At 47.5% G+C, this 143,737-nt stretch overlaps 1 protein-coding gene, 2 long non-coding RNA genes and 1 other non-coding gene across 5 annotated transcripts; 2 read left to right on the top strand and 2 right to left on the bottom strand.

Annotated features, from left to right (window-relative positions):
• Positions 1 to 67,550: 67,550 nt before the first annotated feature.
• Positions 67,551 to 118,373, bottom strand: LOC116664395. 2 transcript variants are annotated; one of them, XR_004320912.1, is made up of 6 exons: positions 117,676 to 118,373; positions 117,278 to 117,471; positions 95,068 to 95,313; positions 87,621 to 87,701; positions 82,800 to 82,931; positions 67,551 to 68,171 (listed from the first exon to the last, which is right to left on the bottom strand). It is a non-coding gene; the product is annotated as an uncharacterized LOC116664395 (long non-coding RNA). The 2 variants fall into 2 exon arrangements; XR_004320911.1 differs by having other exon boundaries at positions 117,278 to 118,373.
• TRNAA-GGC lies at positions 102,371 to 102,444 on the top strand. Its single transcript has one exon. It is a non-coding gene; the product is annotated as a tRNA-Ala (tRNA).
• Positions 118,374 to 118,604: 231 nt separating the features above from the next.
• Positions 118,605 to 126,453, top strand: GSC (goosecoid homeobox). Its single transcript, XM_032482565.1, has 3 exons — positions 118,605 to 119,109; positions 119,547 to 119,806; positions 120,140 to 126,453. Exons 1-3 carry the CDS (start codon positions 118,755 to 118,757, stop codon positions 120,293 to 120,295), a joined length of 771 nt encoding a protein of 256 aa, XP_032338456.1. The 5' UTR covers positions 118,605 to 118,754; the 3' UTR covers positions 120,296 to 126,453.
• A 7,182-nt stretch (positions 126,454 to 133,635) lies between these two features.
• On the bottom strand, positions 133,636 to 134,654 carry LOC116664493. The gene is made up of 2 exons (XR_004321024.1): positions 134,401 to 134,654; positions 133,636 to 133,804 (listed from the first exon to the last, which is right to left on the bottom strand). It is a non-coding gene; the product is annotated as an uncharacterized LOC116664493 (long non-coding RNA).
• Between the last annotated feature and the right edge of the window lie 9,083 nt (positions 134,655 to 143,737).

Here is a 143,737-nt window from a genome sequence, read left to right as displayed (position 1 = left end):
CCTGCTTTGACAAGCTGGGGGGGGGGGAGGCGTGTTCTTCATCATAAATCTCCAGCACTTTTCTCAGCAGTAACAAATGGGCTGTGGCTCGCACCTCCTTCTTGCCTGCCATTCATGCTGACTTTGAAGATGTGCCTGCAGGAGTTTAGGAATTTCTGTCTCAAAAGACACAGACAAGCTCAGCTAAGAGGCATGTTGTTGTAAGAGGAGGTGGGAAGTGAGGGAGCAGGAAAAGCTCCGTGCTGCCCAACCAGCCTGAGGGAGAGCTGGACCAGCTGTGGGTCTCATGTGCATCTCCTGCCTTTTCTGTCTGGTGTCTATTGTCACCTTAATGTTGCCTCAGCTCCCCACCGGCTCTGCTCTGCCAGCACCTGGACCTACTTATAAATGGTCTCTTCTTAGTAGCTCACGGGCAAACCCTCTAAGGTAGAGCTGATGGGGTTGGCCAATCACCAGCCAGCAACCCCCTAAGTGTCCGCCCTTGGTCCAGTCAACTAAGGCCAGGGTGGAAACCCTAGGGTGTGCTCTACCAATGAGGGCGAGGTGCCTGACCCTGGTCCAATCAGCTAAGGCCAGGGTGGGAACGGGGCGGGGTGCTATGAAGAGGGCTGGGACTGAGCAGGCATGCCCCAACAGTTCAATGAGGTTGTTTCTGGTAGTTTCTCTCCTTGGCGAGAGAACTGTTGAGAGAAAAGTCAAGAAGACTGTGCTTTACTTTCTCTAAATGATAATAATAATGAGGAAGAGGAGGGGAAAGTTGCTAACACAGTTGTTGAACACTTGATATGTCAGAAGCTGGGTCCTACGTGCCTCTCGGTGATTCGCAAACTCTGCTGGTTCATCCACATGCTCCTCCAGATCCTCTCTTTACCCCTCCCCCTGCAATCCTGGCTGCTGGGGAGGCGGCCATCCATGGAGCAGGTAGACTGGACCCCTGGGCTTTGGCTTCCTATGAGGTTCAGCCAGTGGGAGGCAGCAGAGGGCAGGGAGAGAGAGAAATGAGGGGGAGGTCTCTACTCCCCGACCCGTGCCCTGCAGAGCTGACTGTGGCCCTGGACGGGGCTCTTCTCTCTCAAGGTGGTTGACTCTGTAGGACTTTCGTCTTCTGGATTCCAGTAACTACACCCTCGCCTCTGCACTGCCCCTATTTCTCTAGCCTAGGGTAGTTACAGCTGGCTGCAACCCACCACTTTGTAATAGGCCCTTTGTATATAAGCTTTTCTTGAACAATCTTAGAATCATCATGTTTCAAAATTGCCACCTGTTCCCTACTGGGCTTCAGCGATCCCTCACCTCCCTGAGATGGATGCTTTGCCTAGACTAGGAAGCCAGCCCTTAGACAGGTTACAGAACTTGCCCAGTGTCACATGGCAGAGACGACTGTGAGAGTCCCAACCCTGATCTGTCTGATGCCAAAGCCAAGCCCTTTACCGCTTACAAGTGCCCTTGCCAAAGTGGCCAAGGTGGTATCACAGCCAGGCCTCTGTGGGTCACGCAGGTGACACCCCTCAGCCACGTCTGGTGGCTGGAAATGCCTGAGCAAAGACTGAGCAGCAGTACAAGCCAAGTTCCAGAAGGAGCGCTGGCCGTTCCGAGCTTTGACAGGGAAATCTCCCCAGGATGAAGAACATGGCCAGAACTCCGTATAAATAACAGACAGGGGAACAAAGGAAGGGGGCAGAGAGCAAGCCACCGTAAGAGGGAAGAGGGAAAGGGAAGCAGGGAAGAAATACAGTGTTGGCTGCAGACACTCAAGAATGTACCAGGAGACAGATGAAGGGGGAGCCGAAATCCCGTGCAAGGACAGGCGGACAAGTTAAGACTGGACTTTGCCGGGATTAGCTGGGAGAGAAAAGATGAGGACAAGAGGTTGCAAGGATGCTCCGGGGTTACCTCTAAGATGCTGCTGCTGTCAGCAGGGGAAATGGAGGATTTGGAGACCCAGAGGAATTGTCCCCAAGGCGGGGGCAGCAAAGTCCCACATAAAAGCACCGTATCTGGAGCAGATGTCTGGGGGCTGCCTTGAGTAAGCAGACTCTGAGGACTGCAGGAAGAGCTGTTCTCAATCCCAGCCAGAGGGAAAAGGGCTGACAGGTGTGCTCTGACCACTGAGATGTAGGCACAAGGAGGGGACAGAGGGCAAGATGGATGTACTCCACGTGAGACCTAGGCTGCAGAAGGCCCTGAAGCACAAGCTGTCCAGGGCAGTGGGGGAGGATCATGTGGCAGTGAGGGTGGGTGGGGGGAAGGGGAGGACGTAAAAGAGTCAGAACTGGGGGAGAGAGAAGGAGAAATTCTAATTGCTCGGAGGCAGGAAAGAAAAGAAAGTAGTGAAAATAAAAACAGGGCATCTTCCAACTTTTACAATTGTTATGGGTTGAATTATGTCTCCCATAACAGATATGTTGGAGTCTTAACACCCAGGACCTCAGAATGTGTATTTGGAGATAAGGTCTTTTAAAAAAAATTGAAGTGTAATTGACTCATAACATTGTGTTGGTTTTAGGTACACAACATAATAATTTGATATATGTATTTATTGCAAAATGACCACCACACTACATTTAGTTACTATGTCACCATACATAATTTAAAATTTTTTCTTGTAATGAGAAACTTTAAGATCTATTCTCTTAGCAACTTTCAGATATACAGTGTGGTATTAACCATCGTCAGCATGCTGTGCATTACATCCCCAGTGTGCTTACTTATCTTATAACCGAAAGTTTGTACCTTTTGACCACCTTCCCCCAGTTTCCCTGCCCCCTCCCCCTGCCTCCCACCTCTGCCTCTGGTAACTGCAAATGTGTTCTTTGTATCTATAAGTTTGGGGGTTTTTAGATTCTGCATATAAATGAGATCATTTCTCTGTCTGATTTCACTTAGTGTAATGCCTTCAAGGTCCATCCATGTTGTTGCAAGGGGCAAGATTTCCTTCTTTTTTATGGCTAAATCATATTCCATGGTATATACACCACATTTTCTTTGTCCATCCATCCATCCCTTTGTGGACACAAGTTGTTTCCACGTCTGGGCTATTTTAGTGGAGGTATGGTCTTTACAGAGGAAATCAAGTTCAGATGAAGTCATGAGGGTGGGTCCTAATCCAATATGACTGTGTCCTTGTAAAAGGGGGACATTTGGACATGAGGTAGGATAGAGGGAGGGATGGAAGGAGGATGGTGTGAAGACACGCAGGGAGAAGGCGATGTGAAGGAGGAAGGATTGGAGTGATCCATCTTGCAAGCCAAGGAACACTAAAGATCACTGGTGACACCAAATGCTAGGGAGAGGCTCTCTGTGTGAGAATAAATTTCTGGTGTTTCAAGCCCTCCAGCCCACGGTGTTTTGTTATGTCCGCCCTAGGGAACGAATACAGCAATTATGAAAGTGGATGTTGACAGGAGCACCAGTAAATGCCCAGTGTGGCCAGCGTGGCCATGAGGGGTCTCAACTTCTGGAAGAAAAGCACTAGGAAATAGTCCCAGAGCATCACTCTCTGTCTGCTACGGTTCCCCAAACTCCTCACACTATTCCCTCTGCTGGAACCTGTTCCCTCCAGCTTCTCTGTAGGAGACATCCTCCCCATGTCTTAAGACAGAGCTCCAAGGCGTTCTCCTCTGTCAGATGTTTTCTTATTCCAGCCTCTTTGAGATTCATCAGAAGGTCTTCCTGTTGCGCGGCACTGGATGGACGCTACTTTAGGGAAGGGCCATCTCTGTCCCCCTCCCCTGCCCCCGGCCGCCCATCTACCGGCCCTCCTTACCGCTGTCCCCCTGAGTCCATCTCCCGCTGTGCTCCCAGCATCCGACCCAGCGCTCGGCACACAGAGGGACCCTAATACGCCTTGGCTGGACGAAGTGTGATTCCTCATCGTCACCCCCATAACATCAGGAGCAGGAAGCCCAGACAATGATGTTTTTGTACTTCTCAAAACTGCTTTAAGTGTCTCGTTAAGTCATTGCATGCTTACTATTGCCGGAAAATAGTCTCTAAATGCCAGAAATGGGAGAAAGCCGTTTTCAGAGTACAGGAAATGATACAGTTTTTGCTCAAGCCTCCAGCTCATTTCTAAATGGAGAAACAGAATATTCCCAAATCCATAAAAAAAAATTGATAGATAATACAGATGTTCCTTGCTTTACAAAATAGATTGTCCCGGCAATATTGGGTGTAAATCAAATTTCTTAAAATCGAATTACATTGAAAATGCACCATGGGAATGTGCTTTTAAAAGGAATCTTGCAGTGAATTCTTTTGTAAATCAAAGAGACACTCATTCATTTGGTCATTCGGCCGTTTATTTATTCCAGCAGCCCTCAGCTCTGGCCAAACATCAGAATCACCCAGGGAGCTTTTAAAAAATATACCATATTGAGGCCCCGCCCCTAGAGATTTCCTTTTAATTGGTCTGGGGTGGGGCCCAGGTCTCAGTATTTTTAAAAACTCCCAGAAGATTCCGATGTGCAGCCAGCCTCGAGAAGCCCTGGTTTATTCAATAAACATTTATTAAGAACCCTCTAAGTCAGACCCAGACTAAGTGCTGGGAATTGAGTGACTACTAATAAGACACAGCTTGTTTCCTCCCAGGAGCTTAGAGTCTAGAGGCCAATATAGATACATTAGCAGACAATTTCCCTTGTAATGTGAAGTCTGGGACTAATATATTGGCGTTCGTCTATTTTATAAGCTTATATTTTTTTCAGACAGCTGATTGAGCGTTTTGCTTTTTGTGTTAACTGAGACACAGTTAAATAACGTCTTCAAGGCTATTTTATCTGATGTTAATATTTCGACCGAAGATTTCTTTCTGTTGTTATTTATTTGCGTTGTGCGACTTTCTCCCTGTCTTTACTTGCCAGATTTCCGTGGCATCCTGTTTTAGATGTATCTCTTAAAACAGGCCAGAATTCGGGCATAAAAACTTCACTCTGAAAAATCTCAGTCTTTTAATAGATGAGTTTGATCCATTTATATCTGCTGCATGTCTCTGGGCTGACTTCGGCCACGTGGCTCTGTGTTTTCTAGTCACTGTGGTTTCCCACTGTCTTTCTGTTTGCCTGTTTCATAACATTAAATCAGGTCTTCACTAGTTTATTTCTCCCTTTTACTGTTTGGATTTATTCTTTTATAATTTTAGTGTTCGAACTTGCATGTTTCAACTTGAGTGCTTAACTTCTACATTAAAAAAATATTTCTGTCACCCTCCAGGACAACACAATGATTTTATTTATTTATGTATTTATTTAAATAAAAGTAGAGTTGATTTACAATGTTGTGTTAGTTTCTGGTGTACAGCAAAGTGATTCAGTTAGGCACAATATATATATATTCTTTTTCATATTCTTTCCCAGTATGGTTTATTACAAGATATTGGATATAGTTCCCTGTGCTATACTGTAGAACCGAGTAGTTTATCTATTTTATATATAGTAGTTTGTGTCTGCTAACCCCAAACTTCTAATCTGTCGCTCCCCCCCACCTTCCCCTTTGGTAACTGTAAGTTTGTTTTCTATGTCTGTGAGCCTGTTTCTGTTTAATACCATGATTTTAGGGCGGTTTAACTCTGATCTTCTACTTCCCACTTTTCCTCTAACTTTCATCAAGTATTTTATTTCCTTCTTATGTTTAAAATTCCCCCAAGCCATTAATTTTTAAAATTTTATACAAACAACATGGATTTAGATTTAGCATATTGACTAATTTCATTTCTGGCCATTGCTTCTTGAATCACATTCCTTTTTCTTGGATTTAATATTTTTCTTTTTGAATTAGGTCCTTTATTAAAGTGCACAATCCTTTCTATATATTTCTAAATTCAAAAAGCTTTAATAACCAATAATTACTAAAAACATTTTCTACAGAAGAATTGGTGTATTTAGTTAGGAGACGCTGCCCCAAAGTACATAGCAGTGTGACATGTGACACTTTCTCAAATCTGAAACATTTTAGGCCACCTTCCCTGCCTGCGCAGGCCACCATATTTGAAAGGTGATTCCACACTCCTGTGAATGTAAACGTGTCCTCCCTCCTGCCTGTGTTCTCCAGTCTAAGATGATGACACGTCACGGCCCGTCTTCTGGATGCTCCCATTCAGAACCAGTCCCCACCTTCCTCTAGCATTTTATGTCTGTCTTCGTAACAGAACTTGCACCTGTCAGTCAGGCCTTGTGACTGTGACTGTTCACCAAGGGTCCCTCTGCCCACCTCCCTGGGGCCTCTGGTGCCTGATACACACCACTTCACAAACCACCTTCACACTGCATTCAAGCTATGCCAGATTATACATCTTAGACTGAGGTCTGGCTGGGTCTGGAGATGACTTAGGGGTGGGAAATCTCTTCATTCATATTTTCTTTATTTATTGTCAATTGAAAAACAAAACGCTGAGTGGTATGTATAGTCCACTTTCATAAGCACGGAAGAGCCGATGTGTCGGCACGTGTGTGTGTGTCTAAGGAGACGCAAGACATGGGAAATAGCATTTACTTCTGGGGTGAGAGGAGATTTGATTCTAGTGAATATTCTCTTGGTTAGCTTACTTTTCTTCTGCCATGTGCAAACATTATTTTCAACTTAAAAAACTAATTAATATAAAACCAATAGCAGCATCAATAAAACACCCCTTTGCTCTTTTTTGTCCTCATCATTCCCCTCTGTCATTAAAAAAAGTTCTCAGCCACTTCTTGCATGAAGGAGGCTATTGATCATGTGGTCTGGGTTTTCCCAATTCCCTTTAAAAGGATACCTTTTGGTTTTAAGCACCCTTGAAGAGATGATCTTTTTGGTGCCCTGGGCTTCCAACTGAGCCATATACCCCAAGAGGCTCTGGCCCTGTCACAGTCCCCCCGGGAGATGGAGCATTTGGGTCACTGAGGCTGGCCCTGCCCAAGGATGTCAGCCTTGCTTTGATTTTGGGTCAGCAGAGAGAGGGAGTTTGGCCTTCTCAGGACACAGGAGAGGCTCAGTAACCCAGGATGTGAAACAGTGGGCGGGGGCTGAGGGCCGTCACTGGCAGTGCCAACCTCACAGCAGGGGGAGCGGGTGACTCCGACGGAGACGCACCCAGCTAAGGAGAACAGGCTGCACCCTGAAGGGAGGAGTGAGATCAGGTCTTCAGAAAGAGCTGTCCATCCAGAGGGCAGTGCCCAAGGGTTGGGGGGCTGGATCGCAGGACGGGGTTAACGCTCAGCAGGGCTGCTGTGCAAATTCAACGGGAACACGTGCGTCAGATTTGATGCCTATTACGTTATAGCCTTTGATCAAATTTCCTCTCTTCCTTATCTCTCCTCTTGTTTGCCGCAGCCCTGCTCTCCTCTCTGCAAACTCTCTAATGCGTTTCGCCACCCTCTCATCCTCTTGGCCATCTTCCTCTGTTCAGAAAGTCTTTCATTTAAGAGATGTAATGGGGTGTGGGATGAAGAGGCATCAGAAAATGACGCCAGCGACTTTTATGTGTGTGACAGAGGCATAGATCACCTCTGAGCAGGCGGCCCTTCTTCTCTTTTTTTCTTTCTGTACATTTTATTACTTTTCTCATCCTCAAGAAAGAACGCGCGGCTACTTTCAGTGTAAAAAGTTAAAAATTGCAGATAAAGCTAAAGTCCTTCTTGACTCTCCGTTTCAGTCTTCTCCTTGGAATTAATTAAGGAAACTAGTTTGATAAGTCTCGTTTTCCTGGAATTTTCTGTATATTACGCCCTTAAACCAGACTCCATAGAAATACAGAGTACTGTTGTTATTTATGTGTATATTTTGTTTGTTTTTCATCCATTGATGGTATTTTTCAAATCGTTTACAGCCTGCCTTTTTGTTCAACATCTTGTCTCAGGCGTATTTGCACGACACCCATTCTGAGAGATGGGCTTCGTGTTTTTAATCATTCCCGGATGCTGCATGGTTTGAGCAGGACAAATTGTTGTTGCCCGTCCAATATCTACTTTGCCAGCAGAACCTGATCGTGTTGGTGTCTTGGTCTGCTCGGGCTGCCGTAACAACATACGCCAGACTGAGGCAACAGAAATGTGTTTTCTCATGGTTCTAGGGCTGGAAGTCCAAGCTCAAGGTGCCAGCAAGTTTGGTGTCCGGTGAGCGCCCTCACCCTTGTTTGCAGATGGCTACTGTCTTCCTCTGTGTCCACATGACTTATTCCTTGTGTGCCCACGTAGGGGAGCTGGGAGGGGAGAGAGGTGAGGGGTAGAGGGAAAGAGAGATCTCTTCTTTTTCTTAAAAGGCCACCAATCTTACTGGATTAGGGCCCCATTCTTATGACCTCATTTAACCTGAATTACCTTCTGAAACCCTATTTTTGGAAGTCATGCTGGGGGTTAGGGCTTCAACATATGCATTTGGGGGGCACGATTCAGTCCACAGTAGTTGGAGCAGCAAGTGAATGCCCCTGGAAAGTATTCCTCTTTGCATCTCACACGCCTACCTATTACACTGCCTGGTCCACAACCTGTGCTCAGTAATGACCTGTGAGGTTTATTATTTATTCCCCAAGTAACAGTTATTGCTGATGACCTTGGGCAAGTGATCTGTCAAATGGACACAATACTAGCTTAAGTCTATTGAGCATTCACTACGTGTCAGGCACTGTTCTAGCATTTTCTGTGCATCATCTCACTTACTCCTCCCAAAACTAGGAGGCTGGTACAATTGCTAGCCCATTTTCCAGGTCAGAAAACTGATGCACTGAGAGGTGAAGCAGACAAGCCCAGCTTGTGCAGCTGGAGGGCAGAGGAGCCGGGGTGTGAGCACAGGAACTGTGGGCCTGAGCCCTGCTCCTTCCAGGGCTGCCTGCTGAATCAGGGGGCTTGGAGCCTGGACATGAGGAAGTGTGGGAAAGGCTCAGTGCGTGCTGACTGCTCAGGAACCTCTGACTACTTCTACTGCCTGCCCTTCACCTCCTCCATCTCATCATCGTCGTCTTGCTCATACGCCCTGCATAGAGTCTTCACTCAGCAAACACAACCGGTCCTTGCAGGGAGGACACCCTATGCTTTGGGTGTGAAGTTGCCATCTCCTCGTTGGGCGACCTTAAACCTCTCTGTGCCATAGTTTCCTCTTCTTTCCAATAAAAATAATGGCGCCTAGGATGACAGAGGGCAGACAGTAAAATAAAATATGTGGTGATGAAATGATAGTTCCTGTTGCAAAACATGTACAAAGTTTTGGTCTCAAATGGGAAGAAATTAGAAGACTCTTGTCCCTCCCTAGTGAGTTTTTTTTTTTTTAAATCAAGTATAGTTGATTTACAAAGTTGTGTTAGTTTCTGGTGGACAGTGTAGTGATTCAGTTACATGTATATATATTCTTTTTTCATTATAGGTGATTACAAGATATTGAATGTAGTTCCCTGTAGCAACATGAATGGACCTAGAGACGATCATACTCCGTGGTGAGATTTTGATACCCAGCCCTAATGGCGAGCATCCATGTGCCAGGTCCCGTGCTGGCGACTTCACACACATCGTTGCAGATCTTATAGCAGCCTTGCAGGACTCTCCTTTTTACAGGCTAGAAACCATAGCTCCAGGAACTTAGGCAAATTGCCATCAGGCCTATGTAGGGAAGCAGAAGAGCTGTGCCTCAAATTCTGGCCCATCTGGCTCCAAAGCTTCTGTGTTTTATCTTGAAAAGAAAACTTCAGCTTGGATCTGCTCTTTCCCCTCCATTATCCATTCAAGGCAACCTGGGAAAGCAGGACACAGGTGATGCTTGCTCCTTTTCAGATCCTGTAGAAGGGAACTCAGGAGTCCCAGCTGCTGCCCATATGACTGTCTTCGCAGAAGCTGTACTTGGGGTTTGCATACATGTGCACTGCCCACGTGTGGCTGCAGGGGAGGGGGCCTGTGGAACATGGGGGTGTCTGACAGCAAAAGGAGCCTGCAGGAAATCAGAGCTGGCAGGAAGAGCATCCGTCCCTTGGCAGGGGCTCTGGAAACTTCCTTGCCTTCCCGGGACTCCCAGCTTTGAAGCCTCAGGAAGACAAGGTCCAGAGGCATCAGCAGATCTGAGTGACAGGTTGTTTGGGGGACTCAATGGCAGTTGTTCCCACCATTTGGATGTCTCTAAACCACAGAGGCCAAGGCTATGTTTCAAGTAAGACTCCAGACAGTCAGTTCAGCAGGTTAGGGGTGAACTCTAGAAGCCTTCGCCCAAATGTAGACCTGCCCTCAGCCCTCCGGGGAGCCCAGGAGCTTGGAATCAGCAGACTTGGGTTCTAGTCCAGCCCTAACACTTTCTGCTTGTGGGTGACCTTAGGCAAGTCACCTCGTCTCCATCAGCCTGGGTTTCTTGATCTGGAAAATGGAGTGGTTGCTCTAGTTCAAGGAGATAGTGGAGACCAGGTGTCAGGGCTGGAGCTCTGCCCAGAGCTGGGGCTCTCTGTAAACCACACACGCCCTTCCTTCTCTCATTTGCTCTGTAGTGTGTGTTCAGACTCCTATGCCACACAAACTCCAGGACCAAGGTCCTGCCATCCCATTCTTCTCCCCTGACTGTGCTCTGGAAGGGCCTGGGAGGACCCTGATTTCAGAACTGTCAAGAGCAACCTCAGGAGATGTGGGTGAGAGGCCGCAGTGGCGGAGAAGGAGGTGCAGACTCCAGGTTCCCTCCCCTCTGGGGACCTGGTTCCTCAACATGATGTTGGACCAGGCAGTGGATTGAAAAGACTCACATTGAGAGGCTCTCAGAAAACAGAAACTGAATGTCAAAGGAACAGCTCTGTCCAAACCAGGTTCTCACTTTCCAAATTTCCCAAGAAAATCTGATATCAAACAGAATCTCAATTCTTTGTTCCTACCTCCACTGCCACCACCTCGGCAGAGTCCCCATCATCCCTTCTCTGGATGGCTGCAATAGCCCCTGAGTGATCCCTTTGCAGTCATGAATCAGATCAGGTCCCTCCTCTGCTCAAAAACCTTCAATGGCTCCCCATTTCCTATTTAATAATGCAGAATGATCCCTCCTCTTGTACTCCTAGCCTCCCTTACCCTGTCCTAATTGTTCTTTTTCTCATATCTCTTAGCACTTCTAATAGGTGACAATGCTAGCATTTGCTGTGTCTTTTCTCTGTCTCCTTCACTAAATATGCTCTAGGACAGTCTTGGGGAGGCTGATATGTAAACTGACAAGGACAATGTAGTATTTTAAGGGCTGGGAGAGATGGGAGTACTGGGTGATTGGAGCTCAGAGGAGAGGGAGACCCTGCCTTGTATTGAAAGGGGTGATGCTTTACATAGAGCAAACCTTGATACTCTGACAATTTTATAACACTGTCATAGGCCAAAAATATAATACACTTAGGTTCAATATAGTTATATCAAGGGAGGGTGGGCATAGCTCAGTGGTAGAGCACAAGCTTTGCATGCACAAGATCCTGGGTTCAATCCCCAGTACCTCCATTTAAAAACAAACAAACAAACAAACAATATAGTCATGTCACAATTTTTAAAAAATCAGTATTCAATATTTACAATGTTAGGACTATGTAAATATTGTTCAGTGCTAAGCTATACAGTATATTGTGGTCGAATTTTCTTCCTTATAGTAATTACTGCTTATCAAATAGCTGATTATGGACTTTTAAAAAAAAAATGTCTTTTCCGATATATCCCAGGTTTTTTTGTTGGAAGTGTGAACTATCTCTTGATACATTCAAACACATTGAGTAATTTGCCAGTTTACTGATTAATTCCAGGGAACTTCCATCCTCTGCTCTTGCTCTGGTTGTCCTCTAGATCTGTTGCCCAGCTGTCATCCTAGAAATTTCCTTAATTTCATGTCAAACTACCTGTTGCACAGCTTCCACATTACTATGGGCTGAATTGTATCCCCCCAAGTTCACATGTTGAAGCCCTAACCCCACAATGTGACTGTATTTGGAGATAAGATTTTAGGAGGTAATTAGGGTTAAATGAGGTCATAGGGATGAGGTCCTAATCTGATAAGATTGGTGGCCTTGTAAGAAGAAGGAGAGAGAATATAAAAAGGAATATATGTGTGTATATGAATGACTGAACCATTTGGCTCTACACCAGAAATTGACACAATGTTGTAAACTGACTATACTTCAATTTTTAATAAATTTAAAAAGAAGAAGAAGAAGAGGAAGAGAGGAATCTCTCTTTCTTCATGCACATGCATGGAGAAAAGGCCCTGCGAGGACATGGCAAGAGGGCAGCTGTCTGTGAGCCAGGAGGAGAGCTCTCACCAGAAACCCAGCTTGCTGGCACCTTCATTTTAGACTTCCAGCTTCCAGAACGGTGAGAAAATAGACTACTGTTCATTAAGGCACTTACTCTATGGTATCCTGTTGTGGCAGCCCGAGTAGATCAAGACACCCATCTTCCTCTTTCATGGTTTACTCCCTGACTTTGGTGGAGTGCATCCTCTAGCAGTGATCTCAAACATGATTCATGGAAGCAAATTTTTTGACACCTTCAATACCTAAAATTGTCTTTAGTCTACCCTCACATACTTTGTGTATATAATTTTTGGTTGGAAATCATTTCCCTTGGAAAGTTCCATCATCTTTTACCTCTCAATTATTGAGAAATTCAATACCATTGTGACTCATGATTTTTTTTTTTTGTATATCACCTGCACTTCCCACCTCCCAGAAGCATGTAGGATCCCTTTAGCCCCAATTTTCTAGAATTTCTAGATGATGTCCCTTGGTGAGCACCTTGAGCTAGGTCTTCGGTGGGCCATTTCAATCTGGAAACTCATTTGATTGCATCCCACCAGACTGAAATGTATTATTTGGTCATTGTTTTTCTTTCTCCCTTCTCAATTCTGTCATTGTCTGGAAACCCTAATAATTTGATGTTGGACCTCCTGCCCTGATCCTCTTACTTCTCTGGCTTTTCTATTTTCCAGCTCTTTGTCCTTCTGTTACTTTTTTTTTTTTTTTAAAGATCCCCTCAATTAGATCTTCCAACCCTTTACTGAGTTTTTATTTGAAGTAGGTTTTAGTTTCGAAGCGCTCTATAAATGACATCCTGTTCTTGGATCCAATATTTTCTCTTATCTCTCTGAAGATATTAATTAGTGTTTTTGAAGTCTCTGTTTCCTACATGTTCCTTTGTTCTACAGTTGTCTGGTTTTAGTGCTCTTCTCAGAGGTCTCATAATTCTTGTCTGTCTGTTCATATTTAAGAACAAAGCCCTGAAAAGCCAGTTGGAAGCTTTGGATGCAGTGTGGGACATATTGACTTGTGGGCCTCTTTACAGAATGATGGCTGCTTCATTGAAGGACCGCAAGTGTGAGTAGCGATAGTTTTCTTTTCCTTTTTTTGTTTTGGCAGCCTAATCAGTTCTCCCAGAGAGGTCTGCTCCAGGCTCATCCTTATGGCAGATGCTACCTGCATCTTGGAAGCCTGCTGGGGGAAGGGCCAGGAGGTCTCACCATTTAACATAACACTTTTCCTCAACCTCCTGTTTTCAATATGGTGCCCACCCTAGCCTCAGCTGTGCCTGCTGTCCTTGGGTTCTGACCCTCCCTGGTTCTGCTTCTTCAGAGATTAACCTTTGCCTTCTGCTGACATGCAGGGCAGGTACCGCATGCTTGAGCATGATGAGAAAGGACACTGAGGTCCTAGCTGCTCTTTACATGACTTCTGGACCAATCTTCTTGTTTCAAAACACATCTGGCTTCCAACCCACTGAAGTACCTACAGCCTCCACCTCCTGGGTCTCTGTGGGTCTGGTTCCTGAATCAGCTTGATGTTTGAATTGCCCTCCCCCAACAGCAGGTACTGCTCCGCTAAATCCGTTACCATTGTCCATCCAATAATTTTTGGTCAATTCTTATCTTCTGGCATCTACCTCTCCCCCCCAGTTCTCCTGTGTTTTGAGGATTCGTACCTTCATTATCCCTTTATCGCCAACTTCGGAAGATGTTAGAGAAAGAGGGAGGAGATAAACCTGTATTAAGCTTCTATGTTTATTAAAAGTCAGCTTAGGGGTGTTCTTTTTGCTTTGTCTCACAGGCGCTCTTTTCTCTGGACCACATACGACCACACACACACATACCCACAGCCACAACTCAGTCAAAGGAAGCTTCGAGTTTGCCAACAGAAACCACATGCCCGGGTGAATCAGTGAACATTAGAATCAGCACCATTAGCCACACCTGGTGCCTGCGCCTTGTTTGTCAAAGCATTTGTTACACATGCATTTAGGAAGCATGCTTTAATAATAATGGCTGTCATTTACATAACTATCATGGCAACATAATCGTGTCTGACTGTAAACAAGTTCTTTTCCAACTGGTGTATTATAATTAGTTGGCTCCTCGTTTGATGAATGGGAGGAGCACCGTGTTGGGAACCAGCAGGCTTGCACAGACTCATCTTGGCCACTCGTGAGCCTGGTATCTGGACCCATTGCTCCCACCCTGCGGAGCCACGCTGCCCTTGGCAGGTAGGGTCCACTGGCTTTCTGCGTTAGTCTGACGTTCGTAGTCCCTGCTCCAGTTCCCTGGGACAGAACCAACCAGAACCCAGCTGTGTGTGCTGCGAACCCTGCTTCATCCCTGGGTACTGAAGCCTCTGTCCCTGGGGCTGTGCCCTCCTTCCCTTGTCCCTTCTCTCCCTCTACACATCCAGCTCCCTGACCTGGACACAAAGATCCAGCTACTCCTCCAGCAGCAGGAATCCAAAACCCTTTTTAAAGGCCTGTGGGCTGCTGCTTTATGAGACTACAGAAGAGAAGATGGGGGACTGCAGAAAAGAAGCTTTTCCCTTCTCCATATTCAGACTTTGGATAAAATAAGTCAGAGTTGTCAGCTCTAGAGATGAGAAAATGAAAGTGACAAGTATAAAGCTCCTACTATGTGCTAAGCACTCAATAGGCACTTTAAGTCTCCCTCCAACACGAGGGGATAGACGTTCTTACTATCTCTGTTTCACACACCAGCCTCACAGAGGTGGGAATCTTGCCCCAGTCTCCACTTGGGGTTGAGGGGGGCTGGATTCGAATGGGATGAACTTCCGGCTGTGGGGCTGCTGCTGGAAGGAAGGAAGGAGGCGTGGCCTGAGCAGTGAGCCCACGTGTGCACTTTGGAGAGGCTGGAGAGGTTCCTGGCAGAGTCCAAGCCAGGCATTCGGGGGGCGCTGCTTTCCCCACCAAATAACTGCAGTGCCTCCTGCTTGGCTTTGGAGAGAACCCTGGAGGGTCAGGCTTGGAGCTTGGGGCTCTGCTCGCTCCGCCTGGTGACCGGCCAGAGCCCAGCGCCCACGGAGGCTCATTGGAGGAGGATGAAGGATGCTCGGCGCCCATGATGGGCCAGCCTTGACCAGGCACCCAGGAGGGGGGGTACCACATGCAGAGCACAAAAAGCCACGCGGGATAGCGGGGCTCCCTTGCATCTGGGCTGCTTTTCAGCTCAAGGATCGTGAATGGTCGAAGCTGAACCCCGGTCACGGCTGACTGGACTCCCCCTCAGAACACTTGATAGGGTTCGCGTATCTCTCTTGGTCTCCCTTGAATCGTGACAAAAGGAAAGTATTTACTACTAGGCAGACCGAGCCCTCGGGCGAGAGCCCGTCATCTCTGATTTGCCTGTTAGCCTGGGCTGTGGAATTAAATGCAGTTTTGTTTTTATCTATTTGCATGGAAGCTTTCCAGAGAAAACACCAATTTTAGTGACCTGCGCACTTTGTATCATGTTAATTAGGTTTGAAAACTCATATATTGTTTTCATAAGGGCTATTACATTTTCTTTAATTAAATTAAGGGAAAAATAAGGATGCACGGCAATAATATTTATTATTAATACCAGACTCCAGAGGCGCCCGGCAAGTTAAATCGGAGGTAAAAAACCTTGAAGACAGCCCGGACTTCAAAATAACGTGGCGTAGTCCAAGTTTTCAGCAAGTCGTTACTCTGAACGTTTTGGAAAAGGAGAAAGTGAAAAATGGACCCATTTGCGGGGAAAATGGGCTTCTGGTCCCGGTTCACACTGAGAGTTTCTGGGACATTTACTACTGTTTCATTACAGTGGTTTTACCAAAATTGCAGCAACTTGGCTTCCAGGGGGAATATTTGACTTGGGTTTCATGTGGATTCAAAGGTTGTAGCCAGCTATGGTTTTAGTCCAGCCTCAAGTGGGTTCCTTCACCAGGGGTCTTGGTTTGAGGGAGCTCAGTGGGCGGCGTGAGGAGGGGGCAGAGTAAAGAAGTGGCCCCTGGGAAAGAAAATGTCACAATGGAGAGGGAAGGTGTTGGCACAGGCAGGTCCCTCCTGGAAACTGAGGTGAGCTCAGGCCAGATTCTACTGGGAGAACAGAGAAGTGAATCCATCGCAAGGAGGTTCTAGAACAATCTTCCCTGAGCTCACAGCTGGAGTGGACAGTTGTAATTTGGAGCCACGAGCCTCATGCCAGATTTCCCTGTTAGGGCATCCCCTTGGAATGCAGTCCTGGTGGCCCACTGGGTGGTGGTGCCTGCCCTCCTGATGCAGAAGCAGATGAATTCCAGAGGCTCTTCTGTTCCATCCTTTCTTTCCCTCCCCAGCCCTGCCAAGCAGTGAACTTGGCCAGCTGGGCTCTATCCCCTGGGCCCTGTCCCTTTGGGTGGGCTCAAGGATGGAAGAATTCTTTGGAATACACTCATTCTCACGGCAGCACCTTGGAGTGACTGTCACATGGTCCCTACTGCCAGCAGTGCCCTGAGGGGCTGCCTGACCCATCTGACCTGCCTCTTCCAAGCTGGCTCCTTGGCTTTCCATGTGGTCCTGGGAACCCTTCTGTCCTTCCCATAACCTCCCTTTCTTCTTGGTTAGCCAAAGTCTCTTTCTGTTGCTTGCGACCAGAGAGTCCCAGTTGCTGCAATGGCTTTTGCACTGAATGTGGGACAAACGTGTGTGGGGCAAGTGTCTGGCAGAGACCCTGGAGGGCCTTGGGGGGGGGCGTGGCTCTGTTGGTCTGGTTTAAGGAAGCACACTGGATTAGGAGTCAGGGGTGTTGCTTGGAATCCTGGCGTTTTCACTGTGCTCTGCTGGGAGGCCTTGGCCAGTCAGTTTTCTTTCTGGGCTTCATCCGTAGGAAGGCGTTTGGAATGTAACAATGGTGACCATGCTTCGTCTCCTGCTTTGTAAGGTCAGGCAACATGCAAAGTGCCGTCTGTGCATTCGCTCAATTAATCCCCACAACCACCTTGGAACGAGATTGTTAGTCTCCCTGATTTAGAGAGGAGGAAGTGAGAGCAACTTGCCTGTTCACCTTGCCAAGAAGTGGACATAAGGGCCTGAACCTGGCTTTGTCTAGGTCCATTAGTGGTTGATGAAGACTTGGGTGACTGTCCTTGTTTGTCCAGGGCTGAGGGGATTCCCAGGACACAGACTCTCAGTGCTAAAAAAACAGATCAGTCTTGGACAAGCCAGGACGGTTGGCCACCCTACTCAAGATCCATCCAGCCAGAATGCTCTGTGGTTCTGGAACAGCATGGAATTCGGTTGTACTGCGAGAGCACTGGAAACCAATGAGGATATGCTAACTGTCTTCAAACCTCAAAGTGAAAAAAAAACCCAAATGGGATTTGAGATGCCATCTTCTTTCGTCGCTGAACCACTTTCCAGTTGGCCTCCATCCTCCAGTGGGTGAAGAAATCCAAAGCTTTTCCAACAAACTCCTGGTTGAATCAGCTAACCTCTCAATCATTTTACAAGTGGCCCTTCATCCTACTTTCCTGTCCCCAGGCCACACTGAAACCTATCATCACTGTTGCCCCCTCCACCTAACACGGGTATTTCCAACGGTGGAACGAACACTCAGTGCCTGAAAATGTTCCATGTAGTTTGAATTTTTAAGAAATTGAATTCTGTTTTCCAACTGGCTCATGCTGTAATAGTCTTCTCTGAGATCCAACTGGCAGAGGTCTTAGATTCTGGCTTCTTTGTCTGCCCTAGTCTTCTCACTCCTGTATTGATTACTGAGTCACCAGTCATCTATTGGGCACCTCCTGTGCACCAGGAGCCCTAAGGGGTACAGTGTGCTAAGGACCAGGAGACCAGAGAGAACATGTTGACCACTGCCCTTGAGATGCCTCCACCCAACAGGTTCTCGTGCAGAAGAGCAGCAGTAAGATCTACACGATAGAACACAGGGCTTGCAGAACGAAGAGGGGGTGATGAATTAGGGGATGAGGGGTTCCAAAGCACTGCGTGAGTAACTGCTCTATTCCCTGCTCTCCCATGGCCTTCTTCCTATCACAGCTGGTTTTATGCCACATCATCATCATTTTGCTGTTCCAGCGCCTCCTCCAGTGCTCAAAACACAGTAGGTACAAAGTACATGCTTTGGCTGACCAGACCCTCAATGCAGCAGTGGAGGTCCACTCAACCAGGTGAAAAGCTCTGCTGAAACCTGGGATCCTTTTATAATGTGATGAGCTATCTCTCAACCCTCAAGGATTCTAGTTTCACAATTCCAGAGTCTTCATTTCTCTACGTTGAGTTTTCTAAAATTGGGCCTATCTTTTAAATCAGGTATTGCTACCTGCTAGGACCCCAGGAATTCAGCCTCTTTTTGGAGTTGGGAAGTAAAGACAGAGTAAGAATATGTCAGAAATGTTAGCAATTGTTAGCAAAATGTCAACCATTCCGATGACCATTGGCCGTTTTCTTGAAAAATAACTAGGAGGAGGCCTTAGAGGGTAGTGCAAAGACCCCTGGCCAAGAGGTTCAGAGACCTAGGTTCTAGGGGAAAAAATAAAAAGAACTAGAATTGGTGACTTTGAGTTTTCACGGCAAAAATGTTTAAGCCTGTTGGGGGTTTTGCAATCCTCGTTGCTAGTGAGTGCCGTCTGAGTAAACGTGCTGGGTCTCAAAGAGAATCTTCTGAATGAGGCCTTGTACCCACCACCCACCGTCTGCCAATCAGCCAGAACTAATCTTTCAGTCACCCAGACTGGAAAGCCACAGACTCCTCAAAGATCCTCTTAACAGTAATTAAAAACCTTTGATGGAGTCCCAACCCCAGCAAATACTGGTCACCCAACATATTTCATATTTGTCATTGGGCAGCTCTTGGTCTGGTTTGCTCCTGGCTCCTGAGGGTGACTCTTTTGCGGGTGTGAACAGCTCTGCCCCCAGCCATGGGGCACCTTCGTGTGCAGCATCCAGCCAGGGAGGCCCCCAACAGCTGCTGTGAAATAGGCATTGTCCACCCGGGACAGAGCGAACACTTCTAAGACAGGCTGGAATCTCCCAGATTAATTGCATCAGGGCAAGAGTGTTAAGGTTCAGGGTGTTCTAATCCAATGCCAGCCTGCAGTGTAAATCAGGGCTGTTCTGTTTGCACCCGTCTATGGTCCATGATTGCTGATGTCAGTGCTCTGCATTTGGCCAAGGATGTGTTAAATTTAGAGTTTTAAGTGATGCTAGTGTAGCATGAAGACCAACCTTGTGGGCACTTATCATCTATTCTTGGCAAAGAATGACAGACCTTACTAGCTGTGTGTCCTGAGCACATTAGATTTAACTCCTCTGTAATATCCTCACAGAGTGGGAGAAGACATTTGCAGTACATATAAATTGACACAAGACTGGTAGCCACCATATGTAAAGAATGCTTACAAATCAATAGGAAAATGACAGAGAATCCAATAGGGAAGTTGGTAAGTGATTTGAATGAGTATTTCATGAAGGAAAACACCCAAATGGCCAATAAGCATGTGAAAAGATGTTTTATTGAATTAGTTGTAAGAGAGATGCAAAATAAAGTCAGAGTGCAATGCTACTTCAGTCCCACCAGAATGGCTGAGAGTTAAGACCAAGAATACCAAGTGTTGGCCAAGACATAGAGCTACAAGACTGCTCCTACACTGCTAGTAGAAGTGGAAATCGGTACCATTTGCTTTGGAAAACTATGAAGCCTTATCTACTAAAGTTCAATCTATGCGTGCTGTGTGTCCCAACCCCTTACTCCTAGTATTCATTCAATAAAAACGTGTACATATGTCCATCAAAGACAAACAGGCATGCCTTGGAGATATTATAGATTCAGTCCCAGACCACTGCAATCAAGTATTGAAATAAAGCGAGTCACACAGATTTTTTGGTTTCCTCGTGCACATAAAAGTTATGTTTACACTCTACTGTAGTCTGTTAAGCGTGCTATAGCATCCTACCTTTAAAAAAAAAAACAATGTCTATACATAAATTAAAACATACTTTATTGTTCAACAATGCTAACCATCACCCGAGCCTTCTGTGGGTCGTGATAGTAACATCAGAGATTGCTGCTCACAGATCACCATGACAAATTCCATAACAATGAAAAAGTTTGAAATATTGCAAGAATTACTGAAATGCGACCCAGAGGCATAAAATGCAGCATCTGTGAAGCACAGTAAAGCAAGATGTGCCTGTGTATGAAAATATTCATAGCATAATTCTTCATAAGGACCCAAATCTGTAAGCGACACAGATATCCATTAGCGGATGACTGGATGAGTAAAAGGTGGCATGCCCTACAATTTGGGTGCCCTGTGTTACACAGGCTACGGTAGTCATTTAGGACGTTTCCTTGGTTTCACGGGCCGGGGTGGCTGTGAGTACCACATGGGCTGTGCGACCCCATCTTCCCTAGGCTCCCAGGCAAGGACCTGACAGGTTTTCTCTCCACCTATCAGCTTGATGAAGCATCTGAACATCTGTATCAGATTAGTGGGGTTCTCCCCATTTCTCAGATGAGAAAACTGAGGCTCATAGAAGGTGAAATGGCTTGTTCAGGGTCAGCTGGCTATTTACAGTTCACCTCCCCAAACAGAACATGAGCTGCTCACAGACTGTGTCTCCATATCTCCCCTGGCATGGTGCCAGCCACTTTGCCGGCAGTTAGTAAGCACAAGGAGGATGAAGCTGGTAAGAAATCTTTTTTTCTTTCTTGTTAGAGAGCACCCCGATTGTGTTGGCAAGGTCATTAAAAACACTGTTTGTGTTAATTACAGCAGTAAGGCCATGAGAAACAGCAGCCTCTTCCTATCCTTCCTATTTCAAGACTCCCACTGCTCCAAACGGCTCAGAGCAGAGTGTGTGTTGGGGGATGTGGAGTGTGGTGACCTTTTAAAGGCCCCAGGCACAGATATCCACCCTCTTAAGGAAGCATGAACCCAAATGACTACCATCTGCCTTACACTTTGCAAAGCACGTCCACGCACACTGACTCCCGTGGTCCTCCTGGAGGCGGTTTTACACTCATCTGAGTGATTTGCCCCAGCCCTCCCCTCCCCGCTACTGCCTGGCAGATGTGAGTCACACTCCCATGGCAGGACCCAGGGCGCACCTAACTGTACAGGGCTTGCAGACCCCAGCATCTGGCCCTTTGTCTGCACCAGTCCTCCTGACACGACACCTGTCACCTCTGTCCCTCCAGCTCCACTGCATGCACCGTCCAGCACAGGTCTCTTTAGATGTCCAGATGTGGCAGCCTCAGAGGCTGCTCTTTTCTCTGGACTCTGGGTGGGGAGACTTCCTCGCACCCTGTGGAGCCGTGTTTCTGCCCTGGCTGTGCACTGTGCCCGCTCACTTCTGTCTCCTCGACAAAGCCCAGGCAGCCAATCAACAGATAGCTGACATCTTGGGTCGGGTCCCCCAGGGGCTGACCCTGAGACAGGGCACAATGGTCACAGCTATTTGGGAGGAGATCCCAGGAAGTACGATGGAAGCAGTGGGGAAGCAAGAGGATAGGGGAAGGGCGGGAAGCAAGAGGAGAGGGGAGGGCAGGAAGCCGGTAGCAGGTGCATCCCCAAGCATGAGTCTCTGGAGGACCCCTCATCCGGGGACCTCTGGAGGGTCAACTAAGTCACAGAGTCACCCCATCTGAGAGGCAAGGAACTGAGGCCTTTTTCTTCTGCCTTCGGTTCGTCATCGGCTGAGGGCTCTCTGGGAGCAGTGTTTCCGCAGCACGTTTGTCTGCTCCATCGTGGGGACCGCAGGAGAGGAGTCCCAGGTGCTTGCGGCAGGACGCAGCTGGAATTTCCCAGAACCCAGAGTGCTAAGGAGATGTGGGTGGGACACCCATGTCTGTTGTACTTGGTAAACCAATGGCTTTAGGAAGTCATCACTGGGTATATTACATTTTAATTTTTAATTTAAAAAAGTTGGTGTTGTGATAAAATATATATAACCTAAAATTGACTATTTTAACTATTTTTCAGTGTACAGCTCAGGCATTGAATGTATTCATGTTGTTGTTCAGCCGTCACCACCATGTGTCATCTTCCCAAACAGAAGCTCTGTGCTGGTTAAACACCAGTTCCCCGCTTCCCCAGCTCTGCCCCTGGTTACCTCGGTTTTATTTTCCATCCCTATATACATCTGACTATTCTGTGTACCTCATATAAATGGAATTATACAATATGTGTTCTTTTGTGTCTGGCTTGGATATATTCCATTTGAAAATGCACATTTCCTTTAATACAGAAATCACAGTTCTGGGAAACTGCTGGACAAGGAATATAAAAATAGCAGGACTAAATGACATATGTCTCAGAATTTTCATGGTAGCCTTGTGTGTCAAGGTGAAAACACTGGAGATGACCTCCATCCAAAGAGAATGCTGGTTGAATAAAGAATTTTAGATCCATTTTCTGGGATATTATTTCAGCTATTGAGCAGAATGAAAAGATTCATATGTGTCAGTCAGGAGGCAATGGCCAAGATCTGCAAAATTTAAGCAAAAAATAAATAAAAATAAAAAAGGCAAGTCACAAGGAGTGTTATTAAATGATCTTATGTTTAAAAAAGAAAATAAACAGGAAAGATAGAAATGCCAAACACTGCACACATGTGGTGTGTGTGTACATGTATGCTGCAGGAGCTGGTGGAAAAGTTTATTAGAACATACACTGGGGGATGCCTCTAGAGGAGGTGAGGTGTAATTTTTCTTTATTTAATGCTTTACAGTAATGTTTATCACTGCTGAAATAAATAGTAATAATCATCATCATCATCAAGAAAAACATTTTATACATCATTACCCAGTAATTCTACTTTTGGTTATATACCCAAGTAAAGTGTGTTTATGTCCATAAACAGTCAGGTACAAAAAAGCTCATATCAACATTCTACACATTAGCTGAAAAATGAAAACAACCAAATGTCCGTTATCAGTAGAATGAATAAATAAATAATTAGAGGTAGAATCATTGAATGGAATACTATACAGCAAGGAAAAGTGACGACCTGATGAAGCATGCAACATTGATGGCGAGGGACCAGTGAAATGACTCTCTGCTGTTAAAGGTCCAGACAGTCCTTACCTAGATTGCTGGGGGAGGGTCAAGAGGGAGGGGTCCTGAGTGGTCCAGACAAATGTCTGTGGACATATGTATGTTACAAATTCACCACAAGCTGGTAGATGTGTGCATGTTAATGATATATAGCAGAGCTCAGTAAGTAAAAAATAATAATCAAGAAAGGAAAAATGCAGGGAGGAAGAAGGAAGGAAGAGAGGGAGGGAGGCAGGAAACATTTCAAATAGGATAAAGTGACTGAACAGTCTTTTCATGTGGCTTTTTTTGGAGGAATAAAAACATAGAAGCATGAAGGAAACTGAGAATGTTAATGTGGTTATTGGGGAGAAAACATTTCTTTACCCCAATTACTCTGCATTTTAACAGAGAGCCTCCTCAAATGGGAGCTCTGTGCAGGGAGGTGGGGTGCCCTGGGTTTTGGGGGTCACACAGCATCCTGGCCCTGCTGCTCCCTGGCTGGTGCTCCTTGGCGAGGCTCATGGCCTCTCTGAGCCCATGAGCCTACGGGCAGCCCACTGTCCTCACAGACCTTCCCGGAGACAGTGGGAGGTGCCAGATGTCTGTGCCCGGCTCACAGTAGACACTGGACGTGGTCCCCTTCCCCTCTGCTTTGCAGAACGAGAGAGTAGAGGGATCTGGTAAGTTTCTGGACAGAGGACTTTTGACAGGTGAAAGCATTTGAGAAAGAAAATCCTTGCAATAGAGCGCATGGTAGGGAATCTCTTTTTTTTTTTTTTTAAATCAAGCTTCCAACTCAAGTAAGCCTTGGGTGAAATTTAAGAATTTCTCTGATTATGTATCTAATATTGACCAGAAAGGGAAGGGGATGGAAGTAGATAAAAGAGTCTTCTTACTCAAAACTAGCTCTTTCCTTTTTCCATATGCTGTGTTTATGATTATGGGTTTTAGAGCATTTTTCTTCTTGTATTTCATAAAATACCGCATCTAGTCACATAATTCACTCCACTCCCCCTTTTTCCTGATATTTCACTGCAGAGGAGGGAGAGAAGGGGATGAATGAGCCTCGGGGGGTGGGGCTGGTTCCCCACCTCCCTGGCAAACGTCTTTGTGCTCTGACATCTTTCCAAGGACCAGGGACTCACTAGAACTTACCCAGACATCAGCAGCCAACTTTTACCAGTTCCTCCAGAATTTTCCTTTTACTGTGAAATCTCACTCTGTGTGTAAAAGAAAAATTGGTAGAGGCGGCACTGGCGGTGTGGAGAGCAGGGGAGCTGGAAGGCAGCCGGAGACGGGGGATTCTTAGGGGAGCAGACGTGCTGTCTGCCCCTAGGAATGCTTTCCTTTGGGGTCTATAGGTGGAGGGTCTGGTGGGGGGGGGTCTCCTGTGGGTTCTCACCAAATGTGAACTGAAGGCGGTATGATTGGAAGCTGGCGCAGGAGAAGAGTCTTAATAACGATGAGTGTATTTGGGGCATCATTTGGGAACTTCAGCGAATCCTGCCTGTGGGATCATGGATAGGAGCTCTTGGGAGGAAGAATCCTTTAAGAAGCTGGGGTACTCTGTGTGAGAGTGACAGGGATGATGTGGCAAAGATACTTCCATTTGTACAGAGCGTTAACTTAGACAAAGACCCCAAAACACAGGACTCAGAATTCCTCTTGATCACTCCTCTCCCACAGGCAGGTAGAAAGTTGCCTTGGAAGCATGGCATCCAAACCCTGCACTTAAGAGAAAGGCAAGCTTGGGTGGCCCTCTCGTGCTTCCATGGCCTATTGTGCGTGTGCCACCTGCACCCTCATATGCGTGCTACGTGTCTCTTCTCTCTAGATAATGAGCATTTGAAAGCAAGTGGAGAGGGTTCTCCATCTCTCTGTTCCTGGGATCTGCCACTGGACAGAATACGTAATGGGCGCCCAATAGTAGCCCTGCCATGAATGGAAGAGAGAATGAAGGAAGTGGCAGATCAGCACAGGTCCCCACTGTTTCCAAGATCGACCCGCTCTACCGAGGACATCGGGATGGCCAGGATGACCTAGTGGCAGATTAGAGGAGGAAGTGGAATTGGGGGAGTCCCTTCTTCTAGTACGTTTTGTATGTACATCTCCTTGTGCATTTTCTGCCATTTGATCCTCCCAGCAACCCAAGGAGCAGGAGCCTTTATCCCCAGCACAGAGATGAGAAAACTGAGGATCAGCGAGGGTAAGGGCTGGCCCAAGGTGATGGGTAATGAACAAGCGGTGCAGCTGGGATCTGAACTGGGCTGTCAGGGCGCAAAGTCCCGCCTCTTCCTCCTGCTCAGTGGCGCGATCCTGGAAGGGAGTTTCCGAGGACATCCCATGAAACTGGTCACTGCATGTGGGGGGAACAGGGGGCTGGCCTGACAATCATGGCCACATCATGGTGGTTCCTGGAAGATCATGTCATCCTGGTGGCTGGCCTGGAAGCCAGGGCTAGAATCTGCTTTCTAGAGAAATCCCCTTATGAGTATGTCCTTGCCATGAACTGTTAGCAGAAAGTCCATGAGTGAAGCCCAAGACAGACCTCTCTAACATGAGCTCAGGGAAGACCTGCAGGACCGTTCAACCAACTCAAGAAAACTTGTCCAGGGAGGACCAGCCCCAGGTCTCCAGGACGCAATCCGGCCACCTCCAAGACAGATTCTTCGAAGTGGACCATCCCATCCAATTCTACCCTCACTGGGTGGTGAGGACACAGAGGCCAGAGAGGATGGCGTGGCCGAGGTCAGGGGGCGGTTCAGTGGCAAGGTCGGGCCTATCACTCAGGACGTCTGACCCCGGGGCCCCTCACACGAGCAGTTCCAATGCTGATCACACACCAGAATCTAGCTCCTGGGGACGGACCTCTCTGTTACATTCTATTGCTGTTGCTGACGACCCCCCTCGCCCTCCTGGGTCACCCTGTGGGTGTGATCTCCGCAGGGACTGCAGGAATTGAGTGGCACTAGCCCGGGGCTCTCACTAGCGAAAACAGCCAGCAGAGATCAGGGCTCTTCCAGGTTCACAGGGCAGCAGCCTCGAGGCAGGCCCCCAGACTCATGTTCAGCTCCCCAGGAAGGGTTGGCATGAAAATACTTAAGGTTTCCTTTGCTAGGACCCAGTACGCACAGGTAACAGCGAGTCAGGTCATTTTTCTCAAAGTCAGAAAACTGAAAGGGGAACTAAATCTCTATCAGAGCAAGAAAACTGCCATCCCTGAACCTTCGTGGTTAAAACATTTCCAGAACATTCATTGATCTCAATGCATAGGAGAAGACAGGAAACCCATTCACGGAGTTCCTTCCACATGCTGTGAACCGACCAGGTGCCGCATGCACTCAGCCCTGCACAGTCCTCCGGCCCCTGGAAGGCAGGTTGCTATCCAGCCTTACAGATGCGGGGACAGTGGCCAGAGACTTCCAGTGACCCATCTACTGTGACCTAGCCAGGCAGGGGCGGTGGCATTGGTTTTGGCCCTAGCTCTAACTGCCAGCTTTTTCAGCTCACTGAGTTGGTTTCTACCAGACCAGTTCCAGACCAGATTACAATCAGAGAGAAGATTCCTGGCCCAAGCAGGCTGGAGACATTCTGTTTTGTTGCTAGAAAGGAAACAGAATAGTCCAAGTGATCCCCTCTGAGCATGGCAGCAGAGCCCAGAGATCGCAGGAAGACTCGCGTGCTTGGGGACAGGAGAGGTGGGCAGCCTGAGGTCCCAGAGAAAAGCCATTGGCTGCTTTGGGCCATAAGGAATCTCCATCTTGGAGATGCGCAGGCTGGCGGGAGCTGTGGAGGGACAAATGTGTCTTCGTATACAAATACCACACCTACATCCACACGTGCATTTCCCTGACCTCACCTCAAGAGACTCCCCGACAGCAGGGAGCCACACTGGGAAGGGAATCCAGGGGGCCTGAGCAGAAATGGGGTGGTCAGGCTGGACCTGCAGAGATGTGGATCTTTATGTGGAATTTATAAATTGCCTAGCGCAGGGCTTGGCACATGGCAGATGATCAACAAATGGGCATTTTGCCTCCTCCGTCCCCAGCAGGAGCCAGACCCAGGAATCTGGTCACACTTCACGTGATCGGAGAAGCTGAGCTCCTGAGTGAGAGTGCGGGGCTACCCCAGCTAGCCAGCTGTGCCCAGATGTTTGGGGTGCACCTCCAACCTATTCTGTGCTAAATCCTTGGGCTGCAAAGTGGCTTTGTGTAGAGAGAAGCCCCCAGCTGGAGCTGTTAATGAGCAAGGGTTGGGGAGGGATCCACAAAGGTGGGGAGGCTCTCCTGATAATGCCGGGGGTGTTGAAAGTGCCCTCAGTCTGTTGGTGGTCTGGGCCCGCTCCCACCCCTTGGCCTGCAGAGAACAGAGCAGCACCTTCTGCTAATTATCTGCCTTTCAAGGAATTCACCCCTCCCATGTGGGGATTTGGGGTGGGGAGGGAGAGAGCCGGTGCTGCTAATTGGTGTCTTCCCAGTAACCCTCCGATTAAGCCAGGGGATTACACTAAAGAGGTGAGGAGTTAATACCCAAAATAAACATGAGTGCCAGCAAGTTAAATAATGCAGCTTCTGGAGCCTGTCCCTAAAAGATTTAAATACTAATTCGGGGGGAGGGGAGCGTAGTAGATTTCTACCCATTCTGACTTCTTTTGACATCTTTTAAAGGCTTCGTTTCTCTGCTGTTTGATTCTCTTTGACGATTGTCAAGTTAAGTTTACTAAAAACTGGAGAAGACTTTGTTCCGGGGTGGGAGGGGAAAGGGGGGCCGCTGGATTAGAAACATGAGTCGGTCCCCAGCTTGTCCATCAGCCCTGGCATCGTTTTATTCCTGCGTTTCTGAAAGGCTCCAAGTAATCAATTCCAGAGGACGGGCTGGGGGAACCTTGGCAAAGGGGCCGCCTTCTTGGCTATCGCTTCGAATATTTTATGCAGCTAATAGAGTTGCGATGGGGCCCAAAATGTGGGCACTCGGAAACCTATGGGGTCCCATTTGACTGTATGTTCTGATGAATGTCAGCCTCTCCCTGAGAGCAGATTCTAGAGGCCCTCGAGCAAGGCATGAGTGTTCAAGTTTCGAAGCCAGGAGTTTTGCATGAATTTTCTTGCTTTGAAGGAAGAAAAAGTCTGGAAATCATAGTCTACATTTATTGAGCACTTACTGTGTGGCTGGCACTGCATTAAGTGCTCACACCCACTCTCATTTAATCCTGTCGTCATTTAATCCTGATGACAGACAGGCCAGTGAGGAAGGACCTACCTTCGTCCCCATTTCCCAGATGAGATAGCTGAGGCTCACAGATGTCAAGGGCTTGCCCACCGGCAGTAAGCAAGCGGCAGAGCAGCACTGCCCTTGCTCCGTCTGCACCGGTGTCCTCGGGGTCACTGAGCCGTGTCCCAGAGAAAATGTGGACATGAAGTTCCCTAACGCATGGAGTCCCAGAATGACAGAGGCATGGGTTGCATCCAGCCCCATCACCACCCCTGACGCCAGGTGCTCAATTTATCTCCATTTGTTCTCCGCCAGCCACAAGCTTCTCAACTCTCCCTATGGCATCTGATGGCAGATCGGGCTGACGGAACATTCTCTGCGACGAGATCAGAGTCTGGTAGGTTCTCCCAGCCTCAGAGGAAGTGCCACCCTCAGCCCCGCCCCACGGGCCTGCAGAGATGCACGTCTGCCTCAGCCGAGCAGTTCAAGCCTCACTGAACTGCCTCCCCTTATTTTGCTATTTCCCCCTTCCATCCCGTAAGAGCAGAAAGCTGAGAAGAAAACAGGCTTTTCTGTGTCACTCACCTGAAAACCACTTTGGGGGTAGTCCTAAGAGTATTCCCCTCTCCTCCCCGCAGCGCCCGCAGAACTTGAGTCCAGACACGATTGGTGGCCGGCTGTGGATGTGCGGTGTGGAGAGATTCGCCTTGGATCCAGAGACGGCTCTTAGCTCCATCCCTGCCCCTTCCACTCCGTGACCCTGGACTCTGAAACTCTATAAAATGGCATTAGTATCCGCTCTCACGGGGCCACGGTGAAGGTCAAATAAGAGAAGACAGGAATGGCCAAATTTGTACAAAAGTTGTAAGATTGCTGTCATCAGCACGAGTGTGTGGACTCTTGGGGTTTCCACAACCATCAGGGAACCGGTGCTTAGTGGTACTTTTCTTGCCCGTGTTTGTCCAATGAACAAAGTGATATATGCACTGCTTTCTACAAAGCCAGGCAACAATCGCGGGTTAGAGAAATGAGCTTGAACAGCAGCTCTGTGACCCTAGTGAATTCACTTTGCCTTCCTGAGACTGCGGTTTCCTCATCCTCAAATTGGGGAAGTACCATCACCTTGAAACCTTGTGAGAACAATGCCCGGGAGAAAGCCAGTGCCTGGCACACGACAGGTCCAAGGTGGATCAGATTGTAGCTGGCCGCCCTCTCCCTTCCGTTGTTCACCCCTATATGAAGATGAAAATATTGCAGCTGCTGTGACATAAAATTCAACTGACTTTTCTCCATTAGCATTTAGCAACGAGGTGAGACGTGGCCTTACAGAAACACCATAAACAGAACATCGCGGCTCTTGTAAAGTTGAGGCAACGTACGTGTCATTCCGCTCTTTGTGGAAATAATTGTTTTCCAAGTGGCTGGTTCCTCAGGTAACCTGATGTTGACGGCAATAATGCAATTTTCATATCGAAATGTTGTTCTAGAGGGAGGGTGTCTATTTCACTTAGGCTCGTTGAAACCCAATCTACAGGAAAGGACGTTATAACAGAATTGGAGGTTAAATTTCATTTGCTGATTTAATAAAAACTAACAGGATGGATTTGGGGATATTTCATTAATCTTTCTTTCCTTTCAGTGCAAAGGAAATTAAGTTCACTCTAGTTCAAACTTTGTTTCACTCTTATACAATAGGCTGCCAATGTCCACTTTCTCTCTGGCAAGTTAAAACCTAATTAGTCACAGAAAATTTTTCCCTGACCCTGTCACTGGGAGGAGGCGTGGAGCCACATGCGTGCGCATACACACACACACACGCACACACACACACACACACACACACACACACACACTCTCTCTGCCCTCCTTTGCTGAGTCTTGTTTTTATTGTTAGTGGCTGTTAAAACCCGGGTGTAATGACATCCCTAAAAACGTACTGACAGGACACGAGTTTTGCAGACGCTCCCTGTCAAGTCTTCATCATGTAACAATTTGAACCTCCTGAGATGTGTCTGCTTCCCTTGTAGAACTGGCTGGGATCCTTTCAAAATGGAAAAAGCATCTCTTTTTCAGTTATAGGCACCCTACTCTACAGCATCACGCTTTTCAATGTCAACTCTGTGTTTTCACTCTACTGAGTAATTTGCAGGGGGATCTGTATAAGGCAGTGAAGACATAGAGAAAGGGTCCAAGGCTTGAAGTCCAGGGGGCCCTTGTTGGAGCCCTGGCTCTGTGGATTGTTAGCTGTGTGATTTTGGGTAAGTGACTTAACTTCTCTGAGCCTGGGTTTTCTCTTCTGAAAAGTAATAAATAATCCCTGATCTACCTGCCACAGGGAGAGATGTGAGGATCAAATATTGCCTTTTAGGGTTCAGACTAGTAGCCACCCCTCAGAGTGGTGTCTCTGGTCAGCCCAGGACCCCTTTCTCTCTTACCCGCAGCAATCTCTTTGTCTCCTTCGCATGGTTCTGGACACACTGTTTGCTGCTGTTGACTGCCCCTGCCTTCCCCCGCTGTGTGAGCCCCAGGCAGATGGGGACTCTGACAGTGAACTCCAAACCAGTCCTGTGGCTGGCACATGGGAGATGCCCAGCAGGTGTCTGATGAGTGAGTAGGTACCCAGGAACGACTTTTTGAAACTACGATGTGTTGAAGTGACATCATAGTCACCAGCCCAGCGAGACGTCATCATGGAAACGGGATGTGCTCATGGCAAATTTGCAGCCTGGTACTTCTCGGTTGTCTGGAATTGGCAGCCTTGAGGGCGCCTTGAAGCTTTATAGACACAACGAGGGCTCAAAGCTTTCAAGCCTCTACTGTAAAGGTTGATGTCATTCCTTGTACTTACAAAGACTCCAGGACGGAAACCATCACTGGTGGAGGGCGCGGCATTCCCTGCATGTGAAGGTGCTCTGCGATGTAGAAAGTGCCCCGTACGTGGACGTTGTACAACCCCCGGCCAACAGAGTGGAGGGTTGAACACGGGCCTGTAGAACGGTTTTCGGATTTGTCCCATCAGCCTTCCTGAGGGGTGCACCGTGACTAGAAAACAGAGAAAGACAAGTCCAGGCTGAACCTCCGCTTGCTGTCTCTGATGAACCAAGTGGCCTGAGCAGGTTGCTTCTTCCTTGGAGCCTCAGTTTCCTCATCTGTAAATTGGGGATAATGGTAATATCAGTTTCAGAGCGTTGTGGGGGATTGTGTGAGATACTGTGTGAGACTCAGCGTAGGTCTTCAGATGCCTCTTCCTGCTGCTCGAATCCACAAGCCCGGGGGCCCAGCGGGAGTTCTGGTCCAAATGGTCCGATCTGTCATTGGACTGGGTTGCCACCAGCCTGGTCCCTGTCACTCACACCCAGAGGTCACCCTGTCTGCTCCCCCACCTGATGCTCTGTTGCCACGTGGACCCAGCTTCGGGGGGAGGAGCAGTTCCACCGTAATATTTTGCATCCTCACTTCCTCGCTTTGAAGTATTTCCATTCTGCCTCTTGCACTGGGAGCAATAGATCCGCAGCTGAATCGTCAGGGTGAGCAGAAGACCCAGGGCCTCAGCGAACAGCCCAGGATTTCTCTCCTCATTGGAAAAGTGGGTCCACACGTGTCTGCGGCCCTGCCTGTCCCACAGGGTCACGCTGGAGGAATAAAACGGACTAACACAGGTGAAAGTACTTTCAAACAATTCTGCACATGGCACTCTGAGAGTCTGAGTTCCTCAGCCGTCCTTCTGGGGGCCTGCAGTGCTGTGCTAGGTGTGGGGGTCGGGGGCAGGGAGCGGTCGGTGAACACTCGGTAAATACTACAACGTGGTGACTAGGAATGCTATTACTAAGCATTTATTCTCGGCCGGGCACTGGGCTGTGTCCCCAGAGAGGGGTACAAGTATTACTCTCCCCATTCTCCAGATCAGGATGCTGAGGCTCAGAGATCACCTGGGTTTAGAGGCAGCAAAGCCAGGGCCTGAACTCTGTGCCCATGACTGGGCTGTGTCGTGTCAAAGACTGCAGGGCTGTGATGCCAAGAGAAGAGGAAGGGGAAGCCTAACTTCTGGGGCTTTGAACTTGGTCTGGAAAGAAGAGGAGAGCTGACTGCATGAGGAAGGGGTGGGGGGAAGGCTGCTCCAGGTGTGGGGACCTGGAGGTCTCAAGGGACCTCCTTGGATAGACTTCCTCTGCTTTGGTTCCCAACCCCCACCAGCCATCTCCCCTGTCCCTCCCCGGGTGAGGCCAGGCAGGTCCTCATCTCCTGGAGGACCCTCTCTGCCATCCACCCAGAATGTTCTTCCTCTTTGGCCACAGCCTGTCCACCCTCCTAAGTCCAGCCCAAGCCTTCCTAACCATGCCAGCCGCACATCTCTCCCATGAGCCTGCCACCCCCTGGGGCGGAGGGAAGGAATGAACGAATGAGGTCAAGAGAGCAGAGGGGAGGCTGGGAGGTTTGGAAGGTGGAGACCCTGGTCAGGGATGTGACAAAGAAAGTCGAAGAGTTCCGACAGCAGGAAGCTCGCTCAGAGCCAGTCACGGGGGCGCGATGTCACTGAGATCAGATGGGACAGTGACACTGAGTGTAATCCCCTTTTCCCTTGGATCTCCAGTCATATTGAACCTGATGTGGCCTCAGAATCCTTCTCAATGCAGAGCACCAACAGTAAGCACAACATAGCCCCTTTGTGTAACATTACCTACATGCCGGTGCCATTCTAAGCAACTGAACTAGCACATACACATGTGCGCTGACCCCACGGGACAGGCCCTAAGGTTTAGCCCCATTTCCTCTATGAGAGGAAGAGTGAGGAGTCCAAGGCACATGGACACTAAGCAACTTGCCCAGTGTGACCGGGAGTGTGTGGCGGGACTGGAACATGGGTGCAGGCGGATGAGCTCTGAACCACTTCCCCAGTGGCTTCATCAGTTAGCAAGGGTATGTACTGGTCACACTTGGATTTGGTCATAATGCTCATCCATTCATTCATTCAACTAACCTCCTCGGCCTCCGTCCACTATCTACCCCTTCTCCTCACTGTATTGCCTTCGGAGCACTTACAACTGAAATCATCTTGTTCACTTAATAGGTTTTGTGTTTCTGGTTCCCAACCTACCTCCTCCTTCCATGGTGTAAGCTCCTGGAGTCAAGTTGCCCCTGCAGGCTGTGTGTGGATCCCAAAAATCCATCCTTTTTATGGCTGAGCCCCTGACCTTAGCACACTTCTTGGCCACTGCTGGGCATGAAGCATGAGATAGCCTTTCTTGTCAACACCCTGTGGAGGTCACAAATTCCCCACCGGCACAAAGCCACCTGAGGGCGGTTAGCAATCAGCCTCCCAGCCCAGGCAGCTGCAGCCCAACTGAGCCTTTCCCTCTAGTCCTTCTCCTCCTTCTCCTCCACACATCCCCAATTCTGGCAGGGAGGGAGCCACATTCCTTGTCAGCGGAACCGGTGACCAGGAGACTCCCCTTTTCCCTTCCACCCATATCCAGGGTGTGACTTCCAATTCCTGTTTGTCCAGTCCTTGAGTAGAGTTTTTTTTGCCACAATACCCACTGCTTGCCACCCTGCCCCTGATTCATCTGACATGCTTCTTCCAGGAAGTCCTCCAGAATGCCTCTCAACCCCCTAGACTGTGCCCTTCATGGTGTCTGTTACACACATACTGTAGGTAATGCACATACTAAAGTTAGCTGGAGAGCCAGCCCCCTGGCTGTGAGCTCTTGGAGGGCAGGGACTTCTCTTAATCTGTGTCCTGTGGGAAGGTGAGCAGCTTGCCATTGTTTCATGAATGAATAAATGAATAAATGTTGTTGTGATGCAGATCACATTTTGATCCCAGTTGCTGCTCACCTGGATGCCCTCCTAGCCGGGCTGGGGCAGGGGCCACAATCCATCACTGCCCCCTTCTCATGGCCCAGCAGACGCCAAGCTTGGTGCTGGGGTAGGAGGCTCTCTCCTGGGACACAAGATGACATCTCTTGACCAGCTGGGCCACTGACAGTGCTAATCTGGGGAGCAGCCTCACCGACACCAGACCTGGTGGACTGGAGCCACCTCGGAGACTTGACAAGGGGGCGGGGGGTGGGGGGGATGGCTCGCCCGTGTCCGCAGGAGGACACACTGCTGGGGAGGAATTAGCATTCCAGCCACTCTCCAGATTTGATTATAGCTGATAACAATCACAGGGGAACCGCTCTGCCAACCATAGAATGCCAGAAGCGCCTAATTCAATAGTCTGCAGCTCCAGCCTTATTTATACATCTCAGGTATTGTCGAGGGCCCATGGGAAGCAAGGGAGCTTGGGGGCCACAAGACAGACGCTGCTTTTATTAAAGAGTGGAGGGAAGGGCCTTGGCACTGCGGGGACAGGGTTCCTCTGCCGTCAGCACATTCCTGGCAGGCTGTTTGGGAAGGCCAGCTTCTTCCCTGGGACGGCCACTTTCTCCTTGTTGCTTTCATTTTTGGGAGGGTCGCCCTCTGGCCTGTTGGTTCCCTGAATGACTTGCCTTCTCCTTGGCCTCCCACAAAGACCTGCCAGCTCACTCGCTCCCACTGCTGGGATCCAGGAAGCCGGGGAGGTTGAAGGGGAGCTCGCTTGGCTTTTCCTGCCTCTCTCAGTGGTCCAGACAGGAGGAGGCTCAGCTAAGGTCACATAGCTGGCCTGTGGAGTCCACGGAGCCTTGAGGATGGACCAGAGGGATGCTGAAACAACACCAAGGGCAAGGCCAGTCCCCTGTCTATGGGCACTGGTTCATGTTCAAGTTTCCCTGGAAGACATGTCTCCTCTCTACCTCCTGGGCTGTGCCCGCTCTCCCCCGCAGCCCTGCCACCCCAGCCCCAAGTCACAAATATGTCCACTGGAGACATCTGTCTATTTCCCTTGGATGGCATTCTACTTGGCTGCCACCCCCATGGGTGACATTCCTGCATGCTGGGTCCCCGTGGTCACACACTGGAAGCCAGGCACAGCCAAGGATGGCCAGGCTACCCACCATTTGGACCAGAGTTGGGTAAGCTCTTTGAGTTTTGCTGTGGCTGCAGGCTGGGACCCCTCACCACCCCTAACACCCCCTGCAAGAGGTTTCCGCTGACCTCCACACGGACTTTCCCAGCCAGAGTTCCCACCCGCCAGTGTGAATGGGATGTGGGAGGGAGGGGCAGGGGCAGTGAAGCCAGGAGCCAGCCCTCTCTGACCTGGGCTGCTGCTTAGTGACGCCAGTGGTCCCGCCCAAGTTGTCCCGCACCCTGCAGGCTGGACCTAGCCCTGGAAAACCATCAGCCTTTATTATACACCTGCTGTACACTCGTCACCCTGTGCTCAGGTCCACAGGAGGACACACCCACATAAGAAGGATGAGCAGACACAGATGCAAGAAAGGTAGGAGGTGCTGGAAATTAAAAGTTTGCTGCTTTTGAAGATTTCTGCCTAATTCAAGGGTCTAACAGCTAAACCTCAAAACAGTTTAAAGGAGAATGTTGAAAATATCAGGATGAAAATGTGACAAAAAACATAGTAATTTAACCTCTTTTAAAGGTATCTCAACAGGTTTCTAGAAGAGAAAACAAGGAGGAAAGTGTCTTTTTTTTGTATGTTCATGGTAAGCATAGGCTGATAAAAAGCTGGAACTTTATGCATACGATGAAAATACACGTATGTATGTGGATAAATGTGGTTTTCAATGGATAACCTTATACACAAAACTAGTTCCAAAGCACATCCCCGCACACCCGCACACGTCTTTGTTTGTATAATCTACACACGCATATATACAACTTTCTAAGCATGAATTTTATAAAAAGTTCTTCCAAAAGCCTGGTCCCCAGATACAGAGATTTCTAGCACTCTTGAAACACATGGAGCTGATATCATAGCATAAATCCTAATAAAACACAAGTTAATAAGAAAGTATATCCAAAAAATCCAATTGATTTAAGAAGCCTTCAATTCTATCACCCAGAAGCCCTGGATGGAGAACCATCGAGTGGGGCCTCTTGTCCCGCACTCAAGGGCACCACCACAATCAGGGGTTCCCAGTCCCAACAGGTGGGTAGCAAACCCAGCGAGTAGCAGGTGAGAGGGATGGGGGCTGTGTTGGCAGAGCAGACCCTGTGGAGGCCAGGAGGCCCAGCGGAGCCTTCGTGTTTGCCAACTTGAGCTGCCACGACAAAGTACTATGAATTGAGTGGCTTAACAACAGAAATTTATTTTCTCAGAGTCCTAGAGGCTGGACGTCAGATCAAGGTGTTGGCAGGGTTGGATTCCTCGGGGCCTGTCTCCTTGGCTCATAGAAGGTCATCTCCTCCCTGTGTTTTCTCGCGGTCTTCCTCTGTGTCTGTGTCCTAATCTCCTCTTCTAAAGACAGCCAGTCATATTGGAGCAGCACCCACCCTGATGACTTCATTTTAAACTAATCACCTCTTTAAAGATCCTATCTCCAAATACAGCCACAGTCTGAGGTTCTGGGGGTTAGGACTTCAACGTGTGGATTTGGGGGACACACAGCTCAGCCCATAACAGCCTTGGGGAGCCCAGGAAGAGTGCTTGGACTCGGATTCAGAAGGCTTGAGCTCCAGATCCAGCCTTGGTTCCTGGAAGCCCTGCAGTTTGAGTAAGCCATTTCACCTCTCTGAGCCTCCATTTTCCCATCTGCAAAATGGCTTTAATAATCCCTCCCTGCCTCCCTCAGAGAATTGTGGGAGAATCCAAAGAGGTGAAGGATGCAAAAGTGCTTTTTAAACAGCAAGGCGCTATCTGTGTGCGAGGGGGTGGCGGTGGGGCCCCCTACATAGAGGGAGCGCCGAGGTGGGCAAAGCAAGGTTGAAATCCAGCCTCCTCCCAGCTTGCCCCACAACATAGAGCACAGGGCTGCGTGGACCTGGAGAAAGAGGCTCCACTCTCTAATGCACTTGAAGGTTCTGGAAGGTTCTGAAGGGCCAGCAGAGGCCTCACTGGGGGTGTGGAGGAGTGGGAGGAGAGTCCATTTAGGGGCAGCAGAGCACAGCCTCTGGATCCCACCAGGTCCTCGTCCGCCCGACCCGGGCCTTTCTCCTGAGCCGGCGTGGTTCCGCTTCTCTGGCTGCATCAGGAATTACCTCTCCTTTGGGCCAAAGACAAAAAAGAGTGTGGACTTGTTTCCAGGATTATTAAATTACATACAGCCTATTCTTCCTGAGCGCGCCCCGTCTTAGTGGGGTTTAGAGCCGCGTTCGGGCCAGGCGAGCTCCGGTTACCTCTAATGAGGATAATGATCAGGAGGCTTAACGATAATTCTTCATTGATTCTCTTGTGCCTGCAGAGCCCAGTGTTGGCCAACTCGGGCGGGGGCGGGGGGGGGGCGCAAAACACCCCCTTCGTCCACCCAGGAGCGCTCGCCTCAGCCTGCTCGGGGCCCAGGCTTCCGCCTGCTCTACTTAAGAGCGGCCCAGTGCTCTCAGGGCGAATTAAACACCAGCTTACACCCTGTCGGGGAGAACAAAAGTTAGGGCCAGAAATAAAGACCCCCAGCAACAAAAATGCAGCTAATTCCATCCTGTCAGCGGTGGATATTAAGACCTCTCTCTGGCGAGACCTGCAATGCGTAAGCCACAAAGGCACTACTGTTGAGCTTTAATTTAATTTTCAGGGAGGTGAGCGAAGCCCCAAGTGCTGCGGACAGGAGGTGCTGGGAGCTTTTCCTCCCTGTGGGCAGTCTGGCGTTTGCCCGAGGCCTGGCCGAGTGGGTTCCCTGCCTCAGCGAGGGGAGCTGCTTCTCGGAGAACTGCTGTCGGTTGAACACTGCTCCGGGCCTGCTTCTCCACCATCTGCAACTGTCACCATAGCTCAGAGGTAGATATAATCACCTCCATCGCATGGACGAGGAAACGGAGGCTCAGAGAGGCTGTGTGATTTCAGCAAGGTGGCCCAGCAAGTAAGTGGGGGCCAGGTCTTTCTGACTCCGCCGGCCTTGCCCACAGTGCTGTCCGTTCCCTGTTGCCATCCAAGCAGCAGGACCTGTGGACAGAGAACTTCTTTTCGGGACTCCACCTCCTTCGGCAGCTCTCTGGACCAGCTGGCCCTGTTTCCCGGAAGTGAGATGAAGGGCCCATCTCTCCCTTTTGCACACGGATCCCACCTTCACCTTCCACTCCCCCAAAAGGCTGTCGCCCCACGCCTATTTCTTTATACTTAGTAAGCACCTCCTCTTACTCAGCACTGGGCTTTGTGTTTCTTTTTACCCAGTTAACTATAGTTTTCGCTCCCATTTTACAGCTAGAAATGGTGAGGCCAGGAGCTGAACCCAGATCCCTGATCCGTCGTCCAAGCCTCTGCAGTGCTACCTCCCTGGTTCTGATGTCCACCAGGTCCTTCTGGGGGGACGGCACGATTGCTCGTAGGACAGGGTGTAGGAAGAGGGAGGGGAACAGACAAAGGCCTGTTACAGCTCCTCAGGGTGCAGAGGGCACACCCACTTTTGTAAGTTGACTGGGGTCACCGGTGGTTAATGGTTTGTGGATGGCTGTCCTGGGAGGCCGGCTGAAGTGTCCCCCAGCCCTGCCCGTGGGATGGGGAGGTCGAATAGTCACAGGAGATGGGTGGCCTGGGAAAACATTCAAGACACCAGGCAGGAAGCGCGAGGCGCTCCGTCAGACAGGCCAAGATGCAAGTCCTAGCTCAGCCATCGGCTCACCCGGGTAAGCCTGCACTTTTATTACTCTTTTTGGGTCCCAGTATCTTCTTTTGTTACACACGCACACGTGCACACGCACATACTCACCACCTCTCTCGAGGTGGCATAGGGTACTGACAGCCAAGTGGGAACTTTCACATTGTACTCTGTTGACAAGGACATGGGCCTTTGAAAGCCAGGCCCACACGCTGTTTACAGTTTGCAAAGAAGTTTGCCATTCATGATGGGAAAGGAGGAAACTGAGGAGCAGAAAGAAGGGAGTGCCCCACATGCTCTGGGCTAGAGGGAGCTTTCTAAAGCACTAGTCTGATGGGGACATTATCCTGTTTCAAGGACCTGCCACTGCCCGAGGGGTCAAGATAAAGTGTGTGTGCATGAGTGTGCAATTGAGCATGCATAAATATGTGAATGTGTCCGTTTGTGCATGTCTTCATGTGTGCACACACGTGTGCACACACACATAGCCGTGTTGTGTGCATACATGCACAATTATTCGTGCATGCATGTCTGTGTATCCATGTAAGTGCATGTGCATGTGTGTAAAATCTGGTCCCCACTCCCTCTTTCCCCTCGCCCCACACTCACGCCTTCCACACCAGTCTAACTGAGCTTCAAGGAAGTTCCTTCCTACTCCATGTTCTTTGCTGCCTCCGTGATGGCATCCCAGTGCAGAGCACTGACTCTGCAGCCAGACTGCCTGAGCCCAAATCCTCAGCCTCCCCAGGCTTCAGTTTACTCATCTCTAAAATAGGTTTATTAACACCTGGTTTATGACATTTAAAAGTATTATTTTGCAAAGTGTTTAGAATGGTGCTTAAGACATTGCAAGTCCCCCACGGTGGAGCACATCTCCCTGTCCTGGGAGTGAGGTCTGCTGTCTTTGAGTCCCCAGCCCCCAGCTCTGTGGACGCAGAGCATTCAGGAGGCTCCCTCCTGGGCCCAGCTGGCTTCAGCAACAAGGGCTGTCTCTGTAAGGCAGCATGTCTGTCTAAATCTCTCTGGAGGGCAATAAAGGATAATAATAGTCGTGCTAGTTAAGCCTGTGAGCAGAGAAACTTGAGGCCATAGCTCCCCAATGAAATGATTCCTCCTCCAGGGAAAATTGTTTCTGATTTTTATTGTAAACTTCTCGAGGCCTCCCAACCAAAAGCACAATTGCACTAACCCCAATAGCGGCACCTGAAGAGACACGAGTTTGGAGATGCTGCCCCTGGTGCTGGTGCATTTGGTGCAGCTGCCTGTGCAGGCTCCCAGATCTGCTTCCTGTCCCCAAACCTGGCGGTCCCAATGGGTATCGGATGGCTCAGAGCTCCGGCCTCACATGCCCGGGGGAGGGACAGGAAGGGAAGGGTGAGGCCTCGCTCCACTCAGTCACAAGGTGGGTCTTCCGAGTTTGGAGCTACCCGGAACGTGTCTGGCTTTGCCTGGAAAGCATTAGGTGGCCTTCCAGGCGAGGCCTGGGGACCTCAGGCTCTTTTCGGAGACCCAATGGCAGGGATGGGCTGGAGCCGGCAGGCACTGGCCGCTGAGAACCAGTTCTTAAAATTTCAAGGTTGTTCAAGACAGCCATCATTAAAAAATTAAAGTACGCAAGCTTATAACTGAATCATTTATAAAGAAAGGTAACGGTGAAAGTACTCTGAGTGATGCTGTAATGATGAGCGCCTGTCATCATACAGTTGTCCAAACCTACATCATGTACAGCGTCAAGAGTGAACCCCAGCGTCAACGATGGACTTGGGGTGAGGATGACGTCTCGATGCAGGTTCATCGATTGTAACACACGCACCACCCTTGGAGGGTGGTTTTGAGGGTGGGGGAGGCTGTGCACGTGTGGGGATGGGGTATGTGGGAACTCTCTGTGCTTTCTGCTCAATTTTGCTGTGAACCTAAAATTGCTCTAAAAAAAATAAAGTCTATGTATTTAAAAAATAATAATAATAAATACTCAAAACACATCCCTTCCTTATTATGTTACTAGGTTTTTGTTACCACCTAATAGAAGTATCGGTAATGATGAGCTACCTCCGTCTCTTCCTGTCCTATGTTCTCGTGACATCACATTCATAGCTTGAAACCAGCCAGGGAAGTGGACAACTTCTCCACATCCAGGCTTCATTTAATTGTAGTGATTGTTTAGACTTGAGAAAGTACACAGAATAAACTTAATGCGTGTCATGTCTACAGCTGTTATGTTACAAAGAGCTTCCCAAATTGAGGACCTCTTCTCCCAGCCTTTGAAAACTATTATCTGAGTCAGAGGAGAATTGGCTCCTGTCGTTAATGAACTAGTGGAGTCTTCATCATTTTGCTTTTGTCTCACTCGTTAACATAAATGAAAACATTAACCAACATTCCTGTCAGAAGTGCCCTCATTTTTCACTTGGAACCATAGGTTGGCTATGGTTACAGAAGCTCCAGAACAATCTCATTGATTCTTTGAGAATCAACTGGCTGTGTGGAATTTACAATAAAGAGTACTGTGTATTTTATTATTTGTTAACTGTGTTGCATATCTTTCATGTGAGTAAAATGTATAGTAAACTTTTACCTGCGAAGGTGGCTTGGCTTCCCTCTTTGTCCCTTAAGATAAAAGGTGAAGGAGTATAGCACATGCTTCAAAACCAAAGAGGTAAGGAATAATAATAGCAGCCACTGTTTGTTGAGGGCCTCCTAGATGCCAGCCCTGCGCCAGACAGTCCCCTCCAGTCAATCCTCACAGTCACCTCTGGGAGGCACACTTGTTTGCGTTCTTTTGGAAGCAGACTCTGAAACAGTAGAGTTCTTGCCATTTATCTGGGAGATGATGTCAGGAAAGGCCAATAGGGAAGTGGGGATGGGAGGCAGGGGAAGGGAAGTCAGCCTATCAGAGTGAGTGTTAGCAGGCCAGTTGCCATGGAGACACGTGAACCTGGGTCCTGAAGTGGGGGTGCTTTGGGAGCCAGGGTGGGGCTTGCCCTCAGGACTCTCCCACACGAGGGGCCAGGGGGCTGGGGCATGAATACATCAACTCTTGAGTGCCACTGGTTGAGGGCCACTCTGGGACAGCAGCTAATTCATTATATTTGGCTCTCATATTACAACATGGCTCCTCCATTGTTTTCTGTAAGAACAAAGATAACCTCATGTCCTTTGGAGAAGAGACAAGAAAAAGAGCCTAAATTGTCTTCAGTGGGAAAGTTAGAAGTCAAGCAGCAGGTGACAGGGCTCCTACACTCTTTCTAGGACTCGGTCTCTTTCTGTCTCCAGGCTTTTTCCTCTTTTCTCCCCATGTTCTCGGAAACTCTACCTTCATGGTGGTGAGGTGTTTGCCCCAGATCCAGCCTAGCATCTTCCTGGCTCAAGTCTGGTGAGAAAAGAGAAACAGCCCCTTCCAGGCACTCAGGCAAAGACCAGGGAGATCTTCAGCTTGGAAGCCGACTGACCGGCTCAAGTCACATGCCCGCCTCCCTCAATCAGTTCCGGGGTCGGTGGAGGGTGATGCTCTGGCCTGCCAGACTTACATCTTGTGCCCCTTCAAGAGGGTCCCATATGCAGTAGTAGGAGGAAGAGGACCCTGCCCTGTGAGATCAATGCTGACAATAGATCTGAGACTTACGTTCACACATTTTATGAATTCTGTCACCTTGATCCATAAAGTATTCTGAAGATGTTTAAAAGGGTGATGCTTCACTGCACACCTGAAACTAACATTGTAAATAACCACACTTCAATAACAAAAAAAATCTAAAGATCATCAAGAAAAATTAAAAATAAAAAGAGTGGTGAGGTGACCACTTTGTAAAAACATACAAAATGCACCTGATACACAGGAAGTGAGAATGGCAGCATTTCACCCAGTACCTACACTGAATTATCTTGTTTGTTAACCATCATGCCTGTTTCCCTTTGTTGGACTTTAAGGTTCATGAGAAGGGGGGCAGGGATCCTGTCCATATGGTGCTGTAAGTCTAGCACCTGGGACATCGCCTGGCAGGTAGGTGCTCAATAAATGTTGGATGGACTAGTAACTAATAAAGAAGATGGGCACCTGCGGAAAGAAAGACTTAGTCTGTCTGGGCAGAGGGCAATGTGCATCCTCTGGCAAACACAAAATGGGGACCCAAAGAGAGCCAGACTGTAGCCTGTTACCTCTGTGACCAGGAAGGTTTAGGAAATGCTCTGAATGGACTGGAAGTATCTATAATATAACAATGTAATAATACTGCTTATAAAATAATTTCTATGGGCCAGCCCTCCCTATAGAAACTCACTGGATCCTCTCACAGTTCTGTTGAGGCATGAACTGTAACCACCATCCCCATTTTACAGACGAGGTAACAGAAGCACTGAGTCACACGGGTGGAGTTGCTGCCAGGCCAGTGCTTCTCAGACTTGAATGTCTGTGCTGTGAATAAGACAGACTCTCTTCTAACCCTCAAAGAACTTACAGTCTAGTGCACAGCTTTTCAGATTGTAAACCAGCACCTGGGGCCTTGTTAAGACACAAATTCTGATATAGCGGGTCTAGGGGAAGGCAGTCTAGGGGAAGGCCTGGGATTCTGCATTTTTCACAAGCTCCCGGGTGGGGCTGCCGCCCATGTTACCTTCAGTAGCAGGGTGGAATGTGACCTCTGGAGAAGAGGACTTGGAGATGGAGGTGGCCTGGGCCAGAAAGGCGCCATAGAAGTGAGTAGAAAGGAGTCTAGTTCAAGCAGAACCTCTCCTGCACAGGAAGCAGCAGTCTGGAGTCTTGCACTTTGCTATTTAATGGCTCAGCAAAGTGTAGTCTGTTCCCTGGTTCAGCTGACCACCTTCTCACTACTCCCCTGTGCTGTCCCAAAGCCTCTGAGCCTGAAGACTGGAGTCCCAGTTCCTCTTCTGGTCCCGGCAGCTTCCTGTTGCAGGCCTCTCCTGCTTCTGATGACCTTCACCACCCGACAGGACCCCCCTTTCCATGACTGCTCTGGCTCCTCAGGGCTGTGTTGGATGCCCAGCTCAAGAAGGAGGCCCACCAGCTCCACCGGAGTCCTGGCCTCTGCCGTGGCCTCCATGAGGAAGCTCTGACCGGGGGAGTGACATAAAGCCTGCTAAGTCCCCTACCCTAGCCTCATGGCATGGCCTGCAGATGTCTCAGTTTCCCTGTTTGTAAAATGGGAGGGTGGCCCTTCCAGCTCTAAACTCCGGTGCCTGCCTGAGAGACACATTGAGAAGTCTCAGATTTCAGGCTGCTCTCTCTCCCAACAGCACTGATAAGACTTTCCCTGCTCTCCCAGGGACCAGCAGTGCCCTTGATGGGGCTGGAATGCCAGTGTGGATCCTGCGGGCCATACTCTTGGGGCTGACAGGGAGGTGTCTTGCTGGGAGACCCTAGAGCTGGGCTGTGACTCTAGGTTCTGGGCAGAGAATGAAGCTTTCACCAAGGGCCTGGGCCTGGCTCCCTCCTCCTCCTCCTTACTGCTTCTCAAACATGGAGGCTTGGAGGTGGGGCTGCCAGGGACGTGGGGCAGGCAAAAGGGAAGTGGAGGAAGTATCCTGCACCCAGTAGAGGTTAAATATATGTTTGTCAAAGGGATAAATTAATGAATGAATTCAAATTTTTTTAATTTTCTGGAAGCAAAATTCATGAATCCTTGCTAGGAGGACTGACCTGGGGAATGAAATGTGACAGGCTGTGTCCTCTGCTGTATCTCCAAGATCTGGTACTTTTTAGTAAATAAATGTTTGTTGGGGTTATAAGTAAGGAGAATTGAACAGTTGGGAGGAAAGAATATCTCCCAGTTGAAATGAAGAAGCCAGTCATTTCAACTACTCAGGAATAGAAGGGGGAGTCAAAATTAAGCAGTAACTAATATACAGAGAAAGGGTGTTGGCCAGCAGTGAGTTCAATGTGAGTCCCACTGTGTGGTATTGGCTAATGGAGATAATGCCCATTTGGGTTGCATTAACAGATGTATAACATTTAAAATGAAGGAGGTAATTTTCTGTCACTCATGCTTGGAGAATTGTCCTGTAGTCTGAGCCCTGCTAAGCACTGCCTGACTGGAAAAGTCCAGAGGAGAGGTGGCTGGGAACCTGAGATAGAACCACATGGGGGTAGTTGAAGGAACTTCTGGGGATGATTCATTCTGAAAAGTGAAAACTCAGCACACTTAAAAATAACATCTTGAAATAATCAGGGAACAGTCCCAGGAAGGTTGAACGAAACATTTTTTGTATAGCCAAGATGTAGTAAAAATGTTACAGCAAGTCAGTTTTAGAATCAATCTGAGAAAGAACTTTTTTGCAGAAAAGCTATCCAAAGATGGAGAAACTGTCCAAAGACAGTGAGTTCAGAGCCACAGGACAGATGTCAAATGGCCCTTGAAGAAGCTGCTACAGAGGTGATTTTTCAGAAAAGGTAGCAGCTTAAGGCTCAGAAGACATAGGTTAGAGCTGGCTCTGGTAAGACGATAATGAAGATAAAGACAAAAATCAGTGACATGGAGAAGACGGTAATAGCAATAGAAAGAAAGGAACCAAAGGCAGCTTCTTCAAAAATTAAGATAGACAAGAAAATGCACATAATAAAACACAAATTGAAATGGAAGAAAATATCCACTGATACAAGAGAAATTAAAACATAATTTTAAAGTATTATGCAAAACTTAAAGCTAATACATATCAAAATCAGAGGGGAAAAGGACAAATTTTGGAAGAATAAAATAGAGCAAAATTTATTCAAGAACAAACAATTGATCTTAAATAGATTAATACACATTTCAAAGAAACTGGAATGGTAATCTGGGTCTCTTCATCACAAAAAGTCCCAGGCCCAGATGGTTTTACAGGTGAGTTCTACCAAATATTCAAGACAGAGAAAATTATTATTTTATATGTTATTTCAAAAGGAGATAAAGAACAAAAGAAACTATTTATTTAGGTTTATCAGATTATGAGTGTCATCTTAATCCCTGTATTAGACAAGTTCAGTCCAAGAAAAGAAAGTTACAGACTCATAAAAAATAATTGAAAAAAACAGAATCAACAAATTATTGCAACTAATAAGAAATTTCAGCAAGTTTCTAAATATAAAATCACTTTTTAAAAAAATCAATCGATTTTTCTACCTTAATAATGAACAACAAATATAATTGAAAAAAATTAAGATATTTCTACGCCACACTCAAGAGCAATAGGCCATAAAGTATCTGGGAAGTAACCTGAAAAGAAACACATGACCTCAATGGAAAAAAAAATTGGTTTTACTATATTAAAAGACTTTAGAGTCCCAAAATAAATACTCATTTCATGCTTTTGAAGGAAGGGGTCACTTAATATTAAAAAGCTGCCAACTTGCTCCAAATTAATCCATGAATTCAATTCCATCTCAATCTAAATTTCAGCTGGGTTTGTTGAGGGACTCAATGAACTTATTTCTAAGAATACGGGTCTGTGAATAGCAAAGTCAACTCAGAAAAAGAGGAGGAAAGAGCATTATCTCCTTCCATCAGATACTGACGTACTACAAAGCCATTGTCCCACAAAAAAATGGGGGTGAGTCACCAATGAAGCAAAGGGGGAGCTCAGAGAGAGATGTATGTGAATGTGGGAACTTCATATACAATAAAAGGGGCACCACATTTCAATGGGGAAAGAAAGAATTGTTTAGGTGTTGGGAAAACTGGTCCACTACATGAGACACATTAAATTGGATCCCTCACTAGTGGTGCAAACAAAGTTGAAGTGTAGCTGGATTAAAGACCTAAATGTGAAAGACAAAACAAACATAATAAAGGCAGTTATAGGAGATTATCTTTGTGACTTGGGGCCAAGAAAGGACTTTCTTTCTATTCAAGATCCCTAGAGTACAAACTCTAGTTTGAATGAAGTGGGAGAAAAGAACTGCTGGATTTTGAGTACATCAACGTCAGGGATTTCCAATCAATGAAGGGCATCCTAGACAAAGCTAATAGAAAAATGACACAAAGGGAGAAAATATGTGCAATATTTTAAATTAATTAGGGATTGATATCCTAGAATATATGTAGACTGCTATAAATCTACAAAAAACAAAACAAACAAAAAGAACCAAGAATCCCAATAGAAAAATGATCAAAGAACATAAACAAGTAATCCACAGCCATAGAAGCCCCAAAGTCTAAAAAAGCATATGGAGAAACACTCTTATTAGTAACCAGAGATTTGCAAATTAAGCCAACAATGTGATACCACTTTCCATCTATCAAATCAGCACAAATTAGAAATCAAGGTGGGAGGACATGGTGGAGTGTCGTCCTGGAGGGTCCTCTGATGAAACTCACTCACGTACCTGCTCTGACCGGGATATTCTACTCCAACGTGTTTGTTCCAGAGAGATTCCCACACAAGTCCAAAAGGCAATATTTACAAAGATGCTTATGACATCATTAATTATATCTAGGGACAATGGAGGCAATTTATATGCCCATCAGTGGGTGAAGAGATAATTCATTACACTTAATGTCTACACTGCAGAATGCCATGAACTGTTAGAGAGGGACACATAACAACATGGACATGTAGAATTGAATGCAAAAAAATTAAAAAGGGCCAGCATGATATCTATCTCTTAATCATATTTACATGCAGTAAAATCACATGCATCTAAAATCATAGAACATATTTTACAATGGTGGCAGTGGAAGGAGCAGAGAATGGAAAAAATGGATTACACTGATCAGTCATCAGTCATCAATCAATCAAATGGGAAACCAGCATGGGGCAGCAGTGAATTTCTTTAGCCATGAATCGAAGAGTGTGATTAACTCAGCCCTCTGTACCCCACAAGAGCTGGGCCTGCCAATCTCAAGCATATGTGCACACACACCTGCTCACCAGCACACACACACATACAGAAACATATACACACATACCCACACACTCGCTCGCAGCTGCAAGATGAGCAGCCTCTCCCGGATTGCCATTAATGCACAGGAAGGCTGCCGAAAAGCACAAAGATAATGTGTGTAAAGGACTCAGTCTGTAGACTGGCACATAGTAGTTGCTTCTCCAGTAGAGATGAGAGGCAGTAACTCGGAGAGGGCCAAGCATGTGGATTCCAGACTTGAACAGCTGGCTCTGCGCCTGAGTTACTGTGTGACACTGCAGGTTACTTAGCCCTTCTGTGGCTCAGTCTCCTCACCAGTTATGTGGGAAGAACAAAAGCCCCGTCGCGCAGGGCTGTTGTCAGAGCAAACTGAGTTGATATTTACAAAGTGCTGAGAACAGTGCCTGCCACACACTAACTCTCCAAAAGGTGTTTGTATTTATTTTTATTATTATTCAAAGAATATTATTATAAAAAAAGGACTGGGTCTTCCCTGTGTTGCTTCCAAAATTGAGAATTGATGCTTCCGTGAGTCTGTGAAATGCCTGCAAAATGATCTACAGATGGGACGGTGTGAAGCCGCAGGAGAGAGCGAATTAACAAGCCCAGTGAATTTCCTTTCATCTGCCATTCTGGAAACCCGAGTGAGGTGGGCAGTGCTTTCTGAAAGAGGCCTCTGGCTGCATGACCGGAGGCAGGGAGATGGGGAGAAATGGGGCGGGGCGGGAGGTGTGGCCCTGACTCGGCAGGTGTGCGCACCTGATGCTGGGCCAGCCCACCTCATCCTCTTTCACTGAATGGGAGACGAGGGGGGCACCACTGGGGTCTCCGCCGCGGGCCCTGGAGAAGGGCCTGGTCCCCCATTGACAGGGGCATCCAGAGTATCTCACTGTCATATGGGAATGATTTAGGGCTCTGGGTTGCAGGGTTCTTGGGGCAGGAGCAGGCTAAGATTTCCATAAACACAAGCACCGAGCCATTTATGGGTTTTACTAGAAATTTTATTGGCGTTTGGTCGTGTTGGCATTGTGTGTGCCTTCAAATGTAAATTAGATTACTGGCAGTAGATTCAATTTAGCGGTAAAAATGTAAAGGGAGTCGAATTGGGCTGAGGATGAAACAATGCAATGACTGTTCTTGGGTCGGCAAACACCAAGCCAGCACGCCGAGTAGAGAGGGGCGGGATGTGATCTGGAGGCGCGGGGAGAAGCTGGAGGAACTGTGTCCACGCCATCACCTGAGTCTTCTGTTCCCTTGGAAGGTGCCAGGCTCCATGTTAACACCATCATTTTGTCCCCCAAAACAGAAAAGACACACTGTACAGATTTTGGAGGAAAAACAGCAATCGCAAATTTGAAAAGAGGCCCGCAGGTCCAGGAGCTAAGAAGGTTAGGCCGCGGATCCACACCACTCAGCCGATGTTCGCTGAGCACTTACTCCGTACCGTGCGGTGCCGGGTAACTGGCACAGCAGGCTTTGAGAGGTGCAGCCAATAGGTCCATTTCCCAGATATGGAAATAAAGACAGAGTGGAAGTGACTGGCCCCAGACTACCCAGCTAGTAAGTGGCAGAGCCAGGACTCCAACCCTGGGCCTGTGCCTCTAACCGCGACATTTCTCACGAAAAATGCAGTGTACACAGTGCCTGTGCTTTTGTTTTCTTTTCTTTCCTTTTTCTTTCTTCTTCTTCTTCTTCTTTTTTTTTTTTTTTTTTTCTGCATTGGTACTCTACCACAGAACGCCTCTCTGCAGGGCCTCCTCCCTTCCATGCTCCCTCTCTCTGGGTGCCCTTCTCTTCCCCATCAACCCGGATACCCTCTGGTCTATGTTTTAGTTCCTGTGGATTCATTTCAAGAGGATAACTCAGAAATTGGATAAATGCATCCAAGATCATGGAGCAAGGCTGGAGGAGGCACATGGGCATTTTCCTGGGGTTTGGGTGACTAAGCTTGATGGTCGGACGCGTGGTCCTTCTCCAGGAGGGCATCACCATCACCAGCCACCCAGATTGGACCAGGAAGTCGCCTCTACCCCTGCCTGTCTCAACTCCCACAGCATCAGTTCCGTCCACCCACTGCCTCGTTTCTGTGTCCATCCCCGACGCTTCCTCGTGTCCAGGGGCTTGCCCTCCTCTGGCTGAGCAGGGCTCCAAGAACAGGACCCTGATAGGACTTGGCCAGCAGGAGCTAGGGTGGGCTGTGCAGGGGATGGGAGCACTGGTAGGGAAGGGATCCCGGGGAAAGCCTGGGCTCACATCAGGACACTGAAATGTCACATCAGGACTGCGCCATGGGTAGAAGGTGTGGCACATCCCAGGCTGGAAAGGACCACTGAGGCCAGGTCATTGTCAACTGCTCAGATGTTGGGTTGAGGGGCCTGGGCTTCTCTCTGGGGGTCTGTTCAAGATGCGATGAGTCAGGAAGGTGTGGATTTTACATCAGCTTCACTTGTAACTCAATTCAGCGGATGCTAATTGAGCACCTACCATGTGCCAAGTGCAGGCTCTGGGAGTAGAGCAGTGAGCGAGGGGAGCAGAGCGGCCATCCTCACAGAGCCCGAAATCTAGCCGAGCAATCAGGGAGGTCCTCTCTGAGGTGGTGACATTGAAAGTGCACCCTAAGGACAAGAAGAGAATGTTTATCTACAAAGGTATATATCACACACCATGTTATTCTTCTGTCAACCTCTGTACCAGCCTCTTAAGTTCCTAAGGACCCTGCAAGGTGGGTGTGATCCCCACCTCACTGAAGAAGATACTGAGGCTCAGAGTGGTGCAGGGACGAACCCAGGTTCACACAAGATTACAAAGTCTCAGCTGGGGAAGCCTGGGGACATACAAGGGGTCACCTGCCCATGAGACCACAGGCTTCCTGAAGGCAGGGCCTGGGTCTGACTGTTCAGCCCCCTCCCCAGCGCTGAACAAATCGCAGCCATGATCATTAGGGTGGTAGCTCACCCTAAGCTGACAGAAGACCAGAAGATGGCAGCTTATAAATCCATGGAAGTTTCCAAAGATGCAGCTTGGGGACGTGCTGCCTGGAACCCAGGTCCTCTCTCACAGTACACTTTCCGGGGCGAGCCGTGTCTGCAGGCAGAAATCCTTGCCAGCACCTTCAAAACACCTCCCTTATGTGGATTTCCCTCCCTCTATAAAAGGGCGGCCATGCTATTTATGAAATGATTGTGTCCAAATGAGGTCCACAGTCAGTTTGTTGGTCTGCAGCAGAGCTGGGGATCTGGGTTTGGGTCCCAGCTCCAGCACAAATGGTCACGTGACACTGGTGGAGTCATTTGCCCTGAACTCACTTCGTTGTCCCACGGAGGCCTACATGTGCAGACCTCTCTGAGTGACCCCCTGAGACCAAGCTAATAGGGCGATGGAAGTGTTCATCTGAGGACAGGACCAGCTGCATAACTTGCAGGGCCTGGGAATGAAATGCAGGGCCCCCGGTTAAAAAATTATTAAGAATTTCAAGATGGCAGCACAGAGCGCTGAGGGAGGCTTCTGAGCAGCGCTCTGTGCGCTGCTGTGGAGCAGCCCCGCCTGAGGAGCCCGTCCTCGAGAGGCCCCTGGCAGCTCCCCCAGCAGCAGGCAGAGCCCGCATTTCCAGCAGGTCAGCATTCCTGTTTGCCTCTTCTCTCTTCTGGGGAGGCTGAGTCATTCCAAAAAACAATACTTAAAAGGCGAGCAAAAGATGAGCCGGCTTTAGCCCGTGGTTGTTTGGAAAACAAAACTCTTTACGGGTTAAAGAAAAAACAACATAAAGATGGAACCGCCAGAGGCACCCTGCTCAAGGCTTACTGTGGCCAAGGCAAAAGCCGCCGGAGTTCCTCTACCTGTCATCTGCCCTGCTCACCTGTGTCCGGGTTCGGGTCCTGCGTTGGGCACTTCCCTACCCTATGATCTTGGCCAAAACACTCCCCTCTTCAAGGCTCAGTGTCCTCATGTGCAAAGATGGTGGTGGAGGTGGAGGCATCTGGGGGTGGACCAGATGGTGATTTCCTGCCCCAAAGTATCCCTGCTCCTCAAAGTCTGTCCTAGACGGATGTCTAAGACATCAGTACACCAGTTCATCAACAATTCTCATCAAATTCATTAAAGCATTTTTTTTTTTTTGGCCAGTGCCCCAGGTGGGAGTTCATGACATTTCAAGATTAAAAATGCATCAAAGAAATCCTGAATGTGAGTATGGAAACTCTGGAGAAGCCATCAGTCTGGGATTAGCCAAAGGAATTTAGGCTGCCACACAATGCCAGACTATGGAGGATGCCGTAAATGAGGTCGAAGGACAAGGAATGGTATAGAAAGATGCTGAGGATGTATGGATGAGTGCATAACATAGGCTTTGAATGGTGTGTGTGACATAATTCTGTTTTGGGGAAAAAAAAATTTGTATAATGTTTAAAAATTTCCACTACAAAAAGCAATACAGGATAAGCCCCTCAATATGAAATATGATTATTTCTAGGTGGTGGGACTTCACACTTTTAATTTTTCCCCTCTTTTTCTTATCTTTAGATTATCTTTTCTTATGATAATAATATTATATATATTATATGGTAATAATAATAATATATATTATTACTATATATTAATATTATTATTATTATAGGCTAAAGTTTGGGGGTTTTTTACATTTTTTATTGATTTATAATAATTTTACAATGTGTCAAATTCCAGTGTAGAGCCCAATTTTTCAATTATACATGAACACACATATTCACTGTCACATTTTTTTCGCTGTGAGCCACCATAAGATCTTGTGTATATTTCCCTGTGCTATGCAGTATAATCTTGTTTATCTTTTCTACATTTTGAAATCTTTAGATTATCTTAACTGTTCACCATAAACATGTATTCCTTTTGCAATGAGCAAAACTAAATGGTATTTACTTCTTTTATTTGAGAAGTCATCCATCTCAGCTCTGACATTTGGCTGTTATGTCTCGAGACCTGCTTTCGGAGTGGACGGGGGCTGGGGGGAACTCTCCATGGAGAGGGGTGGTCTGTTAAATAGCTTGAAGTCTTTTATGGGGTTCTTGCACACCCCTCGGCTGGTCTCGACGGCCCCCTTGGCACTTGTGGGGCACCTGCCGTCACAGACATTCAGACCAGTCTTGTGAGACTCACGGCTGGACGCGCTCCAGCCACTGGCCCCCAGACCCCCAGACCCCCAGCTCCGGACGGCTGTGGGTCAGGGAGACAGCCCGGCCTCCCCACTGGGCCCTCCACCTGAAAGAGATTAGCTGGGACCACCAGAAGCCTGCAACCCTAATCGCAGGGATTTTGTTTCTTGTTTCCTTGGACGAGTTCCTCCAGGTGTTTTGAGTGATTAGCCGAGGGCCTGGCCGCCGGTCACTGTGCCACCATTGTGTCCCCAGCCCTATTTTCTTGCCACGTGGCCTTGGGGAACAATCCCAAATGAAACTGGTGAGAGCAGCCTGCCAGGCAGCTGGACCATTTATGGGCGGGACGTGCGCGGACAGGGAAGCCACCCGGGGGGCTTTGCAGCTCCACCTCGTGCCCCAGCAGCGGGGGTCACCACTCCCTGCCACTTCGCTGGTCTCCTTTATGGGCGCGGGGCGGGCTGACACCTCAATGACTCAGGCTTGGCTCTGGGAGGCTTTTTCCCTTCTTGTGGAGTTGGTTTTTGCCTTCCTGCCGGGATGGCCCCAGTAAATCCCCCCTGATTGCCACCGAGTGCTGCATGAGATGGTCTGTTGCACAGGCAGCTGGCCCCCAATCCAGCAGATAAAGAGGGACGCCTTCCCCAGCATCTTGGGTTTCTTATGCTGCCTCTTCCCTTGGTGTGGATTACGCTGTTTCCTCGTCAACATACCCTCTCCACCCCCACACTCCCACTAAGATAGGCTTTTTCTGAGCCGTGGAAGAGGCCAAGAAAACCTCCAATAGCAATGGGGAAGGGATAGACAAGTGCAGCCTAGGTCACCCTCTGCTCTGAGAGTTCGACTTTTTCTAACCTCACAGTCGCAACAGGGTTTCAAGAAGCAGAAAATACTCAGCCCTAAAAGAGAATAAAATCATGCCATTTGCAGCAATATGGGCGGACCTAGAGATGATTGTACTAAGTGAAGTAGGTCAGACAGAGAAAGACAAATGTCACGTGATATCATTTATATGTGGAGTCTAAAAAAATAAAAAGATACAAATGAACTTGTTTACAAAACAGGAACAGACTCACAGACATAGGAAAAAAACTAATGGTTACCAAAGGGAAAAGGAATACATTAGGAGTTTAGGATCAGCAGATACAAACTACTATATATAAAACAGATAAACAACAAGGTCCTACTGTAGATAAACAACAAGGTCCTACACAGCGAACTATATACAATAGCCTGTAATAACCTATAATGAAAAAGACTATGAAATGGAATCTATAGATGTATAAATGAATCATTCTGCTGTACACCAGAAACTAACACAACACTGTAAACCACTATAAGTCAATTTAAAAAAAGAAGCAGAAAATATGGGAAGGGAGGAAGGATAAAAGATGAAGGGCAGGGAGGAGACTTGGACTCTGGCTCCCAACCTATACCTGCCTCCTCTTCTTCCCGGAGCTGGTTGCAAGCCTGGGGACACAAATCCTGAAGTCCCCAAACCGAGGCTCATGGGCATGCTTTGGGGGGCTGAGAAATGCTTAGACGGAGTGAAGACTCTTTATGGACAGCGTTCACAGCTTCCCTCAGATCCTCAAAGTCTACAACTTCATTAGGGTCCAGAATCACTGACCTACTTAAACCGCATCTTATATGTGGGAAGACTGAGGCAGCGGGGGTGACTCTCCCCAGAATCACATGGTGGGTAAGTAACAGACCATACAACCTGAAGTCAAGTCAGAACATCACTGGGAGTTGGCACCTAGTTGGAGACCATGCCCTACTGAATCATAATAAAAATAAAAACATCCACGATGCAGCGGGTCCTGTTGGACGCATTTTATATGTAACAATTCTTTCATTCGAGTAGGTTAATGTTATTAGCCCTCTATTCTAGATCAGAAAACTGAGGCATAGAGGAACTACTAACTTACCCAAAGTCATAGCTAATAAGATAGGGAGCTGGGGTTCTCATTTAAACAAATCTAGCCACAGACACTGTGTTTTCAACCACATCAGTGGGCGCGCACACGACTAAACTGGAGCTGATAATCAGGAAGAGCATGTCTGCACTTTGGAGATTCCAAATCTGGTTCTGCTATTTACTTTGGGGATGTTTCTTCCCATCTCTGAGCCTCACCTTCCTCATCTTGATAGACTGTCATCATTTCCACCTCCCAAGTTTGTTAGAGGGCCGAATAAAATAGAGAACGTCCCTTGCCTGGTACCTGGCACATGGAAGATCCTTAGAAACAGATCAGCACTTCCAAAGCTGGAGATGCACCCAGGATGACACGGGGTGAGCACCAGGAGGACAGAGGCAGGTGACGGTTGGGGTTGGAAGGTAGGGGGTTGGCGCCTTATCCTTCCCCAAGGGTCTTTTGAAGGGTTTTAGGTAAAGAAGCAGTAGGATTTTTTTTAACATTTTTTATTGATTTATAATCATTTTACAATGTTGTGTCAAATTCCAGTGTTCAGCACAATTTTTCAGTCATTCATGGACATATACACACTCATTGTCACATTTTTTTCTCTGTGAGTTATCATAACATTTTGTGTATATTTCCCTGTGCTATACAGTGTAATCTTGTTTATCTATTCTACAATTTTGAAATCCCAGTCTATCCCTTCCCACCCTCCACCCCCCTGGCAACCACAAGTCTGTATTCTCTGTCTATGAGTCTATTTCTGTCCTGTATTTACACTTTGTTTTTGTTTGTTTGTTTGTTTGTTTGTTTTTGTTTTTGTTTTTTAGATTCCACATATGAGCGATCTCATATGGCATTTTTAGGATTTGATCCTGTCTCAGCAAAGGCACCTTACCAAGAGCCATGCTTTGCATAGTCCCACCCACAGGCTGAAGCTGATTTTAGATCCTGCTTGGAGCTGTCATTCAAGCAGGAGTCTTTGTTCCGGCATCTTAACAGCCCTCTCCTGCGCCCTCAGTGAGAACAGAGCCTGGGCACCAAGGCAGAAGAACCCACTCCTGTTGGCAGCACCCACCCTCCCCTTGGCCAGGCCTCCCTCTTGCTGACCTCCGGATACCAGCCTGTGAGTGACCCTCATCCCTCAAAGAAACCTGGAAACAGAGAAGTAAGAAGCTAGTTAAGGCCTAAGTCTAGGGCCCCAGCACGGTGCCATGATTCTGTAGGCACAGGGGACTGGAGGCAGCTCTATTTGGTTCTAGGGTAGAGGGCAGGTCAAAGGTTTGCAGGCAAGTTTTAACAATCAGTTGCTTGGTTCTACTTAAAGCAGTTAAGATCGGACCAGCCTGGCCCTTCAAGAACTTCCCAGCACCCAGCCAATGCCCAAACCCCTTGGCCTGGCATTCAAGCCCTTTGAGGCCTCACCCTCACTGACGCTGTGTCCTACAGGCCAGTCAGATGGAGCTGTTCTCGCCTGTCCCCATTCACAGACCAGACTCATCCATCCCCAGTGAGTGTCCTTCCTCCCCATCCCTGAAGGTCCAAATCCAAACCATCCTGCAAGGCCCTTTCAAATGCCTCCTTGATCAAGTCCGTCTGTGGCCCCTCAAGGACATCATCTCTTACGTGCAACTCTCATGCAATCATCATTTCTCACCTGTGTTAGTTACTTTGTCAGGATGCCCTAGCCTGGGCATTCCTGGAGGGCCAGGCCATGCCTTTGTAAACTCCCAGGTGCTCAGGGGCCTCTAGGTTCACCAGCTCAGTGTACAGATCGTGTCCACACACCCCAGCATGTGTCCATCCTCCTCCTGCATGTGGCCAGGCGCAGAGGGCTCCCTGCTTCTTGTAGGCCACCCCACGCTAGACACCTCTGCCAGACTGCACTGGCTGTTCTCTGCTTCACAGGCGAGGGCTCTGAGGCACAGAGAGGTTCAGACCTTTCCTGAAGTCACACAGCTAGTACATGGCAGAAGCAGAACTCGAGCCCTGGCGGCCTGGCTCCTCACCACTGCACTCTACTGTCTCAGCTAGGCACCATAACGGGCCCCTTTCAGAAAGTTCTTCTGAGGCTCCAGTGGAAATCTACTTTCCACTCATCTGATAGCTTTTATCCAAGATCCCTAAAGAATCAATTTGCTCCTGAGTCGATCTTTGTACTTCCTGCCTGCACAAAGTCTACACAGCAGGAGTGCCATAATATTTATTAAGCAAATTATTCATTTTGTGCAGAAACTCAACTTTTTTTTATGGCACCTTAAAGTCAGTGGAGCGCTTCTGCATATGTCAACCACTTTGAGCCCCCCACTAACCTAAGAGAAAGACAGGGCAGGGGCAACGTACTCATTTGAAAAATGAAGAAATTGAGGCTTGGCGATGTAGGTCACTTTGCTCAGTACACAGAGCTAGTGAGCAGGCAGTTGGACCCGGACGTCTCTCCCCACCTGCCACTCTGCTCATCCACTCAACTTTAAACCTTGCTGCATGGATGCCTTTCTCTTAGACACTGTATTAGTTTCTTAGAGCTGCTGTGGCAAAATGACTTAAACAACAGAAACTTACTGTCTCACAGCTCTGAAAGTTAGAAGTCACACATCAGGCGTGGGCAGGGCCAAGCTTCCTCCGAAAGCTCTGGGAGAGAATCCTTCTGTGCCTCTTCTAGATTCTGATGTTTGCCAGCATCCTTGGTGTCCTTTGGCTTCTCCAATCTCTGCCTCTGTCATCACGTAGCCTTCTTCTCCACGTTGTCTCTGTCTCTGCGTCTCTGTTTCTCTTTTAGAAGAAGACCAGTGCCTTAGCTTATGAGCTGGGTGCATGATCTGACCGATGTTTGCCTGCAGTAGCCTAGGAGGGAGGCTGTTGGCAGGGAGGGTTCAAAAGGGAAGGGCATGCCTGGCAGACGGAACAGCAGACACAAAGGCCGGACAGTGTGAAAACTAGCCTTGGAGTTCAGAGGAGGGTCTTCAGGCTAGTGGGGTATTAGGAAGCCTGGGGTCAGGGACAGGTCTGACTCTGGAGGACCCACATATGTAGAGCACCCAGCTCAGCATTTTACCCTGAGCTTTACCCACTGGGCAGCTTGGGGCGACATGGCCATCCTCATCTCTGAGGCCAGCATCTCTGAGCTCCTCTCCAAGCCTTTCCGATAAAGCTTCTATGTTGATAGGGTCATGATATTAGGTCTGGGAGGAACAAAGGTTACTTTAGGGGCATCTGTTGGCCAAAGCCAGTGGCAAGGCCATAACTGATTCAACCAGATGGGACGTAGATGGGAGGAGCGGCAAATGTGTACAGGGAGGGAGAGTTGATCATGGTCCTCTTTGGAGACCACCACAGGAACACTGGACATCCTTCTGTCATGGGCTGGGGGAGATGCGGTTTCTACCATTGGATAGACAGGTGCACGTGTGTATCATATGCTAGAAACATCCATTAAAAGGCATGTTTCCAAAAATGGGCTGCTCAATAGCAACTTGCATTGCACATTTACTCTGTGCTGAACCTTGTTAATATTTAACTGCCCCACAATCCTAGGACGTGGGCACCACTGTTACCCCCATTTGATAGATGAAGACACGGAGACTCAGAAAGAAATCTGTCTCCTAATTCCACTTCTGGGCATTGTTCTAAGGAAACAGTTCAGATATAGTTACTAGATGTTCATTTCAACATAGGTTATAATAGGAGATTGGTTAAATAAATCATGATGTATCTATATAATGGAGTATTGTACAGGAAAATGTCACTGTACCACGATCTTTTCAATACAGGCAGTGAAAAAGTGAGTTGTAAAACAATGTATATAATATCCTCTCATTTTGGACAAAAATATATACAAAACCTTCAAAGTGGCCTCCAGGGAGGGATTCTGAATGGGAGGTATTTTGTCTTTTTGTTAATCTGTGGTTTCTTCTCTTTTGACAATGAATATGTACTGCTTTGGAAGGAAGAGAAGAACAATTCAAGCTGTCACTTTTAATTCTTGGAAAAGAAAAGGAGAGGTTTTCTGCTGCAGTGAGAGAGCTTCAGGTAACTGGAAAAGTCAATGAACCAGAAAATCATCCTCCAAAGATGGACTCCCCTCGACCTTGTCAACCACTCAAGTTCTCATCACTGAGCAAATGTGACTAAACGAAGTCCAGCCCACTGCTGGGGTAGGGGTTCCCTGCCATGCTGACTCCTATGCCCCTTCGTCAGCTGTGTCCACCTGGTCAGTCTCATGTGCCGGGTGCTGGACATGAGTGGCTGTGGTTCCCGGAAACCTGCGTGGTCTTCGGGGCCCACCAGCCCCTCCACTACAGGGATCTGCAGACGCAGGAGGTGGCTAGGACTCACCCCCTCACCTTCAACTACAGCTGTGTTTATGAACCTTCTGCTCCATCCTCCCTCACACTCGGTGGCCTCTCAGTCTTTCTCTCTCTCCCTCTCTCTTTAGTAGCAGAATTTTAAAAGAGCCCCCCAAATTCCCAGCCCATGTGTACCCATGCTGAGATGTGGCTGTGAAGGGGTTTGGCAGAGGTAATTGGGGTCCCAAGGCTGTCGACCTTCAGATAGAGAGATAGCCTGTAGGCCTTCCCTAATCACAGGAGCCCTTAAAATCTGGTTCAGAGCTCAGAGACAGGGAATTCAGAGATGGGAAGCACAGGGGGAGGGTCTCCCTCGCTGGCTTAAAGGTGGAGGGCCACGTGGCAAGGGATGCTGCGGCCTCTGGTTGCTGACAGTGGTCCCCGATAGACAGCCAACCCAGAATCAAGGACACAAGGAACTGAATTCTGCCAGCAGCCTGAACAAGCTTGGAGGAGCTCCAGGTGAGACCACTGCCCTGGCCAGGACCTTGATTTCCGCCTTGCGAGCCCTTTGGCTGACCCGTGCCTGGAGTCCTGACCCAGGGGCACTGCAAGATGATCAACTGTATTGCTTTAAGTTGCTGCATTTGTGGTGATTTGTTATGCAGTGATGGAAAACAAAAACATTTTTCTTCCACCCTCCCACCCTTCCCTCCATCCTTTCTTTCTTTTAGGTATGCCATTACACATTATGCAGAAACAGACCCCCGAGGAGATTTTCCTCTGTGTTCTCTGTAAAACAGGTGTTGGTGGGATCTGTCTTGGAGAGGACTCAAAGTCTGGCACTGGAGCACGCCCAGCCTGGATGGCGGGCCCTCAGCCTACAGCTTGGTTCTTTCAGATATCTACGAAACAAACTGTTCCCCACAAAGGGCATTTCTGCCACATCCATGTCCTTGGGTGATAGGGCTAGCTTCCCACCTGCAATCAAAGAAGGAACCTCCCAAAGAAAGAAATAACCAGAGTTGTGACCTGTGAGGAAGGGAGCACCACCTCCGTCCCCGGGAGCTCTCTTGGCTTTTGGCTTTGTTCTGTCTTCTTCCCCGTTGTGTGTGTGTGTGTGTGTCTTAGCCTCCTGCTGGTTATCAGCTCCACGAGGGCACAGAGCACAGGGTGGGCTCTCCCTGCCATCACACCAGGCACACAGTGATCTCACGCAAGTGTTGGCTGGGTTAAGGGAACTCAATCAGCCACGCTGAAGGGATGCGAAAGCCACATCCAAAATTCCATCAGTCTTTACTCCAGTCCTTTTTCCCTCTGGGTGTCCAGGTAGTAAAAAGGAAACCTTTTGGAGACAAACAAGTTTGACTTGATTCCCCAGCCTTCAAACTTATTGGCTGAACATACACATTTCTTGACTTCAGCCTCAGAAGGCCCATTTGGAAAATCATCTACCAGAAAGCGGACAGATGTGGACCCTCCGGGCACATAGTAGGACTCCAGCGACAGTTAAAGTGTTTCCCCTTCTTTCTGTTCTTTCATCTCATCTCACTTTTCTTCCCTTGTTAAAAACAAAACAAAACAAAACAAAACAAAACAAAACAAAACAAAGCATAGGTTTTTGGCCTCCTGAGCAAGACCCTTCTAGAAAGAATTCATCTTAGAACCGCAATGATGAGGTTTGGCATCAACCTTGGCGGGTGTGTATGAATTTCTCAGGCCGTGGAAATTCATTCTGACAGTCATTTATGACCAGGTTCTGGCCCGGGCAGAGACCAGGCTGGGACAAGATGGGGCTGAGGGTGGGTTGGAGGGGGCGGTTTGAGGATCTGTCCTAAGGGCTTCCTAAGGGCAAGAATGTCACATTGCTTAGCATTCATCACAAGGTCCAGAGATGGTCTGAGTGAGAGTCCTGTGCTTCTGGGCACGTCAGCCCGGTGAGTCAGGGTGAGTCCCAGCCTCCATCATAGCCCAGAAATCTGAATGAAAGTCCCCCAGAGACATCAAAGCCGTGAAAAGGATGTGCTGGATGAGGTCTGAGAGGAAGGGGTGGCAGTGTCTGGAATTGAGGAGCGATGCTCAGCAAAGTGGGGAAATCGGTGAGGTTTATTTCGATGGACTCCCAGGAATCTTGGAGGCTTGCTGAGTTTTAAGCTTCTTGGGGTCAGCAATTGTCTCTTACTCTTACTCCCCAGTGCCCAGCCAGGCACAGCGGGGACCCAGGTTGTTGAATGAACACAGGGAAGGGAGGAGACAAACCTTCTGCTATACAGATGAGGAAACAGAGGCAGAGAGAGAGGGACTCACCGAAGTTTTAGTCTCAGAAACTCTTTTCCACTCAGGTGTCAGTGACTGAGAACAGGTTGAAACGAGATCTCTCCTGGGTTGTGTCTTCTGAAACATGCCTCTGCAGAGGGAGTGTTCATCTGTGAGCGGAGTTCGAGGTCTTTACGGGTGACAGAGGATCTCGGGTGTGACTAGCACGCTTTGTAGGTGGCTGCTGGCCAGGCCTGTGGGAAAAGCTGACAGCCCCCGCACCCACCTTGGCCAGCCTGACCTGGCCCCAGAGTGACCTGATGTCCAATGGGATGGTGTGGACAAGATGCCTTGAAACCTCCTTCCGGCTTCCTTCTACATCCTCATCCTGTTGTTGGTCATCATCTCATGCCTGGACGCCTGCAACAGTCCTGTCAGGCCACTCCACTGCCTCGTTCTCTTTAATCCATTTACATCAAAAAACAGGCTCGTGGAACCCTTTCCTCCCCATTTGCCTCAGCTTATAACCCTTCGGTGGCTGGGATTAAGGACAAAAGGAAAACTGCTCATTACCTCCTGCTCCAAGCCCACCTCCTGCCACTGCCGCCCTCTGCTTCAGCCCACTGCTACCTTTTAGTCCCTTATAAACACAATGAGCTCTCCTATCTCAAGAACATGCTGTTCCCTTTGCCAAGAATACTTTTCCCTCAATCATCCCATTCTCATTCTCATCCTTCAAGTCTCAAATTAAACACCACTTCCTCAGAGAGGCATCCCTGCCCACTTCTCTGAAATAGATCCACAGAGGCCTCTACACAGGGTTCTATTTGTGTCCTTTATGGTACATACCAAAGTTTGGTAATTATATATTATTTTGTTTGTCTATAGCCTATTATGTAGCTCCACCACTAGACAATTAACCTCCACGAGGAGAAGGACCATGTATGTCTTGTCCACCACCGTGCTTCTCGATGCATCTGGCCCATAGTAGGTAGTTATTAATATACATGCTGAATAAAAATTAAATAAAGAAATGAGTGAATGTCTCAAGTCTGGTGCCAGACTTCATCAGAGAATATTCAAGGACACTACCCAGCCTGGTAATAACACTTAATAAGGACTGGGTTTAAAGTGATCGTAGACAGAAACTGGGAGCAAAGATGCTAACAAAAGAACATGACCAGTCCAGTGTGGAACGAGAACACAGACTCTGCAAGATGAAATATCTGAGCTTGGCCAGACCTGCCCCCAGCCCCTTGGGCACTCTGGCTCCAGGCAGTCACTGGTCCCACGGTGAAGGCAGAAGGGAAATGAATGCGGCAGCCCCAGGGTTCCTGTGTGGTATGGAGTCATTCTAGAATACGCCCTAACAGCGCCCGTTCCCACTCGGTAGTTGTTGTGCCTGCCATCCTCGGCCAGTCATGCTGTCATCTTCATTAGATGAGAATTAACAAGCTCTCCAGGGTTGGGGTCTGGGCTGGTGCATCCTACGTCCCCATGATCCAGGTCATGATCCACTTTCAAATGTTGCCTGTGGGAATGTGCCGTGTTGCAACTTCTCTGGAAGGAAATTTGGCAAAATATACTAAGAGTCTTAAATATAGTCACACCCTTTGACCCAATAACTCCACTTTGAAGACTCTACCCCAAAGCTAGGGTCAGAAATGCACACTAAGATATTAGTATTAGGTTTCTCTTTAACTGTATTGTTAAAAGCAAAAAGTGGAGAAATGAAATCAAATATCCAACAATAATTGGATAAGTAAATAATGGTCTATCCATATTATGGAATATGATTAGCTGATAAAAGTCATGTTTCCCAAGGAAAGCATAACAGCATGGGAAAATGCTCACAATGCAATTTTGGAGGAAGGGTACAACTTTTTTTGCATTTTCTTAAAAATAGAAAGGCTTACGACATAAGAAACTTTAGTCCAGAGAAATAGAGCAGTCCACATATTGTCTTTCATGGGTTCTAGAGACTCATTTGTACAATCTCGAAATTTCTCAGGAAAGGGACAGGCCTTGGAGGTCCAGTTCTTGGCCTGCTATAATCTCATTCATACTCTGTTGTCATTGCAGGGATTTTGTTTACATCCAAATGTATGTACTAATGGTGACATTTAACACAAACGCAGCAAATAAGATTTGTTCTTCCCTTGTTCAAAAGACAGGTTTCACAGCATAATTTTCTTTTATTGAATTATAGTTGATTTAAAAGTTGTGTTAGTTTCCGGTATATAGCAAAGTGGTTCAGATATATACCCTTTTTTCAGATTTTTTTCCGTTATAAGTTATTACAAGATAGTCAATATAGTTCTCTGTGCTGTACAGTGGATACTTGCTGTTTATATATTTTATATATAGTAGTGTGTATCTATTAATCCCAAGTTCTTAATTTATCCTTCCCCTCTCTTTCCCCTTTGATTACCATAGTTGGTTTTCTATGTCTGTGAGTCTGTTTCTGTTTTGTACATAAGTTCATTTGTATCATTTTTTTTAGATTCCACATAGAAGTGATATATATCATTTGATATTTGTCTTTGTCTTACTTACTTCACTTAGTATGATAATCTCTAGGTTTATCCATGTAGCTGCAAATGACATTATTTCATTCCTTTTTATGGCTGAATAGTATTCCATTGTATATATATACCAGATACTCTGGAAGTCCAGAAATGCAGTAGTTCTGGGTTAATTCTGCTAGAAGTTTTATGAGCAAAAAGACGTGGTGTCACCTATTCATAATGAAGACCAGTGGCATAAAAATGAGATAATTCCTCCCGAGAGACATTGTTTCTTTTTTTCAAATCAGGGAGGAATGTTTCTTAGAAGTTTTGCCCTCCACTCACTCCAGGTGACTTTCCCTCACATCTAATTGGCCAGAATGTATCACATGACCATGGCTAAACCAATGGCTGGTGGGGAACAGGAGCCTCTTGGCTGGCTTGGACCAATCAGGAGTCAACTGCTGGAGCAGGGGTAGGGGGGAGGCTCAGTGTAATGTGGCCACCATTTTGAATAAATTATTGCCCAAAGAAGGCTTGGCTGTGGGGAGGGAGGAAGGAGTGTCTGCAGGCCAGGCCGCCAGCAATGTCCACTGCACATTCCCTGTCCTCCCAGGCTGGGAGGGGCCCCTCTTCTTCTGGACATCCTTAGCCTTTTGCAGTTGCTCTATCAGAGCACATATCATTGGCAACTTGTCTGCATTTCCCCAGTCCCTAGATATTAGCTCTCCAAAGTGAGGAAGCATATCTTCTCCACCTTATTGTCTCTCAGGCTCTCAGCACAGGGCCTGGCATCTTGTTAGAGCTCAAAGAGTATTCAAATGAATACATTTCTTCCTGCTGGTTTTCCCATAAAGTGTAATACACTCCTTGTCTTAGAGACAGTTGATGAGACACTTCACGTTGGGGAAATTTAGGATGTTTCACATCCACTCTTAAGCTGTGCATCCTCTGAGCACAAGTCTTGCCCTGGGCACATACATCTCTGTATTCCCTGACGCTTCCTGCAGTGTCTGATCCCAGGACATGTTCATATTTTAGGATATAACACATAATATTCAGGTTTCTATGCAATACAGCAAAGGAAAAATGAACTCTGCATGTATGCACCATGGATGAATCCCTCAGAAGTAAGTTTAAATCAAAGAAACCAGGCATAAAAGAGTAATGATGTAAGATTCTGTTTATAGATAAGTTTCAAACATGGCAAAACTAATTCTTAGTGATAGAGGAGAGAAAAGTGGTCACTGTGGTGGGGTGTGACTGGGAGGGGGCGCAAGGGAGCTTCCTGTGGGCTACAGGTGTCCTACCTCTTGACCTGGATGGTGGTTACATGTGTGCACATGAAAAATTAATGGAGCTTTAAACTGTGCTACATCTAGACAACAGAATATTATTCATTTTTTTATTGAGAAGAAATGAGCTATTAAGCCATGGAAAGACATGGATGAAACTTAAATGCATATTACTAAGTGTAAGAAGCCAATCTGAAAAGGCTACATACTGTATGGTTCCAACTACATGACATTCTGGAAAGGGCAAAACTATGGAGTCAGTAGAAAAATCAGTGGTTGCCAGGAGTTGGGGAGAAGGCAGGGATGGATGGGCAGAGAACAGAGGACTTTTTAGGGCAGTGAAACTAAACTGTATGGTATCATGATGGTGGATATATGTCATTATATGTTTTTCCAAACCCATGGAATGTACAACGCCAAGAATGAAGTCTAATGTAAAGTATGGACTTTGTGTGATGCTGTGTTGATGTAGGTTCAGCAACTGTAACACATGGACCACTCCGGTCGGGGACGCTGATGGTGGGGGAGGCTGTGGGTTGCTACGGGTGAAGGGCAGGGGCTATATGGGAACTCTCTATACCGTCCACTCAATTTTGCTGTGAACCTAAAACTGCTCAAAAAATAAAGTCTACTTTTAAAAAACTATTAAGCAGTATATTTTGTGCACTGTACAGCATGTGACAGCTCAATTAAAAAGAAGAAAGTGTTCTCTTTCAAAATAATATTAACCAGCATTTACTAAAGGCTTACAGGAAGCCAGACCTTGCCCTAATTCTGTACCTGTGGTATTTTCCAGAATGTGGGTGGTGGGAGGGCAAGGACTTACCCACTTGATCTCCATCCTGCCCTCAGAGGCCAGCATAAAGTAAAGGTTTATCAGGAGAAGAAATGTGCTCCTTGACAATGTCACGAAAGCCCCTGTGCTGTAGGAACACGCGCTCTGTCCCTTCTACAGAAGAGGAAACCAAACTTCCAAGAGGCGAGTGACTGGTCCAAGGACACGCAGCTGGTAAGTGGCATGGCCAGGACTTACACCAGGTTTCCATGATAGAAAAGCCTGCGTTCTGAACCCCTGTGCTCTGTCATCTCCAATTTTCCATAAAGTTGAATGCTGGAGAGCTGGAGGTATTCAGAACGTGTGAAGGTCCAATCACCCATGCGAGTTGTCACTGCGGTTGTATTTTCCCTAAATTAATTGCTATTGTCTCTGGGACATGGTTACAAAGTGCCCTGATTGTAGCTGTGATAAAGGGATATTCCAAGCCCAAGTTCAATCCGTCAGCCTGTCAATGACTTTGACACCTTGATTCCCTGTCACTTGGTAAATACTAAAAGGTGTAATATTCTGAAGCCTTTAATTTTACCTTCTGCAGGAGAGGAAAATTGATGGGGGAGAGGGAGGGTACAATTTGAGACATGTGCAAATTACCTTTTGATTCTCACGAATGTGTATTCTGCATCTGGTGCCCACCTTGGCGTGAATCTCCGTCCCCAGGACGAGCTGGGTTGACGGCCATCAACGCGTAATTGCTGGGCTCAGCCCCATCTTTCCCTTCAGGGAATGAAACCTTGCTCAAGGTCAGCGCCAAGGTGTCAGTCTGAAAGTTTCCAATGCCAAGTGAGCTGCATCAGGAACAAGACAGTCTTCACAGAGGGCAGCCTAATCCAAATGGAAAAACTCTGCATGTGTGTGTGTGTATTTGTCTGATGATACCTCACAGCCAGGTAAGAGCTGAAAAGGTAAACTAGGGGGACAAAATCGGGGGTGTGATGGTGCCTGAAGCCAGACCAGAGGGGGTTGTGGGTGATGGCGACGTGGAGATAGACTGTACAGACAGCTCTTCCGAGAAGTCTGGCTGTGACAGAGGGGAGAGAGAGGGTTAGAAAAAGCAGCAGTGTGAGAAATCCATTGGAGATTTTTTTTTAGAAGTATTTTTCATTGTGGTAAAATATATGTGACATATAATTTACCAGCTTCACGTGTACAGTTCAGTGGCATCAAAACATTCAGAATGCTGTGCAACCATCATCACTACCAAGTTCCAAAACATTTTCATCACCCCCAAAGGAGACTCCATCCTCACTAAGCAGTCACTCCCCATTCCTCCCTCCCTGCCAGCCCCTGGCAAACATCAATCTGCGTTCTCTCGCCCTGGATTACTGATTCTGGACACTTCACACAAATGGAATCGTACAATTTGTGGGGTTTTTTTGACTGGCCTCTCTCACCTGACATAACGTATTCAAGGCTCATCCACGGTGTAGCATGAGTCAGTACTTCGTTCCTTTCTATGGCAGAACAATTCTCCATTGTGTGGCTATACCACATTTGTTTCTCCATGATAGACACTTGGATCACTTCCACATTTTGGCTATTGTGGATGGTGCTGCTGAAAACATTTGTGCACAAGTTTGTTTTGTTTTGTTTTTTTCTTGAACGCCTGTTGCTCTGGGTGGATACCTGGGAGCAGTATTGCTGGGTCATGTGGTACTTCTAGGTTGAACTTGCTGAGAAACTGCCAAATGGTTTTTCACAGCGGCTGTACCATTTCACAGTCCCACCAGCAAGGTATAAGGGCTCCAATTTCTCCACATCCTCAATGATTGTTACTATTTTTCATTTTTTTGATTTGAAGTTTCCTTTTTTAAGTGAAGAATCTTTCTTCTACTGAAAGCTCCTCATGGGCTCACTGGCTCGTAAACAGCGGTGAGTGGATGGACTGGCCCTGTCGTCCAGTGGGTCCATGGGAAGGGCAGGCACTGAAAGAAACTTCCAAACTCCATTCTGGACTCAGAGCTTCCGGTCAGTTGCTTCTACCTCCAGCTGTAGACAGAGCTGAAATTTTGACATGGGATTCCAAGCCCCTTTTAGAGAAACAAGAGGAAGAAAGGGCACAGATTTTGGTGTGAGAGTCCTCCTTTGTCTTCTCCCTGTGATCCTGAGTAAACTATTCAACCTTTCAGAGCCTCAACCTTCCTGTCAATAAAATGGGGATGATACTGTTTCCCAGGGGAGTTACTGGGAGATTTATGCAGATCAATGACAAAGGTGAAGACCTTGCTCAGTGCCTGCCTTTCAGTGGATGCTCAATACACCTGTTTTTCTTTCCTTGAGTCGATGGAGTAAAAAGCAAGATAAGTCACAAGAATGTGTTTCCTTTTAATCCAGCACTACCTAAGGCGGAGCCCAACTAGCAGACAGGGGATGCTTTCAGACTGACGAGGTGGCCTCGGTTGTGGGCCAGGGACACACCACCACCATTCCATTGATCTAGGCCCTCGCTCACATAACAGCCTCCTGGTCGTCACCTCCATCTCCCTAGTATATCCAGTGCTCAGCCAGCTTTGGGGCTCACTGGCTGCACTGGTTTCCTAGAACTGCCATAACAAAAGAATACACAAATTGTGTGGCTTAAAACCGCAGAAGCTTATTCGCTCATGGTTCTGGAGGCTAAAAATCTTTAATCAAGGTGTCCACAGGGCCACACTCTTCCTGAAGACTTTTGGGGAGACTCCTTCCTTGCCTCTCCTAGCTTCTGGGGGTGTCTGGCAATCCCTGGGGTTCCTTGGAGTGAAGATTCATCACTTCAGTCCTTTCCTCCATGTTTACATGGTCTTCACGTTTGTGTGTGCCCCCCAATTTCCCATTGCATTACAGCCTACCCTAAACCATAGGCTCTCCTCCTAATGTGATCATATCTGCAAAGACTCTGTTTCCAAACAAGGTCACATTTGCAGGCACAGGAGGGTGAGGACTCCAATGTAACTTTTCAGGGGGTACAATTCAACCCACAGCACTGGCTTAAGGTTAAATGCAGGCATGGAATCAGGTTTTACGGAGCATAGAGACAATTTGGGGAGTCTTCTTTAAGGGAAAGAACACAAAATTATGAATGCAAACTTAGGTACAGGGCCCTGGAAAAGGGCGAGCAAGGAGGGGGTCCCATAGCTTAAGCATTTTTAGCGTCATGGAAAATCTAGCTCTGGAAAAAACACATTTATCCTGATTCAGTTTCTATACTCATTACATGGAGCCAAAGGAATAAAATAGTTAAAAAAGACAAACCATTAAAACATAAATTTTACAACAGACATACACATCTGCATGTATATTAGAACGGGTCTGCAAGGAAACACATCCAAATCTCAGCTGATTATTTGTGACTGGTGGAGTTGCGGGTGATTGTTACTAATTTTTCCTTCTCGCTTAGTCTAAATTTGAACATATATTGCCTTGATCAAAGCCCTCACCGCCTTCTCCTTGCAGGCTCGATGTGTCGATTAGAGTCGGGATGCGGCTGTGACTGGATCCATCCTGGGAGACGTTATTTCCTCCAGCGCTCCATGCAGCCCCCATGACCTCCCCTTAGGGTCCCTCTGTCCCCCTCATCTGCACCCCCAGAAGGCTGCCTGGCTCAGATTGGGAAGGTACCCAGAGAGCCACCAGCCAGTGTCTGCACAGGAGAGGCCCCACCTCGGAGAATGAGATGCCGTGGCTGTTGATCCGTTTCCCTGATTTACATCAATTTACATTCAGCTTTCGAGTAATCTACATGAAAATCAGGCCGCCTCCATCTATTCCCCTGGAATCAGATGAGCCCGCCTGGCCTTGGGATGATGTGGGGAGATGCTCCGGCACTTCCCAAACCCTGGGCAGATTAATTTGTCAAACAAAACAAGGGCTGGCATTGTAATCATGGCCACCTAGCACTCCTTCACTTTCCCCAAATTGGATAGATAAATGGATATTTGTGATTTATTAGCCTGAATGTTTTGTCTAGCTTCATTTCCCATATCCTTCCCCTCTGTAAGGAGCTGGCGTGATTTTTCATGCGAGATTATTGACACCATTCAGTCAGCGCTCTGACAATAACGGACTGAGGTTTTTCAGGGACCAGGCAACTGGGCTTGGTGCCCAGGTGAGAGAGGTGACTGCCTTTGTCCCTGCTCCTGACTTTTTGTTCTTAAAAATAAAGTTTGAAGTAGGTATAACCTACATACAGTAAAACTGACAAATAGTAACATATGTCTCCTGTAAACTCCACCATGCTCAAGATATAGACATTTTAGAGCCTCCTGGAGGCTCCATGATGCTCCCTCCCCACCAATATCCTTCTATTCAACCTGAGATAACCATTTCTGGTTCCTTTCCCCATCCGTTAATTTTGCCAGTGTTTGATCTTCCTATAAATGGAATTATCCAGAATAAGTTTAAAGACTGGCAAAAATTATTTTGGTCACCATTATGCTTGTGAAATTCACACATATATCAAAGTTTGTTCTTTTTAATTGCCATGTCGTATTTAATGACATGTGTATTTCACAATTCATTTATCCATTCTCTTGTTGATGGACACTTGGATTGCTTCCGGTTGCAGACAATTATAAGTAAAGTCCCTATGAACATTCTTGTACATGTCTTTGGGGGCTCTTGGACATTCATTTCTCCTCAGTATATACCCAGGGGTGGACTTTCTGGGTCAAAGGGTCAGCCTGTGATTAGCTGTAGGTCATAACTGCCCATCTTGTCTTTTAAATTCAGTCCCCTTGGTCCATTTTTCCTAAGGCCTCTTCCTGGTCTAGTTTGTGCCACCCCCCGACCACGCTCACCCCTTCATGTCTAATTTAGATTTCTAGCATGCAATCTAGGACTGGGGCAGCGACAGCCCTCAGCTGAGAATCATGAGATCTGATCAATCCCCAGGTGTCTGGGGAATCCACTGTATCTGGAAACACTGTTTTGCTTCTCTTGAGCTCAGTTACCTATGTTAGTCACCCAGCATCCGAGGTGCTTTCCTAGTTCTGACAGTTACAAAGACTGGGCTGAAATCTGAGCTCGGCCAGTTGTGGGACCTTGGATAGGTAACTTCACCTCTCTAAGTCTCAGTGCCTTTTACTGTGAAATATGACTCATAATGCGCCTACTTTCTAATTGTGTTAAAGGAATCAATGAGTTAGTCTATGTTTAACCCCTGGCACAAAGTATGTGCTCCACGTATCTAAGGGTATGTACTGTGGCAAAACCTCCGATAACCTACTACCTCCAGAAGCGAAGTCCTTGCCCACCTGTCCTGCACCCACGTGGTTATCTGTGACCTTGCGCCCAGGTAGGGACTTCTCTGACTAGGTGTTGCCATGACCCTGGCTTATATTTTGATCATCTCTACCTCCTTCTCATTTGCTGGGAGGAGTTGGAAGGAGGCTGGGTTAAAGACACATTTTTTCTCTATATTTGTCAGAGGGAACATCAAACTGCACTTTGCAAGAATTTTGAAGATGCATCATATATCTCTGCTAGTCTAGCTAATAATGCGGTCTGAGGAAGTTTGATCATTTTTTTTTTTCCAATTCAGTAGATAATGTGATATTTGCCACTGAAAAATACCATTTGGAAGACCATGGAAAGTTCTTCCTAGGATTTCATCAAATTTTTTTTTCCTACTTTCATGCAATTTTTAACATAGAAAATAGAGCTAAGTTTGATCATAAAAATCACACTTGGTATTTTTCTCAAAATGGAAATAGTTTTCTCATGATTTCAGATTATTTGAAGCGTGGCAGACACTCTTGTGTCCCTCACCCAACTTATTCTCCCTGAAGAGCTTGGACAAGGTTACCATCCACTTTCGCAGCCCCCTGGTGTGGAGGCTCTTCCTGAGAGCATCACTTGGCATCCATCACTGCTTCTCCACAGGACCACCTCAATCTAGTTCACAGTTTTCCCAGCAATCACAGAGACCCTTCTCTGTGCCTTGTCCTCCCTGAAGACTCCACCACTGGCCAGTCTGAGCCCCCTGCAGCCTCCCCTAAGAGTCGCAGTTGTATGATTCCAAATTCTTTCCTTTGTTCCCCAACCTCTAGAGGAGGAAGCTGCCTCCTGTTGCTGCTACCTCTGAAATGCCTTAGAGTTCTCTATCTTTTTCTTTTTTTTTTTAATTGAAGTATAGTCAGTTTATAATGTTGTTAATTTCTGGTGTACAGCATAGTGATGTATATGTATATGTGTGTATATATTCCTTTTCATATTCCTTTTCATTATAGGCTATTATTATAAGATATTGGATATAGTTCCCTGTGCTATATGGTAGAATCTTATTTATCTTTTTTTTTAACATTTTTTATTGATTTATAATCATTTTACAATGTTGTGTCAAATTCCAGTGTAGAGCCCAATTTTTCAGTTATACATGAACATATATATATTCATTGTCACATTTTTCTCTCTGTGAGCCACCATAAGATCTTGTGTATATTTCCCTGTGCTATAGACTGGGGTATCTATTATATATATAGTAGTACCTGTAAATTCCAAACTCCCTGTTTATCCCTCCCCACTCCCCTTTTCCTCCCTGGTACCCATAAGTTTGCTTTCTATGTCTGTGAGTCTGTTTCTGTTTTGTAAATAAGTTCATTTGTGTCTTTTTTTTTTTTTAAAGATTCCACATATAAGTGATATCATATGGTATACATACAATGGAATACTCTTCAGCCATGAAAAAGAATAAAATAGTGCCATTGGCAGCAACACAGGTGGATCTGGAGATTGTCAGACTAAGTGAAGTAAGCCAGGTAGAGTTCTCTTTTTACCCTTTCAGTTACCCAGTTAATCACTTTCTACCTAGTTAACCATTCTGTATATCACATTCTCTCTGTTCAGCTACCTGGTGTGGTTTCTGTCTCCTATCGGTTCCCCCTCTCTGACACCCCCACATCAGTCCCCAGTTCAAGGCTCAAGCGAGTTGCTGAACATCAGTGAGCCTCACTTTTCTGATGTGTGAAGTGGAAAGAATCATATGAAGGGGCTTGTAACAAAAGGCTTGTAGCCCTAGGAGCCCCCTCTTCTGGAAGCTCCCTGCGCCCTCCAGGCTGGTGAGGGTCCTCTGACTCCCTATACTTTGTCCTTTTGTTCATTCAACAAGCATTTGTTGAGTGCTATTATGGACTGACTGTGTCCCCCAAATTCATGTGTTGAAGTCTTAACCCCCCAGTGTGACTGCATTTGGAGATGGGGCTTTATTAAAGTAATTAATGTTAAGTGGGAAGGCAGCCAGTCTGCAAGCCAGGAGGAGGGCCCTCACCAGCCACAGAGCCCTGCCAAAACCTTGATCTTGGCCTTCCAGCCTCCAGAGCTGTGAGAAAACAAATTTCTGTTGTTTAACCCTCCCAGTCTGTGGTATTTCGTTTCGGCAGCCTGGGCTGCCTAAAAGCAGCACCAACTAAGGTGCCAGACAGACGAGGTGCTGGGGACACAGCAGTCACCAAGATAAACCACAGGCTCTGCCCTCAGGGCGCTTCCATTCTCAAGTGGGGAGAAGGAAAGCAAAGAAAAAGCCAGTAAATGTGTGTTACATCAGACTGCTCTCAGGTCAAGAGGGAAAATGGAGCAGGAGTGGGGGCAGGGAGTGACAGGGTCCGGTACTTAGGTGGTATTTAGGGAAGGTGATGTTTTACTAGGACTGGAAGAAACGATGTAAGAAGCAGCAGTGGTGCAGATAGCTGGAGGAAGGGTGTGCCCGGCAGAGGGAAAGGCAGGTGCAAAGGCCTGTGTGAGAAAACACGGGGTGCAGTGGCAGCATGATGAGCAAGGGAGAGGGTGCAGGTTGGTGGTGGAGACGGGGGTGGAGAGCATGGGGCCCTGTCGTCCATTGTAAGGACTTGGGCATTTATTCTTGTATCAGTGAGGGTTCTCTAGAGAAACAGAACCAAGAGGGTGTGTGTGTGTATGAAGAGGTTTATTTCAAGGAATTAGTCCATGGGATTACAGGAGCCGGCAAGACCAAAATTCATAGGGTAGACCAGAAGGCTGGACATTCAGGTGGGAGCTGGTGCTGCAATCTTGAGGCAGAATTCCTTCTTCTTCTCCAGAAACATCAGTTTGTCTTCTTAAGGCTTTCAACAGCTTAAAGGAGGTCCATCTGCGTTATCATGGACAATCTCCTCTACTTAAAGTCAACTTTGTATACCATGGTGGACGTTCATCACATCTACAAAATACCTTCAGAGCAACACCTACTAGATTTGTGTTTAATTAAATAACTGGGTGCTGGAGCCCAGTCCACTAGATAAGCAAAACTCACCATCACCAGGTTTTCAGAAGGTTCTATGCAGGTGACACCCTGCCTGTTCCTGTACCTGGTGTAGTTTCTGACTTACTTTTGAGCGACATGATCCAACTGACTTTGGAAAGGATCCTCCCGCCTCCCTGTGGAGAACGGTCTGCAGGGGTATGGCTGACTGTCACCAGGGAGACTGGTCAGGAGGCCACTGCGGGCATGTAGGTGATGGGGGCCTGGACCACCGGGGTGACATGGAGGCTGCAGACTCACAGGCATGTGGCTCCCCTTTGCAGATTGTTCCTCTTCTCCCAGAAACAAATCCATCTCATGTTGGGCCTGGCACATGGCAGGTGCACAATCAGTGTCTGCTGACAAGGAGTGAATGAAAAAACGAGTAGCCGAGAGTATTTTGCAAACTGTAAAGCACTGTCCACATGGTCTCCGTTCCCACTCTTGGTCCTGTCTCCTTGGTCTGAAGCAGTGTTTGAGGAATCACTAGCTGCAGCCCAAATCCCAAATCCCACTCCATCCTGGACAGAGCTTTTCCTGGCCCATGTCAACAATTCTCTCTGGCTCTTCCTGACCCACCCTTGAGTGCAGCGGAGAGAAGGTTTCCCTCCTAAGGGGCTTTCCGGCTGTGAAGCGCTGATGGGCTGGGCAGTAATTAGACTCCCTGCAATGTCCCCAGTTCTCATTTCCTTTTAATCCAGAGAACTCGTGAGAATGTCAAATTGCCTTCTGCCTTCTGCATTGTTCCCAGGATCTGGGAGCTGGGGGGCTCCATCCTCCTTATCTTCTTGGGAGTTAATTAAAGCATGAGGAAGGGCAGTGAGGTCTGGCAGAGTCCTTCACCCTCAAACCCCTCCACCTAACCATGCTGGGGGTGACTAACCCCTTACATTCATGGCTAAGCGGGTTCTTCTTCAAAGAGCTCTAAAATTAAAACAAGAACAAGTATAAGAAAGAAAAAGAAGAACCACTGTGTTTACATGGAAAGTGGTTCCACATTCCCGCCGTATGGAACACAGAGTGTCCTGGACTCGGCAGCTACCTGGCCGTGTTCCCTACCGTATTATAGAGCAAGGGAGCCAAATTTCCTTCTGGGTATCTATAAATAAAGTGCTTCTTCCACAAGCAATTAGGTGGAAGCATTTTTCCGACCAGTGTACATATGAGTTTCATTTCTCCACAAGAGGCACATCAGGATCAGAGATGTTAGTTTAAGTCCATTGCTATGTGTAATAATAATAACTTTTGCACAGCATCTATTTCCCTTCTTTCCAACCTTCCCCTCCCCATGCTTCAGTCTAGGTTTTATGTAGAAATTCCGCCTAGGAATATGCAGGCACTGTTTTCCAAAATTCTTTCAGTTTAAGAAATTTAGAAGAGTGGGATTTCATTTCTTCTGTTGCAGGTAGGATGCTTCATTTTTAATCTCTTGGGATGGCTGGTGGAGTCTCCTTTTTCTGACAATAAGAGCTAAGACACTGGTCACATTCCCCTTTTTACCTTGTCTGCCAGGTAGCTCAGTGCCAGTAACTGCTTATGCCTTATGATTAGTGCCTCTGGATCCTCTATTTTCCGAATTCTTGATCTCACCTTTGACTATCTTTACAAAATCTATATTTCAAGATAAGCTTGCCCATCATGTCTTCAGAAAAAGGCAGGATGCAAAGAAATAATAGTTTTAAAATTATTTTTATTTTTAGTGGCTGCTGCTCTTAGAATGAAAGCTCAGGGTAGATGAGGCACTGGATATGGACTGACAGAAAAAACCAGGACAGAGGGAAGGGGATGCGGAAAAGGACTTTCAATGGGCATGAACTGTATGTCTTGTATTATGTAAGCATTTAATACACATTTTTAAAAATTGAAGATGCATGGTAGATCTTCTAAGGCAGAATGGCTGAGTTAAGCTTGGATCCAGGTCTCTCTGATTCCAGAGCTAGACCATGCTCCACACTGTCATGCTATTCCTCAAGCAGCAAATGGGAAAAGGCCAGGTGGTAGAAGACTATGCTTGTGAATAGTACAGAACCATGTTCTAGAGGGCAAAGATCAAGTTTGATTGATGTCAACAGAGGGGACTAAAGGGATTGGACTTTAAGTGAACTGGTTAAATATAGCCCAAGACATTCATCCATCTGTCCATCTACCCATCTATCCATCTATCCATCTGCCCATCTATCCATCTATCCATCCAACCATCATCCATCCATCCATCCATCCATCCAGCACTTTCAAACTCTACTGCACAACAAAGGCCTCATACCTCCCAGGAGCTCTGGAGCTAGGATAATCCTTTAAAACTGTCCCTAATTGAGCCAAGGTCTTTACATGCCAACATCAACTGGTCATTGAATACAGCTGTCCCTTGGGAAGTAAATGTGACCTTGTATGAGATGGGTCTCTTTAGCTGAGGGTAACCGGCAGAGAAAGACTGAGAGCCTTTGGCAGCTGATGCTCCTAGCAGGTGGGGGAATGCAGGCTGCCATTTTGAAGAAGAGGCAAAAGACTGTGTCACTCACAGCAGAGGCCGTGGGCAGTCCCAGCATGCTTACCAAAGGTTCCTTAGCCCCAGTTCCCACAGGGGTGACATGGATGGATCTAGATGGATGCCTGTACATACACAGTGGGTTTGCACTGGGAGAAGAAGTCTGAGCTTGGGGAACTTGCCACACCACAACAAGTATGAAATGTCTGCTCTTTGTCATGGAGGGGACATTACTTCTTGTCTCACGCTTGCTCACTGCAAACACAACCTAAGAAATGGCTTGAGTAAAGAGTGGTCAGAGCTTTGCATTCATGGCATCCCCGGTAAAATGAATGCCCAATGACCTAGAACAGAATTCAGACTACTTAACGTGGCCCACAAGGCCCTGAGTGGTCTGGCTCTTGCCTGCCCCTGACCTCACCTCCTAACCCTACTCCGTTCATTCACTCTGTCTAGCCACACTCCTCCTTGGGGCCTTTGATCCTCTCCCATATCTTCACATGGTTGCTTCTTTCCATCCTTTGGCTATCACCTCTGTAAGGATGTCTTCCTCAACCATTCCAGCTACCTTTGCCTCCCACCCTCATCTTATATCATATCTGCCATATTTTTTTCAAACATTATCACAGTCTAATGTGATCTTTCCTTATAATCGCGTTTCCTTCACTTGTATGTCAGGACCTCATCTGTCTTGTTCCCTGATGTACCCCCAGAGCGTAGAGTAAGGTGTAGGTGCCAAACAAAGATTTGGAGAAAATATAAATGCAGGGCAGGGAGAATCCCAGCTCAGGAGGCTGGAGGCTCTATCATCCCTCAGGGTGTTCAAAATGCCAACCAAGGGGCTTCTCGGCACTTTGGAAACATAAAACTCAGCATGGCTCAGCTTAATACCAGGGTGTAAGTCCTATGTGCCTCAAACAAGAAGCTTCTCTTTGCAGTGGGCTCTGAGAACATCAGTGGGGACACCGAGGCATGACCGTAGGGGAAGCCAAGTGATGGAAGGTGGCTGAGTGATGGAAATTCTTCAAAAGAAGACTTCAGATACAGAGTTCTCAAGGGTGAGAGATTCCCTTCAACAGAGTTCAGGACCTGGCCAACAATTAATCAACCAGGCTTAAGATCATGGCATCTTGAGCCATCAGGATGGAGAGGTACCCATGGAGGGGATTCCTAGACTCCTGAGTGCCCACAGCTGGAGGTGGGAGATAACCAGAGCCAGAAAAGAGGACTGAGAAGGAATATTATGAGAAGATGAAGACAGGGAGAAGGTGTCGTCTCAGAAGAAGATGACAGAGGAGTCAAGGGACAAGAGGGCAGGCCAGTGTATGGCAGAGGGTGGCGGTGATGGCAGTCAGCAGTGCCTGATGCTGGAGATGCCAGGAAGGATGAGGCTGTGCATTAGCTGAGCGAGCATGGGCAAGTCTCCTGACCTCTCTGCCTTTGTAAGGGGTAACCATTATCACTCACAGTAATAGCAGGAGGGTCTCTGAGGACACCGGAGCCCTTCTCCTGGACCTGGTTGGTGGGTGGGGGTGGGGGGCTCTTTTAACTTAGCTGCTGCCCTTCTCAACCACTAGAGGATGTCTCAGAATCAGCTACAAAATGGTGGCTGGGTTTCCACTGGGCATTTGAGCAGGTAAGTGGACTCTGTTGTGAAGTGGGTTCAGTGAAATAACCCGCAGCTATTTCTTAGGGGCTGGCCGTATACAAGGGGGTTCCAAGTAGACCCTGTGTCTATTTGTCAAACACAGAGTGATCCCCTGCTGGGTTCTGGGCTTATGTTGAGCTCTCAGGATAAAAGAAACATGAGACCCAGTGGCACTAAAGAGTGGAAAGAGCAGGCCAGCTCAGTGCTCACACTCCGGGGCCCAGGGCGCCAATGGGAGTGACAGTGTTTCCCTCCAGCTGGCCCTGCGGGGCTTGCTTAGGGAAGCGGGGCATGGAGTTCTTGTGAGAACACAGTCACCTCTGAGGACAGACTGCTCTGCACCTTTTCTCTTGGAGGTCATACCTGGGTGCCCCCCAGCCAAAGTAAGGGGTACAGAGGAGCCAGGCAAGGCTCCCCAAGGATTGTGGACTGTAGCCCATCACCCTACCTGCTCCTCTTTGCTGTGGAGGCCTGATTAGGGGGTGAGGAGGCATCAGGAATACATATAAACCCATCCACTCTCCAGCCCACGGCATCTGTCTTGGATCTCTGATGTCGGCAACCTCCATCCACGTCAGGAGAACATACCATTCATTTGAGGATAACAACAAATGCAAAGGGCAGCCATGCACCTCTGGTCAGGGTACTTGCTGTCTCTTGGCCTTTGTCACCTTCCAAGAGCTGGGGGACTTCAGAAGTTGAGGGAAGGGACCGCCGCCTGGGGCTGAGATAAGAGTTAAGAGGCCAGTTGATTTTCTGTCTGGAAGATCTGTCCACGGATGTTAGTCGGGTATTAAAGTCTCCTACTATTATTGTGTTCACACATTGTAAATTAGCTAGACTTGAAGTTAAAAAAAAGAGGCCGGCTATGTGGCCAGCAACTTAGCACAGTACGTTCTGCTGGAAGCCTCCAGATCTCTGTTTACTGATGAATAAACTGAGGTCTCGACGTGGAAGTGACTGGCCCAAGGCTGCTGGTGAACCAGGGATGGGACCACAGCTCAGGGCGCCCAGTGACCAAAAAGAATGCTAAAATTGATCTGACATTGCTCTTAAAAATCACCCAGAGCCCTGATTTTCAAAAAGCAGACTCTAGAGACACACCACAGACCTACTAAATTAGAACATCTGAGGCAGAGCAGGGGCCAGGGAATCTGAAGTTTGAAACTCAAGAACAGCCCTGATGGTGATTCGTTGGATGGGCCAGTGTGCACCTCTCTGCCAGGTGAGACCTGTGTGCTGGGTTTTCTCCACTTGCTTCCCAGGTCTCTCCCCTTTTCCATCCTGGACCCTCACTCTCTGGCTCTTCAGAGGGTTTGGCTGATGGGAGGCAGAGGCAGGAGAGGGAGGGTGGGGTTTACTGTGCATGCTCCCTCCCAGCTGGGTGACAGCCGGTCAAGGCTACGGCTCCATCTAGCCACCCTCTCTTAGACCTCCTCCCCCGTCATCCCTTCAGAACTGTCAGCAGTCACAGCTCCCCTCCGTTCCTAGCCCTGGGGCAACTGACCACCCTTGGAGAGTCTCCCCAGCCCTGCCCACACCTGTGTCCTCCATCCCTTCATCCCACTGTCTTCTATGTAATTCCCTGATACACCATTCAGTTCCATGCAGCCCTCAATCTGTCAAAGTACAGTCCTCCTTAACCTACAGCCCCAGGGAGAAGGTCCTGGAATCTGATTGCGAAGGATGTACAGAGGAAGGTCACCTCCCCAGCCTGTAGGAGCTTCCTGGACAGGGTGATTCCTGAGCTAGCCTCACGGGGATGAGTGCGGCCGAGAAAGGGGAGAAGAGCTGGTGAGGGGCTGGCATCACACAAGGCAGAGGACCTGGACAGCATTGCAGACTTGCGGGAGCCCAAGAGAGCTGGGCATGAGGAGGAAAGAAAAACGGGGTGACCAAGCAGGGGGAGGGGTAGTGAGCAGGTCCCAGCATGACCTCATTAGACTTCCCAAATTGGTGGAGGGCAAGTTCTGACAACCGCACCCTGCCAGTCGGAAGGATACACCTGCAAGGGGAAAATGACGCTACAGATCACCTTTCGAGGAATCAGAAGATGCTGGCAGTTCATGACCAGCTGCCTTGCGTGAGCCTGGTTCCCTTAACCGTAACGCTGGGGTGACAACCCCTCCAGACCCCCCTCCCAGACACATAGGGAAGACTCGTGAATGTGAAAGTGCTTTGCAAACTATAAGAAGCTGGACCCACGGGAACAATGATGACCATTATTTAGGCAAAAAAAACGAATGGGGCTGTCGGGCTTTCCCGGAAATGAAGGCTTCCTCGGCACCCTGAGCTTTCTCAGATGCTGTGGCCTCTCCTGATTGAATCACCAAATCTCCAGCTGCTCCCCAGACAGACAGACGCCTGCCAATGTCTCCAGCAGCCCCGGACTCCCAGGGCAGCTGCACCACGGTTCCCCAGCAGCAGTGGAAGGTGCTGAAAATCTATTTTCAGGTTCTCTGATTAGGTGATGACAGCTCTGGTTTTAGCCGATTAAATACCATTTTCATTCACATCTATCAGGCCCAGAAGTGGAGGCATTTGTTTTAAGAGGACTTCCTCCTTGGGTTTCTGTCTCCTCCACCTTCACGCTTCCACCAGGGATGGATGGTCATTAGCCGCGCAGGTGTTCAGGCTCTACCTGGGCTAGATGCTGCAGTCCGAGGACAAGTCCTGACCCCTAGAGTCCAGAGTCTCTGGGGAGACAGAGATATTGACAGTTCCCCTAACAGTACTGAGCTCTTTCTCACCAGGCTGGTCCCTGCCCTCAGGAAGTTTCCTTTCCAGTGTGTGAAAACAGACAAAGGAAATCCGATTGTTAAGCCATGTGCTAAGGGCTACAAATGATGCCCCACAAAGGGCAGCAGGTTGGGGGTTGGATGATCACACTGAAGCCATGTGCAAATGCTCCGGCTGATGACCCACCCCCTCTCAGAGGTGCTTGCTGCAAAATAGGGCACTGGAGACCACGAACTCTAGCCAGACAGGCTGTATTGGAAGCCTCAGTCTTCCCATCTGTAAAATACGATGCTAATGAGAAAAGCTGTTGCTTTCCAGAGCTGTGAGGAGAAGGAGCTGGCAATGGGCTAATTCGTGGATACACTTTGCACAGTGCCTGGTTCAGAGCAGATGGTGGTCACTATTCTATCCAGGTGTCAGGCATCCCTTTGTAAGCTCGGGAAGTTGGGTACATTGCCTCTAGGTAACATCCTGAAATCAAGGCCTGGATATGCTTCTAGAGTTAGACCCAGAGGCCTCCAGGTGTCAGTGACCAAGCACCCAGGGAACCTGACTCTTCTCCCAGCCGGGAAGGAAAGGCGGCCCCCGACCAGAATCTGAACAAAAGGAAAGAATGAATGTAAAACCTCAGAGGTACCTGGCTGAGAGTTTTATCTAATTTCATTTTCCCAAAGATAAGCATTATTCCCATTTTACAGCTGGACAAACTGAGGCTCTGAGAGCTCAGCCCCTAACCAGAAGCCAGCCAGCTGGTGTCTGTCTGCCTCCCAAAGCCCATACTTTGGAGGGAAAAAATCTGACCCTGCTGCAAGGATGCTGGTGCAAAGCAGGCATCTGGGGGGCTTCAGATGCACAGCCTTGTGCCAGGTGCTGCATCATCTCATCTGTCCTTGGGAGACACCAGAGAAGTTTGGGCTATTATGATGGCCCACATTTTACCACTGAGGGATAGCGGCTTCCACACTTCTGGAACTTGTAGAAGCCACACGGTGGCTGCTGAACCAAGAAGCACCCTGAAGCCAGAGCCCAGAGCTCAGCCATCTGCTTGCCACTCACTGAAATATGGGGCTGGAGGAAGGAGGAGCAGGAGGAGGAGGAAGGTGCAGCCGGCACCTCTCTGCCCTGCCCCGCCCCGCCACCCCCACCTCGTGGGTGACTCCCATGCCAGGCCAGTGCGGGGTCAGGGATGCAATAGTGGGTGACACACCGTCCCATATGGGTGATGCACTGGCAAAGTGGTGTGAGTTGAAGGCTAGGATGAACTGTGCGACAATGCCCAAGCCACGTGCTTTGATGCAAGACTGTAGAAACTGGCCAACAGTGACCTTCTCAACCGAGTTACATCCATTACAGAATCATTCAGCTCCACAATATATAATGATCTAATCTACCTAAATTAACATTTCCAGTTAGTGCACACCCTCCCCTACCCGATATGTTCTTTTGGGTACCTTTAGTGGTCTCAGAGATGGGCCATCCGTTGCCTTGTGGGTATGGATGCATCACTGTGAATTAGGACCTGGTGAGGCACCCGGAGCCTCTGGCCAGGAACTCACCTTACAGTGTCAGGAGAAGAGGAGACAATCCCATCCCTGCAGTGTCTCTGAGCTATTCAATCTTGGGGTCTTTCTCCTGAGTGAACCCTGATGTGGTGGTCTTCAGGCGGATTCGTGCCCACTCCTGCTGACCTGTGGGTTGACATAAATGCAAATTTTGGAAACCCTATTATTGATCTCAGTAAGACATATATGTGTGTTGGTGGCGGGGGGTTGTATTAACTGGAAGGTTGTTTAGAACAATTAGACCATTTGCTATCACTGTGTTGAATAATTCCATAGCGCTGGTACCTCTGGTTGTCTGCACCGGACACGGGCAGCTCTCCTGGGTTGGTTCTGACAAAGCACTGGGGCCAGATTGGGGCTGTTACAGTAGTGAAACCAGAGCCTATTAGATGGGGAGACTCTCACACCTCTGTAGTCTGTAATCAAACCCAACCCAAGCCAGGTCAGTGAACTAGAACCTGAAAAAATGAAACTGAAGGACAGCCAATTACAAACAGCCAATGAGGCTCTCCCAAGCCAGGCAAGCTCTTCAGCTCTAACCAATCAAATCACTGCTTTGCTTTCCTTCCCTGTCTTCTCTATAAAAACCTTGCCTTAGCTCTTTCAGTAGAGCGCTCCCTACCATCTTGGGCTTCAGGCTGCCTGACTCAAATTGATGTATGCTCAAATAAACTCTTGAAAAAAAAATGTTAACATGCCTCAGTTTTCCTTTTCACAGGGCTCTGAGTCAATAGTCACCTATGCTGGGGCTCTCAGTTCAGACACCACTAGCCCTTCGGCCTGGGTAATTCTTTGGAAGTTGTTTAGCAGCTTCTCTGGCCTCTACCCACCAGATTTCAGGAGCACACTGCACCATCTCCCCGTTGTGTCCCCAGATGTTGCAAATGTCCCCTGAGGCCCAAATCACCCCTGGGCGAGAACCACAGGTGTATGCAAATGCTCTGCGTCTGTCCTGCAGAAATACACTTTCATCTGGTGACGATTTGGGGTGGAGTATCCCACGGAGAGGATTGTAGAGCTGGAGGCCTCGTTTCCCAGGGCTGCCTTATCAGACTATCACAAGTGATGCCTTAAAACCACAGGGATTTATTGTCTCACAGTGGTGGAGGCTGGGGGTCTGAAATTGAGGTGTTTCAGGGCCACACTCCCTCTGAGGACTCTCGGGGAGGACCCTTCATTGTTTTCCTGGCTTCCAGTGGTGGCCAGCCGTCCTTGGCTTTCTTGGCTTATAGACATATCACTCCAATCTCTGCCTCTGTCACCACGTGGCCTTCTCCCCTGTGTGTGTCTGTGTCTCTTCTCTTAAGGACACCAGTCATATCAGATTAAGGCCCACCTACTCCAGTATGAGCTCAGACAGTTACATCTGCAACACCCTTATCTCCAAAAAAGTGGCATTCTGAGGCTCTAGAAAGGACATGAATCTGGGGCAGGGGTGGGGTGGGGGGCACTATTTAACTCAGTACAAGGCCTTGAAAAAAACAGTGGCACCCCTCCTCTTCTTTGCAGTGGGAAAACAGAGGTCTGAAAAATCGGGTGACTTCTCTCAGGTGCCAGTGTCAGACAGAGGGCACAGCTCGGGTTCCTGACACCACACTGGGCCTCCAAGGGTATGCGGAACAGCTGGGACCAAAGCCTTGTTCATGGGAGCCCACAGCTAGCTCACTGCCCAGGTCCCTGGGCCCCGCCCGCACACCTGCTCATCCCCACCCAAGGGACCTCCTGGGACGGCCTCTCCACGTCCCCTCTGGCTCTGACCTCCGAGGAATCTCTCAGTTCTTCCTACTGCCAGTCGGACCCAGTCGCCAAAGGAGACAAGCCTTGTTGGTTATTTTTTTCCCCTCTTCAAAAAAATAAATTCATAAATGGTCCTTGGCAAGCTGTTTACTACCTGGCTTTAATGGCCTGTTTATTACCTTGAGCCTGCGTCTGTTAACAAGCCCCCTCGCCATTTTCCCTCATTAACTGTCAATTTGGAGGCCAGTTTTGGCATTAACCATGCCTGGGCCTAAATGGCTGTGGACAGTTGAGTTTATGACCGAGCCTTGTCTTGAAAACACGAGGCCTGTCGTCAAAGGAGGGCGGCCAGCCGAGGGGTCTCAGCATCGGGCAGCGGGGGAGCTACTGGCAGAAGGCGAGGCCAGTGGGGATTTGGGCTCCTGATTCACAGGGGCACCCAGGCTCCAGAGGTGAACAGCCCCTCTTCGGAAGCTGGGGGACAGCGTACTTAGAAGGAAGTTTTATTTTGAAAAGATATTGAAAATAATCTCTGATACGGAAAATCTACACTTCTATGAATGCAGAAAAGCAAATACCTCTTTGGGAAAGAGCCCTGATGGACCAGCACTGGAGCTGAGACCCATCTCCAGCTTCCCACCCCTTTGTCCCCATCCATGCTGTCCCCAGCCTTGCTGGGAGCAGAGGATACAGAGATGAATGAGTGATGGGCCCTGACCCCAAGAGCTCCCACCCAAGGAGGGAGATGGATGCACCCACAGGTCATGATAAGCCATGAGCCAAGGGAGCCCAGGAGAGCTCAGGGCCTGGGGGGCCGAGCAGGGGTAGGGGGCTGCGCAATGAACGCCTCAGGACTGGCCAGTAGCGGTTCCGCAGAGGGGCGGAAGGATGGGTTGTTCATCACAGGCAAAGAGAATCGCAGAGATGCGGAGGAGGGCTGGGATTGCCGTCACACTTACAACCCTCCGTGGGCAGAGACGAAAGTCCAAATCATCAGGCGTGGGGTCAGAGCCCTCCGCTGCTTCCCGGTGTTCCCTGCCGCCCGCTGAGTTCCAGCCACACTCTCTCTAGTGGCTTTAACAGTTGTCCCAGAATTCAGAACCAGAATCTCAGAATGCGACCTTATTTGGAAATAAGGCCTTGGAGACGTAATTCGTGAAGATGAGGCCATACTGGAGTAGGATGGGCCTTAAATCCAATGACTAGTTCCTTACAAGAAGAAGAGAGGACACACAGAGACACAGGAAGGCCTTATGACGACAGAGGCAGAGGATGGAGTGATGCAGCTACAAACCCAGGACCACCAAGGCCTGCTGGCAGCCACCGGAGGCCAGGAGGAGGCAGGGTCCCAGAGCCCACAGAGGGAGCAGGGCCCCTCGACACCTTGATTTCAGACTTCCAGCCTCCAGAAAATACATTCCTATAGTTCTAAGCCACCCAGTTTGCAGTACTTTGTTACGGTAGCCCTGGGGGACCATACACCATCCTTCCCGTCCTTCACTCTAGCTCACTTCCTCAGGGCCCTTCCAAACCTGCTTTATTGTTCAAAGATCTGGCCAAGGAGCTCTGGGTTAAGAAGGCTAGCAGAATACACACTTCTTTTTTTTTTAATTGAGTTGAGGTGATTTACAATGCTGTGTTAGTTTCTGATGTACAGCACAGTGATTTAGTTACATGTGTATATTATATATATATATGCTTTTTCATTATAGGTTATAACAAGATATTGAATACAGTTCCCTGTACTTTACAGTAGGACTTTGTTGTTTATCTATTTTATATACAGTAGTTAGTATCTGCAAATTCCAAACTCCCAATTTATCCCTTCCCCCCATCTTTGGTAACTGTAAGCATTCTATGTCTATGAGTCTGTTTCCGTTTTGCAAATAAGTCCTTTTGTGTTATTTTTTAAGACTCCGCATATAAGCGATATTGTATGATGTCTTTCTCTGACTTGTTTTACTTAGTATGGTCATCTCCAGGTCCATCCATGTTGCTGCAAACGGCATTATTTCATTCCTTTTTATGGCTGAGTAATATTTAATTGTATATATACCACAACTTCTTTATTCATTCATAAACACACACTTCTAATTTCACTGCTTAAAAAAAAATCCCACCCAGTTACAATAAAGGGATTTTTAAAGATGTTTCCACTCCAATGGGAGGAAAGGAGAGAAGAAAACCAGGAAAGCTGAGTCTCACTGCACTAACCTGGCTGGCAGTCCCCTCAGCCTGATGCATGATCTCCCAGGGGGGCTCCAGAGCAGGCCATGGAGGGTGTCATCCCTAAGACCCACACCATCAAGGGCCAGTGTGGTGAGCCCGGCCTGCTTCCCATTTGTTCCTGACCATAAGCAGAAAGGGTTCCTGCTCTCCCAGGCGGGGTCCGGGTCCAGCTGAGACACTCATCACCCTCTGCTGTTCAGCTTTGATCTACTCCTGAACGTGTGCACAGGAAATACAGTGTGGACCCTTGTCCACCCCATACCTGGGTCACATGGCAGCCCCTGCAGATGCCCCACGGGGGTGCCCTTGCCCCAACTTCCCCTCCAGGTTGCTGGCAGGGAAGCTGAAGTGAGGGGGTCCCCAAGACAGTGCCCAGCCATGGCCAGCACATCACCCTGCTTGCCCAGCCAGGTTCAAAATTAAACAATATCTTGGGGTGATACCTACACAGTAGGAAAGCTCACCACAAGTTAGGGAGAGAATCTTCAGGCTTGGGGAGGGAGGTGGGCACAACTGAGAACTGTACACGGGACCTCCCTCAAAAGCAGCCCTTCTTCAGTTCTGAGATCCACACAAGTCACCTGGCTCCGCAGGTCTGGGAGGGGCCGGAGATGCTGCCGTTCAGACTAGCCCTCAGGTGAGGCTGATGCTGGTCAGGGGACCACGCTGAGCACCAAGGCTCTGAGATACTGGTAAAATTCAATTTCTCAGCCTGAATAGGAGTAAATGGGTCCTAATTTTCTTTAAACTAGATGTATACATTTTATGCTCTTTAGTATATTTGCTGTCTCAGAATTTAAAAAAAAAAAAAGCCTTCTCCTTACCCATCTCTGACCATGCAAGTCTCACCTGTGCTCCAGGGGCAGTTCCTCCAACACCTGCAGGGACCAGGCAGGTGACATTCCCCCACTGAAGCCATATATATGCCAGCTGTAAAGAGAGGACTAATTGTTACCGACAGGAATGTGAGCCCAGGACGGCCAGATCTAGCTTTCCAAGAGAAGCCAGATATTCAGATTTTTGTGTAAAGTCTAATTTCCCCCCCACAAGACATCATGGATTGGCAGGGATCTGTGTTACCGAGGCTCTGACCCAGATCACGACTGAGCTGTTCATATGACCCCCAGGCACGTGTAAGGTCCTCAGCAAAGGGGCTTGTCTGTGATCTGGACGGTCCTGGCATCAACAAGGGCGATAACCATCGTAGGCAGTTGGACCACAGCTCCTCTGCGCCAGGCATCGCGCCAGTTGCTTTACATGAATTAACTTACTGAATCCTCACAAAACGTGTGCCAGGCACTGTGCTAAGCTCTGTAGGTATTTTTATCTGACAAAATCCTTGCAAAAAGTGCTCAGAAGCTGATGTTTGCCCCTATTTTACAAATGAGAACCACTGAGTCTCAGAACAGTCACTGGCCTAAGGTTCCAAAGCTAGGAGGCGATAAGGCTTGAGTCCGGGATGTCCGCGCAAGGTCAGGTTCCCAAGCACTGCCAAGTTACACACAGCCACTCCCCACAACCACTATGCTCAGCTGACCGGCAGGTGTATGGAAAATGGATGATTCCTACTCCAACAAGCCTTATGACCCGGGGTGAGACACAGCTTTCCTCTAGCTTCCGTTTTCAAATCTGCAAGATGGGCTTAACAATAGTGCCTGGGTCCTAGGGATGAAATGAAGATGAAACTGGAGAAAGTAGGCAGTTTATGTAGCTCAGTCCCTGGGCACAGAGCTGGCCAAATGGCAGCAAGTTTCTTTACTGTGATTGTTAGCTTTGCTGATATTAATTTTTACAATGACCATAGCCTGTAATTCCAAAGCTGTCCCTTCCATCTCTAACAGCGCTCATGTCTGCGTGCATTGGGATGCATTCACTTGCAACTCCATTTGGGATTTGGAAATCAGTATATCCAGGGAGACTGCCGGTTAAATGTTGATGGAGAGTGAAAAGGGAAAATCATGGAGGAGAGTAGGAAGGGGTGGGGGGTGAGGGGGAGCCCTGACACCGCAGCAGGCAGTGTGTTGTCCTGTCTCCCCAAGGAGGAGGAGTCCACAGAACCTGGCTGAGGGCCTTCAGTGAGCCAGTCTTCAGGCCACCCAATGGACACAGGTCATATCCTCACATCCTCGGGGGAAGGAGTTGTAACGCCATTTTTACAGAACAAGAACCTGATGCTTAGTGTTCCCAACCTGCCTCAGGTCACCCTGCTGGCCCTAGGCATTAACGACCCTCAGTCTGACCATCTCAGCTGGCACGCTGTACTGCTGGGGTTTGTAAAAGCTTCTGCCATGGTGCTGGCGGCGCTCATTTGCCACTTCTCATCCTTTGCCCTTGAGGGTTCTGAGCTCACTGTACGACCCAGCTCCAGAAGTTGATAACTCATTGCTGGGAAGTGACCCCACCCACCTAGTGATAAAAATCACCTTTTGTTTCTAAAATACTCTGTCCATATGTTAATTCCACTAATTTAATTATTCTAGGAGGCATAAGAAAAGAATTTTTATTTTCCTATTTACAAAACAGTTCGGCTTATCTCACGTAAGCCACTCAGCCACACTCCATCCTCCCCTGACTCTCTTCTTCAAGTCTATTACCTGCAGTCTCTCGGGAAGCAGATTCTGTTGCCCCCACTTCAAAGGCTTCTTCAAAGCAGAAGGGACCCATTTCTTCCAGGAAGAGGACTCCTGCAAAACTTTTTTTTTTTTTTTTAGCTTTCTCCTAGCTTAAAACTCAGAGACCACCAAAAGGCAGAAGTACTACTCTGCCTATGCCTTGGGGGATGGGAGATCCCTTTTTAATATCAAAATTGTTTCTGTAGGCTTGTTTGTTTTTTCTCATTGGATTACCGGAATTGTTCACCCATCCCGGATGGTAATCCTTTGTTTGGTAAAGTGTTGCCATCCTTCCAGTTTGCAGTTGGTTTGTTTGTTGAAGGTGAATTTGAACAACAGATTTTGATTCTTATTTATCAATTTTTCTTGTGATTGTCCTTCTTAAGTCCTGATTAGAAAATACTTCCTTACCTGGAGGTCATAAGAATATTCTCCTGTATTATCTTTTAAAAGTTTTTTTTTTTTTTTTTAAACTGGGCCTTTCTTATTTACATATGTATCTGGATCTAGTTTTTGTAAATGACAGGGTGAGGTAGGGACCCATTTTTTATTTTTCCCCCTGTGGATACCAGTGGCCCCGGCATCTTCTACAGACTAGTTCTTCCTCTTGCTGGTGGCCCCAAATGCTGCTGCAGTCAGGTATCAGCTTACCAGACGGGCTTGGGTTTGTTTCTGAGTTTTTTATTCTGCTTCACTAGTCAGTTTCTCTGTGCCAATAACACACTGCCATAATCCACATAGCTCAATAATAAATCTCAACAACTTCTGGGCAAATCGCCTCACTTCGTACTTTTTCAGGAATGTCTTGGCTATTCTTGGGCCTTTGTTCTTCCATATAAATCTTAGAATCAGCTTGTTCCGTTCCTTTAAAAATCCAGTTGGGATTTTGATTGGCGTTGGATTAAGCCTATGGCTCAATTTAGGGACACTTGAGACCTTCAGCATATCAAGTCTTCCTGGCCATGAACTGAAAATATTTCTTCGTTTATTTATGACCTCTTTATATACTTTTCTCTGTAGATGTCTTCCACATTTAAAAAATAATTATCCTTAGATGTCTTATGCCTTTTTTCTGTTGCTGTTATAAATGGAATCATTTTTGAAACTACATTTTCTAATTGCTTGCTGCTGGCATATAGAAATGCAATTCACTTTTTTATTATTGACTTGATAGCTACTTTGCTGAATTCTCATTAATCTTCATAATCTGTAGGTCCTGTTGCATTTCCTATGTAAATAACCACATCAGCCGTGAATAATGACAGTTTTAGTTCTTCTTTCCCAATTATCATATCTTTTACACCCTTTTCTGGTTTTATTGCACTACTTAGGACCTCTGGGGCAACTGTGGTGACAGAAGGCACTCTTGTCTTATCTCTGATTTCTAAGGAAAAGCTTCTAATTTACCACCATTGAGAATGGTGATTTTGGTACATACCTTTACCTTCCTTGTCAAAGAAGCTTTTTTCCAGTTCTATTTTGGTAAATATTTTTGTGTTTGTGTAACTGATTGAATACAAGTGGGTGTTAAATTTTCCAAAATCTTATCTCAACACACATTGGGATAATGTATTTACCTCAATCTGTTAAAGTAGTGAGTATCTATAATTTTTCCCAATATTAAATCACCTTTGCATTTGGGGGATTAAACCCAATTCAGTTCTCCTGCATCATCTTTTTAATACATTGCCAGATTCAGTTTGGCAATATTTAAGGTAAAATTTTTGCATTCCTGTTATGAATGAATGAGGCTGACCTAGAATACGCCTTTCTCATTCTGTCCCTGAATGATTTTGATATCAAGGTAATCATAGAAAGAGTTAGGTATTTTCTCTTAATCTCTGGAAAATTTTGTGTAAGATTGAAAAAGTTTGGTTAAACTTCCATTTAAAAAAAAAAAACCTGGGATCTGACACTTTTTCCTGTAGGAAAATAGTTAACATTTTATTCATTTTTTTAAATGTTTGTAAGAAAATTTGGGCTTTTTAATCCTTTCTGAATCAATTTTGGAGTTACATTTAAGAATGTAAATTACTGGCAAAAAAGATTTTTATAAAAATTTTCTTAAATCTTTGTTGTAGTACTGATCTATTTTCATTCCTAATATTGCTATGTGTACATGTGCTTTCTTTTTTTTAATCAGTCTTATAGAAGTTTGTCTACTTTATTCATCTTTTCAAAGAACCAATATTTAGTCTAGCTGATCTGTCTTTTTTTTTCTATTTCATTAATTTCCGTTCTTATCTTTATTGCCTCCATCTTTCTACTTTCTCTGGAGGTATTCTGTCCTTTTTAGTTTACACATTTTCAGCTTCTCCTTTATTCTTATATAATATTGAAAGCTATGGACTTCTCCTTAAAGTAGCCCTCTTGCTGCTTAACTGAAGTATGGACGTGTAGGATTTTCAGGATCATTCAACTCTACCTATTTTTAATTTTACATTACTTTTTTTGTCATTCATGAGTCATTTTGAAGTGTGCTTTTAAATTTCCAAACAGAGAGGATTATTACAGTTTCTCTTTGCATTATCAATACCACTTTCTTGGTTCCACTGTGATTAGAGGACATATGATATTTTATGATAATGATTATTTTTAACGTAATGACAAATGTTTTGTGGCTTCATAAAGTCTATGTATTTCAGTCATGTTTTCTGACCACAATGCAATTAAGTTAGAAATCATTTTATTAAAAAATAGTAAGCCGTCTTAAAACACAAGTTTCCACATTTCTTGAGAATAACGAGCACCACTTAATTGTTAGGTTTATAGCTAACATAATAGGACATAGCTCTATTTATGTCCATTATGTGATGGTTGTTGATTGCAATTCCAATCTTCTATGTCTTACTAATTTTTTGCCTGTTTGACCTACCAATAATTACCAAAGGTGTGTTGAAGTCTCCTACTATCATGGTAGACTTACCCATTTTTTTAAAAAATTCTTTTTGAGGGGGAGGTAATTAGGTTTATTTATTTAGTTATTATTATTATTAATGGAGGTACTGGGGATTGAACCCAGGACCTCATACATGCTAAGGACATTCTCTACCGCTTGAGCTATACCTTCCCCCCTGATTTATCCATTTCTCCCCATGGCTATTTTCAATTTTTGTTTCATATTTTTGAGGCTTCATAAAATGAATGCAAGTTTATGACTGTCATATCTTACTGATGAACTAAGCTTCTTATCATTACATGGTGATTCTCTTTATCTTTATTTCATTTTGGGGGGAGGGGGTTAGGTAATTAGATCTATTTATTTATTTATTTGTTTGTTTGTTTTTAATGGCAGTACTGGGGATTGAACCTGGGACCTTGTGCATGCCGAGCACGCGCTTTACCACTTGAGCTATACCCTCCCCCTCCTTTATCTTTAATATTGCATTTTTTTGCCTTAAAATTATTTTTAGTTGATGTTCGTTATTTGTCTGGTGTATTTCTTACCCTCTTTTTACATACAATCTTTCTATGTTTATAGTTTCATCTGTTTCTTATAATTAATATATGGCTAAATTTAAAAAAATCTAATCTGACAGTTGGCTTTTAACTGATGATGGTTTAGTCCTGTTGAATTTATTATTACTGAAATAATTGGATGTGTTTACATCATTTGACTTTGCACTTTGCTACATTTTTTTTCTTCCCTTGCCTGTTCTTAGAGATTCAGAGGCTCAGTGTGGATGCTTCAGGTCAACTCCTTCACTTTTCAAAGAGCCCAATGTTCAGTTTCTCATCGGTGGTGCCAGTATAGGTCTTTGACCTCAGGACAACCCTGCCTTAGAGTTCCTGCTCAATTTGCTCTTGCCATTTACCATTCTTTGCTTTGGTTTCAGCTCTCTGATGTTTAATATATCTATTACTTACTTGCTTATTTATTTGTCATGGCCCTTACGAGTTTCCTTATTCCAGTAAGCTCATCAACACACTATCACGTATGTTTGCTGTAATTCAGCCAGGATCGAATTGGGATACCAGTGCCGTAATACCAAACTGGCACACTCTGCAGTCTTTACTATATTTCCTAAAAGTAGAAGTTATGGGTCCAAAACATGAGAGTGTGAACCCACGCGGGCCCCGAAGGTGAGCCTGTAATACATGCCCACGTAGAAGGATGACTCTCTTCCAAATGGCTGTGGGCAAACACTGGGTTGAGGAAAGTACACATTCCTTCATCCATGTTTCTGAAAATACAATGTCTTTTAAATTCTGCCTTATTTTGGCCAAACAGTAATTACTATCTATAAACTACTAGGGTATAAGGACCATGAAGATTTTAGGAGTCTTCACATCCGTGAAGTGTAAACAGTGCTCATCTCTACCCGTGGGCCCTGCGGTGACATGTGCTGTCTTCTATTGATTTTCTGTTTCTTGAGTCCCTGTGGTGAGCATGCATTAGTATTTCACATGAGTTTGAAATTATAAAATAATTACAGGGAGCAAATTATTTTACAAAGGGGTCCTCATATTTCAAAGACTTGGGAACCAATGCTTTGAATAATGATTTGGAGCATTAGAACAAGCAAAGCAGATTTAAAGGCTGGGGGAGGGTATGGCTCAGTGGTAGAGCACATGCTTAGCATGTGTGAGGGCCTGAGTTCAATCCCCAGTAACTTCATTAATAAATAAACAAATAAACTTAATTATACCCCACCTCAAAAAAAAAAAAAAATGGGAGGGGGCTGATGGGGGCAGGCTTGTGACGGAAATGAGGAAGGGAACTGGGCGGGTTTAGAGCGATTGGATGACAAAGGCCTGATCAAATGGGAGCAAATGCAAGTCAGCCCCAGCCAGTTTTCACCCTGTGAAAATGCAGGCCTGATATTCTCAGATCTCTTGGTTAAGTGCAAATAGATATGTAACTTTATTTGAAATCTTAAGAGATTTTAAAATGCTGGCAACTAATTCCAAAAAATGTTTAAACATGATGCAGTTAAACCAAGCAGCTACGCAGACCAGGTAGGACCCCCGGGAGGCCCCTCTGCAGGCTTTGTTTTAGGATCTGGTCTCCTTATCTCTCTCACCACCACGTGCAAACTCCACAGTCACTAGGATCAAGGCCAGCTCTGAAACATTTCTGAACTAGGAGGACAACACCAAAAAAAGGTCCATCTTCAGTTCTGGTTATGGGCAGCTTCCACATTCACCCTCGTTTCAATCACATTGAAACAGTCACCAAGTCTGTCTGTTCATTTATCCATCCATCCATCCATCCACTCACCCATCCATCATCCATCTGTGTATTCATTCAGACAACTACATTTTGGACACCTGCCGGATGTCAAGTACTGTCCCAAACGATGGAGAACAGGGAGCCAGACGAGTCCCTACCCTTCAGGAGTGTATTACATTCTGGGGGAGGAAACAGACAATTACAAGCGAACAATGTGATTTCAGATGGTGAGACCTGCTATCTGAAAACAAGGTAAAACAGGGTAACAAGTTGGAGCTGTAGGAAGAGAGGAGAAGATGACAGTGTTGGCAAGTATGGTCAGGAGAGGTGGTGTTTGAACAAGACCTACTTGCTGATAAAGGAGCAGCTGAGCAAACAATGGGATTGAACTTCTAGGAACAGCAAATGCAAAGGCCTAGAGCCCAGAGTGGAATGATCTCGATTTGTTAGTGGAAACTTGTTAATCCCCTTCCTGAGCACCACCCAGTGCAGCCCTCCTCCCCAACTCCACCATCCAGGGCTCTGGTCCTGTGGTCGCTCTTGTAGTTAGGCTGTGGGTAAGGTCTTTCTCCACTGGTCCATGCCGCAGGGCTGGTTTCCAGGAACCTGGTTTCCAAGGAGAAGACAGAGCTGTGCTTCTGGCTCTTCAACCCCTGGCAGAAACCCAGAGCACGTTCGGGGTCTTCTTCTCTTTAGCATCCGTTAGCTATCCCCTCCGAGAGTGGTCCACTTCTGCCAAAGGGCCTCTTTCCTGCTCCTACAGAACAGAACAGGTAAACTCCTTTCTCGTGCCATTTGATAGACATCCGACCTCCCTTAATACCTTTACAAGCCCCTTACGGTCCACTCACCCTCCAGCCCCAACCATGCCCTGCCTTCCCCCACCACACCCTTTAAGCCTACCCAGTCCCCAAATTCCCAGGGCCCTTTTCTTCTATTTGATTTCTGCATGTACGGTTTTCTTCAGTTGGAAATGCCATCTCCTACTCCTTGACTCTTACATGGGCAAGACATTGCTCAAATGTCTTCACCTAGAAAGGAAGCCACTTCTCCATCCTTCCTGCTCATCGGATCCATCCAATGGTCGTGATGTTGCATATCGTCTCCTATCTGCCTCGCCATGGAGCTTGTACTATGTCCATGGCTCTCCCCCAAGTCTTCTTTGTCTCCCATGCCTTTCCCTGGCTCCCACATCCTCAAGCTCCCTCCCTGGCTCACCTCCAACTTCCTCTACCTTGTCTGTCACCTCTTCTAACTGTTATTTCCTCCCACAGTTCCAGGCTCGACTATTTGGTACAGGAAGCGCTTGTAGAGTAAACAACTATCAAATAGTTAAGTCCCTAGATGGATCCAGGCACTCAGAATGGTCCACCTTTGAGCTCGGAGTCTTCACAATGTTCAGGTCATATCAGAGAATTCTGCTTCTTCCTGGCATCTTTGACATGCATTTATCATGTGCACAGCACAGCTGGCGTTGGTCCCAATCTACCCTGCTCAGCAGTGTGTTCAGTAGAAATAGAGTGCTGGTGCTTGCATGGAGGGCTTCCTACCTGACAACCCCTCCACGCTGAATGGGTTGAATGGATGAATTAATGGACAAATTAATAATGGATGAATGAATGATTGAACAAACTCCGTATTTAAAAACCCTATGAGATAGGTCCCCTAGTCAAATCCTATTTTACAGTTTAGGAAACATTACGGCTTAAAGCAATTTAATGATCTGCCTCAAATTCACAAAGCCAGTAAGTGGCAGGGCTGGGATTTGAACCCACCACTGTCTTGTTTCATGGTCTAATCCTGTGCTGTTCTATGTGGTGGTCACCAGCCACAGGTGTCTACCAAGGACTTGAAATGAGGCTGGTTCAAGTTAAGATGTGCTGGGAAGGTAAAACACATCCCAGATGTCAAACATGCTGCATTAAGGACACTAAGAACTCCTCTACAAAACAGAAACAGACTCAGAGACATAGTGAACAACCTTACGGTTACCAGGGCAGGAAAGGGGTGGGAAGGGATAAATTGCGAGCTGGAGATTTGCAGATATTAACTATTATATATAAAATAGACAAGAAACAAACTTCTTCTGTATGGCACAGGGAACTATATTCAGTATCTTGTAGTAGCCTATAATAAAAAATATGAAAACAAATATGTGTATCTATATGCATGACTGGGATATTGTGCTGTATGCTAGAAATTAACACAGAACTGACAGCACTTCAATTAAAAAATAAACAAATAAATAAAATAAAATTTTTTTAAAAAGATGCAGCATTTAAAAATGAAAAATGTCTCATAAATGATTTTTATATTAAATATATGCTGACACGAAAACAGTTTGGATCTACTGAGTTAAATAAAATATTGTAAAAATTAATCTCACCTGTTTAATTTTTATTTTTTTAATGCAGCTAGTAGAGAACTGCAATGTGGCCTAAGTCATATTTCTGTGGGACAGCACCAGCTAAGCTCTCGGCTGCTACACTCCGCTGATTCTCATGCAAACGCCTTCATCGTGAACACTGGGGACAATGCTTCAAGGCTTGGTTCCTAGTCCCCAGGTTCTTCTCTCTTCCACCCACGGGGAAGATTCAGCCTCAACATACTCCAAATCCTAAGGCCAATACCTCTGTTTTTGTGGCAAATATTTACCCTGGAGATGCCTCCTACTTGGGAGTGGCAGTGTAGTTTCCAAAGTGAGTAAGATGAAATTATCCACGTAAAGTCTTTGATTTCGGCATGAGGTGGTGGGTACCTGGTTTTGCATATGGCAATATGTATGCATACATGTGGGATATACTCACTAATACACAGTAGACAACAGTAAAAAAACAAAGGTTTACATAATTTTTCCACCCACTGGTAGTACTTTGACTAACCATTTGTGAGTAAGTAGCAGATATTATGGTCTTTTACTCCTGAATAGGATTTCAGCCTGTATGTCTCAAGAACAAGTTCATTCTCTCACATAATAGTTACAATTATGAAATTCAGGAAATTTAACGTTTTTTGCAATACTGGTATCTAACATGCATCCCATACTCAAATCTCCCCAGTAACATCCTTTACAGCAACTTTCTCCTAATCCGGAATGCAAACTCGGATTTCACATTGCATTTACTTGTCACGAGTCCTGAGTCTCCCCCACTCTGGACCAGTTCCTTAGTCTGCCCTCATCTTTCGTGATACTGGCATTTTTTTTTTAATATTACAGAGTAGCTATTTTATAGAGGGTTCCACCATCTGGATTTGCCTGATTGATTCCTCATTGTTAGATTTAAGTTTAAAATGTTTTGCAAATATGCAACGCTGTAACCCACCCACCGCATCCCACAGTGAGAATGGTGGCATCAGTCGGTCTTATCCTGGTGGGGGTAACTGCAATCCCTGATTGAGGTGGTACCTACCAGGTTTTCTCCTTTTTAATTATTAAGAAATCTCTGGTCTCCTTTTGTAACTGATACGTAATCTGTAGTGGGATAAGTCATCCTCACATAGCGTGAGACTTTGTATAAATACCACCTTTCCCAATTTTTACCCAGAGGTTTTAACATCCATCAGTGATTTGTGCCCTGAATTAATTTTCACTAGGACGGTTGCAAATTATTTTTAAAGACATAAAAGAGGAGGGGACCACAGGTGAAGAGTTGACTTTGCTTAAAATAAAAGCCCGGAAAATGCTGCTCCACTGTAGTAAGAAGTTTTAATCTGCAAAGCATGAATTGGGAGGAAGGTATAAAGATAGCCAAGATGTGGTCCCTGCCACCAGGACCGGTCCATGATCAGATAGGAGAGGCAAAGCAGATGCAGCACAGAGGACACACATCTCACACACACACACATACACACAGAAAAGGAGTGGCAGGGAAATGCCGAGTGAGGGGGACTTCAGGGGGAACCTAGCCACTTGGAGGTGTCCACTGCAACCTGAGTTCTGCCCGGCTCACAGGCGCTGTCTAAAGGACAATTCCCCAATGTTATGGGTTGATACGTCCCTCCCAAATTCACATGTTACAAGTCCCAACCCCCAGTACCTCGACATGTGACCTTATTTGGAGCCAGGGTCTTCATGGAGGAAACTGAGTTTTTAACTTGATTACTGAGGTCATTAGGGTGGGCCTTCATCCAAGATGACTCGTGTCCTTATTAAAAGGACACAGACACAGGAAGGAGGACTTCACTTACAACCCAAGGGGCACCTGAGGCCATCGGAGGTTGGGAGAAAGGCCTGGAACAGAGGGCCCTTCCTAGTCTCAGAATAAGACAACACAAGTCAGTTACCCAAAATGGGTGATGGTTCAGTGGTGGATGGGGTTTGCTTACCTTTCTGAGACTTAACATGATTTACTGTGCGCCAGGTGTGACGGGCCTCACCTGTCACTGCCATGGCCCAGACTGTGTCCCTGAACCCAGAACATCACAGAAGCCTTCCTGATCACCCCAGCCTGCTGCGGAAGTGATCCCTCCTTCCGCTCAATTTCTCAGCTCTATATCACTCCTCTTCCTGGGTCCCCGGCTGCCTTCCAAGGACCACCGTCCTAAAACAAAGGGAGGTGGTTAAGGAGGGAAGAGCAGAGGGGCTTGCCCTGGAGCCATGCTGTCTGAGTCTGAATCCTGGCTGTGCCCTGAACTGGCAGTGTGACCTGGCAGCTTCCTCAGCCTCTCTGTGCCTTGGTCCTAGGCTGATTGTGAGGACTGGATGGGGCCTGGCGCATAATAATCATTCAACAAATGTCAGCTATTTTTGTTAGCACTTCTCTCATCAGCTTATCTTACCTCCTTCCACTGGTCTTTGAGAGCCAGGATTTTGGCGTAGGAACAAGGAGATAGAAATCTGAGTTTAGAAAGGTTAAATAGAGCCTGAATTGGGATTAGAAGCATCAGTACAAACTCGGGATGTATTTTATCTTAAAAAACAAAAAAAACTTTATTTTTTTTTAAACTCTGTTAACTCTAGACCCACTGAAAAGGCCTAGAAACCATATCCAGCCAGTATAAACGAGCACCCAGTACCCAGGCTGTGGTCTCTAAATGCTGCTTCTCACTTAAAGAAACCAGGGATGGTTGTTGATTCCAGGTCAGGCAGGAAATGAATAAGATGATTCTGGAACATCATGTCATACAAGAAAGCAAGGCAGCTTTGAAAGATTCCTGGGTCCGGGTGAGCGGAGTCCCAGGGCGAGGTCTGGGCACTGCACTTGGAGGGGACACGTGGTGGAGGACCAGGCAGGTGGAGGAATGTGCGCTGCAATGCTGATGTCCTGTGGCCTGTGCTTTGGGCCGTGGTGCACAGCTGTGTCACAGTCCCTGTGGCCCACATAGGGCTGTGGGCCACCACCTGGAATGGTTCACCCAGAACAAGGATCTCCAGCCTGTCAAGGGGCGGAAGAGCATCCGGGGAGGGGTGGGGTGTAGCTCAGTGGTAAAGCTCATGCTTAGCATGCACAAGGTCCTGAGATCAATCCCCAAGTCCCCAGTACCTCCATCTAAAAAATAAGAAAAAAAGAAGAAAAGGGGGGGGAGGGGAGGAAGGGAAAGAAGAAGAAGGAAGAGGAGGCGGAGAAGAAGGAGGAGGAGGAAGGAGGAAAGAAGAGCATCTCAGAGCACTGTAGGACTGCGAGCTGAATGAAGTCCTAGATAAGGACCACATTCAGGTAGGGAGCCTTGAGGACATGCTGGAAACTGCCCCTAGAGATATCATGAACAGAAAGCGTGCACAGAAGAATTAATGAAGGACACAGGGTCCAATGGTTCCATCCATGAGCCATGACTGGTCCTGCCACCATGTCCACCCACCCCAGACCCACATCTGATCTGCTCAATTGCTGCTCCTGGCCCCTCCTGCACTACACAGCCACGCACATACTGGCTGCTCCTCTATGGCCAGGCACACATGAGCAGCTGGGGGCAGAGGCCAGTGAAGAGAAAGGCCATGAGGGTTCTGGCCTGCAGGCTGCATCTCTGGACGGCAGGCTTCTGCGTTGCTGGGTGCACTGCTGGGAGGAGAGTGGTCCTGGGTTGAGGTGGGGGCAGTTTGGTCTTAAGAGGGAGCAGGATTAGGGGAATGTCTTTAGGAAGGATACCTACATACCTAGTTCGAGCTCACAATGGGAAGAATTCAAAAACCTACCTGCCTTCCTTAATTTAAAACAAAAAGAAGAAGAAGAAAAGAAAGAAAGAAAAGGAAAGACTACTGTGGCCATGTCAATTTGGGACTCAGGAGCAAATCTGGAAAGATTCCTATTAACAAAAGATGGAAAATGTGAGCATCAATAAGAAAATTAATTTCACTACACTGAAACACATAAAATAAATTTAAATCCATGAATTTGTGACACTCAAGGAAAGGGGGGAAAAAAGAACGCACTGGGTCTTTCTTGGAGTATAACTAGGAATCACCTTATTAGTCTGAAAACTGGTAAATAAAGGTTAAAAAATATGTAAGTATTCATCACTGAGGGGAATGCAAAATGATACAACCACTTTGGAAATAATTTTTGGCACTATTAAGAAAGTAAAAAGAACCCACAGAAAGAGAGAAAAGGTTTACAAATCGCATATCTGACAAGGGACTTGTGTCCTGACTATATAAAGAGTTCTTACAACTCAACAACAAAAATACAAACAACCCAATTTAAAAATGGGCAAAAGAGGCAAATAGATGATTTCTTTAAGGAAAATATGCAAATGGCCAATAAGCACATAAATAAATGCTTATCATCATTAGTCGTTAGGAAAATGCAAGTCAAAAGTACAATAAGATGCCATTTCACACCACTAGGATAACTACTGTTAACAAAGACAATAACAAGTGCTGGTGAGAACGGGGAAAAACTGAAACCCACATACGTTGCTGGTGGGAATGGGTAAAATAGTACAGCCACTTTGGAAACAGTCTGGCATTCCTTAAATGGTTAAATAGAGAGTTATCATATGACCCATATACCCGACTCCAAACAAAAACCTGTGTCCACACAAAGACCTGCACACAAATATTCACGGCAGCATTAGTCAAAATAGCCAAAAGATGCAAACGACCCAAATGTCCATCAACTGACCACTGGATAAACCAAACGTGCTCTATCTAGACAATGGACTATTAGCCTTAAAAGAGAATGACACATGTTACAACATAGAGGAACCTTGAAAACATTATGCTAAGTGAAGGAAGCCAGACACAAAAGGTCACATACCACATGATTCCATATATATGAAATGTTTAAAACAGGAAAATCTATAAAAATAGAAAGTGGATTAGTGTTTGCCAGGGGCTTTGGGGAGGAGAGCATGACTGATTGCTAATGGGTATGTGATTTCTTTATGGGATGATGAAAATGTTCTGAAATTAGATGGTGCTGATGGTTATGCAATCTTGTGGATATACTAAAAATCAGTGTACACTTTAACTGGGTAAACTGTATGGGATATGTGAATTATATTGTGATAAAGCAATTTTTCAAATTTATCTTTAAAGACACCCCAAGAACATTATTGAAAAAGTGACCTTGAATAAACCCCTTAAGCTCTCTGTGCCTCAGTTTCCTCATCTATCAATTGGGGTAATAATAATAATAACACCCCCCTCTGAGGGCTATTTGGAGGAGTCAATGAGATTATAAACACAAGGCCTCTGGCAAATACCTTGTTTATTTAAGTGCCCAATGAATGGCAGCTTTTACTAACTCCATGGGTCATTTCAGACCCCTGGCACTGGGGGACCAGAACCTGTGGGGATGGAGGAAAGAGGAAGACCAGTTCCTTCCCCAGAGGAGCTTATACAAAGAGGATAAAAGAAGATGAATGTAGGGGGTGGGAGCATATAGCTCAGGGGTAGAGCGTGTGCTTGGCATGCACAAGGTCCTGGGTTCAATCCCCAGTGCCTCCATTAAAACAAATAAACTGAATTATCTCCTTGTTTCAAAATTTTTTTTAAAAAAGAAAAATCTGAATGAATATGAATGTAGTTAGCAGAAAATGCCATGTGACACATGCTGGAGTCGGGACGGAGCCCTCAGGCACAGCAGAAGGGTTTGCTGGGTGACTCATCTGAGCAAACTGATGTACCAGCAGAGGGCCGGTGGCTCAAGAGCAACAGTACAGAGTGTTTCTCCCAACCAGAGAGGCCATGGGACGTCGGCCGCGCCATTATTTTACGTGTACAAGGAAAGACCAATGTGCTGCCAGTTGAACTACGGCTCACCATAGGCATAAGTCAAACCCTAACATCGGATCTATTTGCACACGAATAACAAAAAAGTGCATCTCAGAATTGATGAAATACCGTGAATGCCAAGGTCTTATTCTGAGTGGCCTCCTAGCTCTACAGCAATTCTGGGAGAGGCACAGCCACTGAGGTCCATCCCAACTCGCTCTAAGATTCATCAAGCTCCCAGTGGTGGCCCTGAACTCTGACCTCACTCTAGACCCAAGCCGGACCCAAGTAGACCCTGTAACCCTAACCCCAAAGGGATGCTGAATGCTGCCACCAGTGCCATTGTCAGCCGTAACTCTGCCCCAGCTCTAGCAGGTGTGGCTTTATTCCCATTTTAGTGCAGCGAGTCTGAATCGAACTTCAGGGGGTTCATCCACAATCTTATGGCTTCAAGTGGCAGAGGGGACACCTGAACCCAGGTCAGTCTGACTCAGAAATCTGTGGACTTTCCACCCTCTAGGGGACCTGAGCCCACGAGAGAGAAGGAAATGCAAACTGCTACGTGGGCTGGGGGTGAGCCCCGATGGGGTGCAGACTCCACTGGACCCTGGGGAGTGGATAACTGACTCAAACTGGAAGGTGTTTCTTTGGTGTTTCAGGGAACTCGTTACTTACACAAAGTTTTTGGAGCCAGGATCAGAGAGCCAAGCTACTCAACAGGGTCCCCTCCAGCAGAAACCCCCTCAGAGAGGTGCAGGGAAGGCTGCGGGGGACCCACCCGTCATTACCCCAGCCCAGGAGGCCAGTGGTCAGCAACTTCTCACAGAGGGCCTGCTGCTCAGCAGAAAGCTCCCCATGTCCCAAGCCATAAGTGGCATTACCTGGATTTCCAGCACATTCTTCCATTGCTGGAAGCAGGCTTGCTGGGCCGGATTCCCAGCTCTGGGCAGTTGGCCTGGTTGTCAGTTGGCCTGTGCCATCCGGCTCCCAGGCCCAGGTGGGCACTCCAGCCCCGCACAGCCCTCTTGCAAAGAGGAAGAGAGCTAATGGGATTTGGCCACATCCCACACCTGGGGTCAGCCCAGCTTCTTCACGCTCCTCTCTCCCTAAGTCATGCAAAGGGGGAGGGTGGGGACACCGCCTGGGGCAATTTACAAAGTGCTGCCACCAACCCTTTCTCAGCTAGGCTCAGCAGAGCCCATGGGATGCAGAAAGGTCTAGAAGGCAGCCAGCTGCTCTCATCTATTCAGAGTCAGGCACCTGGGTCAAATCCTGGTTTCACCTGTTCACCGTCTTTCTCTCTCTTTTTTAATTGAACTATAGTTGATTTACATGTTGTATTAATTTCTGGTGCACAGCATAGTGATTCAGTTATATACATGTATACATATTCTTTTTCATAGTAGGTTATTACCAGATACTGAATATAGCTCCCTGTGCTCTACAGTAGGACCTTGTTTCTTATCTATTTTATATACAGTAGTTTGTATTGGCTAATCCCAAACTCTTAATTTATCCCTCCTCCTCCTTCCCCTTTGGTAAGTGTAACTTTGTTTTCTAGGTCTATGAGTCTGCTTCTATTTTGTAAATAAGTTCATTTGTGTCATTTTTTTCAGATTCCACATATAAGTGATGTCATATGATATTTGTCTTTCTCTGTATGACTTACTTCACTTAGTATAATCTCCAGATCTGTCCATGTTACTGCAAATGGCATTATTTTATTCTTTCTTGTGGCTGAGTAGTATCCCATTGTATAAATATACCACAACTTCTTTACCCAGTCATCTGTTAATGGACATTTAGGTTGTTTCCATGTCTTGGCTATTGTAAGTTGTGCTGCTATGAACATTGGGGTGCATGTACCTTTTTGAATTAGAGTTCCCTCTAGATATATGCCCAGAAGTGGGATTGGCGGATCATACGATAACTCTACTTATAGTTTTTTATGGAATCTCCATTCTGTTTTCCATCATGGCTGCACCAAACTACATTCCCACCAACAGTGTAAGAGGGCTCCCTTTTTTCCACACCCTCTCTAGCATTTATCGTTTGTGGATTTCTTAGTGATGGCCATTCTGACCAGAGTGAGGTGATACATCATTTCACCATATCTCTTAATTAACTCCACCATGGTGTGCTAAGCACCAGGTTACGATTTCACGGGTGTCTGTGCAAACAAAGCCACTTAGCGCCTTCATTCTTAGGTGATGAGATCTTGAGGCTTATGTCTCCATAGATCACACTCTCATGTGCACGTAAAGAAAAATATAAGCAACATAAAGTGTCTTCCTCTACCTACAGAGTCCAACTTCTGTGAATTACTTAGGCCCGTGTGTTTCCACGTCGCATCATCCTCCAGGCCATCATGCTCGCTAAAGCCACTCACAGTTAGCTTCTTTAGTCCCCACAATTTATGTGGCTAGGGCTACTCGGAGCTCCATATTATAGACGGAAAAACCGGGCATCAGGGGAGGTCAAAACACCTGGCCAAGCAAACTAACAGATGAAAGTCTTGGTGACTTGAAAGCCCTCGCTGGAAATTTCCATCCTACGGCAACTCCTCCTCGCCTCCCTGGGTGTGGAGTGGAAAGAACACAGGCTTTGGGCAGATTTGGGTTTGCATGATACTCCTGCTACTTTCTTACCATCTGTGTGATCACTTAATGTCCTCATGTGCATGTGGAGATACTAATGCAAGATAAAAGGGCTTTCAAAGATATTGCAGATAAGGAAATACTATCAAGATTCTCTTTATCTTTCTTCTTCCCTTGAAGAGGACCTCGGTAATGTTCTGAGTCGAACTGCGTATCTGGACAACGACTTGGAAACGAGAAGTGTTTAGGGCCCTGGTAAATGCTAAATCTAAACACTCAGGGTGCCTTCCCAGATCTGCCTCTGTAGGAGCACAGGTGTCTTGCTTCCTGCCCCTCCTGTCTAGGCCAGAAAGCCTCCTTTGGCTGAGCGTTAGGGACTTGCACCTACGTTAACTTCTGCTCCATGTAATGACACTCTGAAAGTTGTCCTAACGAGCAATCTTACACAGGTGAACTGAGGCCCAGATGCCCTAATAACTTGCCCTGTCACCCCAGTTATCTTGCTCTGAGTTGGTGAAACTGGGATTTGAGCCCTGGTCTGAGTATGATGGCTGGTCCAAGATTTCATGGCAACAAAGTCACATTCCTCAGGATTGTCAGCAGACTGACACCTTCCCCGATGGAAGATTGAGTGGGCTCACTAGAAGAACCTCTAGCAGGGTCTATGAATCCGTATATCTAAAAATCAAATGTGATTAATCTACACTTGAGTTATAAGTCTCTGTGACTCCTAGTAACTCAGACATTGCTCTGTTCACTGCAACACTTTGAACTGTGACAAAAATCTCCTGCTCCTGTCCGCTGCACCAAGCAGCTAAGATCCCCTGTTTTATTTCCTCCTTAGCTATAGCTTTTTATTGCTAGCAATCTGTTTTGAATGTCAGCTCCGTGAGGTCAGGGACTTTTTCACATTCATCACTTTTTTCTAGCACGTAGCACAGTGCCTAGTGCATAAAAAGTAAACGATGAATATTTGTTGAATGAGTACAATGCAAATATGAATTTGAAAAATCAGAATGTTAATTTCAGGCTTTATAATAGCAATTCCTTTGTCATTAATTCAATTTCCTTTAAACTATTTTTAGCTCAGTTCCACAAATATCCACTGAGCATCTACGTTAGGTACCAAGAGACAAAGATGATTGTAATTTTAATTATGATCACACCCACCCCTACTTGTTCCTCAAGAATTAAGAGGTACACACTTGAAAAAAAAAAGTCAAACTTTTGAATGTGTATAGCCTTTAACCAAATAACTGCACTCCCGGGGATATGTTCTAAGAAGATAATCTGACACACACATGCAGATGTGTGGCACAAACAGCAAAACTTAGCATTTTATATCCAATAAAATGTGTGTCCTTAAAAAAAACAATTAAGAGGTACACAAAGACTGGGGTCCCCACCATAGAGATGAGAAGGAGAAGTGATTTACACATACGAGGGGGCAAGTCTGGAGACTCAGATCCAGTCTTTAGACTTTAAACCTGTAATTTGTCCACTTGGAACCCTCCCCTCCTCCCCACATCCCCAGCTGCTGTCCAGGAAGCCAGGGGACTAAGTCATTAGCAAGGGGGACTCATTTCCAAGCATTCTGTTTGCCTGTGATGAGGTGTTAGTTGAGGAAATGAAGATGGGGGAGTGGGTGGCAGGCGGGTCTCATCTCAAGGTGTGTGTTTGGCCTCCGTGCTGTTTCTCTCTAACGCTGCCTGTGCAGAGCAGGAAAGGTGTTTCATGTCTTGGAGATACTGGGCATGGATATATATTTAATTTTAATGTCACCTGTAAAACATGAATTCTGTGTCTTTGTGCAAAATCAAAACATCAGCGATAAGGCTTAATTCCTCTTTGATCATTAGCCCCCAACCCAGCCCCTCCTACAAAGAGGGGACCACAACTGTGAGTTTTACAGTGGACATTCCTGATCTTTTTTCCTGCATTTATACTTATTTCTCAAACAAGATACAGACTCACCATGTTCCAGACATTGTTCTAACTGCCTTCCAAATATTAACACAAGTATATTTATGAAGCCCTAGAAAATAGTGCTGGGTTATGTATATGTAATACACACACATACACACGCACACACGCACACAGTCATACCACGCGGAAGTCCCAAGACTTGTCTCTGTCCCTCTACAATCCATCCTGGAGATCCTTCCATGTCACTTACATGTGCATTACCTGATTCTCTTCAGTGGCCATGGGGTTTCCACTATGAGTTTGTGCTGGTTACTTAATGAGTACCTACTGGTGAATGTTTAGGTTGTTCCTAATGAGTTTCATCATCTTTCATGAACATCCGTCCACAGACCTTGTGTATAGTAAGAGTGGAGGGGATTTCTAGGGTAAATCTACTAAGGAAGGGATCTTAAAATCTTAACCCTTAGTTAATCTATGAATAATATATGCTTCACCCAAACAGGCTTGAGGCAGTGTCCTTAAACCTGTCAGTAGGTGGTGGGGGAAGGAGAGAGAGGGTGTGGGTTTCAGCTGAACTCTGACCTAAAAACTGGCCCCTTCCCCAAGCTTCTGTGGGAGGCAGAGATGGGCTGAGGGCTACCTCTCCCTGGAGAGATAGGCGTGTACAGTTTTGTGGGAGGACCTCACCCTCCCAGCAAGTGGTCCCTCAGCTTTTCAGACTCATCACAGCTGGAAGTCACCTTGATTTTGACCCAAGCAGAGTTGGAGTGGCTTGTTACTTGAAGGAGCCAAAGGCCAGGCTTCACTACCCGGGGTCTGGTAGGTGGGAGCCCCAGGGCTACTGGGAGGCCCAGCCAGCGAGTAATTAGACTTCTCTGGCCCTCAGTTTCCTCATCAGGAAAGCTGCTACCAGTTCCTGCCCTGTGTCCCCTCCCCCATTGCTTTAACTTGAGAATCAAATGAAGTAGCGAAGAACTGTGATTCCTAAGTGAAGCACCATTTTCCTTGGAAATCTCCCAGGATAGGATTTCAGCCTCGCTATCTAAACTGCTCCAGATAGTTAGGCTTCCTTGTCCCTTGATGCATAACTTCCGTCATTATTTTTGTGTGGAGGAGAGCTAGGGGCCTTAATGGTAAAAGCCCCTTAATGTGCTCAGGCCTGGAAGCCCGCAAGTGCTCCCGCGCTGTGTGATGAATGCTCACCACGCGCCCTCACAACTCCCGAGAAGGAGGTCAGCCCATCCCCATTTTACAGAGTCGAAGACTGAGTCACAGAGAGGTTACAGGGCTTCTCTGATTCACACAGCTTGTAGGCACCAGAGCTGCAAGTCAGATGAATAACAGAGCCTGGACTTGTAGCCGCCACGCCACCCACAGGGCCAGCGGCTCAGACTCCTCTCCCAGGCTGCCACCATGGGGGTTAGAAGTTCTGGAATCAGACGGCGGTGGCTGAGCTTTGCCAGTGCTCCACGTTACTCTCTCGCCAGATGCACTGCCAGTGTTGGAGTTCCACCATTGGAATCCTTCTTTTCATCGGGCCAAGCAATGATCTTTCCTTGATTGGCTTTGTCAGCGTGGAGAGGCAGGGAGTGGGAACTAGGGTCTTAAAAATAGGACCCCCAAAGTTGGAGGAGGATCCCCCAACAATGTATGTCACTGCTTAGGTATCTAAGAGACAGCCTTTTTCAACTACCCAAGGCCAGGAGGAAAGCATCTTGGAAGCTCTGCTCCCACACCCCTATGTGGCCTGGAGCTAGCTGGAGGTGTCCGACCTGGGACCACACGGGCAGGGTCAGCATCGATCAACTCCGTATCTCCCACCAGCGACCCCAGGCCTTGGTGCGGTGGGTGTGCCCCTTTCTGCCCCTCACAGGCTGTACTACTGGGAAACCAGGATGTGTCTTCCCTGAACGGAGCCAGAACTCAGGTTAATGTTGGATAGCGGCAGGTGTCTGAGCCGACAGGGAACCTGCAGTTTGTTTCTTGATTGCTCCATTTCACAGATGGGAAAAGGAAGGCTCCCGTGGGGACATAACCCAGGCAGGTCTGGGGAGTCCTCATGCTATCTTCATTCAGGATCCACCTGGACGACTATGGCACCCTCCATCTTGGTGTGCCAGCCCTCGGGTTCAAAGGTGACACTCACCCTGCCTGTGTACACAGGTGTGGCTGAAGGGACGCGAGGCAGACTGATCACTCCTACGTGCATGCTAGCTGCGAGATGACCCCAGCCAGCTTGGGGGGAACTGCTCGACCTACAGATGGACAGACCCTCTCCCTCCTCTTCTTTCATTTGTTTCAGGAGAGCACCCACTGTGGTTAATTAACACTGTCCTGCTAACAATCTTGGGCCTGGAATTTAAGGAGATCTAGAAGCTGGAAGGTGGGGTGGGGGACAAAGGAGAAGACGAACTCTTTCCTTACACAAAGAGTTATTTAGCACACCCACCGCACCAAGGCCTGGGGTCGCTGGTGGGAGATACGGAGTTGATCGATGCTGACCCTGCCCATGTGGTCCCAGGTCGGACACCTCCAACTCCAAGAGGGCTAGTTCTGGAACACAGAAAGGTCCCAGTGATTCCCCCCAGGTCTTCAGAGTAGTAGAGGCAGTGTCCACACAGCCGGACAGGGAAGCCAGTGTGGACATGCACAGCTAGCAGGAAGAGAGAACAGAGTCGCAAAGGCACAGAGATGGAGCGGCACAGAGCGGGAGCCCTCCACGTGGCTACAGCCCCAACAGACAACGGGGTCAGGAAGGCAGGAAAGTTACTTGGCGACAGGAAGCAAAAGGATTTGCTTGCCCAGCTAAGGAGCCGAGCATTTCAGTTGTTTTACAAAAGCTGGTGTACTTTGGGAGCAAGAGGGTAGCTCTGGAGCTACACAGAGTGAGTTCGAATCCAGACCTCAGCTGGAAGACCTCGGGCAGATAATGACCCTACCTGGTCTTGGTGTCTTACCTGTAATGGGACGGGAACAGAGTCCACCTCCCAGGAGAATAGTGACCATCCACAGAGCACACAGAGATGGAAATCTCCTTGACCCTACCCTTGGGACCAGACCCTCAGAATTTTGTGCCAGGCCCATTTGCTCCACTTTCTACAGCTGACCATGGCGAGGGTCTATGGCTTGATGCCCCAGGAGGTAGATGTCTGCGCTCACTTAGAACACAAACCCACGGAAAGGCAATTTGTTACTAGGTCGGGAGGCTCATTCAGCCCCAACAAAGATCCAAGGGGTGAGATTTCACGGTGACTCCAGCTCTGTGGGCGAGAAATATTCAATAAGGAACTTCCCTGAAATATAGAGGGGTGGGCATTCGCCACACATATTCAATATCCATTTTTCATCATACGTGCCGGAATCCCTCTGCCAAGCAGGGTTGCTTTTCAAAGCAACTTACTCTGCTGCTGCTCTTTTATTGAAGGACTTGAACGGTGAATGAGTTATTTTCAAAATTATTTTAACTCAAACATTCACTGGATCACCCCAGTCTAGTTTAACTTGGAAAGCTACTTTTTGAGGGTTTTTTTTGGGGGGGAGGGGGGGAAGGGCCACGGCTTAAATCAGAATGTGGATAGTATTATCAAAAACTTATGTTCCCGTCTCGTAGTCAACTGGAGGTACTTTGAGTCCAAATAATTTCAGAATTCTAGAGTTTGGGAGAAAGTATTGTCATTAGTTGGGCATGAACATGTTTTGACGTCATCATTTCACTTGCAAATATTGTGTTGACCTAGCAGGCAGAAAATGACTCTATCTACAAACCTTTGAGAGGGGAGTGAAATGTTCTTTGGGGACCTGTTTAAAAGAAAAAACCTGTGAGGTATCATGTAGACAAGAGGGGGTCTTTTCAGTTCAGCTGTCCGGTGTTTGGCTCATAGACCGAATTCCCGAAGATCTCTTTACTGTGAATAGACCATTGCCCCCACCACCCGCATAATACATACATTGCAAACAACCCAACGGCATGGGAGATGGACTTGCGATTTTCAACCCAAGACCTTCTGGTCTGCAGGAAGAATTTTACTGCTAAGTGAAACCAAATCTGCATGGTGGACCAAGCATTATTCAGCTTTCGTCCCTGGCTGCAGGTAGACACCCCAGACATGAAAATGCACGCAAACTCCAGAAAGGAGGTGGCGAGGGAGTTGGTATTGGGACTGACCGGCTCAGATATGATTGAGCGTGCGAAGTGAAGGAGTAAAGGGCTGTGGGGGAGAGGGGGTCTTAAATATGAGTACTCACAGAAGGTAGTAGATTCCAAAATTCCTGATCTCCTGGCTAAGAAAAGACAATGAAAGCCCTAACACAAATCAAACAAATTGAAAGTTGAGGTTGTTCCTGAGAATTCTCCTCCTTTTTTCCCCTGCTATTTCAGAGTGGAGAAGTCCTGGTCTGAATTGTCCAGACAGGCTGGTAAGTGCTCAGGCCCCTCTGCCCAAGGGCAAGGCCAAGATACAGTTGAGTTATAGCATCAGATTCTTTGGATGGTAGGATTGAGCAGGTGACACGACCTGTGACCCCTGAAAGTGGCTTTTTTGTTTGTTTGTTTCCATTTCCCATTACTCTGCCTGACCATTGAAACTTCAGAAGCCTTAATTTCTACACATAAGCAGTGGGCAAGAAAGTCTTGGCTGCTTCTTAAAAAAGCAGACAGGAATTAATGGGCCCAAGTAAATGCCCTTTCAGGAGTTGAGAAAACTATTCACAGCCACGGACCAACAGAGATGCTGGAGCAAGTCCGAGCACCTCCAGTGACTACTCTGAAGGACAAGACACATCTGGGAACGTGCTTGTTAGTTTCCTTACTGTGATGTTTAAAAAGAATCAGCAAAGCTATCTCATATGCATTTCAAATCCAGCTCTTCAGATAACATACCAGCAAATGACCATTCTACCAAGTTCTCTTTAAAAAGATGAAATACAATAACAAAGCCCCATAGTACACATATCTCCACTGACACTAACCTTTCTAGATCCACAGTTTTATCCGTGTAACGTGGCCACCCAAGCATGGCTGTCTTTTCCTATAATTTTCAGTTTATTTTGTAATATTCTTTCCTTCAAAAAAAAAAAGCCCCCTCAATTTCCCAAATTATCTTTTAAGTATTAAGTGTCTCTCTTTTACCCAAAATACACATCTTGCCTAGCTAACTTTGATCACAAACACATTTTGGGGGTAAGTTTCTCAAAGTTAAGAAGCTAAAAGCTACGGAACTATTTTATTAGTAAATCAACTGTTTTTCCAAGGACTTTAAAACTATGGCAAACGAAAAAAAATTACCCTTATTCATTTCAAAACAGACAGAAAGGTTAGACAGGAATGTAGAAGGCTTAGAAAAAACAAACAAACAAAAAATCGCTCGGTGCCTTCTTTATGTCGTGAAATATGTCCCTTTCTTTCTGGTTTGCTGACCACAATATGATGTGTTGGAATGCATAAAAAATGTAAATACCTCCTCCAGTCTCTCTCGGTGAGTCTTTTTCTTAATTACATTTCCCCCAGCATGATCTTCTATATAAAGAGGATCTCAGTTTGCTCTGAAAGCTCAACTGTGTACAAAGAAACAGGTCTCCCTCCATTGCCTCCGGAGTGTTCTATTTCCCCCCAGTTCCTCTAAAACCTCACAGAAGGGGTGATGTCTCTCAGAAAGTCTGTATATGACAAAGCTGACTTGCAGTATAAATACGGGCAGGACCCAGGACCCGGAGAGGGGAAGGAACAGCGTTCGTCCTGCCACTGCACGCAGGAAGTCAATGTGTGGCCCCGTCTAGCACTAGGGTGATCCACCTTCCAATCCACATTCCAACACTGATTTATGGGAGACGGATATATTAGCAACAAATGGGTTTATGCAGATTCATCTGCTTCAGGAATCCTGGCAGCCCAGAGTGGTCTCCAAACTGCCCTGCCCCGGGCTTCACAGCCCCCAGCCAGAGCCTCCCACCCAGAAAAACCCCCTTGCCATTTGTGTTCAACGGTTTTGTGCTCAGGATGCTTCTCTTTGGAGACTGAGTGATTTTTTTTGCATCTTAATGGGTTCTGTGACACGGAGTCATTTCGCTGGTAAAATCCTGGAATGATACCTAGATCTTTAACACCTATTTGTGTGTTGGACTAAGACAAGCATTTAATGACATGCCAGTCAGTCTCAGCCCTGCTTAAGTGTTCCCTCAGACGGGCTGGCTTAAAGAAAGATGACAGAAAATGTTCTTTAATAACCATGGTTTATTCATTTCTTTCAGATAGTAAGTGGCACGTTCTCACCTCATTTGCAGCTTTTAATCCCAAATGGACATTGCTTTTGAAATATCCCCTTTCTTTCTTTCTTGCCTTCCTTTTTTTTTTTTTCCTCCCTGAGGCTGCCACTTGAAAGTTGAAATCTAGCAAGAATGTAATGGTAGGTGCCAGCTTTCTGAATTACAGGGTGACTGCCTGAGCTGATCCTAAAAAGCAAGTGTCTTTTTTATGCCGCATAAAAGGCTGAAATGTTTACATATCAAAAGGCTATAGGCCAATTTCTGTCAAAATTACACATGAAGTTAAGCAGTACAAGCAATTTATTTAAACACTAGTCATTGTAGAAAAATTCCAAACCATATGCTCTTTTAGCAGTTTTTCACAAATGCATTTGACCCATGACTTGGCTAGACATACAAGCTTCATAATTTACTCTAAATTTCAAATCCCCTTGACGTTTAAATAAAAGATCTTCATTAATGAGGTTTACATGAATGAAAACTTTAGAAGCTGATATCGGTTAGCGAGGGGCTTCGCGAACAGTCTGTGCAATCGCTCTCATTTTCAAATGACTGACTTTGCTAATCATTTCAAGAGAAAGTTCCACGGAGAACAAATTATCGTCATTTGCATTCTGTGATTTGCAAAAGCAACGGTGCAGTCACTTTGAAACAAACTTTGGTAAATAATTCAGCTGAAAGCGGATTTCTGCAACCCTGGAAAATTGGAGCTATTTTTTTCCCCCTGATGCCTTGGGAATGCGTCATTTTTCGACACCCTCTTCTTCTCCCCCAGTGTTATGAGTTTTCCTAACACCTTGATTATTTTGTCCTCAGGGGCTACGTGGGTTTATTTGGAATGTTCCAAAACCTCTAGCAGAATTCAGCTAGTAAGCGTCTCTAAGTCCTGCTGAAATGCGGGAGACCCAGCCCCCCCAAGCGCTGCCCCTTAGTGGGGTGGCATTTTGCGTGGTGTTCAACTCCATCCACTCAATCTCACCCGGAAAATCCTCTGGGGCTCCCAAAGGTGTCCTTGAGAGAGCAGCAGGGCGATGGAGTGGGTTTTGAACACTAGTTCTGAGACACTGGATTTTTTTCTCTAAGTCCAAATACAAACAATAAAACTGTTGAGCGTTGTGCAGACTGCACGTCTCTATGCTGCGCACTGGCCACGGCCGGGTCTGCTCATTGTTCCTAATTCTTCGGACCCGGCTAATTCGCCCTGCGAGGGGGCTCTGTACCTTTGAAATGGACACACCAGCTTTTTGCACATGCCACGAAAAATCCTACTTAAACGCATCCGATTGTGAACTCTGCTCCGTGATCGGTCAAGAGGCTGAAAGAATTAATAAAAGAAAGTTCCTGGAACGAACCGTAAGAAGTTGGGGCCGTATATGATTTTTTTTTTTTAAAGTCATGGATGTGTGTATGTGTGTGTGTAAGGCTAATGGGGCAACGGTTTTCTCCGTGATGAAAATATCTTCGGGCAGGAGGAGATACCCAGATGCACACTCCAAACTTGGGCACTCTGTTTTAAATCAGAGAAGCAATTTAATCTACGCTCTATGAATCAATTTAGCGATGACCGCGGCGCAAAAGCGTCCTGATAGATGCTGGACCGCAAATACACCTTATGCATGTGGAATCCGCTGATCTATTCTTTAATATTTACAAAATGAGGGCTATTACCAGGGCGACTGACTCCTCAACAAACACATTTTCATAGACTTCTGCGTGGTGATTGCTTTGTGTGAAATCGTGTTTGAGTGATAATAAGGAAAATCAGGAGCGGGTTTACTGCATTTCCGACCTAAGAGCTCGCCGGCCGCCTGCAGACGCTCCTGGTCCTCCCATGCTGAGCGGTGCGTGCAGGGCGACAAACAATCGCTTAGCAACACGAGGGGGGCAATTTGCGTGCGTCGCATTTGTTATTCCAATTGCACCGGGCAACGCGAGGCTACTGATTGTTTGTTTAGCGCTTTGTGGACACTTGTGGGTTTCGGCCCGAAGAGGAGGCGCAGTGCGAGCGCAGCGCCCCTGACCGCCTTCCGCGGGTGGCTCCTGCCTACCGACAGTGAAGCGCCTGCAGATTGAGAGGCAACCGGGAGGAGGAGGCCCCGCTGCACCGGGGTGAGCTTCGCGAGAGCTCACTGAACAACTGGCGTGGGGTGGCCCCAGAGTCCCTGTGACCTCTTCCTGGAAAGTCGCCACCCATTTAAGGACAGAGCTTCTGGACTGCATTTCCTCATCTTAGACCCTGCTGATACAGAGACCCTGCCCTCAGGTGGGGACGGAGACAGCACACTCCTTTGTCCCGAAGAAAAGCACTAAAAAAATGCTGTTAATTCCACCCTCAGTCTCCTTGGTAAATTATCCAGCAATTATCCAGCCTCATTAAATGTTAGGGATGTAAGGGACCCAATGAATGTTGGCATTGGCTTAATAACTAAAAAACAAAACGAAACAAAACAAAAACAAACAAAAAAACAAAGACAAAAACTGAGGCCCAGAGGAGGGATGATTTGCAAAGTGGCAAGGTTCAGTCTAGAACTCTGACCTCCAGACTCCCTGTACAGTGCTCTTCTTTCCAAAAGTCGGATGGCACAGTGGGAGGCTGAGGAAAGGAAGGGACAAAGTCTAGGGGGTTGTTAAATCTGAGTATTAAGAGAACAAGGTACCCAGTGGAAGGAGGCAAGACAGCGTGCTGCAAATAAGGGCGGAGGTTGCCTTATTTAACACTTCGCAGGCACTCTTAGATCCGCGGCTGAAGTCTACACGTGGCGCTGGTCTTAGTACGTTTGCAGAAACCTACGAGGAATCTGTCCCGGTTTCCCACCGCGCTTCTGCCTCTGCCGGGTTCATCAGAGCTTAAAAGATACACACGCGCGTGCGCGTACCGCCGCGTGCGCCCAGCCACAGACAGAAACGCAGCCAGAGTCCCTGCTGAAGTTGCAGCCTCTAGTTGTCTTCCATCATTTGCCCTGTAGAATTAAACTCGGAAATGTGGCCTAGGAACTGGTGATTTTTAAGTCTCGGAGAAAGGGGGACAAAAAAGCCTCCATCCCTAGTTAGAGAGGGAAGGCGAGGGCGATAAACTTCTTTCCCTAGCCTGACCTCTTTGAAGGGGAGGGTCACACTCCTTCCTTTGGGAGTGGTGTTTATTGTTTAAAAAAAGAAAAGTCCGCCATCTCTCCAAATTGAGACCCATCTCCGTCCTACTTTAATCTCTCCCCTACAACCACTTCTACTTTTGCTCAGCACTCAAAGAAGCAAAGCTCTCAGGTCGCGAGCAGGTGAGCGAATGGGCATGAGGGCGCCGAGGTCCACATGGGGAGGCCTAGGAGGAGACGCGTCGCCGCCTAGCTTCTCCCGGTCAGCGCTGCGCGCCTCCGGACTTCTGCGCTCAGGCAGTACCAAACCTGCGCAATCGCTCCTCTGACCCGGGAGCAGCAATTGACAAGCACCCTTTCCCTATGGCCCCAGAGCCGCGGAGGAGGCCGCCCACATACTTAACGTTACCGCAGGAATTTCAGACACCTTTGGTGGGACCCTTGGTTAATTACCCAGTATGAAACAGCGCAAAATGGGCGTGAGTTAAAGGCGGCCTTCCTTCGGGAAACCCGAGGTGCCTCGCTACCCCGGCGCTCCGCAGACTCGCCTGGGCCCGGCACTGCTCCTTCCCCTGGAGTGGCCGGAGTTGCCTGCGCGAAGGGCCGAGAAAGGACGGCTCTGCAAGACCCGGGCTTGCGCCGGGCCCAAAGGACCTCAGGGGCTGCTTTCATTCCACGCGCACCATCTCCTACCTTTCTGTAGAGCGCTCGGCTGCCTGCGTGCCGTCATCGTGGGCTGGTTGTGCCTCCAGCAGCCCCGGCTGACCGGCTGTGACGCGCCGAGGACCCCGCAAATCACCGCGGCCGCCTGCCGCGAGCAGAGCCGGGCTTGGGTCAGGCCGCCGGGGCCCAGGGAGCCCAGCCTGGGCCTGCCGGGGGAAGGACAGCTGAGGGGGGCGAGGGGGGCCCAGTCACGGAGAGAGCAAGTCGGAGGGGAAAATGCGATTCAATTGTTGGGGAAAGTGACAGGGAATCCCTCAAGTCCCTTTTATTTTTTCCCCGAATTTGGATTGAAAACAAAAACAGTTAAGGGAGAAGGCACCCTGCTTTTGAAAAAAAATTTCAAAAAGAAGACAGAAGACAAAACCTACCGACACCCACGCAGGGAGCAGTTGGAACCATCGCTTCTGATTGCTACTCTTGGTGGCGAATTTCAAGGTAGTGGATGAATTTGGTCTCCTCTGTATAAGGGCCTAGGGACGGCTATGGTGGTTTTCAGACCCAAAGTGACTGCAAAAGTATATATATATATACATATAATTAAGAACCGCGATGCACTTCTTTCGTCGTTTTGCCATTACAAATTTTGGCCTTTGCAAAAACAAAAGCGTTTTAGGGAGTTAACCAGTTCCATTCACGAGAGAATGTCAAGATAAAAAACAGAGGTGAAATTAGGCGGTCAGCGCATGGGGGCCAATGGAAGAGTGGAATTTCAATCTTGCTTGAGGACGCAGCCCCTCACATTTTTCTCAAACAAAACAAATTCCAAAAGGGGGTGAAAAAAGTAGTCCCAAAGTAAAACTGGCCACAATGAATTAGAGTTGCATGCAGAGGAAATCGCACCCAATAATAGGACCCAATCTGAGGGAAAAAAAGGTGGGGGCAGAGGGGTCGGCGGAGGGAGTTGTTAACTGCAGCCGCACAATGGAATTAATGAGATTAACCGGGGCAATTAGGACTCCCGCCCAGCTCCGTCGGTCCGCGGCGGGGCGGCTGAATGGAAAAGATTAGGTTAATTTCATTAATTCTGAATCCACAATCTCTTTTCAGGCCCCCGTAGCCCCCTCCCCTTGGCACCTCTTCCCCTCCCCCTTCCTCTAAGCCCCCCCCCCCCCAAAGGAACAGAAAGGGCCAAATCTGGTTCTGTTTGTCATCTGCATATTACCAGGAACTAAATCCAGGATGACGTCGACTCAGTATAAAACCAACAAGAGGTTCAGCTGGTCTAAACTCCGTCCTACCCGCGGGTTGAGTTCGGCGAACGCCGCAGCGAGGGGAGGGCGGGAGGAGGGAGAGCGGACGCAGGGGGCGGGGAGGGGCGCGGGGCTGCGCGCTCGCCGGCGCTCTCTTTCGGTTTGGTACGCCGCGGGAGGAGAGTGGACCCCCCAACTTTGAGGCTTTTTCCTCCGCGCATCCCCGCCGCCTCCCGGTCCCGGCGCGGGGCTCGGGGATGCCCGCCAGCATGTTCAGTATCGACAACATCCTGGCCGCCCGGCCACGCTGCAAAGACTCGGTGCTGCCGGTGGCGCCCAGCGCTGCGGCTCCGGTCGTCTTCCCGGCCCTGCACGGGGACTCGCTCTACGGCGCCGGCAGCGGCGCCTCCTCGGACTATGGCGCCTTCTACCCGCGCCCCGTGGCCCCCGGCGGCGCAGGCCTCCCGGCAGCGGTCAGCGGCTCCCGCCTCGGCTACAACAACTACTTCTACGGGCAGCTGCACGTGCAGGCGGCACCCGTGGGCCCGGCCTGCTGCGGGGCTGTGCCGCCACTGGGCGCCCAGCAGTGCTCCTGCGTCCCGACGCCCCCAGGTAGGGTCGCGCTAGTGTTGGCCTCCGCGGCCGCCTAAGTCCTCAGCCCCCGGGCGTGGGTGGGCGGTAGCGCTGGAGTTTTTCACTTTGCGCAAACTTTTCTCCTCTTGCAAACCTGCCCCCACCCCCCACTTTTTTTTTTTTTTTTCCGAATCGGGAGCAGGGGCTTGCACACTTGCTGCAAACCTTAGGCGAGTTAGCGGAAACTGTAACACTGCCTGCGTGGGGAGACTAGGCTTTTAGGGCTCCCTAACTGGCTTTGGGAGTGTGCCGGTGGACGGTGCAGCAGGTCCCCCATTTCCCCGCACCCTCGTTTTCTGCGTACCCCCAGCTCCAGCATCCTCTTGCAGACGACTTTAAAGTCGCGGGTGAGTCGCGGTCGGGCGTGTGCGCGGTGGCAATGGAGGCGGCTGACCGTGCGCCCTACTCTGTCGCAGGCTACGAGGGCCCCGGCTCGGTGCTAGTGTCCCCGGTACCGCACCAGATGCTCCCCTACATGAACGTGGGCACCCTGTCCCGCACCGAGCTGCAGCTCCTCAACCAGCTGCACTGCCGGCGGAAGCGGCGGCATCGCACCATCTTCACCGACGAGCAGCTCGAAGCTCTGGAGAACCTCTTCCAGGAGACCAAGTACCCAGACGTGGGTACCCGCGAGCAGCTGGCCCGGAAGGTGCACCTCCGCGAGGAGAAAGTGGAGGTGGGCCCGGGACCCTACGGGGCCTCGCAGCTTTTCCCAGCGAAATAAGGACCCAGCCGGGTGTGCTCAGCTCCTTGGGTCTCCGGCTCTTTAAAAACATCCCAGTGGCGGCCCGGAGGCTGCTGGAGGGCGCTTTAGGCCCAGGAAGTTGGATGAAAATACGGAAGCGGGAGCGGGTCTCCTCTCTTTTTGTTGACGTGCGCGCGGGGTCCCCGGGGTTCCCTTTCCACGCCGGGGTCACCCCGCGGCCACATCGAGCCCCGGGGGTCCCGGGGCATTGCGGGAGCGCGCCTTTGATACTAACGGTTGTTTTTGTCCTTTGTTGCGCAACAGGTCTGGTTTAAAAACCGCCGCGCCAAATGGAGGCGGCAGAAGCGGTCCTCGTCGGAGGAGTCGGAAAACGCGGAGAAGTGGAACAAGCCGTCGTCGAAGGCGTCGCCGGAGAAGAGGGAAGAGGAAGGTAAAAGCGATTTGGACTCGGACAGCTGACGGCCGCGGGCCGGCCGTGGCCCTTGCCTAATTCGAAGGACTTGCACACCCAGACGATGCTACTTTCTTGCACACGCGCTGCCTTTTGGGAGGGGGTTCGAGAAAGAGGAACGAGGAGCTGTAAATAGTGTACAGTCCGGAGGGTGGGCGCCTGGGGTCGGGACGCGCCGCCGGGGCTTGCAGCCCGAAGTCCGAGGCTGCAGGCGACTCCCTCCCCACCGTAGTATTTATAGTTAAATTAACGGTGAGACGGTACAATAAAGTGACGGCGATGTAGACAGGCCAACATTCTGTATTTCGCACCCCACCGCCAGCACCATCTGAGGCCCAGAAAAGAAGTCTATTTAGTTTGTAGCTTCGAAAGAAAAACTGGGCAGCTATGACCTGTCCAGGAAAAAAAAAAAAAAAGAGAGAAACAAAGTCTGGGTGTGAATGGTTGCAGGACCGGTGTCCTGGTTCAAACTGGATCCTTAGGTTTCTGAGAGAGGTAGCGCTGCCCCTGGGAGGAAGCAGCCTGGGATTGCTGTTCCCCTCGCCCGTGGGAGAGTCGGGACCTTTTACCTTCTTGTTGCTGGCGGGGTAGCCGGGAAGCAGGATCCGCCCAGAGTGGGGAGATCCTGGGAGCATCTCCAGAGCCCGCTTAGACCGCTTACTGGGCCCTGTTCCTGCGAAATCCCCAGACCTTAGGCAGACGGTCTGCGCGGAATTAGGCAGGCATGCCCTCTCTAGAAGCTTTCCTGGGTCTTTTGGGGTCCTTCTCTCTGCTCTCCTCCACGGCAAGCGTTTCTGCCCCGACAACCGCTGCGGAACAAGAGCTTGGAACTGTGAGCCCCAGGGCCCCGTGGGGACTTTCTTGGGGCCCGGCCCATAGTGGGCCATTGGAATGATCTGGCCCACGCCTTTGAACCCTACATTCTGTCTGGCTCGTGGCAGTCACTTCGAGGTGGGAGTGCTGATGCCTCTGGCTTTCTCTGAGGACTGTCTCTGCTCTGCACTGATGGGGCCAGAAGAGGAAAACCTGGGAGTAAGCTGGGGCACTGATCAGCGGCTTGTGAAGGCCTAGAGAAGCTTTCTGGTACCAGATAAGGGCTGGGGACAGAGACCAAGATGAGAGCATGCATTCTGTATGATTTTCCAGACCATGGTTGCAGGCGATGGGGTAGAGGCCAAGGGCCAACAAGAATAGCTTTTAATGCATTGAACTGTATCGGTTTTGCATTAAAATCCATTATAGACAAGGACACTAAGATGCAGAGAGCTTCCCGATGTCTCTGCGGGCCGGGAGTAGGTGAACTCTTTCCTTCTCCTAGGCTGCCCTGGGCGTTTGGTGTAAGGTCCCTCCCGGGGAACGCAGGGCATCCTGGCTGTGGAACACAGCACATGCAAATTAACAGCTTTTCACAAGAAGTGGAATTTTTTCCACAGCATTTTTCAGGCTTAAAAGGTAAAAGTGACTCCTGGAGCAGGTGAAATGGCACTTAAGAAAATAAGGGGTGACTCCCAATCCCCGTCTTTTTAGTAAGGAGTACCCCTAGAGGAAACAAGGAGGCGGCAGTTTTGAGATCAGGTCTGCCTCACGGGGCAAGACTGCCTCGGTTCATCTCCAGACTTCCTCATCTGTGACCTTGGGCAGGTTCCTGAACCCCTCTGTGCCTCACTTTCTATGACTGTAAAATGGGCACAGTCATAACATCTGCCTCCCCGGGGGATTGTGGACATGTAGAATTATATGTGGCACAGGGGAGGCCTTCATGGCTACAGGTTTTTTTTTTTAAGTGGGATTATGAGTTACATTGTGTCAGACCCAGCACTTTCAGACACATGTATAGTATCTTATTTTACCTTTCAAGTCCTCTGAGATGGGGAAAGTTTTCACGAGGAAATTAAGGTTCAGAAGGTTAAATACTAACAACATGCCGCTCTTAAGAAATACAGAGGGGACAACATCTTCTCCCAAGTAAATCATATACCATAATTGGGAATGTTTCTACTAGTACCAGTTCTGGTAAGAAATACTCAGAGGCCGTTACATTAATTGCAAATGAATCTTGCAGTGGCCATTATTATAGCTTCTCCTTAGGTATCAGAGTCCCCAGGGGAGAGCCTTTCCGGCTCGGTACCTCTTCTCCATCACTATTCCTACATGCTGTTCTCTGTCCCCTCACCACCGGAGGACGGTTGAGCCCTGACTTCTAGCCCTCCTCCACTACTCCCTATTCTGGAACATTCTGCCATAGGACAGAAGTGGGCAGTCTCATTTCACCCTGAGAAATCTGATGTCTCCAGAACGCTATAAACTCCTCTATGTCTTTGTCCAAGACTTGCCCTCAGATTCCTTATAAATGGGATATTTCGTTTTTAAAAAATGTACATTTATCTAGTTTGGAGAGGTGTCCACAACAAGTGACAGGGAGGGGAGGGGGAACTGAGGGAGGGGTAGATTCTCAGACACCATCCCCCCCAGGAACTCCTGGTGAAAAGCCCAGGACCGGTGGGCTGTGCCGGGAGGGGGCAAGGACAGGGTGGGGAGCCTGAGAGCTGTGCCCAGCTTGGCCTGAGCCTGGCCAGGGTGGCAAGAAAAAGCTTCTCCCTGCCCAAGTCTTCATGCAGAAGGACCCTAAGAAGTACTTTAGTATGTCTGGAGTCAAAAGTGAAATGTCCGAATGGTCTGCTAATTATAGCCCATTCACCTCCTTTCTGAATTCCCCAGTCAGCTGTGGGGCTCAAACCTTTTTCTTAGCCTGGCTGTTGGGATCAGGGAGGGCCACATGGTATCAGAACAGAAAGCACTTGGCCTTCAAAAGCCATCGATTGTGGTCAGTGGGGATTTGGATCACAAGAGTTGTGGAGTGGTGTGTATGTGTTCACACAGGCAAGACATAAGCCAGGCAACAGCCCAAGTATTTTCCAGTCTGTGTAACATGGCCCCTTTCCCCAGTTGAAGGTGTTCTCCCATTTCACAGCCCAGTAAACCGAGGCACAAAGTTAACACAAAGGGCCAGATGAGAACTGCCGTTTGCAAGGAATAGGGCTCTTTTGATCCAGCTGCCTCATAGAACACAGGCTGTTCCTTTTGATGGTAATTGAAGCTATGTATAAAAGTTCAGAAGGGGTGACTGCAGCTGCCCCTGGGGGACACAGGAATTCATCTGCCATCAAGTGCCAGACAGGCTCTCGCAAAGAACAATGACTCCCCTTAGAACCCCTAACATCAGTCTAGCACTTTCCACTGTAAAGCCCTTCTGCACGCATCTCAGGCCCTCTGGAGGGAGGAGTCGGCCCATTCTGCAGATGGGAAATGGAGGCTCAGAGAGACTAGGTGCCTTGCCCAGGACACTAAGTAAAGGGCAGAGCAGGCCCTGAGCTCCCAGACCTGAGCAGACCTCCGCCTTGGCCCTCTTGGGACTGGAGACAACTTCCTGGTGCCTCAGGTCACCTGAACCAAGTAGGGCCCTGCTGCTAAGAGCTGACAAGTCAGGGAAGTGAAGCGTGTGGGGGGAAGATTCAAGGATTCAAAAAGGCTGCCAGTCCTCCAGGGAGGGTGCATTCATCTTGGCCTCAGGCTGTGGGTGCGGGGGAGGCTTAAAACAATTGCTCTACAAACCACCCCTGTGGAGAGTCTGTCTCAATGACAGTTCTTTAATCAAACTTGCCTTTTACTGACTTTGGAAGTTTGAGCTAACATTTTGAGCCTTGTGTAAAGGATGTCATTTTAATGGGTGTGTGTGAGATCCAAGTTGGCAGGTTCCTTTCTTTGCACGTGGGAGAAAATGGGGGCTGGGAGGTAGGGGTGACAGGGAGCTCTTTTTCTGTATTGCATTCGAGTAAAATAGTTCCCCAGCTCCCCACCCGAAGATCCCTAGGTCCATAGCTCCGGTCTCCCCCCAATTCACTCTCCTTTGTTTGTTCCACATCTAATCAGTCACTTCTTTAAGTGAAATGAAGGGGTGTAAATGCTAACTTTCACCTATAAGAAGACAGAATTCCAGCCTGGGGAGGGCCGGGCCATGAGAGGTGGCGAGTGGACAGCTGGGCAGCTGGCCCTTGAGTCACTCTGGTCCCAGTCTCCATCCAGATGGGGCTGTGTGCTCACTGAGTGAACCTGGGAGAGGTTCCCTCCTCACCTGCAAAATGGGCTTGAGTAGAGGATTAGAGATAATATAAGAACCCAGCAGAGTGTCTGACACATTTATTATTGTGTGTTTTGAAAAACCACCCTCAAATCAGCTGGCTAGTACTCTGCCTAAGTAGATTGGAGTCAGGAATTCAGGAATGCACCTTGTTTTTAATTGTTGCTGGTGTAGCACTTTATGCATGACCACAGGACACAGACTCTAACAAAATTAAATGTGATTGCCGTGGACTTAAGACAAGGAAGCATCTGATAAGGTATAATGGGTCGCATTCTCCCTAAGAGCTTTAGGACTAGGCGATTTACAGTGAAGAAAGGGAGAATGTGGAACAGATTTGGATTCGATGTCCAGGTTTTATGAAATGACCTTGAAGTTTCTCAAAAGTAAAACGAAAACCAAACGCAGCAGCCAGTGCGAAGCTCCTTGAAAGTTCTGGGAGAAACGGATGCGGCTGGATCTTTCGCTTGTGGGGGTTTCTCACTTGCTGGGGAGGGGGACATGGGGTATCCCCCAGGCCTGTCTCTAGAGCCATGTGACAGCTTGGTCTTAAAAACTTAAAAAAAAAAAGCCATTGTCTTTGCAGTCCAGTTGACCCACAGAACAAACAGGGTGAATTATGACATGTTGTGGTATTTTCAAGTGGGTCTATAATTTTTGGATGCCAGCAGCTCTTACTCTCGAGTGACCATCCCTGGGAAGCAGCTTAAGAGAGATCTTAAGAATTCCTCTTCCAACCCCTCCTCCTCTCCTGTTCCACTTACACCTTCTGTTTTCCTAATTCTGAGGTCCTCCAGAGTCTGCTGACCAAATCAAGCGACTGAGTTTAGTCAGGGGAACCTCTTCCTAGCTGGGTGTTGGCACGCCCTCCCTTAACCTGAGCGGGTTTATAGAAGCTATAATTAGTGAGATAATTTTAGCCAAGATGGACAGAGTGGAAAAACGTCCGTATCATTTCCTCACGGGTTTCCTGGTTGTATAATGCTGAGCCCAAGGGATGCTTCCACCTCCCTGTGTTATCAGGGAGACTGACCCCGGGCGCTCCAGGTGCAGTGTCCCACGCTGGCCGCACACAGCACAGTGGCAGTGGTCCCACGTGGCTGCACGGCTGCATGGAGGATGGATGGGCTCTCAAAGGCATCCGTCACTAAGAGGGGGAGCTTTTGGGCTTGGGAGGGCCTGCTCCAGCCAGCTGGGCGCTCACTGCGGAGACAGCCTGGGGGCTGGTGTGGTCTGAATCACACCAGCCAGTGTTTGACCAGCCAGCATCACGGTGACCATGCCTGTTTTAATCATGTCCCAAAGAAATTACTGACATCACCCGGCAAGGCTAAGCGACTCCTTCTTTCCAGATGGAGTCTGGCTAATCCTCCTTTGAAAAATCCTCAAAGTGCTAACTCTGGGATCAGAAAAATAAAACTGCCCTTCTCCAAGAAACAGGGAGGCCCAGAGCATTTGGAAAGATTCCCCCCTCTGCGAAGAAGACTCAGAACTCTGTGAAGTCGGAATCCCAGCTGCTTGTTTCATCTGAAGATGTTCCGACCGAAGGCCAGATGGCGGGGACATTAAGGGATGTGCATGTTCAATATTGTTTTGTATTAGGAATAAATATTTAAATCTGAAACCAAGTGAATCCCTTTCTACTGAAGTGGGCAGGGATGGAAAATTTTGTGTGTGTGTGTGTGTATGTCCCCCTGCCATCCTACCTATAACTCGGCATGCGTGATTCCTGCTATGATCAGAACCTTCAGAGAAGTGGTCCCCCATCCACTGGTGCAGGGCACCAGAAGCCACGTGCCTGCTTCCTCCATTTCAGGGTTACTGTTTTTGTTCCATGTCTGCTTTTGCTGCAAGAAGACTCCCAACATGCATGGTTGAAACGGAGACCCCATCCCTTTGTCCTTAGCTTGATGAACCCCCGGTGGTTTTGTTTCTGTTTCAGCCTGTATGGTAACTGGACTCTGATACAAATGGGAGCGGATGAAAACTTAACCCTTCTCTTTCCTGCAATTAAAGCTCTGAAAAGATCATAGGTCTCTGGTTTATTTTTGTCTTTATGGAAGAGAATCGTGTGTAGTTCTTTTTTCCCCTTTTTATCCAAAGAGGGGAAATATTTTCTGCAATGCCTGGAGAGTGTGGTTAAAAAAAATGCATCTTATGTTGGAGAAGATTGACAGTTTCATCATCATGTCCTTAGCTAATCCCTTGTAAGCGTTACGAGACTGGGTGGAGGTGGTTGCTGTCATCTTACTGCATAATAATTGCTACCTCCACAGCTTTGGCCCTGTGTCCAGCACTGTTCTGAGTGCCTTATCATCTTTATTCTATTGAATTCTGTCCATGTGCCTGTGAAGTTGGCGGGATTGTTGCCATTTTGCAGGATGTGAAATGACATTGTCCACTCAAGTCAGGTTGATTCTGACACTCCCAGTTCAGTGCTCTTTCTCCACAGCCAGACTCCCTCCCTTAATAAGGACCCACCAGGAAGTCTAGGCTCAAATCTCTGCCCCGTCACCAGCAGGCAGCACCACCTGTAAGCTTCAGCCCCTTCATTTCCAGTGTGGGAGGGTTATCATTTCCTGCAACCCATGAAAATTACCTGGGGTTCTGCAGATGCAAATGATTAATCATGGTAAATACAGCAACACATTAAAAATAGAAGCACATGATCAAACATTATTTATTGAGACTTTCAACAACAGCAATGATAATAATAATAATAATAATAATAATAATAATAATAATAATAATGGCCCCCATTCAGTTCACAAATATTAAAAGGGTGCCCATTCCATGCCAGGCACTGTTCTAGGTGCTGGAGAGACAGCCTCTGCCCTCCTGGAATTTTATGATTCTGTTGAGAGAAACTGAATTCAGTCACCAAGTAGATAGGCTGTGATTTCAGATTTCAGTGGTAAGTGCTAAAACGAAAACTGGGTCTGCTGAGGAGATGGAGGGAGCGAGGGGTCGAGGTATGGTCTGAGGTCTGTGTGGACAGAGGCTTAAATGTCATCTCAAGTCATCCTCCAAAGCAGGGGTGGGCAGACTACAGCCAACGGGCCAATCTGGGCCACTGTCTGTTTTGTCAATAAAGTTTTATTGGAACACAGCTGTATCCATTCATTTGTGTATTGTCTACAGTTGCTTTCCCCTGTAATGTCAGAGTTGAATCATTGCAATAGAGACTGTAGGGCCCGCAAAATACTTAAAATACTTCCTGTCTGGTCTTCTACAGAAAAAGTTTGCTGATCCCTGGTCTGAAGTTTAGAGTTTAAACCAGACGCAGAGGTGGGGAGGTTATAGCTCAGTGGTAGAGTGCTTGCCCAGCATGCATGAGGTCCTAGGTTCAATCCCCAGTACCTCCTCTAAAAATAATAAACCTAATTACCTCTCCCCCAAAAAAGCTTTAAAAAAATAAATAAAACAGATGTGGAGGCTATTGCTAGTAAGGGATGGAGGCAAGGTTTACACCTGTGTGTCGTATGCTTTGTTTCCTTTCTCTGTGGTCTTAGCACAGTGTTGGTGTTGGCCTGTGATGGGGATTGGGGGGTGGGTTGGGCTATAAGGCAGGATGTGGAAAATGTAATATAGCACCTAATGCCTGGAAGCTGCTCTCTTGGTGATGGAGTTTGTGCAAGAAATGACTGCAGGTCAGTAGAAAATAGGATGTCCAGAAATGCTCAATTAGGTGACTTGGAGACCAAGAGGAAAGACAGCTGGAACCTTGGAAGGCTTCCTGGAGGAAGTGGGAATTGTAGGCCAGTTAGTATTTGGTCCAGGCAGAGAAGAAACATGAAGATAGGCAGGTATGGTGGCAGCCAGGAGGCCACCCTAGTCAGCCCAGAGAGGAGGCTGTCTGGCTGTCACACTCCAGTGCTAGCTCCCTGCATTCATCCCACACTGGCCAAGCTCCTACTGAGCCCAGGCCCTGTGCTGAGCTGGGTCAGAGATGTGAGCAGAGCAGTGTCCGTCTTCAAGCAGGAGAATTAGGCTGATTCAATACTAGATGACCAGTGCGGAGGTGGAGGGTGGGGGGACCCCACAACATGTGGGGTTGGGCAGAGGAGGGGTCCTAGAAGGCTTCTGGCAGTAGATCATTGGAGCTGCATGGTTTGAGGCACCTGGTGATGGGCAGGAGGAGAGGGAAGTCTTTCAGGATGAAGAAACAGCTTGAGCAAAGGCTTAGGGGGCGGGGACAGGGCATGAAGAGGGGGCGTCAGTGATGGGGATTGGCTGAGCAGAGATGGGAAGTAACTTAAGGCAGGAGCTTGGTGGGAACCCACGGTCTGGCACTGTACAGTGTTTAATTCACTAATTTAAAACCAGCCTGCAGGATAAGCTTCCCTCCCCTCCCAGATGTCGGGAGCTAGCCCAGGGGTGACCGGGGTGGTGCCAGCGCAGCATTCACATCCACCGTCAGCCACAGGCCTTTCTGGTCGAGAGAGGCCTGCGGGCCCACATTTCTCCAGCATCTGCTTGGCGTCCTCTCCATCTGCTATCACAGAAGGAGACAAAAACATCTCGCTCAGGGCCTTCCGCAAAGAAGGGTTTTTGGTTTTTTGGGGCTTTTTTGTTTTTGAATGGGTTTTAAAAGACAGTGATTTGTGCCTGGTAGTCTAGTTCATCAAAGTGATTTTTCCAGATGCTGTAATTCTTAGGCTGCTGACACATCAAGGCCCCTCCCACCCACCCCACCCCCAGCTCCAAGTCCCACTCCAGCCTTAGGCACCAATCCTCCCCCACGAGCCCTGGCCCAGGCCTACATTCGGCATCTTGTGGCACATAGATCCCCTTTCACAACTGTTCACTCCCTGTCCCTAAACAACCATGGGGTGTGGGTGTGTCAGGGACTGTTTGTCCCATTTTACAGAGGAAGGGGCTGCCAGGCCCACGGCAAGGGCTCTTGGGGGCAAGCAGGAGCCAAACCCTTCTCTGAGCTCAGCAGCTGGGCAGAGAGGGTGGGGCGGCCACGAGCACAAAGCCAGAGAGCAGACAGCAAAGATTTCCCAACACCTGCCCCGCTGCTCTTCCCAGGGGTTTGAGGGCGACTCTCAGGCCCGAGAAATGGAGCTGGACACGGGGTGATGGAGGTCGGGACTACAGATGGGGCCCTGGCAGCCCAAGGCCACTCACCCCCTCTGTCTCTTTCATTGCTGTTGATTGCCTAGTGAGGCTTCCAATTAGGACTAAGCATTGGGGTGGGAGGAACGGGCTAAGAGAGAGCTGGCCTGGCCGTCATTAGTTAGGCCTCTGCCACTTCCTGGCTTGGTGACCCTTGACCTCTGGGCCTCAGTTTCCCCGTCTGTTAGGGACAGTCCTTAGTCCTGCCTTGTCCACCAGCCAGGGTGGCTGAGGGGCCCACACAATTTGATGTACATGAATACGCTGTATGATGGGTCCCATGATCATGTATTTAATCAAACTTCCCGGCAGCTTAAGGATTTGGGATTATACCTGTCAGTGTTCTTTTCAGCTCTGACATTCTTTTCTTAATTTTTTATTTGTTGAATTTTATTTTAAAAATTTATTTATTTTTATTTATTTTTGTTGTTGAAGTATAGTTGGTTTGCAATGCGGTATTAGTTTCTGGTATACAGCATAGTGATTCAGTTATATATATGTGTATATATATATATTCTTTTTCAGATTCTTTTACATTATAAGTTATTACAAGAAATTAGTTCCCCGTTCTTGTTGTTTATCTATTTTATGTATATTGTGTGTATCCGTTAATCCCAAGCTCCTAATTTATCCCTCCTCCACTCCTTTTTGGTAACCATAAGTTTGTTTTCTATGTCTGTGAGTCTGTTTCTGTTTTGTAAGTAAGCCCATTTGTATCATTTTTTTAGATTCCATGTGTAGTGATATCATATGATATTTTGTCTTTCTCTGACTAACTTCACTTAGTATAATCATCTCTAGGTCCACCCATGTTGCTGCAAGTAACATTATTTCCTTCTTTTTTATGGCTGAGTAGTACTCTATTGTATATATATACACCACAACTTCTTCATCCAGTCATCTGTTGATGGACATTTAGATTGCTTCCATGTCTTGGCTACTGTAAATAGTGCTGCTGTGAACATTGGGGCGCATGTATCTTTTCAAATTAAAGTTCCCTATGGATATATGCCCAAGAGTGGGATTGCTGGATCATATGGTGAGTCTATTTTTAGTTTTTTAAGGAACCTCCATACTGTTTTCCATAGTGGCTGCACCAATTTATATTCCCATCAAAAGTGTAGGAGGGTTCCCTTTTCTCCACATTGTCTCCAGCGTTTATTATTTGTAGACGTTTGGATAATGGCCATTTCAGCTGTGACATCCTTTACCTCTATTTCTCAGCCTTCCCTACATCCAGGCTGCTTCATGGAAGTATTTGTTTTGTACCCGGCCTGTCACTGGTCTGGCCCGATACGTATGGCCCCTGCTACGCATTGGGTGACTCCCTGATAACACAGGCCACAGACCTGGCCTTCTCTTAGAAGGCCTTTGTTAGCCATTTAGTTTATGTTGTTTGGGGAAAGCTTGGGGCCACCAGAAGCATTTGGGCTCTTTTTTCCCCCTGCAGTGGGTTGAATTGAGTTCCCCCAAAAGATATGCCCAAGTCCCAACCCCTGAAACCTGTGAATGTGACCTTATTTGGAAAAAGGGTTTTTGGATGTGATTAGGTTAACAATTAAGTTAAAGATCTCAAGATGAGATCAGCCTGGATTTAGAGTGGGCACTAAATCCAATGACGGGTGTCCTTATAAGAGAAAGGAGAGGAGATGTGAGGAAGGGGAGAAGACACTGCAGGGAGACGGTCCTGTGACACAGAGGCAGACGGGGGTGATGCCACCACCAGACATGGACACCCGCAGCCCCCAGGAGCTGGAAGAGGAACCTTGGCCCTGCCAACACGTTGATTTTGAACTTCTGGCCTCCAGAGCTGTAAGATAATAAATTTCCATTGTTTTAAGCCACCAAGTTGGCAGTAATTTGTTGCAGCAGTCCTGGGAAATGAATAGACTGCTTTGCCCTGAAATGATGTATCCAAATCTAACTCCTTCTACAGTTGTTTATAATGGCACTTAATTAGGGGAGGGGACTTGTTCTTTCCCACTTCCCAGCTGGAGCATTTCAATGTCCCATTTAACTTTAGGATCTGTGAGAATGCAGCAAGGAAAACTGTGAGCACTTTTGTGGAATTGGGAGATTTTCATTATTTTCCTTCTGAAAACATTTCAGGATAATATTTCTAGGGAAACACTTTGCAGCCCAGGGAGTTGAGTGTGTGACTTCCAAGAAGGGAGCAGAAAGGCCAGTGCCCAGGTGACCCAGCTGGTCCAGCCCTCAAATGTGCCTCTGAGCAATACTCCATACTGTTCCCTCTATCAGGGATGTTTTTTCTCTGCAGTGCGGCCTTTTGAAATCCTACCAGTTTCCAGAAGCTGCTCAGGAGACAGTAAGATGAGCAGGGAAATAAACAAAGGCCCCAGGCTCAGAGACTCGTTGCAGGAAGAGAATGTGACAGGGTTCTTTGGAGACTTGATCTTCTAGTCCCGTGTGTGAGCTTGGGTAGGACTCCCGCCTCTCGGGGCCTCCGTTTCCCCTTCTTTAAGTTCAACAGGAATTTATTAAGCATTTACCATTATCAGGTAGGGTGTTTGATGGTGGAGATTAAAGAGCATACGAACTAGTTACGCAGTTATTAGGTCTAACGTTAGGACATAAAGACATCTGTGGGAGGAATGAGTGAGTGAGTGAATAAATGAGTAATGCCTTTCACCACGCCGGTATGTGGTTATTCCGCCCGGCCCTGCTGTGTGGTGGAGCTGTCTGCGTGCATGTCTGCCTCTCCCTCCACTTCACTGCACCGGAGGCAGCACCAGCCGCGGAGTGGGGGGCAGACAGACCGGGAGCGGCTACAAATGCTACAGAATTTGGATTTTTGCCGAATGATTGGGCTCATGCCATGTGACCAGGTGTTTGAGTCCTTGTAGGTCACCAGGGGACCTAAGGGCATTAGGATCACCCTGCGCAGACCCTTGAGTGTTCATGGAGATGAAATCCTGTTGCTGCAAACCCCAGAGAGTTACCACTTCCTCGTCTGGGCTGGGGTTTGTTACATCAGCTCCAGTTTGGGGCTCCCAGGGCTCACACAGGTCACAGGGCTCACCTGCAGATCTGATTCACTATCCCACTGGCTTTGGAGTTGAACAGACTGAAGTTTCATTCTGGCTCTGCTAGGTGTGAGCTTTGTGACCTTGGACAAGTCACCCAGCCTTTCTGAACTCCGTTTTCTTCATCAGGAAGGGGAGGATGGACGTAATACACTTACCCCAGGGTCTCCAAGGAGCAAATCCCCAAGAAACGGGAGCCAATGTCATTAGGAGCTTTGTGTTACGATGTGATTTGCTACTTAGATTTCACATGTCCGTTAATCTAAGATTAGGGATGAACTAGTTGGGGGTGAGGAGGTAGGTTAGTTTCCCATGGCTGTCGTAACAAGTTACCATAAATGTGGTGACTTAAAACAACAGAAGTTTATTCTCTCATGGTTCCGGAGGTCAGAGTTGTGAAGACAAGGTGCTGGCAGGTGCTCTCTCCAAAAGCTCTCGGGGAGATTCTGTTCTTGCCTCTCCCAGCTTCTGGGGTTCCAGGTGTTCCTTGGCTTGTGGCTGTATAACCCCAATCTTGTCTCCATTTTCACAAGGCCACTCCACCCCTGGATCTCTCTGTGGGTCAGAGCTCCCTCTGTTTTTCTCTTATAAGGACACTTGTCATTAGTTTTAGGGCCCGCCTGAAATCCAGGATGGTCTCATCTCTAGATCCTTAATTATATCTGCAATGACCCTGTTCCCAAACAATGTCACACTGGCAGGTTCCCAGGGTTAGGACATGGACCTGTCTGTTGGTGAGCCACCATCGAACCCCCTCCAGGAGGTAAGGAAAGGGAGGAGTTGCTATGAGCCCATTTCTCTGCAGAGCGTGAAATGCTTCTGTTACGTGCGCATCATTCTAAGACGGTCCAAGGGAGACCTCTCCCCTTGGCACTCGCCATCCGGCCATGCCGAGGGTGACCTCCTTGTACCTGTGATGCTTTGAGGCCTGAGTGCCACCCCTCGGCCCCGACAGGGTCGCAGGGAGATGAAACCCCAGAGGCAGCACATGGCAGATGGGTCTGCAGACCCCCTGTTTTAGTCACCATAACAAAATAGCATGGACTGGGTGGCTTAAAGAACAGAAATGTATTTTCTCCAGTTCTGGGGGTTGAAAGTCCAAGATCAAGGTGCCGAGAGGGCTGGTTTCTTCGCTTGCAGCTGGTCACCTTCTCTCCTAGTTCTCACGTGGCCTTTCCTCTGTGTGCAGACACACCTGGTGTCTCTTCCTCTGCCTGTAAGGACAGTAATCCTATCAGATCAGGGCCCCACCCATATGACCTCATTTAACCTTTGTTACCTCCGTAAAGGCCCTGTCTCCAGAAACAGTCAGACACTGGGGGTTAGGGCTCCAGTATATGAATTTGAGGGGGCTCAATTCAGTCTGTACCACCCCTTTGATTAGCTTCACCAATGGAACCAAGATTTTGACAGATCTGGCCTACTGGATGCTGGGTTTCTAAAGTCACATGTGATTTTTCCCTGTTCTGTTAATCAACACTGCACATCAGAGCTTCCTCCATCTGTAGACATTTCATTAAAAACTTCATGTGTCTCTGCTTAATGATGCTCCCAGTAACAGCCCCACATTGAACACTGAAAGCAGCGCAGGGACTGTGCTGGGCTTTTCCGCTCAGTCCTCACTTCCCTGTCCCCCTGTCAGCAGGGACCATCACTTGTTCCGTTTGGTTGATGAGGAGCTTGAGGCTCAGAGAGGGGAGACCTCTCAGCTCGGAATCGTCAGGGAGGCGCCACGAAGCCACATCTGTCTGACCCCAGAGACTGTTTCTCCCCACTTCCCTCCTGCCGACCCCCCTCCACCATCTCTTACCTTAGCTGGTTCAGAGAAGAACCTTGAACACCCATCTCGGGCACAGCCTCCCTTCCTTTTACTCCAGAAGAAGGCCTGCTTTTCCCAACCCTGCAACTTCTTCATCTCTCTGGAAGGTTACAGGCCTGGCCCGATACCCTGTTGTCTTTAGTCATCCAAAAGCCAGCTCCGCGGGGACAGCCGCCGGCATGCGCAGCCTTCTTACTGCCTGCGATTATGTCCAGTGTTTGGGGGAAAAATCTTCCCCACTCGTAGCAACGGTCTCCAGGCTGAGCTGAGCTAAGCTGAGGGCTTCCAAGTAGAGGGGTCATTTGGAGAATGACCAGCATCTTCATGGATGGAGGTGACCGCCAGCCAGCCGGCTGTGAAGGGTGGGTGTGTCTCTTTGTAGCCAAGAGGGGTTGACCTCAGGGATGCTCACTCTTCCCAGTGTGTGGGGCGTTCCCGTCACAGCCCCCGGAAGTCGAGGCATTTGGCCTTCACGAAGAGCGGCTTGTTTCCAGAGCGAAAGTGAAGAGAGCTGGCAGGCAGCAGCCTCTTGCACATGATTTTCCCCGGGAGCGTCTCTCTCCAGGATGATAGAGTGCTCTCTGGTTCACTTTTGTTTTCATTTGCATCCTCGATTTTCAATCATTTCGACTCCATTCCGTTGAACTGTTGAGGCCGTCTCTCTTTTGGCCATACTGAGGGGTTGGTCTGCGTTTGGTCCAAATTATGGGACTGCCGACAGACGGCACTGACAGTGCTGCAGCAGGCAGGGCAGGACGAGGTGCTGGGACGAGCTCTCTTCTGGGGTCGGAGAGCCAGGCGGCTCGGTGCTGCTTCCTGAGGGCCCTGAGCCCGGTCGCACAGGAGGGTGGTTGAATCTCTCAGACGTGGTTGCCTCAAGCAGAAAGCAGAGTTCATATCTCATACTCCTTTGTTCTCCCCAGGGCTAAGTACGGCAATCTGGGAAGCACAGAAGGAACCTTTCCCCCCTTTTCCCTCTGAGAGGGAGGGATGAGAAGATTCTTCAAATGAGTTGGATGTGAAATAGCAGAATAGAATGTTGGTAACCATCCATCCTTTTGCCAGTGGAATATTGCATCTAAGTATTCTTTCTATTAAACCCATGGTAAAACATCTCAGGGGCCAAATGCTGGCTATAGAAAGATGGTCTGCATTCTTGAAAAAAAGAAAAACCACCCTGGACTTCTTGGCAAGTTCGAACAAGGTATTTTCCCATTTAATGCTGGTGATAATGGATGTCCCATTTAATGCTGGTGATAATGGATGAGATAGAGTGGGGATCATTCCAGAGAGGAAAAGAGGCTCGGGGAGAAGGGGCAGGTCCAGGGTCTCACTGTGATTGGCTGCATCTGTGAGGTGGGGCTGGCTGAGCTCAGTGTCTAGGACAGGGGCCTCCCAGGAGTGCCCAGGGCACCAGGAGGTGGGGCTGAGCAGAGGTGGCTGAGAAGAAATCCTGAGCCCCAGGTCAGGAGGGGAGAAGGGGCAGGGATCAGGACCTGGGTCTTCAGTCTGGGGCCAAGCTGACCAGAACAGCTTTGCAAACTGGGTGGATGTGGGGTGCGTTGGGGTGAGAGTTTCAGGACGGCAGTGAGAGCTATGTGAGCGGGTCAGCCGTCTGCTCCTGCCAGCCGTGGGTAGAGGGTGGGAGTTGGGGCCCGGCAGATGGAAGGTTCTGGGCCTGAGAGGCACCAAGGCAGCATGTGGATTGACATCTGTGCACCAGGTCTGAATAACACTGGACTCAGGGCTGTATGAATGCAGAGTCCCGTGGGAACAGCACTATTTTTGGCCCAAACCGGGACAAAGGGCCATGATGAAACACCATCATGGAAGACCCTCCCTTGTCTTGATCATGGTTGCAGCTCTTCCCTCCCACTGGGGCCGCCCCTCTGCCTGCACCCTCCCCCCACCCGCGCTGGCCATGCTCCCAGGACCCAACATCATGCCCTCACTTTCTTCGCCCTCTTTGGATCGCTCTCCTGCCCCCTCTCCCTTGCTTGCTTCCATCCGTGTACGTGTAAGATACTAAACTATGCAGAAGGGCATGTAGTGAGGAGTAGAAATCTTCCTTTCCTCTTCAGTGCTCTTCTTGAGGGGGAACCCCTGTTCAAAGTTGGGAAGCCTCAGGCATTCTCTCTCTCTCTGTGAACATATGTGTGTGTGTGTGTTTTCATTAAACAATCCATCATGAACAACCCATGAACTGCCCTGCCAGTCATGTGATCAGCCTTCCGCTCTTGGTGTACCTTAATTTCTCGGTGTACCGACATGCCTTAATTTATAGACCATCTCCTTATTGCTGCTTAGGAAGCCATCTCCGATCCTTAACTGTCTCAGTTGACACCCAGAGACCACTGTTTAAGGGTCCTGTTTTGCCCTGTCCCCACCTGGGGAGGTCCTGGGGGACAGTACCCTGCATGTGGAATTGCTGGCCAGCCTCACTTGCCCCCTGCAGGTGTCAGTGTTGGCCGGGACCAAGTGGCATCTCGTTTCTATCTGACCTGTCCCCTACTTGGGAGTCAGTGTGGGAGAGGCACATCCATGTGTTAACAAATTGTTAGTTTCTATTCTTTTAGCTGCAAGTAACAGATATCAACTCAATCTACTTTTAATTAAAAAAAAAAACAACAAGTTCATACTGTATATAGCACAAGGAACTATATTCAATGTCTTACAGTAACTTATGGTTAAAAAGAATATGAAAACAAATATACGTATGTTACTATATGACTGAAGTGTTGTGCTGTACACCAGAAATTGACACAACATTGTAAACTGACTATACTTCAATAAAAATATGTATACAAGAACAAAAAAATTAAAAATAAAATTGTGAAGTGAAAAAAATAAAAAAATTTAAAAAAAGCATTTCTTAGGATGTAGAGCAGGAAGACAGCTAAACTTTTTTTTAAACTTTTTTTTATTGAGTTATAATCATTTTACAATGTGTCAAATTCCAGTGTAGAGCACAATTTTTCAGTTATACATGAACATATATATATACATATTCATTGTCACATTTTTTTCTCTGTGAGTTACCATAAGATCTTGTATGTATTTCCCTATGCTGTACAGTATAATCTTGTTTATCTATTCTACATTTTGAAATCCCAGTCTGTCCCTTCCCACCCCCCACCCAGGAATACAGCTAAACTTGATGAGGTTAGGTCACTCAGATTCTCACTTCATCTCTCATCTCCATGAAATAAAGAAGAGGCATTATTTCACGTGCCTGCATGTGCCTATGTTCTCTGTTCCCCATGTCATGAGACAAACACATGGTTACCAGCCACATGATCAAGGTCTCACTCCTTTTTGCTCTGTCTCTCATCACTCTATTTCACCACGACCCAATTCCAGATTCTAAGAGAAGGAACTCCGATCAGCCCTGCATGAATTGGATGTGCTTTCCCCACTGCCAAAAAAACCCCAAAAAACAAAACCCATCTGTGGTCAGAGCACAGAGATGCCTCATTCTCCAAGGGCAAGAGCGTCCCCACTCTAGGTCTGGGGAGACCAGAGGAGGCTGTTTTGGGTGGACAGACATTCCACAGATGCTACTTGTACAGAGAGTATCCCCAGTGCAGTACCAGGAGCCCCAGATTTACAGCTGAGAGACTTCAGACCAGGTCTGCTTTGGACTCTCTCTTTGACCTTGGAAATGTCAACAACCCCCAGCCCTCAGTTTCCCCATTTTTTCCAGCTTCGTTGAGGTATAATCAACAAAAATAAAAATCTGTATGCTATATTTAATGTGTACAATGTGATATTTTGATATAAATATATGTTGCAAAACAGTTACCACAATCATGTTGATTGACACGTCCATCACCTCACATAGTTACCATTTTAGGGGGCGGTGCTGAGAACATATAGGATCTACTCTCTTAGCAAATTCCAAACACAATACAGTATTATTAACTATAGTCACCATGCTGGACGTTAGATCTCTAGAGCTTATTCATCTTGCGTAACTGAAAGTTTGCTCCCCTTGGCTGAACATGTCCTCATTTCCCTCCTACCCCCAGCATCTAGCTACCACCGTTTGACACTCTGCTTCTTTGGGTTTGTGTCTTTTTCAGATTCCACTTACAAGCGAAGTCATGTGCTATTTGTTGTGTCAGGCTTATTTCCACTAAGCATAATGTCCCTCAGGCTTATCAAGGTTGTCCCAGATGGCAGAATCTCCTTTTTTAAGGGTGAACAATATTCCATTGTATATATATTATATACATATATATATATGCACCACATTTTCTTTATCCATTCATCCATTGACAAACACCTAGTTTGATTCTATATCTTGGTTATCATGAATAAGCATTATCCCCCATTTTTAAACATTGAATTAACAATGGCTGTGCTTGCTCCTTGCAGGGCTATTGTGAGAAATCGAAGATTATTTAAAGTGAAAGTGTTTTTTGCTCCATAGTTCCATACTTCCATCATTGCTGTGATTATTTCGTCAGCCGTTTTCTGCCCCTCCTCTCCCTCTTTCTTCTTCCAAAGATACAACTTGTTTCCTCATCATTGTAAAAAATGTACATACTCACTGTAGAAAAAAAGAAAAAGGGAGAGCCAGAGCCACAAAGAGACAATAAAACACCCTGAATCCCACCGTTAACACTATGTCATAAACTGGTTGTGACCTCAATTCTTCTTTCCTCTTTTCCTTTTTTTTTTTCCTACTTTCACTTTTTAAAAACACATATAGAATCGTTCAGCAGAGTTCTTGGTTCCATGTGTTTCCTCCTTTGGGGAGTGAGGGGGAGTGACATTTGGTGTGGGGCCACGGGGGGCGCCACGTTCCGGAGGGGAAGGCAGGAGAAGCGTGAGGCAAGACGCGGGACTGTTCCCGCTGCCCCCCCCCCCCCCGCCCCGCGTTGTGGGCTTCCCTTCTCCCTGGTTCCAGGTCGCCTTGAGGGGCTGAGGGGCCAACTGCTGGGGATGGGGTGGGGTGAAAAGCGGCCCCAACGAGGGCTGCAACCCCCCTGCAGCCCCCGGGAACCTCGCAGCAGCCATCCGCTCAACCTCCCTCATCTGCCCCCCTCCCACCTCCAGACTCTGCCACCTCTTTAGTGCTTTAAACCTTTAACTCACTTAAATGTGCGTACGTTCAACTGTAGGGACATGCACTGGCGGGGAGACCCAGTAGGAGGCTGGACCTGGGCAACACAGCCCCCTGCTCCTGACTGTTCCGAGGTGCCTGACCTGTCAGAGGCCACAGACCCGGCCCGGTGGAGCGTTATTTGGCTGCTGGGGGAAGAGGGGGTGGGATCTGAGGGGAGGCCAGTTATTGGGGAGGGGTTGTGCTTTCCAGGAAGGTGGGTGGAGATTCAGGCCACAAGCCTCGGAGAGACACACAGGGTGAGCACAATATATCTGTAGGTTAAAACTTGGGCTCCTGGGTTAGCTGGCTGTGTTCAGACTATGGTTCTGAGATCATGGGAAAATGATTTACTCTCCAAACCTCAGTTTCCTCATCTGTGAAATGGGGATGTCAAGGGTGTGGTCAGGGGGAGTAAGGCCTGTGTTGTAGTGTTTGCCAGTTTCCATGGTATCAACATTCTCATCATGGATGATTTCAAGTCACCAACATGAAGTTGAGGAAGGCAGAGTTGGGAAGCGATGCATTTCCACACCCTGTAGTATATTATTTCTAACACACTGTTACAATACATGTCAACAGCCTCAAGTCATAGTCAACAACTTACTTGAAAGCACAGGGAACCACATTCAATTTCCTATAATAAGCTATAATGGTAAAGAATATGAAAATACATGTATATATATGTATGTATCTGTATAGCTGAATTGCTTTGCTGTACACCTGAAACTAACATTGTTAATCAACTACATGTCAATAAAAAAAAAAAGAAGAAAAATTTTAATTCAAAGCACACAAGCCAGATGAGAGTGAAGCAGGCAGTGAGTGAGGATGGGAACCTTGTAAAAATAAAAAACATAGTAAAGTAATTAGGAAGTGATGGGTTCTGAGTATGTGTTACCTTTGCTTTTCATATAATTTAATTAATTGTAAGTTCATTTAGTTTAATTTTTAGTAACAACTGTGTTTAAGAAACAGCTCACAACATTTCCAAATTAACAATTTGCTCTCGAGAGCCCGTAGCAGCTGGCTCTGGGCACAGTCACGATGTGTCGTCCCGGAGATGAAATGCAGTAAGCAGAGAACTCAGCGTTGTGCTTGCCTGTCTCCAGCATCTCAAACTTTGGCGTATGGAGCTTCACCCGCAGGGCTGACAAAGGACACGGAGGCTCAAGCGGGCTGCGGTCAGGTGGGACCTGGGCCTTCATAGTTTCACCAGATTCCTAGGTGATTTTGATATGACCTAAGTTTGAAAACCACCGGCCAATGCTGTTAGGATATGATGTGCCCAAGAAATATTAGGTTGAACTGTACCAAATTGTCAATATCCTAGTGCTTTTGACCTGTTCAATTGGCAATTTCACATGATTCAGGGAAGTAATACTTCCCTGTTCCTGATTGGAACCAATTAAGAAGCTGTAGAAATAAAGTAGGTGGGACATTAACAGACAGATGAAGCTGACGCTGGGGACACGGCCTCCACTTGTGGGCTGGTGGCTTTCTGTGACTGCACCTCAAGGGGAAGCACTTCCCGTGTGGTCTCAGGGACGCGGTGGACAACCACAGGCCCTGCACGTGGGGCTGAGCCAGAGGAGCAGAGCAGGTGGGCCCCAGGGAACCCAAACTCACCAGTCAGCCAGGGCGCATAAGCCAAAAAGTTTCAACAACTGATATGGCACGTGAAACAGACCCTCTCCTGCATTCTTCCGACATGTTGTGCACCCTTGCCTCTCAAGGCGTGGTCCGTGAGTCAGCAGCATCAGCCTCGCCTGGGAGCTTGTGAGAAATGCACTCCCACCTGAGACCCACAGAGTCAGATGCTAGACCCCCAGGGACGCTCAGGTACGTTCAAGTTCTCTCCCGGAGGAAGCAGACCACTCACCGGGAAATGAACAAGGACTCCTGGAAGGTGAGGTAGGTGAGCTCCCCAAGGGTGGGGCCTGATCTGTTTAGTTTTTGTTGATGTTATTAACAGCTTTATTGAGGTATAGTTTACATATTATCAAATACACCCATTTTAAGTATATAATTCAGTGATTTTTAGTATATCTACAGAGCTGTGCCACCAGCACCACAATCTAATTTTAGAACATTTCCATGACCCCCAAAAGAATTCTTGTGCCAGTTCACAGTCATGCCCCATTCCCACTCCCAGCCTTAACCAAACACTAAACTACTTTCTATTTCTTTAGATTTACCTTTTTTGGACATTTCATTTAGATAGAATCATACAATATATGTTCTTCTGGTTTTTTTCTGCATCTTTATTGAGGTGCAATTGACATATAACACTGTAAAAGTTTAAGGTGTAACAATGTGTTGATTTTATGCATTTATATATGGCAAAATGATTACCTCCTAGGGTTAGCCAACACCTCCATCCTGACACTTAATTACCCTTTTGGTTTTATGGTGGGAATATTTGGGATCTACCCTCCCAGCAATTTCGAAGTATGTAATATAGTGTTGTTGGGGAGGGTATAGCTCAGTGGTAGAGCATGTGGTTAGCATACATGAGGTCCTGGGTTCAATCCCCGGGACCTCTATATAAATACAGTGTTGTTAACTACAGTTACCAGGCCGGTATATTACATCCCCAGAATTTATTCTTCTTAGAACTGGAAGTTTGTGTCTTTAACCAACATGTCCCCATTTTTCCCACCACCTCCGCTGCCCCAAGGAATTGGTCTGGTTTGTTCACTGCTTTATCCTCAGCACAAAAGCAGTTTGGATGGAATCTAGAGGGCTTGTGTATTTTGGTGGGAAAGGTAGGGGCAGGATTTGGACTCAGGGAAGGGATTAGCATCCCTGCTGGACTGCTTGCCAACTGTGGAAACTTGTACCAGACACGTAATGTCTCTGGGGCTCAGTATTCCTGTCTGCAAAATGGGATTAGCAACAACTCCTTTGACGGGCTGCTGTAAGAAGAAAGTGAGACAGTTGTGCAGCTGAGAGCACTCAGACCAGGGACTGGATGTCAATTACGTGCAGTATATTCTCTAAAAGCTCTGTGCCCGAGGGGGTGTGCGTGTGAGACCGTGTAAGTTTCTCTGTTGTGTATGTCTGTGCATGGGGTGGGGAGTTAGGGGAGGGCTGAAGGAGAGGGGGGCAGGCCAGAAGGTAGAAATCCACCAGATTAGGGTTTGGGGAGCCCCTAATTTAAACTCACATCTCTAGGGTGACCTTTGAGTCCAGCTGCCTCCTCGGGGATTATACCCCAAGATGTTTTTCATATCTTTGAGTTTCTTTCCCCTTCTGGTTTTCGTCTTCTCTCCTGGACTGCAGCAGTCCTGCCCCCGCCGCTGTTGCCGGCCTGTGCACAGGGTCGTGGTTGTTCCAGTGCCCAGATCTCAGTGACAGAGTTTTTCCCTCTGTTTTTCCAGCAGTCACACCTGATTAATCTAAATCAATTTGCAAATGTCTTTATTTACACAGAAAATCCTTTGGATAAACAAAAAGTCGGAGATATGGTACACACTGGAACAACAACAAAAAACCCCCTAGCTCCTTAAAAAAGTTTCCTGACATGCAGACACCCAGGCCATCCCAGAACAGTTTCAGTCTGGCCAAGTGGAATCTGTGTGCTCGGCCTGCTGGGAGCACAGAAATAGTCTTTCCCAAGTCCCTCCTACTTCAGACTGTCAAGCTCAGGATAAATAATCAGAATCCGGCCTGTGTGAGCCCCTCCGCAGGTCAGAACCCTAGGGGATGGTGATGTGCGTTAGTGTCTTGGGGTCCCTGTAACAAAGTGCCACAAACTGGGTGACTTAAAACAACAGAAATGTATTCTCTCATAGCTCTGGAGGCTGGAAGTCCAAAATCAAGGTGTCAGCCTGGCCGTGCTCTTTCCAGCGGCTCTAAGGAGGGGGGCTGGTCCTTCTTTGCCTCTTTCGGCTGCCGGTGGTCGCCGGCAATCCTCAGCGCTCCTTGGCTTGGAGCCTCGTCCCTCCAGCCTCTGCCTCTGTTGTCATGTGGCTTCCACTCCTGGCTGTGTCTCTCTTTGGGTCTCTTCTCCTTTTCTTTTCTTTTTTTCTTTTTTAAACACCTTTATTGTGGTAAGGTTCCTGTACAGTAATCATATTTCAGATGTACCCTTTGATGAATTTTGATAGATGTGTACACCAATGAAACCACCACCACAATCAAGATAGCTAACATTTCCATCCCTCCCCAAATGGTGCAATTTTCGAATTCCCAATTTATCCCTTCTCCTTTCTTATA

Source organism: Camelus ferus, chromosome 6 (assembly GCF_009834535.1).
Source record: "Camelus ferus isolate YT-003-E chromosome 6, BCGSAC_Cfer_1.0, whole genome shotgun sequence".
NCBI lineage: Eukaryota > Metazoa > Chordata > Mammalia > Artiodactyla > Camelidae > Camelus > Camelus ferus.
Note: the sequence above shows the minus strand (reverse complement) of the source record. Positions and strands in the feature narration are given on the sequence as shown.

Coding starts and splice junctions, on each gene's coding strand:
- GSC (XM_032482565.1), top strand. CDS start 118,755: ATGCCCGCCAGCATGTTCAGTATCGACAACATCCTGGCCGCCCGGCCA. Junction 119,110..119,546: donor CTGCGTCCCGACGCCCCCAG/GTAGGGTCGCGC, acceptor ACTCTGTCGCAG/GCTACGAGGGCCCCGGCTCG. Junction 119,807..120,139: donor TCCGCGAGGAGAAAGTGGAG/GTGGGCCCGGGA, acceptor GTTGCGCAACAG/GTCTGGTTTAAAAACCGCCG.